Below are 111,829 nucleotides of genomic sequence, written 5' to 3' on the forward strand. Positions count from 1 at the left end.
TAGCCTGGGCAACAGAGTGAGACTCTGTCTCAAAAAAAAAAAAAAAAACTCACAGTTCTGGACTCCAACAACCTGGGTTCTAATTCCAGCACTGTCACTTGTTTGCTGCTCACATAGTAAGCACTCAAATGCATCATTATCCTCCTCCAGGATGGGCTACATAATTTGTGGGGCCCAGTGCAAAATGAAAATGCAAGGCTTCTTGTTAAAAATCAAGAATTTCTTCAAGGTGGCAACATAGCAGAGCATTAAACTAAGCCCACAGAGAACACGCGTGACTGCAAAGGTTGCATGCCTGCAAAGACAGCCATGTCTTCTCCCTGGACTATCAAGATGGTCTCTTCACAGGTCTCCCTCCTCCACTGATTCCTCCGAATGCCACTTTGTATTTTAAAACACACAGGATATTCTCAGAGTTGAATATTCTCCATGTGCTGAGGTTTTTCACTTGGAATAATAAACTGAGATAACAGTGGGAACTTTTCTCAGCCGTGCTTGGCAAATAACAGCTGTGTCCAACCAAGTTCCATGACTAGACAGGCTTCCAGGAGTCTGTGTAGTCCCTGAAATAATATGCAAAGTGTCGTGGGAGCAGCTGTGCATTTCTCTGGGGAGAGGGTCCACAGCTTTCATCAGATTCTCCAAAGAGTCCATTTCCCACGAAAGAATAAGGCTCAGCCCAGATGTAACATTCTCTAACTGATCCCCTGCAGGGCCTCTTTCCAGATAGAATCTCTGCCAGTTCCCTCTGCGGAGCTAACAATGCAATTCAATAATAATATAATAATAATAGCTGCCATGTATTGAGTGCTCACTCTGAGCCAGGCTCTTGACATACATTATCTCACGTAATCCTTATAATAACAGTGGATTCTGCTGGGCCTCCGACCAGTCCTGCAAGGCTCTTGACTATGTCATGTCATGCCGGTAACATCCTCTTCCAAGGCCTGGCTGACTCACTCGTAAGTCTGTCCTATGGGACCAGGGAGGTCCTGTCTGGCCTCAGCAGAACTAACCTCTGCCCCTGGGTCATTCCCACTGGGCTCAAGTCCTAGGCTGAAGAATTCGCGCACACACCATGCTGTCTCACACTTCCACGCTTCCAGCGTGCTGTTCTTTCTGACTGGAATGCATTTCCCATCCAAATTCGTAGCCCGGAGAACCCCCATTCATCTTTCAAATCTCAGCTCAGCTGTCACTCCCTTGGGAGGCCTTCCTGACACTCTGCAACCTGGGGGAGGTGGCTCTCCTTTCGGCTCACACGCAGCCCATGCTACCTCCGTGGATAGCTTTCAGTAGGATTTGCTGTACTTGTATGATTTTGTTTCTATTTCTCCAACGGACTGAGTTCTGTGAGGACAGCGACTGTCTATGAATTATCTCTATATGCTGCAGGCTTAGGTCTTGGCAGGAATCGGCAAATTCATGGTGAATGAATGATGGGACAGCCATCATTCCCTTGTTTTTTTTTTTGTTTTTTTTTTTTGTTTTTTTTTTGAGACAGAGTCTCCCTCTGTTGCCTGGGCTAGAGTGAGTGCCGTGGCGTCAGCCTAGTTCACAGCAACCTCAGACTCCTGGGCTCAAGCGATCCTCCTGCCTCAGCCTCCCAAGTAGCTGGGACTACAGGCACGTGCCATCACACCCGGCTAATTTTTCTATATATTTTTAGTTATCCAGCTAATTTCTTTCTATTTTTTAGTAGCGATGGGGTCTCGCTCTTGCTCAGGCTGGTGTCGAACTCCTGAGCTCAAACCATCCGCCTGCCTCGGCCTCCCAGAGTGCTGGGATTACAGGCGTGAGCCACCGCGCCCGGCTCATCATTCCCTTTTCCTGGCTTCAGGGTCCAGCACATCTTGTGCCCTCCTTACCCCTCGGAAGTCAGGGTTCTAAGGGAGAAAGCAACCCAATCGTAGGAACAGATAGAAACATCTTCGGCAAGCAGTTCAGGGGGTTGGGAGCAGGGGATGACATCAGGAGGGACTTGGAATAGTCACCATGAAGGATGACTAACCCCTGGACCAGGGAAAGGCTGTGGAGAAAATGAAGCAGGATCTAGGAAAAAAGGACAGAGATGATTCAGAGCAAACCCACGCTTCCTGAGTGAGAAGGCAGGATCACGGTCAGCCCTAGACAGAGGCACGGTAGGTGCTGCCGAAGTGATGAGATTTATGGGGTGTTAAGAAGTCCCTCCCCGCCCTCCCCTAAACCAAGGCTAGTCAGCGAATCCATCTCCCACCGTTAGTTCCTCTGTGGGTTAAAACACTGACAGCTTCCGAGAAAGTTCACTCACAAGATAGCTGAATGTTAAACCTAATCATTTCCCTTTCTTTCAAGTTAGAGCACTGAACACGCTCACTAATTACAGCCTCTGGGATGTTTTCTAACACCACCCAATTCTTCACGCCAGCCGGGTGGCCAACAGTCCAGTTCAATTCTGACCCTAACTACCAGGACTTAACTTAGACCCCACAGGTTAAGGGCCCCGTCTCACAAGACTGTCCTTATTTCAGATGCCTGTCACAAGTCTCTGGCCACCCGCCCATACTGCTGACCAAGGGCCTATAAATTGGGGGTCCTGTAACCTCCTCCTCAGGTTCGATAATTTGCTAGAATGGCTCACAGAACTCAGGAAGGCACTTTACTTATGTTTACGGGTTTATTATAAAGGACACAAATGAACAGCCAGATGAAGGGGTACATAGGGCGAGGTCCGGAGGAGTTCTAAGCACAGGAGTTTCTGTCCCTGTGGAGCTGGGGTGCACTTGCATGTGTTCGCCAGCCCAGAAGCTCTCTGGACCTCATCGTTCAGAGTATTCACAGAGCTCAGTCTTCAGCACCCCCATTCCCAGAGGTCAGAGGGTGGGTCTGAAAGGTCAAACCTTCTAGTCGCTTGGTCTTTCTAGTGACCAGCTCTATCCCAGGATCTAGGGGCCCCACCTAAGTCACCTTATTAGGGTAAACTCAGGTGTGATAGGAAGGGACTAATGAATAAAGAAAGACACTCCTATCACTCAGGAAATTCCAAGGGTTTTATAAGTTCTGTGCCAAGAACCAGGCACAAAGACCAAATGTGTTTCGTATCATTCTACAATACCTAACACTTATTAAGAACAATATGCCAGGCACTGTTCTGAGAAATTTCTATTCATTAACTCATTAAACCTCACCACAATCCTTTGAGATAGGTACTATTATAATCATCTTCATTTTAAATTTTTTTTTTTTTTTGAGACGGAGTCTCACTATGTCACCTGGGCTAGCATGCCGCAGCGTCAGCCTAGCTCACAGCAACCTCAAACTCCTGGGCTCAAGTGATCCTCCTGCCTCAGCCTCCCAAGTAGGTGGGATTACAGGCGTGCATCACCATGTCTGACTAATTTTTTTCTATTTTTAGTAGAGACGGGGTCTCACCCTTGCTCAGGCTGGTCTCGAACTCCTGACCTCGAGCGATCCTCCTGCCTTGGCCTCCCGAGTAGCTCACGTGCTTATTCTCTGAGACCTAGCAGCTTCATCCACTTGCCTTTCCTCTCTGGCCCCTGGATGGTGTCTGAGTTTGTGGCTCTTGGGGCTGGGGAGAAGCGAAACATATAAACAGATATTACGGGCGATGGAAGGAATGGCAGTAGCGTCTGTGAGGTACAGAAACAGAGTGGTAGAAAAAGTGATGAACTTTGCCTGGGATCAGGTAGTGATGGAAAATTTCAGAGCAAAGACGATGCCTGAAAGACAGGTTGCCGGACAGGAAAAGACGTGCAGACGCAGAAGTGTCTAACTTCCGCACCCCCTCATCTAGGAACGGTGACCCCTCTTTGCTTTAACCTCTGCCCATGCCTTTTACTTCCTAATGTCTCCTTACTGCCACTGCCCCTCTCCAAACAACGTCCTTCAAAATCTCTGGTCCAGAGCAAATCCTCAAAGGAAAAAAAAAAAAAAAAAAGGAATGGCTGAGAGAAAAGGAAGATGGTAGAAGAGAGTGCTTATGAATGGGCAGGGTCCAGGGCAGGAAACCCTGAACGGCTCTGACGGCAGAGAAGCTTATAGAAAATTTCCTCTCTTTGTCTGGGCTTTGGGGTCCCGAGTCTCTAGCACAGAATCTGCTGACAGCTGAGACAAATCTCCCTTTCCACCAGCCCTTGGAGGCCACATGGGCTTTCAGCTCAAGTCTGCCCTCAGGCCAGCCCAGCTGGGGACATTGAGAGATGGCAAGAGGACCTCTCTCGGCACGGCCTCATACTGTGTTGGGCCTTCCTTATGCTGCACTGGGCTTGTGCAGGGGCCAGCTGGGGATAGGAGGACAGATGGGGTCAGCTCCAGCCCGGCCCCTCTCGCAGGTCCCAAATGCCCTGATGGGATTCTCAACTCCCTGCTGGCTCGCTATGCCTTGTCATTTTCCGTAGGCCCTCACCCGAGCAAACAGTTCATAGACTCTCTAGATTACCGTCTTAGAGTCTGAGGATAACTGTCATCTTAAAATCATGTTACAGTAGAGCGGAAGGGACCGCGGAGGACCTCTAACGGAGTGGTTCCCAACTGTTAGTGTAGAGACCTCCTGCATTGGAATCAAGGCCCCACGCCAGCCCAACTCAAGCAAAATCTCTGGAGGTGGGACCAACTTAAGGGTATTTTTTTTTTTCTTTTTCTTTTCTTGAGACAGGGTCTCGCTCTCTCGCCCCAGGTAGAGTGTAGTGGCGTCATCATAGCTCACAGCAACCTCAAACTCCTGGGCTCACATGATCCTCCTGCCTCAGCCTCCCAAGCAGCTGGGACTACAGGCACGAGCCACCGCAACCCAGCTAATTTTTCTATTTTTTAGTAGAGATGGGGGTCTTGCTATGTTGTCCAGGCTGGTCTTGAACTCCTAACCTCAAGCAATTCTCCCACCCTAGCCTCCTAGAGTGCTAGGGTTACAGGCGTGAGCCACTGCGCCCAGCCCAGGTTATGAGTATTTTTCATATACTCTCCAGGAATTGTGATGAGCAGCTCTAATTCTCTGAATCAATCCAACAGGAATTCCCATCAGATGGTCACCCAGCTTCTACTTGCACACTTCCAGAGATGGGGAACTCCCTACCATTCTGTGGCCAGCTCTCATTGTTGCTCTTTTTCTGTTCAGTATAAATCTGCCGCTTTCTAATTCACTTTGCCATGGCGCTGCGCTTTGAAGCATCCCAGAATAAGAGCATCCTCCCTCTTTTCCAAGGGAGCTTTTTGATATTTAGAGACAGTGATCTTATCTGTCTTCTCTGGTTCCTACAGCTACCCCCACAATGACTTCCCCAGAGGGCAGCCAGAACCAAAAGCATCCTCAGGTGTGGCTGACATCGTGTGCAGAGCACCAAGCGACTGCTGGAGGCTCCCTTTCCATAGGATGAAGCCAAACTGCCAACATGGCTTTCCAGTCCCTTTGCAATTTGGCTCCAACACTTTCCAAGGCTCCCACTCATCTGTCACTCCCCCAACATGCTGTCACCACCACGTGTGTGTTTTCTTTGAACACACCAGATTTGGCAATCTGTGCTGTTGTCCGTGTTTATTCCACTACCCAGGTGATTTTCACCCCCACTCTCAGTTCCTTCCCTCCTCCTCCATTTCTGGTCCTTCATTAAGATCACCTTAAGTGTTTACTTCCTCAGTGAAACTTTGCCTAATTCCTCCCCAGACACTGCCTCCCGGTGTGCAGGTATGCCTTTGACAGCATGGATTAGGTTATATTTGAATTGCTTATTGATATCTGGTCTAAAACAAGTACATGAGAAGACACAAAGCACAGGATAAATGTGCTACAATCTTCCTGGAGTGTCAATTTTACTTGGTGCTCAGTCATTGAAAACAGTTTTTAGCATAAAACAAGCACAGCTATATTATGAAGCAGCATACAAAACCACGTACATTTAAATAGTCAAGTTTACTGGGAAAAGGTAGGGGTACTACTGTTCTAGATTAAGAGACACTAGAGAGAATTGCTAAATACATGAAACTTGATTGAATCCAGATTGAAAAATAGCTATAGAAGACACTTTTGACACTAGTGAAAATTTAATATGATCATTAGATGGTATTATGGAATTGCTCTTAATTTTCTTAGGGGTAGTAATGCTGAGGAAGGAGAATGTTCTTAGGAGATGCTTGCTGGAGTATTTAAGAATATTTAGGAGTAAAGAATTATGATGTATGAGCCAGGCATGGTGGCTCGCGCCTGTAGTCCCAGCTACTTGGGAGACTCAGGTGGTAGGGTCACTTGAGCCCAGGAGTTTGAGTTCAGCTTGGGTAACATAGTCTCTAAAAACAAAACAAAAATTATGAGTATGATGTCTGCATCTTTCTTTTTAAAACTTTTTTTCACCTGAAAACCTGCTAGACAAAATTTTTATTTTATTTTATTTTTTTTTAAGAGATGGGGTCTGGCTCAGTTGCCGAGGATGGAGTACAGTGGCAGTTTCATAGCTCAATGTAGCTTTGAGCTCCTGGGCTCAAGCAATCCTCCTGTCTCAGCCTCTGGAGTAGCTGAGACTATGGGTGTGCACCATCACGCCCAGCTCTGCTAGACAAATTCTGAAAGAGCTAACACTACATCTTACTTCCCATGTTCATTCGAAGTTGTAGGTTGGGGCACAGTGGCTCACATCTATAATCCTAGCACTTTGGGAGGCCAAGGCAGGAGGATCACTTGAGGCCAGGAGTTCAAGATCAGCCTGGACAATAGCGAGACTCCATCTCTACAAAAAATAGAAAAATTAGCCGGGCATCATAGCACACGCCTGTAGTCCCAGCTACTGGGGAGGCTGAGGCAGGAGGATCGCTTGAGCCCAGGAGTTTGAGGTTGCTGTGAGCTATGATGACACAGTTGCACTTTAGCCAGGATGACGGAGCAAGATCCCATCTTAGGAAAAAAAAAAAAAAAGAAAGTTATATGTATGTATGTACATGTGTGAAAGAAAAGACCATTGAGTTATTAAATCTAAGTGGAATATAGATGTAAATTTTATGTAGTAGGCTGGGCACGGTGGCTCACGTCTATAATCCTAGCACTCTGGGAGGCCAAGGCAGGAGGATTGTTTGAGCTCAGGAGTTCGAGACCAGCCTGAGCAAGAGTGAGACCCCCGTCTCTACTAAAAACAGAAAGAAATTATATGGACAGCTAAAATATATATAGAAAAATTAGCCGGGCATGGTGGCGCATGCCTGTAGTCCCAGCTACTCGGGAGGCTGAGGCAGAAGGATTGCTTGAGCCCAGGAGTTTGAGGTTGCTGTGAGCTAAGCTGACACCACGGCACTCTAGCCCGGGCAACAGAGTGAGACTTGTCTCAAAAAAAAAAAAAAAAAAAATTTATGTATTAATACAGGTGTTCTGTATATTAATCTTTCAAATTTTGTGTTTGAAAATTTTGAAAATAAAAAGTTGGGGGGAGGGAGAATTGCAGATTCAAGGTAAGATTATAAGATTAACTTCAGGATTCCCTCCTGCCTCAAGTTCATTCTTCTCTGCCATTAAGGACATTGTATGGGGAAAAGTGTGAGAACTCCTGACTTTTTTTCTCCTTCCACCATCTGCCCTGTCCCACAACCCCTGCCTGTGAGTCCCCAAAGAAGAGGCAATGACTCAGTCATCTCTGTATTCTCAGAGTCCAGCACAGATCTTGTCATAGAAAAGTGTTTAATAAATGCTCCCTGAATGAGCAAAATCACTAACTTGATATGCATGTAGCTTTGGAAAAACTCTTGTTTCCGCTTTGCAAAATGAGGTTGGACTAGATGACCTAGGGACTTATAAGGTCCTTTCTGGTTCTAGTACCTTCAGATGCTGTACCTGGGGCTTTGAAGGCAAGTCAGGGGCACAAAGTCCCTCAGTTCTACCAGGCAGAGATGACCACAGTGGATCCACTCTGCTTTCTGGCCCCACTGCTTTCTTTTTTTTGAGACTGAGTCTCCCTTTGTCATCCCAGCTGGAGTGCAGTGGCATCATCATAGCTCACAGCAACCTCAAACTCCTGGCCTCCAGTGATCTTCCTGCCTCAGCCTCCCGAGTAGTTGGGACTACAGGTGTGCACCACCACACCTGGCTAACTTTTTCTATTTTTAGTAGAGATGGGGTCTTGCTTTTGCTCAGGCTGGTCTTGAACTCCTGGCCTCAAGCGATCCTCCTGTCTCAGCCTCCCAGAATGCTAGAGAATTACAGGCATGAGCCACCGCACCCGGCCTTCTCAATTCTAAATTTAAGCTCAAGCAGGGGCTTTGGGAGAAGTGTTCTGACGCTCACACAGAGCAGGGGTCACAGCAGGAGGTTTCCTTGAGAGCCAAAGGGCTGAAGGGAAAGTTAACTTGGTTTTATGCTACCCTCCTTGCCGTCGTTCTAGCCATGGCCAGCACCAGTGTTCTTAACCTTGATTGCACGTTGGAATCACCTAAGGCAGCATTAAAAACCATTGATGTGGCTGGGCGCAGTGGCTCACGCTTGTAATCCCAGCACTTGGGGAGGCTGAGTAGGGAGGATTGCTTGAGGCCAAGGTTCAAGACCAGCCTGAGCAAAAGTGAGAGCCCCATCTCTACCAAGAGATACAAAAAAATTAGCTGGGTGTGGTGCTATGCACCTGTAGTCCCAGCTACTCAGGAGGCTGAGGCAGGAGGATTGCTTGAGCCCAGATGTTTGAGGTTGCTGTGAGCTGGGCTGACGCCAGGGCACTATAGCCTGGGTAACAGACTGAGACTCTGTCTCCAAAAAAAGAAAAAAAAATTGGTCTAGGGTATGGCTTAAGCATCTGGAATATTTTATTATTTTATATTTTATTTTATTTTATGTTATTTTAGACAGGGTCTTGCTCTGTCACCCTGGGTAGAGTGCAGTGGCGTCATCATAGGTCACTGCAACCTCAAAAACTTCTGAGCTCAAGGGATCCTCCTGCTTCAGCCTCTCAGGGTGCTAGGATTACAGGTTTGAGCCACTGCGCTGCATCTGGAGTTTTAAAGGCTCCCCAGGTGATTCCAAGGTGAACTCAAATCGAAAAGCCACTATGGCCTATGCTGTGGTGCTGGGCAAAGAGATCCAGCTGGGTTTGGATCCTGGCTTTGCCACTTACCAGTTGGATGATCTTGGGCAAGTTACCTCTCTTTGAACCTGTTGCCCCGTATGTGAGAATCAAGTGAGATAATCCATGTATAGCACTAAGCCAAAAAGAACAGTTAGTAGTTAAGGACAATTATTAATGAGTAAACAGAAGGCTCTGTGGCTCTCCTGGGAAAGATGAAAACTTTCTGAACCTGTAGAACAATGGTTCTCAAACTTGTATCAGAATCACCTGCAGAACTTGCTAAAGCACAGATTGCTAAAGATTTCATTTCTCCCAAAGTTTTGGATTCGATAGGTCTGGGAGGGGCTCTAGAACTTGCACTTCTAGTGAGTTCTCAGGTAATGCTGATGCTGTTGGGCCAGGGACCACACCTGGAGAATTACTGCCGTAGAGTAGGGTTTCTCAACAGCATCACTGATGACGTTTTGGAGCAGTTATTTCTTTGAGCATCTCTGGCTTCCACCCACTGCATGCCCATAGCACTCCACCAGATATTTCCAGACATTGTCAGATATGCCTCAGGAGGAAAAATTACCCAAGGTTGAGAACCACTGCTCTAGAGGATCTAAGTTAAAGAAGAATGCAAGAGTCTAGGTGGGTTGCAGTGTCAAGTGAAGAAAAGAAGTTGGAGCTGGAAGAAAAGAGGTTTTGTATAGCCTAGGGCTTGATGCAGAGAGTGGGCGTCCACGCAGGACTCTTTCAGAGAAGGATCATTATGTGTTTGGGGTACAGAGAAAACTGACCAGACAGCAGGCTCATAGCTCAGATGTGGCTTCATCTGGTACTGCAGAACAGTGGCTATCAATTTTAAGTCTGGCCCCTCCCTTCATCCTGGAACATCAGCTGTCAAACCCCAAAGTCTCTTGGAGAAAGCAATCCTGTCCTAACCTAAATGGCCTGACGGTCTTTCTCTAAAACTCAACTGCCCACAGCTCTAAACTGCTCAGAGCTCTTTTACCTCAGTTTCCCATCCTCCCACCTTGAGATATTAATAAGCAGCAGGCTCTATCAGTAAGAAGCAAATTTTCTGTAGTTTTGCTGTAAAGCAGCAACTGACAAGAGCCCTGACCTGTCCTGTCTAGCTGCTAACTAGACCCAGTCCCTGGAAAAGATTATTCCTGTCTTTGAAACCAGCAACTGTGCCTATTATCTGTTTACTTGGAACAGCAAATGTCGGGAGGCCTGGATCTGCCTCCCTACAAGACTCACCCTTACATAACTCCACTAGGCCCATGGTCTCCGGGGATTAGCTTCTCTCACCTCAAAAGGGGTCAACCATCCTTGCAGGTAAGGGAAGATAGCACCATGTTGTGTTTTGATGGGTTGGCTTGTAAATAAATTGTTTAGGGGGTTAGGAGTGGATGGGATTAGGGCCACAGGCTTGGAGAAAAAATAATTACGTCAGGGAGGCCCCCAAAATGGAAAAATGATCTGAAAATCCACCTCCCTGAAAATGCAGCCCACAAAACTCAGCCATGCAGTGAAAACAGAAATTTGGCTCTTTAAGTGCCAACAGTATTAAATGCTAGAGACTGTGGAAGTCCTAACGGGAAATTAACTGAAAACCAGAGATGCCATCACTCATCGGGAGCAATCTATCTCTCCCAAAGTGAGAACACGAGTTGTACCCCTGGGGATGTTTTATACTCAAATCTTTATTTCCAGGCTGGGGCTTCTATTTTCTTCAAGTTCTAAGTGGTGCTGCTATTTCCTGCTAATGGCTTCAGCCTCTTGAAGGCACTTGGGAGGATTGAAGAGGCGAAGGTTAGAGGAAAACCCTTGCAGTCTCCAGGGCCCTGGTTCTTCCCAATCACTGCCAACTTCTCAAGGAACTGGTAGACTTTCAAAAGTGCAGTGTCGAGGTTCAAGCTTTGTTTTATCCCAAGGCAAGAAAGACGAGGGTGTCTGGAGGGACTGGACCAATTTTCAATTATAGGTTGAGTATTCCTTATCTGAAATACTTGGGATCAGAAGTGTTTCAGATTTTAGATTTTTTTCGCATTTTGGAATATTTGCACATACATAAGGAGACCATCTTGGGGATGGAACCCAAGTTTAGACATGCAAATCATTTTATACACATAGCCTGAAGGTAATTTTATACAATATTTTAAATAATTTTGCGCACGAAGCAAGTTTTGACTGCAACACTTTACACGAGGTCCAGTGTGGAAGTTTCCACTTGTGGCATCATGTCGGCACTCAAAAGTTCCAGGCTCTGGAACATTGTAGATTTCGGATTAGCATCCCTAGTCCGAACGTAAAATTTATTTATGTTTCACATACACCTTATACCCATAGCCTGTCCACATTAGGGATGCTACCTGCCTGTGGACCTGGTGCTTAAAAGGGATCAGGAGGTCACCTGTGATAGTGCTGGAGGTGCAAAGAGCAGCTTGCATGCCATCTTTGGCCAAATCTTTCCTGGTAAAGGGCATAACCGTATGCGTAAATTTTGCTCAGGTCAGAAATCTGAGTCACCATTCCCTGCGGAGATCCTACCATGCTTTGTGCATTAATGGCTCTAAGCAGTCCTGCAGCAGAGAAACCAGCTTCACACTGTCTAACCCAGTCTTTCTCAAACTGAGTTGAGCATGGCAACTTTATGCCCCAAAGCACCTAACAAACTATCTGGGAAGCAGTGTTCTGTGGAATACCCTTTAGGAAATCTAAACCTGCAGGACTAAGTATATGAAGTACAAGTTCTCCAGGATTTGGCTCCTACTTAATTCTGCAACTGTACCGTTTGCTGCTCTCCACCTCTAACCATACTCAAGTTCTTTTGGTTCATGAAATGTGCCACACTTTCAAGCTTGTGCCTCCTGTTTCTTGGAATACACATGTTCTTTGTCCACCTGGAAAGCCCTACTCATTCCCCAAGTCCCAATCTAAGCATAATCACATAATCTGTGAAACTTCAACTCTCCTAGGCACGATAAATTGTTTCCTCCTGTGTTTCCAGTACACTTTATTCAAACTTCATTGACTGTATTGAAAGTAATTGGTTTCAGAGCTTTACCATCCTGCTGGTTCCTTCATTAATGAGTTAAATAAATCTTTGGCATGTGCTCATTTAAAAAAGTAATTAATTTGAGATGGTCTTTTCTACTGGTTTGGGCATTTCTCAAGATGACAAGGACAGTACCTTATCTGTGTCCTCGGCAACAATTATCATGCCTGCCACATAATAGAGGTTGGTGTGTTTGTTGAATGATTATGTCCCAAACTCAGGGTAATATCCTCTCTCTACTTAAAGATAAATAGATGATTCAGGTTTGTGAGCTAAAAGTATAAAACCAAACATGCTCAGAACAGGTTGGAGCTGTGAAGATCACTTTGTTCTGAGATAGGAGATTCAGAAAAAACACACGCCACTCTCCAGTGCTAGATGGGATTCATTAGTGTCTGTTTGTGGGCTGGGCAGAGTTACCCAGTAATCTAGGGAGACAGTAACCTGTCTTAGTGGTAGAAGGAAACTATGAGTATTTTTTTTTTTTTTTTTGAGACAGAGTCTTGCTTTGTTGCCCGGGCTAGAGTGAGTGCCATGGCGTCAGCCTAGCTCACAGCAACCTCAAACTCCTGGGCTCAAGAGATCCTCCTGCCTCAGCCTCCCGAGTAGCTGGGACTACAGGCATGCGCCACCATGCCCGGCTAATTTTTTTTTCTATATATATTTTAGTTGGCTAGATAATTTCTTTCTATTTTTAGTAGAGACGGGGTCTCGCTGTTGCTCAGGCTGGTCTCGAACTCCTGACCTCGAGCGATCCACCCGCCTTGGCCTCCCAGAGTGCTAGGATTACAGGTGTGAGCCACCGCGCCCGGCCAACTATGAGTATTTTTTAATGTCCCTGTCAGTTTATGAAAAGACAGACAAGTAAGCAGAATCATAAAAAAAGTCTCAGATAGTGTCATGGCCAAGTTCCACCAAAACATTCCCATATTCCATCTGAGTTTGATGCAGCCCTCCAGCCAGTGTCATTTCTACCAGCTGAGACTGTTCCAAATCTGCTCACCTCGGGAGCCTGCGCATAGGACTGTGGCTCAGAAAAGTGCTCTTGGCAGGAGGCAGAGTAGATACAGACTCTTTTCATTAAGGAGTGTGTGCAAAGTACACGAGAATCGGGTTCTTTCAGACTTTATCACCTCTTGGCTGCTCTGCTTCTAGTAGGAGAAAAGTATTTGTTACTGATAAGTAATTATTCTGTTTGTCATTTTCATGGAAGTAAACCTAAAAACACAGAAAATGGGGGGGGGGGACCCAAGTGAACAGCTTCTTGGAAGTTTAAATGTATCCCATCCCTTGGCCACATTGTGCCCCACTCTGATATACAGCAATCAAGCACTAAAGAAAAGACAGCAATAAATCCAATCCACATGGCTCTTATAAAAAGGCATCTATTTGGCTTTTAATATAAAATGACTCAAAGAAACACAGAAAGAACATATCATACAAGCCAACTGCTGAATAAAAAAAAAAAAAAAAATCCCAACCAACAAATTTGTCATATTCCCTGTCTTCGGCCCAGATTAGAAATCAGGAAACTACAAACCAATCAGTATCTGTCCCTTTGAAGAAAACATATTTAAAAAAAAAAGTCCCTGAAACCTGGCAGGTGGTTTTTAGAGGCCACTGGGAGCTTGCTTTAATCATCCTGGTGAAATGGGATAGAAGTGTTTTTTGAATATGGCCATTGCCTCCTGTTTCTTGTTAGTGATGGTCATCCCAAGGGAGGATGCTGGCCTGGGCAACACGTGACGCCACTTATGCAGTCTGAGGTCTCAAAGTCAAGCAGCCTTGTAGTCTTGCACCCCATATCTTCACTGAATCTCACCCATGTATAGTCTCTTGTCACTAGATGCTGAGAGAACTGAGGTAAAAAGAACAGAGAAGATAACTGGAAATAATGTAGGCTTAAGGAGACTTGGTGCTCAAGGGTTCTTATGTCAAGAGTCAATTTTGGTATAAAAGAGCAATTGGATTTAGCTTGAATTCCCCTCCTAAACGCCATCCACAGGAAATTGTAGCCTGGCTTTTCAATTCAAGCCCTCTCTGTCTGTGCTATGGGAAATACATTATTAGGCTCTAAATCCTTTTTTTTTGTTTGTTTCTTATTTTTACATCCATAAGCAAGAGAAAGGATCTAAGTCCTGATGTCCCTTATCAGTCAAACCCCAAGAAAAAGACCTTTCCAGTCATTCTAGAAGAGAGGAATCCATGCCTGTGCCAGTCATTTTGTAAATGCGCTTCTGCTTAGCCCTGGAGAAAGTTACATTTTCTCCTTAAATTCAACTCTTAAATTATTTGGTTTAGCTAGCCAAAAAGATTTTAGTTGAAATTTATATCTAAATATAAATTGTATTTGGGTAAAAGAAACATATTCTTTTACCCAAATACATCATTGAAGCATAGACTTCATGCAAGTAAACTCAAAAGAACTAGGAATAAATAGACTAACCAAGCTCCCTTAGAGAGGGAGAAGAAAATGAAACTTGCTCTTACTCTCACCACTTAAAACAACAAGTGATACCCACAAAGACTCTTTGAGTGGAAATTCACATAAAACAGATATCCACTTTTGCCTCTGTATTCCCAGGGCCCCTCCCGATACATTCCCGGTTTCTCTTTCCCCATAGTCAGGCCAGACTTACTGATCGGCTCTTCGGGGTGGAAAGCCACTTCATTGATGGAGCCAGCATGGCCAGGCAGCTTATACAATATTCTCCTGCTGGTGGTATCCCACACATACACAAACCTGCAAGGTATCATGAAGAGCAAGGGTAAAGCCTTCTAGAGCTAGGGGCAGGGCAAAGGCATGGCTTTTTATGGGAAATGGAACCAAGAACTATTTATTTACTTATTCTTAAAAGACAGGGTCTCACTATGTTGTCCAGGCTGGACTTGAACTCCTGGGTTCAAGCAATGCTCCTGCCTCAGCCTCTCAAGTAGCTGGGATTAGAAGCAATTATTTATTCACCCCATATTTACTGAACTGTGCTTTAGCTTTTAGAAACTAAGAGTTTGAATAATGACATGGACCCTGCCTGTGAGCAACTACGTAGAGAAATAAGAATAGCTAAAAATGTAAGTATCACTGTTTTTCAAACACAAGCTTCTGAAATGGGAAAGACCACAGAGAAGAAAAGAAATAGTTTTTCATATGGACTCCACACAAAAACCTTCTTTAAGGAGGCTCTAGTAGACTTAGTCTATAGTTAACCTCATAATCATCCGGGAATGTCTAAAAGGTAACCCAACTCATGGCATATTGGAAGCCTAGGTTGTAGATCCAGGTGAATTTCTTAGTATTGTATTCAAACAGAGCCCAAAGAAGGGATAGGAAGCTTCTGCTGTATAAACATTACCCAAATAGGAGGGAGGAGGGTGGAAAAAAAAAACAAAAACAAAACACATTACCCAAATAGTCACTTGAGCCCAATTTTCCACAGAATTAATAGGCAGAAAGAATACTGAAATCTAGAATGGGAAGGGGCAAACAGAAATCAGCTAGTCTAAAATTCTCACTCTATAGACAAGAAAACTAGGGTATAGTGACTTATCCAAGGTGACACAGTTCATCAGTGGCAGAACTAAAAATAGAACTCTTAATATATTCCAGTATTTTCCTTTCTCTTACCACTCTCAAATATCTTGGCCAAAATACAAAACAGTTCCTTTGACCCTGAACCTTGCCTGAGTCATTAAAGGGTAAAATAAAGAGTTATTGTCTTCATATAACCATGCAAAAGTAATCTGTCGGTAAACATAAAGGGCTGGTGGTTTTAAAGTAGGTATTAAAAATTATTTACATATATGTCCTGTTCAATCAGCAACTCACCAGTACTTGATTATAAAAAGGGTACAATTGCCAGTACTGGATTATAAAATTCCTAGTTCTGATCCAACATTATACTTTTGGTCTAAAATGCAAATAAACAGGAGCTTCTTAATTATACTGTTTGGTTTTCATGGGCTAGGCTCCACAGGAACTAAGTGAAAGTTCCAAGCGAGATGAAAGAGAAGCAGGAACCCCATCTGTCTAGACTCCTCGGCTCTGATACTCATGCCCTCCCTACTGTCTGCTTTCCTGCCATGCACAAATAACTGATCTTCATTAATCCAGCTAAGGGCAGTGTGGTGTAGTGAAAAAGTACAACTCTGGAGTCAGAAAGACCTGGGTTCAATTCTCAGAGCAACTATTTATTAGCTAAGTAAACTCAGACAATTATGTAACTTCTCTGAGCTTCTTTCCTTAGTTATAAGGATGGAAAAAATATTGATCTCACAGCTGTGTTGAGAAAAGTAATGAGATAATGTATGCAAAATGCCTGGCACATAAGATGTAATTATAGCTATTGTTGTTATGAGTACATTCATTATCAACACAGAATCTCATGAAGTCAAGAGATTGAATAAATCACTCTTGACTGAGAGACTGGCCAGTTCCCTGGAGTCCTTTACAAGACCATTGAGGGTTTTAAGTTTGAACATGAGGAGGCGATTTGTAAGTTAGAAAGGAAATTTGCCAAATCCAGCTGTAAAGCAGCTTTCTGAGAAGGAAGGATACATTTCCTAGGAACATAAAAGACAGCAGAACCCCAGATCTCCAAGGGTTTTACTTCAAGGCCTCAGTCTTGATGGCTGCCAATTAGATGCTAAATTTAGAAGGGTTCCTTGTCCTCTCCTTACTTTGGCTTGGCAACATTTGGCAGGAACCAGGTTCCTTATGTAATGGAGCTGCTTGTTGACTTGGGGCTAATTGGCAAGGTGGCCTATCAAATCTGGCCAACCCCAGCAGGTAGAGACAGGCTTTCCTCAGGCCAGAGCCATGCTTCTACATATAAAGTTTAAAGCAACAGTGGAGACGGAAGGAGGAAAGAGAGGACATTACAAGTCAGAAAGGGCCAATGTCAGAAGCAAACTGCTCATCAGAAAACACACTTAACTCAAATATAATTTGAAAGCCTAATTAGAAAGGAAAGATAAATTATCTCTGCTGAAAATTATGTAAAAATACTTGCAATGGTTCTTACTGGAATGCAAGATACCTTAGCCTGTTTCTTAGGGTCTTTAGTAACCTGAAAACTGAAAATCTCCTAGATTCCCTATTCAAGGCAGCTTTCTTCTAAACCTGCAGTCCCCAACCCCTGGGCCACGGAATAGCAGTGGGCTCTTAGCACAGCAGGAGGCGAGAGGCTTTCTCTGTATTTACAGTCACACCCCATCACTTGCTGAGCTCCCTCTTCCCCCACCCTCTCACTCTGAGGAAAAACTGCTTTCCATGAAACCAGTCTCTGGTGCCAAAAAGGTTGGGGACTGCTGTTCTAAACCACCTGGGACTCAAATCATCAATGTGACACAGTTTCACCTGGACTCTTTCTTTTTCCTCCAGAAAATACCTGAATACTCATCCACTTTTCCTGATATTAAACTTGTCAGGAAAAAAAAAATAGACTCTAGAATTTAAGTGTATTCAGTATTATTCACAAATAGAAAGGTGCAGGAAGACCACAGTGAAACTCCTGTATGGCAGTGCCAGGTCCCCAAATAGTGGAAAACCTTGGAATATGCTGAAAAGTCTGGGATAGTCCAGGAAAGGCTTCCCATTTATAGGACGGTGCTTGTTTCAGTAGGGTAGGAGGACAATCTCTAATGGGAAGAAGAATGGATGGGGTTAAACTAAAAAGGGTCCAGGCATCTCCCAATGGGAACTAAATCCACAATTCGCCATCAGAGGGTCTCACCATTCTTTACCAGCCCACATTTGCAGCCGATAAGCCGTGACACCTGAATACCCCTAATTAATCTCTGATTCATTCCTAAGTACAGGTCACCACAGACATACCAAATACAACAAATAGTAACTAGTAGAAGAATTCTCTCCTTTCTGCTTCTCATTTAGCACATAAATGCCTGAGACAGTTTAGATTCACATTTCATAAAGCCTCAGTCTATTAATTCAGCACAGGGGTGGAACTACCTGGTCCACATGATGCTATACTCCTCACCTAAGCAATTATCCCACTTCCTCTAACCCAGATCCAGTTCTGAATCATCCTCAACACAGGCAGCCATTACTAACAGCTCAGCTGATATGTAGGGTAAAATCTGACTGCCATCCTTGAGCTAGAATTCATTCATGTAATATTCACTAAGTGCTTGGAACGGCTCAAGCACTGACAAGCACTGCTCTGGGTTCACAGAGATGACTAAGGCTTATTCCCTGATCTCTAGGAGCAAATAATTTAGTGATCCACTATGTTTGTCTCACTGTAATACCTAATAAATGCTAATAAAGATGAGATGTATAAAGTGTGACTACAGCACAAAGTACAATTAAACTCCAGAGGTGAGGGCAAGAGAGAGAGAGAAAGAGAAAGAGAGAGGGAAGGCCAGGGAAAGTTTACAGATAACATAGAGGTGGTTACTAAAGCGATATGGAAGTTTGGATAGTGGAGAAGAGGGAACATGAGAGAGAACTTGGAAGTGAGAATGTACAATGGAGGTTAGAATAGGGGCATTCCATGTGAGAAGCACTGTGATGATGGTGGGGGAGGTGAGCACAAATATGTACTCATTTTTTTTTCTTATTTTTTTATAATTTTTTTCTCTCTCTTTTTTTCCCAGTCATGCACTTTGACTTTACTCAATATGTATTCAAATGAACTGAAGCATGGCAGAAAAATCTGATTAAGGGAGACTAGAGATAGATTATTGAGTTTAAATTTTATTTTGATGGCAAAGGGAATCGAAGAGTCAAAAAAATTGTTGACCCTCCAGGTCTAAAATGTATCCAAAGAGGTTAGAAATGATGTGTTTATCTAACATGGATTTTAAACCATACTGCACGCAGCTTCATCTCTGAGCATAGCTGTAACTGTTTGCACTGGCTCCGTATCTACATTTCATGGATTAAACATGAGAAGATACCTGCATAGCTACATCATTCTTTACCTCACACCCAGTAATCCTTACCTGTCAGCTGAGCCAGCTGCTATTTTGCTTCCATCAGGTGACCAAGAACATCTCAGAAGATTCTACAATGATAAGTATAAATCCACTGAATAGTAACACACCGAATTCCTCACTGCTAGACTACAGAATCACTGACTTTAAGTTTCCTAAGTAGAGTTTTAATTATTTTCCCCAGAAAGATGATCAGTAATTACCTTATATATTCTGTGGACCCAAACAGCATACTTTGTTATTTTATACCATACAGAAACTGTAGAAAATGCTTAATTTACAGTTAATTAGATTGAACCTGGCAACAAAATTTTGTTCTTCCTATAAATGGAGGCTCCCTTTGCTCCATTTATCTTGATCCTCATTAAATTTTTTTTTCTATTTATCTTGAAAAAAAATAAAAACCAAACCCAACAAAAAATAAGATGTGATTTATAAAGTGAAACTGAATCTCAACAAGCTCTCAAAAAAACCCCATTAATCTCTATTAACAAATTCTCTGAAGGGAAAAGCTGCTTTAACAGAGCTGACCTGAAAATTTGAGGATTTGAAAAAAATGCTTCTCTCAGAACTTGGGCTGTGGTGCTTACTAAAGGGAGAGATGTATTCTCAGGGCTCTAACACCTGGTTCCTCAGGAGGCACTGGGGAGGGAGACCATCTGGATAACAGCAAAGGGAACCTAGGTTCCATATGGAACACTGATCTAAGAGGGTGAAGTTCCCAAGTAATGAAAAGGCTGGGAGTATCCTGTTGAGGGTGGACTGAAGTGAGAAGTCCTCAGTATGAGGGGTGGCCCCATTGTTATTGGGCTATATGACTGCTTTCTCCCCTACACCTCTATTACTTTGATTTCTGGAACAGAACAGTTTTGATGAAGAACAGTGTTACTGAAATGCAGTCCATTCTTAGTAGAGCTACTGCTCTCTAACCTTAGCACGATTTTAAATGCTTCTTTAAATTAGACAGACAGTAAAACTCTTTTGCCATGCAGAACTCACCTTTTCAAAGTTGTGCACATTTCCTTGAAATATCTTCACACACCTCTCCTTGGGGGCAAATGGCCGGACATCCCAGACACGAACTGCAAAACAAATCCAAAACCAACCAAATAACTATCAGCCAGAGGCTTCCTGAGCACCCAGCTGAGATTATTGTCAATGATAGATGATATCCTGGGTGGAGGAGGTCCAGTATGACACACTGCTACCTGTTAAGGCTCTTTTCTTTTTATAGCAGAAATGAAATGCATCCAAGTCCCATTAACTGGGGCTAGCTGAAGGGGCAGGAAAGAGAAATGTCAAATACACTGTTGGGGATTTGCAACAGAATGCAGTTGGGTGTGACACTAATTAAAAAAGAACATTTTGCAAAGGATTCTTCCAACAACTCAGAGTCACATTCAGCAAAGATGAGCGACAATCTAAATACCACAGACTCCTGGGACATTGAATCCATAATATAAAACCAAACTTCAAATATATCAAGAGAGCACTGTACCAGGAATTAGAAAAAGTAAACTTCGATTCTAATTCTAGCTCTGCTATATATATGGGTAACATCAGGTAAATAGTGAGATTGTTTTTGTCTTGGTTTTCCGCTCTGTAAAATGAGAAAATTATCTTTTTTTTGTAATTAATTTTTAAAATTCTAAACTATTATGGGTATATAATAGTTGTATATACTTATATACAGTACACCCAATTTTTTTTTTGAAACAGAGTCTCGGTCTGTCCCCCAGGCTAGAGAGCAGTGGCATGATCATAGCCAAAAGGATGATGGTGATGTTGTTGCCACCATCATCTAATACATAGTACTTACTTTTACGTCAGGTGTTATTCTCAGAGCTTTACATCATTAATTCGTTTAATCTTTACGACAACCTCTTGCAATTTTTTCTCGAGACAGAGTCTTGTTCTGTCCCCTCGGCTAGAGTGCCGTGGTGTCAGCCTACCTCACTGCAACCTCAAACTCCTGGGCTCACGTGATCTTCCTCCCTCAGCCTCCCGAGTAGCTGGGACTACAGGTACATGCCATCATGCCCAGCTAATTTTTTTATTAATATCTTTTGTAGAGACAGAGTCTTGCTATTGCCCAGGCTGATCCCAGACTTTTAGCCTCAAGTGATCCTCCTGCCTTGGCCTTCCAAAGCGCTGGGATTACAGGTGTGAGCCATCACACCTGGTCTATATGTGATATTTTAGGCTGGGCGCGGTGGCTCACGCCTGTAACCCTAGCACTCTGGGAGGCCTAGGCGGGAGGATTGTTTGAGCTCAGGAGTTCGAGATCAGCCTGAGCAAGAACGAGATCCCGTCTCTACTAAAACTAGAAAGAAATTATATAAACAGGTAAAAACATATACAGAAAAATTAGCTGGGCATGGTGGCGCATGCCTGTAGTCCTAGCTACTCAGGAAGCTGAGGCAGGAGGCTTGCTTAAGCCCAGGAGTTTGAGGTTGCTGTGAGCTAGGCTGATGCCACGGCGCTCTAGCCGGGGCAACAGAGTGAGACTCTGTCTCAAAAAAATAAATAAATAAAGACTAATTAAAACTATATGTGATGTTTTGATATAGGAAGATAATGTAATAATCAGATGAGGGTAACTGGGTATCTATCACCTCAAGTATTTATCATTTCTTTGTGTTAGGAACATTCTAATTCAATTCTTTTAGTTATTTCAAAATATACCATAATTACCTGTTCTTTTTTTATAGAACTATTTTAAGAATCAAATGAAATGATGTATGTGAAAAGGTTCTAAAAATTGGAGGCAATAAAGAAAAATAAAGAATCTATAATTTTATTATGCAGCCATAGCAAAAAATTCCTCTATCATCTAATTACTTTTTTCTTATTATTGTTTTAATTAATTAATTATTTATTTTTGAGACAGAGTCTTACTCTGTTGCCTGGGCTAGAGTGTTATGGCGTCAGCCTAGCTCACAGCAACCTCAAACTCCTGGGCTCAAGCGATCCTCCTGCCTCAGCCTCCCGAATAGCTGGGACTATAGGCATGCACCACCATGCCTGGCTAATTTTTTTATATTTTTAGTTGCCTGGCTAATTTCTTTCTATTTATAGTACAGACGGGGTCTTGCTCTTACTGAGGCTGGTCTGGAACTCCTGACCTCAAGCGATCCTCCTGCCTCTGCCTCCCAGAGTGCTAGGATTACAGGCATGAGCCATTGCGCCTGGCCTCTTGCTATTATTTTAATAATCATTTAGAGAACCTCATTGTTCCTCACTATAAAGAATGCTAGAATTAGCCAGGTTCAGTGGCATGCTGCTATAATCCCATCTACTTGGGATGCTGAGGTGGTAAGTTTGCTTGAGCCCAGGAGTTTGAGACAAGTCTGGGCAACAAAGTGGGATTAGAGTGAGACTCTAATTAAAAAAAAAAAAAAAAAAAGAGCTAGAATCAATGGTAAATCCACTGAAATCAGGATATGTGTATAAACATCTACTGTAAGCAGTAGCTACAACCACTGTAACCGAAGCTATATCTTATAGCAGAATTTGAGTGATGTAATTTTGAGTGTGAAAAAACACCAACCCTTGGAGTCACATAGGCAAAAAAGGCAAAGCTATGCATGAAAGTTTGCTATGAAGATGAGAATACATTCAAAAGGTAAACATGACCATTCAATAAATATTTATTATCAGATATAATTTTTATTACAAAAAGTCAGTGAATGCATTTTAGTTCCTGACAAGCCTATGAACTGTATACCAGGGCATTTCCAAACTCTCCCAATACTGAGCATATAATCCAGCAAGTCTCCTGCTTTTTTTGCTATAGTAAACCCATTCTCCCACTCTACAACTCAGAACAAGCAAAGAGAAAGGGCAAGAGTTCTTGTTTGTGTAAATCTAGAATGTTGAGATGTTTTAATGAGAAGACACACACCAATGCTTTCAGAGTGGGGAGGGAAGATATATAGGTTAGAAAGAATACAACAGGTCTATTGATCACTCAAGCTTGGCACTCTCTGAAATAGTTAAGAAATGCCTTAAATGGCCGGGCGTGGTGGCTCACGCCTGTAATCCTAGCACTCTGGGAGGCCTAGGCGGGAGGATTGTTTGAGCTCAGGAGTTCAAGACCAGCCTGAGCAACAGCGAGACCCCGTCTCTACTAAAAATAGAAAGAAATTATATGGACAGGTAAAAATATATAGAGAAAAATTAGCCGGGCATGGTGGCGCATGCCTGTAGTCCCAGCTACTCGGGAGGCTGAGGCAGGAGGATTGCTTAAGCCCAGGAGTTTGAGGTTGCTGTGAGCTAGGCTGATGCCATGGCACTCTAGCCTGGGCAACAGAGTGAGACTCTGTCTCAAAAAAAAAAAAAAAAAAAAGGAATGCCTTAAATGGACCTCTAGACTCATTTCTTTCTTGTTAAACTAATCACCTAGAGTTTCTTCTATCCTGCTCGGATTAACGGCATACCAGAGGCAAAATGGGCCTTAAAGGTAAAGTCTCTTTTTTTTTTTTTTTTTGAGACAGAGTCTCACTTTGTTGCCCCGGCTAGAGTGAGTGCCGTGGCGTCAGCCTAGCTCACAGCAACCTCAAACTCCTGGGCTCAAGGGATCCTCCTGTCTCAGCCTCCCGAGTAGTTGGGATTACAGGCATGCACCACCATGCCCGGCTAATTTTTTCTGTATATATTTTTAGCTGTCCATATAATTTCTTTCTATTTTTTAGTAGAGACGGGGGTCTCGCTCTTGCTCAGGCTGGTCTCGAACTCCTGAGCTCAAACGATCTGCCCACCTCGGCCTCCCAGAGTGCTAGGATTACAGGCGTGAGCTACCACGCCCGGCCAAAAGTCTCTTATTAATGTAAAAACCGATGCTCAGAGAGAAGAAATGCTGTGTGCAAAGTTGCTCAGAGACTAGATGGCAGATTTCAGACTAGAGTTCTAGATTCTTGACTATCTCGTCTAAACCTTTCCCATTACATCTTTTAATTGCCTGGTGGAATCTGTGAGCCATCCTCAATTTTTTCCTTGGACCCTCATTTATCCCAGTACACATTTCTAGCACCCAATGCCAACTTTCTTTAGGGTCCACAGTGACTGGGCACTGGGAGAGCTTTCCTCTCCAAAGTTACCTGTATTGTCCATTGCATTGGACAAGAGATAAGAGCCTTCAGAACTTAAACTCAGGCCAGTCACAGAATCTGCATGGCCTCTCATGGTGTAAGTCAGCTTGTTTTGGCGCAGGTCCCAAACCTGCAAAAACAAAAAGGTGTTCCCAGAAATCAAATTGGTAACAGCAGAGAAACAGAATTATTCAAGAGTTAATTGCCCAGAGATAGATACTGGTATCCCTTCTGAAACTGGCTTTCTGAGCCAAGTATTATTTTACCACAAGATACAGAATTTCTGTCAAAGAGGGAAAAAACTCATGTTTTTCTAAAAAGGGAGTCAAAGTTACTATGTTGATCAGATGAATATAAACTGAGTGTCAAATATTAAGATAAAGTTCTAAACAAAAGATAATAGAATTCAGAGAGGTTATTTTCAAATCATAAAATGTATTAGGCATTAAAGAAATAACTAAATAGCATTTAAAATGCTTAAATTGCGATTATTAGCTACTAAAAAATTATTACAACTACATAAAAATGAGTAAACATTTGAAAAAGGCATGTAAAACGTGTATAACGAGACAATATGTAAAAATATATATGCTTAAAATTTTTCATTTAATGTCACAATATGTACACACACATAATATGCATATGTGTACAAGTATATACATAATAACTATAGAAAAGCATATTTATTAAAAGAAAATAAATTGCAGATTCACTATTGCACACGTAGGAAAGGTAAGGTAGGTAAGGTAAAGAGCTCAGCTGAAAATGACCTAAATGTCAAACAGGAAAAATAGATGGTTTATTAAGTTACAGCGGACAAGCACACTGCAACACTATGAGTTCTCACACAAGAGAGATAGCATGACAGAGTGGAGACTTCTCAGGGTCAGAATGAACCTGTCCCTGTCACTTAGGGTTATGTGTCATTGGGCTGCTAACCCTCTCTGAGACTGTTTCCTGGTTGGTAAAGACAGGGGTAACATTATCTACTTTTTATGCTTGTGGTAAGGATTACAAAAAAGAGTGCTTAGCATATGCTTGGCACATGGCAGGCCCTCAATAATTTGTACCTACTATTAAAGCAGTTCCTAAAAATAACTCTGAAGACCAAATGTAAAAGTATTTACATAATAAGCTATTAAGCAAAAAAGGAAAATACAAAAAGCATTTATATTTAGATAGACTGCAACTACATAAAATATATATTCAAGCTGACAGAAATAGTCTGGATGTCATATGGAAAAACAAGAGCAATTTTGTTAAGGTCATTGCTCTTATACAACATTTCCCTCAAATTTTATTTCATATTGTCATGTAGTTTTTCTATCCATTTTCTCAATCAGTAACTCTTTCATGTGTGGAGCCCAATACAAACGTTACACACAGTCATTTTTTGTGTCAAGATGTTTGCTGCCTCAGTAATCAGGAAAGCTTGAAATAGCTGACATTTTGTTCAAACTGTTTGTTACTCCTCCTCTTCAGTGAAGGCACTATTGAAATCTTTAGCTTTGTAACAATTAGGAGAGAGTGAATGCACTTTGTCACCCCTCATAGCACTTGTGTGCTATTTCCAGACTTTCCTCCTTAAGGCCTGTATACTCTGTTTGTGCAGGGCCAAAAAGTATCCAGGATGTGGCACAAAAAGAGTGAGTATGGCATTAATTTAAGCAAAACATTTTGCAAGCAGACTAATTAGCTGTTCAATGACAATTTGGACAACTGATTATTGGCAGCCACTGTTGGAGATTAAAAAACAAAACAAAACAAAAGATAGGCCAGGCACAGTGGCTCATGCTTGTAATCCTAGCATTCTGGGAGACTAAGACAGGAGAATGGTTTGAGACCAGGAGTTCAAGACCAGTCTGGGCAAAATAGCAAGATCCCATCTCTTAAAAAAAAAAAATAATTAGCTGGGCATGTTGGCTTGTGCCCATAGTGCCAGCTACTTGGGAGGCTGAGGCAGGAGGATCACTTGAGTCCAGGAGTTTGAGGTTGTAGTGAGCTATGATGACGCCACTGTATTCTAGCCTGGGGGACAGAGTGAAAAAAAAAAAAAAAAAAAAAAAAGACATAGTCCCTGTTCTCAAGGAATGTTCAGTTTAGTAGAGAAAACAGACAATGAGAGGCCTATACAAGGTGCAGTAGCAAAGAGGGCAGAGGGATTAACTCTCTTGGGAACAGGGATGAGAGTGGGAAAGGGAAGCTTTCACAGAGAATAAAGCACTTTAGCAGGGTCTGGAAGAAGAAAAAGAGTTTTTTTCCACTGTAACAAAGTGGAAGGATATTTCCAGGAGAAGGTATGTGTGTGAAAGCAGAGGCATGAAAAAATTTCTGGACCACAGAGAACTAGGCACCAAGAGGCAGTAGATGATGCCTGAGAGGTAGGCAGAGGTTAGCTCACGAAAGGTTTTGAATGCCTGGCTTGGACTTTATCTCCCTCACTGTGGAGCTACAGAAGGGTTTAAAAGTAGGGGAATGAGGCCGGGCGCAGTGGCTCATTCCTGTAATCCTAGCACTCTGGGAGTCCAAGGTAGGAGAATCGCCTAACTCAGGAGTTTAAGACCAGCCTGAGCAAGAGAGAGACCCTGTCTCTACCAAAAGTAGAAAAAATTAACTGGTCTGGTGGCGCACACCTGTAGTCCCATCTACTCAGGAGGCTGAAGCAAGAGGATTGCTTGAGCCCAGGAGTTTGAGGTTGCTATGAGCTGTGAAGACACCACTGCACTCTACCTGGCGCAACAGAGCAAGACTCTGCCTATAATAAATGAATGAATGAATGAATGTGAGTATAAGCATGCTTCAGATTTTGGATATAGGCTGCCTGATTGTTTTCTGGCAGCAGCAGTTAGCACAATATTTGAAATCAGCTTGCTTTAGGTTTTTGTTTTTATTTTTGTTGCTGTTTAACAACAGCCACTGCGCCCCACCCAAACTCTGGGTTTTGCATTGAGGTTCCATTAGTTTTTAGCTATGGAACGCTGGGATAAGTTGTTGTATCTTCTTTGGCTCAGTTTCTTCATCTATAAATGGCAATAATAGTATTTATTAATATTTCATGAGGTTGGCTGGACACGGTGGTTCACATCTATAATCTTAGCACTCTGGAAGGCCGAGGTGGGAGGATGGCTTGAGGTCAGGAGTTCCAGACCAGGCTGAACAAGAGCAAGACCCCATCTCTACTAAAAATAGAAAATATTAGCCAGGCATGGTGATGTGTGCCTGTAGTCCCAGGTACACAGGAGGCTGAGGCAGGAGGATTGCTTGAGCCCGGAAGTTTGAGGTTGCAGTGAGTCAGGCTGACACCATGGCACTCTAGCCTGGGGGACAGAGGAAGACTCTGCCTCAAGAAAAACAAAAATTGCAAGAGGCTGTCGTAAAGATTCAATGATTTAATGATGTAAAGCTCTGAGAATGACACCTGCCATAAAAGTAAGCACTACGTATTAGATAATGATCACAACATCACCATCATCCTTTTTCAAGAAATTTGGCTGTAAAAGAGAAGACTCACAGGGCAATGTCAAGAGAAGATGTGGAATTGAAGGAAGATTCCCCCTCCTGCCACAGAAAAGAGACCTAAGCGTGATGAAATGTAGATGAGAAGTAGAAAAGCAGAAGAGAAGAGGTTAAAAGAAGGGAAGAAGGATTGAAACACTTCCATTTAAAGGAAGTGTCTAAAGGACTACCTTTAGACACAAGCAAGAACATTCCATCCATAGTAACAGCAGAGGAGGCAAGGAGGGACGGGAATACAGTACAATTTCTAGGTTGGGACAACACAGGAAGTTGAGTGTTTATCTGACAGTTACTATTCTCACGACAAGGCAGAAGATAATGCCAAAGTCTTTGAGATTCTTAAGGAAAGCACTAAGTAAAGGTAGATACGAATTTTGTAGTCCCCAAATAACACTTCACTTTTACTGGCACTTGCTACATCTAGGAACTCTGCTAGGTGCTCTAATGCATTAGGCTCATTTAATCCCCATAACAACCCTATGAGGTAGATGCTATTGTTGTTGTTACCACCCTCACCGTTCACAGGAGAAAACAGAGGTTTCAAGAAGTTAAAGAACTCACTTGAAGTCATAAAACTAGAAAATGTTGGAACCGGGATTAGAACCCAAGTCAATTACTTGAAAGCTTGAGCTACACTGTACTGCCATATGGTTGGTAATATCTTTACCTCTTTCTCTATTATCATTACTGTCTCTAATTCTTAGAGAAACATACACAGTCCCCTATCCAGGGACTTCAGACTTCACATTAACTGCCTGGTTCTTGACAGCACTTGAGCCGCAATGCAACCTTTGATTTAGGACATCAATGAGGATAGGAGAGAAAGAAAGTAAGTTCCAATAAATTCCAAGTTACTATCTTTCTTTTAGTTGGTATTAAATGCAAAGTTTTCACAATCTCTGAAATTTAAAAAGATTTGCTTCTATGAGTGGAGCTAGATGAAAGGGAACTATAACATAAACATCAAACATACCTTGATATCGTTGTCTATTCCACCAGAAATAATCTGATCACTTGTATCATTGAAGGTCACAGCTAACACCTGGTATGTGTTCTGAAATGTCTGAATGGCTGCTTTCTTCCGGATGTCCCAAAGCTGAAGCAGAGGAATAGGAGAATGTATCAGCAACATTACTCTAAGAAGTAACTGTACGGTATACTCCTAAATACAAGGAGTGTGGACACGAACACATGTCTAATTGGGAAGCTGTTCAGAAACTTTCCTGGATATCCTAATAAAACACATGGTGAGAAGTGACCACAATTTTGCCAAGGGATCTGAAGGTTGGTGAAACAAATCACTTTGGTTGTATTTCCAGAATCCTTTGTCAAAGTCTGAATTAACAATAGTTAACCAACATGCCCTAAAGGTGGAAGTCCGATACCTACTTAGTTTATATATTGTTAGGACAAGGGTATTAACATTGTTTTTCAAAATGTAGGTGCTGACTCATTAGAGGGCTGCAACCTGCATTTACAAAAATAGAAAGGGTACGTCAGTGAAAATGGCATAATAAGAAATGCCAAAAGCCTGTTTCTCCACAAAGTAGCGTATTAACTGGCAAAAAAACCCCACCAGAACCAATTGTCAGAACTCTAGAAACTAATCAAAAGTTTACAGCAACCAGCCAATCCCTTAATGAGGGGAAAAAACCCCACCCAAGTCCCAGTAAGAGTGCTTCATAGTGTTTTAACCTAGGCTGGCTCCATTCCCTGCTCAGTTAAGGGTTTGAAAACAGCCAACATTCCCAGCATAGTTTCCTAGTACTAGAGGAAACAGAATGGGGCTTATTCTTTATTCTCAACGAATTATAGTTGTTTATTTTTATCTGTCTGGTGGCTCCCTAAAGGATGAGCTTAAAGGGCTTGCATTTATTTTGCCCAATTTGGAACTTTCCTTCACAACATTTAAAGGCAAATGCATTGGCCTCTGCTGCCTGGGGCAAGGGATAACAGTTGGGGCAAATAATATTAATGGACAAAAAAAAACCTTGAGATGAAAGGCTGGGGAAAGAAACAATTTAAGGAATAAGCTTTGAAAAGCTCTGACACATTCCTGAGAATCTAGAAGGCCACTTGCATACCCAGGGCTGCACACATGCTTAGAAAAGACCTTAGTAAGCTCTCCAGTTGACGTGAAGGCTCTACACAAGCAGAAATAAAGGATAATGCAGAGTTGTAAGCTACATAACTGAGAGTTGAAGGCAGCCTCCAACATAACACAGAGACAATTTGCAAAGACTGAGTGAGGTTTTTTGTTGTTCTTCTAGGTGATTAAAAAAATCTCTTGTCAATCATCAGCTGACCATTAAGCTAATGGAACAAGAATTCAGGTTGTCCTACACAGGATAAAGAATACAGACTTTAGGCCAGGCATGGTGGCTCACGCCTGTAATCCTAGCACTCTGGGTGGCCGAGGCGGGTGGATTGTTTGAGCTCAGGAGTTCGAGACCAGCCTGAGCAAGAGCGAGACCCCTTGTCTACTAAAAAAAATAGAAAGAAATTATCTGGACAACTAAAAATATACAGAAAAAATTAGTTGGGCATGGTGGCGCATGCCTTTAGTCCCAGCTACTAGGGAGACTGAGGCAGGAGGATCACTTGAGCCCGGGAGTTTGAGGTTGCTGTGAACTAGGCTGATGCCATGGCACTCTAGCTTGGGCAACAGAGTGAAACTCTGTCTCAAAAAAAAAAGAATACAGACTTTACAAGATTAGTTCAAAAAGGCACTAAACACACACACACACACACACAACACGTGGCAACCACAGCTCTGAGGACTACCTAATCCCCAGAGTTGCCACATTATTTGTTTATTTATTTTTTGAGACAGAGTCTCACTCTGTCACCCGGGCTAGAGTGCTGTGGCATCAACCTAGCTCACGGCAACCTCAAACTCCTGGGCTCAAGCAATCCTACCACCTCAGCCTCCTGAGTAGCTGGGACTACCATGACCAGCTAATTTTTTCTGTATATTTTTAGTTGTTCAGATAATTTCTTTCTATTTTTTTTAGTAGACACGGGGTCTCACTCTTGCTCAGGCTGGTCTCAAACTCCTGAGCTCGAGCGATCCTCCCGCCTCAGCCTCTAAGAGTGCTAGGATTACAGGTGTGAGCCACCACGCTTGGCCCAGAGTTGCCATATTATAATGTCTAGTTTTCAACAAAAAATTATGAGGCATGCTAAGAAGCAAGAAAGTATGGCCCACATAGAAGGGAAAAAAAAAAGTCTTTTCAACAAATGGTGCTGGGACAACTGGATAAACACAAGCAAAAGGATAAAGGTAAGCCCCTACCTTAGATGATGTCCAAAAAAGAATCTAATCAAGAATATAAGAGCTAAAACTATAACAATTATTAGAAGATAGGGGACTTTATGACCTTGGATCTGGGAACGAATTGATATGATACCAAACCACAACGACAAAAGCAAAAATGATAAATTGGACTTTGAGAAAATTAAAAACTTTAGTACATCAAAAGATAGTATCAACAAAACAAAAATTACTTCCTCCACTGAAGTTGAAAAAAGTAGAAAAAAAAAAAGAGAGAGAATAAAAAGACAACTGATAGAGTAGGAGAAAATAGGCCAGGCGCAGTGGCTCACACCTATAATCCTAGCACTCTGGGAAGCCGAGGCGGGAGGATCACTCGAGGTCAGGAGTTCGAGACGAACCTAAGCAAGAGCGAGACCCCGTCTCTACTAAAAATAGAAAGAAATGATCTGCACAGCTAAAAATATATATAGAAAAAAAATTAGCGGGGCATGGTGGCACATGCCTGTAGTCCCAGCTACTCGGGAGGGTGAGGCAGAAGGATTGCTTGAACTCAGGAGTTTGAGGTTGCTGTGAGCTGCACTGACACCACAGCACTCTAGCCTGGGCAATAGGGAGAAACTCTGTCAAAAAAAAAAAAGAAGAGTAGGAGAAAATATTTACAAATCATGTATGTGATAAAGGTCTACCATTCATACTAAAGCACTCTTACTAATTCAACAACAAAAATACAAACAGCCCAATTAATAAATGGGCAAAGAACTTGAATAAACAGTTCTTAGATATAAAAATGGCCAATAACATGAAAAGACGCTTAACATCATGTCATTAAGGAAATGCAATCAAAAAATTAGATACCACTTCACATTCCTTAAGATAGCTACTAAAAACCTCAAACAAACAGAAACTAATTAGTATTGGTAAGGACATGGAGAAACTGGAACCCTCATGAATTGCTGGTGGGAATATAAAATGGTACAGCTGCTGTGGAAAAGTCTGGCTGTTCCTCAGAAAGTTAAATACAGAATTACTACATGACCCAGCAATCCCACTCCTAAGTGTATATAAAAGAGCAATGAAAACAAGAAATTGTTTATGTATGTTCACAATAGCATTAATCCTAATAGTTAAAGTAGGCTGGAAGCAGTGGCTCACGCCTGTAATCCTAGCACCTTGGAAGGCCGAGGTGGGCGGATTGTTTGAGCTCAGGAGTTTGAGACCAGCCTGAGCAAGAGCAAGACCCCATCTCTACTAAAAATAGAAAGAAATTAATCGAACAACTAAAAATATATAGAAAAAATTAGCCAGGCATGGTGGTGCATGCCTTAGTCCCAGCTACTCGGGAGACTGAGGCAGGAGGATTGCTTGAGCTCAGGAGTTTGAGGTTGCTGTGAGCTAGGCTGACGCTACGGTACTCTAGCCCGGGCAACAGAGTGAGACTCTGTCTCAAATTAAAAAAAAAAAAAAAGTCATAGGCTTAAATTCAGTCCTGTGGGTAACAAGTAGAGTCTGAGTAGGAGAACCTGTGCCAAGATGCCACTTCCTCCCAACTGTCATGGTTTAGGATGAAAAATAGTTTCTACTTTGTTCATGGAAACATGAACTAAAAATTAGTTTGTCACTCAGATAAATGGTCCAAAAAGATTACTTCACTCCTCTTCCCACAGGCCCAACACCACCCGCTTCCACAACCCCTATGGCTATAGAATCAAGTCCAAACCTCTTAGCTTGGAATTCAAGGGCTTAATAATTTGGCTCCAACATATTTTATAAGCCTTACTACAAACTACAATCTTCTTTTTGGAAACAGAGTCTTGCTTTGTTGCCCAGGCTGGAGTGCAGTGGCCTCATCATAGCTCACTGTAACCTCAAACTCCTGACCTCAAGCAATCCTCCTGCCTCAGCCTCCTGAGTAGGTGAAACCATAGGTGCGTACTACCATGCCTGGCTAATTTTTCTATTTTTAGTAGAGACAGGGTCTTGCTGTTGCTCAGGCTGGTCTCAAACTCCTCAGCTCAAGCAATCCTCCTGCTTTGGCCTATCAGAGTGCTGGGATTATAGGCATGAGCCACCACACCCGGCCCAAAATAGTCATCTTTAGGTAATGTGACACATTGCTCATTAAATTACCTTGAGTAATAAAGTTAAAATAACTATTTGAAACCATGTTTAATTAAAGGAAAAGAGAATCAAAAAACTAAAAGAAGATAGAAAGGACAGACATATATTTTCTTGCTACTATAAGTAGTTAAGGAGAGACAGAAAGATAAACATGAGGACAGAGACAAAAAAAGAAAAGACAAAATCAACGAAAGTGAGAGTAAAGGGAAAGGTAGAAATAAACAAGAGTAAGTTCCTAGATGTTTATTATAGCAGGCCCTGAATAATGTTTAACAAAATTCATTAGGGCATTTCCACCTTTCAGTACCTTTTGAAATGCCAATTAGCAAATTAGTTACTGTTAAGATGCTCTTAACAACTAAGTTGGAGCTCTAGGCTTAAAACCAGACCTAAATCACTGATTCCCCCAACCAAGCATCAAGGGGCCCCAACTGATTAGGCATAAAAAACCATTCAGGGCCGGGCGCGGTGGCTCACGCCTGTAATCCTAGCACTCTGGGAGGCCGAGGCGGGTGGATCGCTCAAGGTCAGGAGTTTGAGACCAGCCTGAGCAATGAGCAAGACCTCGTCTCTACTAAAAATAGAAAGAAATTATATGGCCAACTAAAATATATATAGAAAAAAAAAAATTAGCCGGGCATGGTGGCGCATGCCTGTAGTCCCAGCTACTCGGGAGGCTGAGGCAGTAGGATTGCTTAAGCCCAGGCGTTTGAGGTTGCTGTGAGCCAGGCTGACGCCACGGCACTCACTCTAGCCTGGGCAACAAAGCGACACTCTGTCTCAAAAAAAAAAAAAAAAAAAAAACAAAACCATTCAGCAGAAAATCATCTCAAAGCAGATAACCCAATATGTCAGTATCACCAGTTTCATTTAAAAAAAGTAAATTCATTTAAAAAACCAATAATCACAAGTTTAGTATGGTTTCTCAGATGTATTCCTTTGAAGTCCCTCCCTGTTTAATCATTAAAATACAACCCAGAATCCAAAATTAGTGCCAAAGAAAGAATAAAATGGTTGGTACCACAATGCAGCATTTCCTTGTGTGCCCCTGAGATTTATTTCTAGGCCTCATTTCCTTATTTGTAAAATGAGGATGCTGGACAAGGCCAGTGGCTCCCAAAATGTCAAACCTGCTACATCACAAATCATTTAAAGAACATGTTAAAAATTCTGATTCCTATTTCAGACCCACTGAACCAGAATCTTTGGGTTATTAACAGGTTCTTCAGGTGATTCTCTCTATAGACAGGTTGGAAACCATCAGATTGAATGATATTTAAGTTCCCATCCTGCTTTACACTAGAACCATTAACAGTTTTTTTGTTGTTGTTTGTTTGCTTTAAGAGACAGAGTTTTACTTTGTCATGCAGGCTGTACTGTAGTGGTGCGAGCTCACTGTAATCTCAAAATCCTGGGCTCAAGCGATCCTCCCACTTCAGTTTCCTGAGTAGCCAAGACTACAGGCATGTGCCACCATGCCCAGTTCATTGCAAATTTTTTGGGGTAGTGATGGGGTCTCGCTATGTTGCCCAGGCTGGTCTTGAACTCCTAGCCTCAAGGGTTCCTCCTGTCTCAGCCTCCCAAAGTGCTGGGATTAAATACCACGCCCGGCCCTGAGCATTTTATTTATTGTGTGTAATCTTATTTTTTGCTGTCTGCCTGTTTGTTGGTATACTCACAACAGCCTTGTAATACATGCTTATTACCATCACTGTTCTAAAGATTAAGAAACTCAGAAAAGTGAACTGCCCAATGTCACACAATTAATGGCTGAGCCAATGATCAAACCCACAGAGTCCATTTTATTTCAAGTAACAATTTATTCTATGGTTTTAATATTATTCTGTATAGTAATTAAAACACAGATTATTTTAAACAGGGAAAATTTTCAGGAGTCTGTTTTAATAAATGACTACTAAAATTAAGTTGTGCAGAGGAAGGTACAGCACAGGTGGAAAGGCAAAATTAGGTTCACCTTATGTCACCTCAGAAACTATAACACAGGCCGGGCGCGGTGGCTCACGCCTGTAATCCTAGCTCTCTGGGAGGCCGAGGTGGGCGGATCGTTTGAGCTCAGGAGTTCGAGACCAGCCTGAGCAAGAGCGAGACCCCATCTCTACTAAAAAAATAGAAAGAAATTATATGGACAGCTAAAAATATATACAGAAAAAATTAGCCGGGCATGGTGGTGCATGCCTGTAGTCCCAGCTACTCGGGAGGCTGAGACAGGAGGATCGCTTAAGCCCAGGAGTTTGAGGTTGCTGTGAGCTAGGCTGACGCCACGGCACTCACTCTAGCCTGGGCAACAGAGTGAGACTCTGTCTCAAAAAAAAAAAAAAAAAAAAAAAAAAAGAAACTATAACACAGACAGACAATACCCACCTTAACTGTACCATCATCGCTGCCAGTGCAGACAAGCTGGGGGCCCCTCCTGGCTGGATAACAGGAATTCACGAAGGAAGTATGTCCCTTTAGCCTTTTGACCCTCTCGCCTGTTTCACTATCCCACACTGCCACAGTTTTATCTGTGGATGCTGAGAAGAGCATACTAGGAAGAAGAAGAACAAAAAAGAAATAAGCAAACATGAACAATAACAATGTATCTTTCCTACTCGGCCAAAATGTGCCAAATTCTTCAAGATCACTGACCTGTTGTGCTCAGCCAGTTTGGTCCATGATGCTGGAATGCTTTACCCTAACCTACCAAAATTCTACTTGTGCTCTGGGCCCAGTTATAAGGTCTACCCTGTGAAGTCTGAAATTAATTAACTTGATATAACCAAATTTCCATATTATCTATAGATATTCTAAAATTTTATATTCATTAAAATAATGTTTATGATAACAGATGTTAGAAAAACAATTTTTTTTTTAATTGGGCAGCCCTCAGAACCAGAAGAGGTTCAGTGAACATTCTAAACAATATTCAGAGAAAAAAGGAGATGAGATCGTATATGTAATTCTAACAAATATGTAAAAACCTAAATAGTTTTTAGTAGAAAAAAGGTGTTAGAAAAATGTAAAATTAACAGTGATTACCTTTGGAGTGGTACGAATGTGGTCTTTTTTTTGCTCTTTCTGCTTCTTTGGGTTTCTCAAAATAAATTATTCTATTATGTTTATAATACAAATAGCTAACTTCTACATATAAAAATTACATTTTGCTTTATATCTTAAGAAAACAAATTTGTCTAGGCTGTTGAAATGTTAGATGACAGAGATGATATATTTGCCTACACAGACAATAAACACCCACTTGGGGTAACAGTGATAAGGATAATGAAGTGGCTACCCAAATGCAGTAGTTTTTGACAGCAGCATCTCTTCAAAGAGGAAACTCAAGGTTGAAAGGTGAAAGGATGCTAAGAACTAGTAAGAGAAGCAGTTGTCATTCCGTTATGCAGGATACTCACCTGCCGTCCGTGTTATAATGCAGTTCCATCACTGCTCCACTGTGTCCCTTCAATGTGGCATAGTTATCACAGTCACCATAGACATTCCACAACACTGTTAGGGAGACAGGTGTTCTGTGAGCATTACCAGGCAAACGAAAACTCATTACTGGCTGTGGAAAGGGTACTTAGGAATTTACCAGAACAATGGTTCTCAAATTATTCTCCCTTGGAACACTACTGGTTGTACCAAGTGGACTAATTTTCCTGACACAAAAATAAAAATAATGGCAATATTTTTACAATTCATAAGGTAAAAAAAATTGATGGGTATAATTTCTTAAAATCTTAATTTTTTTTCTTGTGTAATTTAAAAAGAGTTGGCACCTACTACTACTTGTCTGCACTAGGTTTGTAAGCAGACTACAAAATGATGGCACTTACAGAAACCTAGGAAGCCACAACTTAAACGTCACATGGCAATGACTTTATACTACATTTATTCATTCCACATGTACTAAGAAACTACTACCTGCCAGGTGCTGGGATAAATGAGTAGACACAGTTCCTATTTGCAGGGAAGATGGTCTAGCAAACAGTGAAGTCTGATAAGCGTTATTAAGGATCACTTATATATATATATAAGGTGTACATATAGACAATAGTTATTTTTCTGCTGAGAAAACTATAGTTCGTTTGATGAAATTAATAACTCATATATATTCTGCAAAGATCTTTAAGCCTTCCAGATGCTTGGCCACTATAAGCTTAAGGATCATAGAGCTAGAACATCCAAATCAAAATGGGTACTGAAGACAGACAGCATCCATCTTGAGGTTCAGAGTTAACAGAGAAGAGCCAAAGAATTCATTTCATCTCATAACCAGCAAATGAAACTAGAAGAAAGAAAAGTCAGAAGCTTCTGTTAGTTCCTCTCTTGCTTTTTCTCATGACTCTCCCAAAACAACTTTTTCTACTTACTTCTCAAAAATGAGTATTCCTGACTTACATAGCCGAGACTCTGGTAGCAGATCCTAACAAGGTACAGGTAGATTATTTAAGTGAGTTACCATTTTAGGATCCCCTTCTTCCCTCCCATATGTTAGGATCCTGGGAGTGGATCAAGAGGAGGATCTCATACTTTTGGGAAAAGAAAGGTTATCTCTCTCATTACTCTCACTAACCTTTTAAGCCTAGAATGCGAAGTGTCTTGCTAAACCAGCTCAAGATTTCCCTGCATGAGGAAGATTATTTTCAAACCAGAGCAACTCATGTTCCAATCAGTAAAATTCCTTCCTTCTGTATTTACTACAGACACCAAGTTCTACACCCAAAATCATTCAGCATTTTCATGTCCCAATTTTAGCATGTTAGCCATGTAGTTTGTTATGTTGGCAACTTAAAACTGGTAACTTCTGTGGCACCCAAGATTTTAAAAAATAATCATTATCTAGGAGAGAACAATTACTCCAGATTAAAAACTATGCCTTACATATCAGTCGGTCAAATCCTGCAGAGGCTAAGGTGGATCCATTGGGGTGAAACTTGCAGCAGTATACTTCTCCTTCATGTCCTGACAGCAGCATGATTGGGGCTTGAAGGGAGGAACACCTTGGAGGCCCCTAAACAAAAGAGAAGTACAGGGTAGCCACTGCATACAGGCAAAGGAGGCTGCAAAATTGGGGGGGTCGGGTGGGGTCTGGAGGAAAAAGATCATGGAAACAATGATTGAATTTCATTTGATTTAGGGAATGGCAGGTGTTCTCCATTCTCTAAATCTTATCTGCCTCCAATTTGACACTGTCCTCAACTTCCAGGATCTACTGTTATACCAACTCTTCTCCTCCCTCTCTCTTGCTCTTGTCTCACAACCAACGTTTGATTGGTCAAACTTGTTGAACTGATTTCTGCGTCAGGATTTTTATCCTTACAGTTGCCCGTGACAGGAATCCTTTCCCCCTAGATTTGGCTTCTTTCAAATATTCCCTCTTCAGAAAGTCTTACCTTGATCACTCAGAAATCAGTAAGCATCCCATCTACCCCCCTGTAGTGCATTAACTCCACTGTATTCCTCCATAGCACTTATTAGTATCTGACATTACCTTCTTCATGTACTTGCTTACATAGTTTGTCTTTTTCCCCAGGGAATTCACATTCTATGAGTGCAGGAACCCTGCCGACATCCTTCAACACTGTCGTCCCAGTTTCTGGCTCATTTACTGAATGACCGAACTGACCTTCCCAACAATCCTGCATGGTACAGACTATTGGGCAAAGTGGTTTTGATTAAGATCTTGGGCACTTAGTCTAGACTTGGGCAATTCATCTAAGCCTGGGCTTATATTCTTACTTGTCAAATAGGAAGAACAAGTATACTAACCACAATACCCAAATCTCTTCAGTAGTTTCCAGCTAATTCATTTATTCAGAAAAATGTTATGTATCGGGTATTGTTCTAGGCACTGGGGAAACAGCACTGAACAAAATAAACAATGGAGCTTGTATTTGAGTGGGAAACAGGGAGGGAGACAGAAAACATGCAAAATGGAGAAAAACAAAGGAGGAATGTGGGTTTCAGAATATGGGGTATTGCGATTTGAAATAGACTGGTCAGGAAAGCTCTCACTGAAAAAGTGATATTTGAGCAAAGGTTTGAAGGAGCTGAGTGTGTAAACCGTGTGGACATTTTGAAGAAGAGTATTCCAGCTGAGGGAGCAGCAAATGCAAAGGCCTGCAGGCAGGACCATGGAAAACAGTGACTGGAGCCAGGTGAGCAATGGAAAGTTGTTATATCATCTAGATAAAGGGAATAAAGGCCAAAAGATTATGAGAATTTTGGTTTTTACTCTGAAGTGGAAAGCCACCGGAAAGTTTCAACAGAGGGTTACGTGATCTCATGTTTAGAAGGATTCCTCTGGCTGCTGGATTGATAACAGACCTCAATACAAAACAGCAGCAAATGGAAGACCAGTTAGGGCCTCACTGCAATAATGCCAGGTGAAATAATAATGGTTTAGACCATGAGGTAGTGATAGAAATTCTGGATATACATTGAGACCGGTGCCAGCAGGATTTGCTGAAAGACTGGTTGAGGAGTCGAGAAGAGTTTGTTTTCCCATCTGCAAGATGGGCTAATACCAATTGCTAACTCTTACAATATTAATGGAGATTTCATATACAAAGCACTTAGTACAAGGCTCAATGCACGTTAGCTATTATTCAGTTATTAATGATACCAGTGCAGATAAATAAAGGGAAAAGCAACTTGCCCAAGTCCCAAAGCGAGCCAATATCATTCATTTCCCTTCTTCCTCCCTTCATTCATTCATCCACTCTACGAACTTTTCTAAAGGTTTATTCTATCCTAGATCCATGGAAGATTTAGGATGCGTGAGCCCGGTCTCGGTTTTGAGCCCAAAGTGCTTAACTCGAATTCTAGTGCTACCTCAGAGGGCAGACGAGAGGCTGAAAACCGGCGCCAAACCGGGAAATAAGTACTGAGCATCCGCAGGATATCGAGCGCTTTTATACTTAACCTGCTTTAACTCCAGGTTAAGTATTCTCGTTTCGCCCGGGCAATGCGGGAATGGGCCAGTGCCGGGTCATCTGTCTGATAAGCGCTCTGAGGGGAAAGGAAGATGAGCTGAGGGGAAAGGAAGATGAGCTGAAGGCCCAAGGCCGTCAGCTTCTCCACTTACCGCTTGCAGCAAAGCTCCCGGCGTCGCCTGCTGTTGCCCCGCTCCCGGGCCCGATCCCGCCGCTCCCAACAGCAACTCATGCCGCTGTCGCTTAACCGGGACCAGTGGCAACTCTGGGCCCTTGCGCTTCTGCTGTTCTATCATGGCGGTAACCGCTCTCTTCAGCGCCGCCACGGACCGCGCCGACACCCTCAGGCGCCACGCAATTGGTTCCGACTTAGTTCTTCCTCCATAACTTCCGGCTTGGAGAGACCAATCGACTTTCAACATTTCCCTCTGTACCGCCCTCTGGACAGTCTCTTGTTATTGGTCCTCTCTTGCTAGCGCCACGAGAACGCGATTCCGGGATTGGTGGACGGAGCTGGCGTCCCTCCTAGGCGCGCTGGGTCTTGTGGGTGGAATCGCGCTGACTGGGTTTGGCTTTTCGCAGGATGCTGCGGCGGGGAGACCTGGAGCTGACGCCGCGTAAGTGTGAGGAAGAGACGGGGTGGTTGGCTGCATGAATGTGGAGGCGACGCCTTGGTTGTGTAGTCCGAGCCTTCCCTTCTCAGCTGAATGTGCTGATGGCAAGGGGCGGGAAATGGGCCCCGTGTCCCCAGATCGGGTGTGTAGTAGCCTGGGTTTCCTTTCTGGGCAGCAGCACAGCTTTGGGGTCTCTGGCGGCAGGACTCGGCCCCTGCGGCTGCCTGGGGCCCTCGTCGGCTCTCTTCTTCGACAAGCGTTTGATGTATCCAGCCCTGTGCCAGGCTTTCCCAGGGAGAAAGGCCCGTCTCCCAGCCCCTACCAGTGCCCGGATTGGCTGAGGAGGCCGCCTTGTTTGTGTCACTGATTCTGCGGTCTTTTATAAGGACCTACTCTATGCCCCTTAGAGAGACTGTGATGAAGGAAATGTCCGATTCCTTCTCCAGAGCGCAGACTTGTTGAGAAATTTGAGACTCATACACATGAGCCAGATCTTTTCCTCAATCGTCCAACTAATATTTATTGCGCAGAAGGTTGGGGATACATTGTGAACCAAACATGGTCCCTGATCTCAGGGGGGTTGAGTCTGGTGGGGAAAACGTGTTAAACTATGATGTCACTAACAAATGGAGGAGCCCCCTAGGAGAGAGACCTGATGCTATCTACGAGTGCTTGAAATAAGCAAGAAGGTTTTTCTGAGAAAAAGATGCCTGAGCTGATATCTGAAGGAAGAATTCTAACGAATTAGGTGAAGAGATGAAGGCAGAGCGTTCCATAGACAACAGCATGTTCAGAGACTCTGTGCAGTTGGGAGGAAAATGATTAAAATGTCACAAAGAGCCAGTGTGGCTGCTACAAAGAGAATGAGGGGGAGTATGGTACAAGATGAAGCTGGATACAATAGAGGTCAGACCTGACAGGAATCTGTAGCTTTTGCTTTAAAACTGATGGGACACCACTGAGGCCCCCCCCCCCCGCCCTTGGGGTGCAGTAGAGGAGGGGTCTTGATCCCTCCTGAACAGACTAGGGTGGGGAGAGCCCTGGTGGATGCAGACAGACAACCTAGGAGGATATGCGGTAATCAGAGATGTCAACAAGGATATTGATGGAATAGCATATAATCGGACAGATTCTAGGGATATACAGGAAGTAAAATGGATAGCACTTGGTGATGGATTGGATTCAAGGAGTGAAGAGAGAGAAATCAAGGATAACTCCTAGGTTTCTGTCTTCTGTATTGGCTTATCTTTGTGGTTTTGGGGTTTTGGGGGGCTGTGTGCGAGGTCATTTGTGGCATACAAGCAGCAGGTTGAAATATAGCTTTGATGCTCAGAAATAGAAATATAAGTGGAAATTTATATTTCCATTTTTGTTGGAAATATAAATTTGGGGACAGTTTGCATATATATAATTAAGCCATAGGTGTGGGTAAGGTCACCTAAGTCAGAACCTTGAGTAGTTCCAACATTTAATGGGAAGGAACAAGTGGATGAACCTACAGAAGAAACAGAAGAGCTAGGGAATAAGACTGGAGGGATGTCTCAGAAACAAAAGAATAGTCTGTGATAGAAACTCCTGGAATTTAAATAACTGGAGGATTGAAAAGTGTCTGTTCGCTTTATTATCATGGAGCTCATGGTAACCTTAGTGTCAATGATTTTGTTGGTATGATTGGTCCAAAAGCCAGATATGAGGCAAGGATTCAGGAAAGAAAATGGAGGCAGTGAACCTAGACAGTATTTTTCATTTATATATTGTAGAGAGGAAGAGAGGATGTGGTAGTTGATGGGGACGAGGGGTTGTCTTAGGATCCACTTTGAGAATGGAGAAGTTGAATATATGAGAAACTGGGTCATCAATGGTATAAAATATCTGAGAACGTAGGAAGATGGGATTCAAAGTACAGATAGGGAGATCAGCCTGACAAAGATGGACAGTTTCTTCATCAAACAGAAGTGAAGAAGGCTATAGATAAAGGTTGTTTGTCTGTTTGATGTTTGTAAGATGAGTTCCTTTCTCATGACTTTTATTTCTCTGTAAAGTGGGATCGTAGAGTGAGAGTTGAGAATATTGCAGATGTGAAAGTCATTGGAGAATGTGGAGAATGAGTTTACTAGAGAAATGTAGTACTGCTGGACAGAGTTAAGGGCCCATTTGAGGATCAAAATTTTTTTCCAGCACATTAGGCACTTTAGTACATACCCGTCTAGGTGTGGCAAGGACTGTGGCTTTGGCTTTGTAGCTTCAAACACACACTGTGCCCTCTAATGTGTCCTCTTTTACTGAAGAAGCTGGAAAGCTAAGAACCATTTTCTACACTCCCTTGTACTTTAGAGGAGAACTGAATTTGGAACTGAGTTAAAAGTGGAGAGAAGGAGGGTATGAGGCATCCAGTTTTGCTGGCAAATATGGCATTGAGTTTTTCTAGTCAATAGTTTCCTGGTTTGGTGACCAGTGGAAGCCATAACTTTCTTGGATTATGGCAAAGGCAGTGTTATTTTGTGGGTTAGGAGTTGTTCCCGGATGTTCTGCGAAAGTCTGTTACTATAGTGCTTCTAATAATTTTGGAAACCACATAATACCTGGCAATAAATCCCTTTCTGCATAACCTAACTACAGTGGGTTCTGTTGTCTGCAACTATCCCCCACCGGGGTAGAGGTATTGCCAGAGAGGTAAGCTATAATGACAGAGTTAAAGGGAATTTTAGGGTACTATTGGAATGATGGTTTATGGAATCTAAGCTGAATTAGAAAAGTGAAGAAAAAGGGGAGGGCTGATAGACTGGAAGAAAATAGAGGCCAATAGATCAGGGTTCTAATGAGATCAAAGAACTGTATTCTCTGTTAGAAGACTTCCGTTTATCCTAAAAGGCCGACTTAGTTGTCATCTCTTAAACTTTATGGCTTGACACTATAGTGTAATTGGTCACCATTATCCCTACCACACCAGGAAGTCTTTGAGGACAGGGACTATACTGAAAGGAGTATTTTAGTGGCAAGTGTGTGTGTCCCTTGGAATGGCCTAAGTCTTTGTCTTTTTGTAGCTATGTGGTTTTGGTCAAGTTACTTCATTCCTGTAAAACAGGATAATCTACTTTGTAGGAGTAGTTTTGAGGATTGAAAGTAGGTTTATAAAGTACCTAGCTTGGGACCTTACATATATTTACATATGAACACCAATAAATGTTGTACTGAATTGATGAATTAGTTAACAATTTAGATAGAGTGGAATTAAATACTTCAGTATTTTAGTAGAAAGTCATAATTTCTATGTGCCTTACCCTGTGCTAGGCACTGGAGATTTGGGGAGGAAGGGTCTGATGATGTGTAAGACAAGGGCATGCTCACAAGAATTTCACAATCTAGAAAGAGCAGGGGGAAAAAATCCATAAATATGATTTGAATCCCATTTCTATCATTCATAGTTTTGCAATTTTGAGCAAGTTACTTAGCTTCTCTTGTGTCTTCATTTTTCTTTTTCTTTTTGAAACAGAGTCTGGCTCTGCTGCCCGGGCTAGAGTGCCATGGCATCAGCCTAGCTCACAGCAACCTCAAACTCCTGGGCTCAAGCAATCCTTTTGCCTCAGCCTCCCTAGTAGTTGGGACTACAGGCCTGTGCCACCATGCCCAGCTAATTTTTTCTGTATATTTTTAGTTGTCTGGCTAATTTCTTTCTATTTTTAGTAGAGATAGGGTCTCGCTCTTGCTTAGGCTGGTCTCGAACTCCTGACCTCAAGTGATTCTCTGGCCTTGGCTTCCCAGAGTGCTCGGATTACAGGCGTGAGCCACCGAGCCTGCCGTCATTTTATTTTTCTTTCTTTCTTTCTTTTTTTTTTAATCCACTGTCAGAGTAGTGTCTTCATTTTTAAAATGGCAGTGATAATTGCCCATCTTATGGGGTGATCAAGAAGACAAATTAGTTAAGACAAGTAAAGCTCTTAGATTAATACATGGCAAATATGAAGCACTCAAATATTAGCAATTAGTATTATGGGACTTTCAAGGGACCTTAGGGATAATTGACTGAAAGAGTAGTGTGGAATAGTAGAATAAATACTGGTCCTGGGGTCTACTACCATTGTTGCTAACTGTGAGCAGCCTTTGTCAAACCACTTGGCTTCTCTTGGCCTCAGTTTCAGTTAATAAAGAGTAATAGGTTTAATGATCTCCATCATTCTTTTCAGCTTTTACATTTGATGAGTCCATCTTTTGTGTTTTCCCCGGCTTTTTATTATTCTTCCTCTTTCCTGCTTCTGGCCATTTTCTCAATAGGTCCATGACTGGAGTTCAGAAGGAAGAAGCATCTATCTAACATGGTCACTCTAGAAATTTGGTGGGATAGAGGAAGGTTAGGCCACCAGTTTGGCATTTGAAAGTCTCTTATCTGTTGACCTATTTAACATAATATATGGGACCCAGTTCCAGTTCCTCCTTGTATATCCTGTAGACCAGAATGCATTCCTTTTTTTTTTTTTTTTAAGCGACAGGGTCTTGCTTTGTCACCTAGGCTAGCACCTCAGACTTCTGGGTTCAAAAGCAATCCTCCCACCACAGCCTCCTGAGTAGCTAGGACTACAGACATGTACCAGGCTAATTTTTTTTTTTTTTTCATAGAGGTGGGGTCTTGCTATGTTGCCCTCGCTGGCCTTGAACTCCTGGCCTCAAGTGATCTGCCTTAGCCTCCCAAAGTGCTGGATTACAGGCGTGAGTCACTGTGCCTGGCCCCCTCCTTCTTTCTTTACCTGTGCTTAGCACATATTAAGACTCCATTTACTATTCAGAAAAACAGAGTAACTGTAACATACCAGGCACTGGGAACACAAAATCAAATAAGAAATTGTCCTTGGTTTCATGTTTGAATGAATGGATCCAGATCTTGCTCATCCTGGCCTCCTCCGTGAATGATGTCCTTCTGATAGGCCCATATTCACAGACTTAAAAGAATAAGTAAATTTACAAGGATTGAGGTGCACCATTTGGAGTTGCCAATCAATCGTTATTAATTCCTCTAATGTTGGGACGTAGTGTTAGATGTGGACTGAATTCTTTTTAAGGTAGTGTGTATAGTGGTTAAGAATGTAGGCTCTGGAGTCATTATTCTGTCTTTGTTCATAATCCCAGTATTTTTAATTAGCTTACTTTCAGTACTAACACAGATGAAAGATAAATAAAAATTCCTTAACTCCCTTAGAGATTTAGTCAGTTATCCAAATAAACTTAATAACAACAAAAATCTTGACCAGATCAGTAAGGTGACACATCGAATGAAGGTCCAAAGACTATAAAGTATCTTGCCAATTTAATATTGTTCTTTAAACTTCTCATTGCTTGGGGATGGGAGGACAGGTTGTGTGGAGTTTTTCCCCCAATTTTTTTTTTTTTTTTTTGAGACAGAGTCTTCCTCTGTTTCCCTGGCCAGAGTGCAATGGCATCATCGTAGCTCACTGCAACCTCAGACTCCTGGACTCAAGGGATCTTCCTGCCTCAGTCTCCCAAGTAGCTGGGACTACAGGCGCACACCACCATGCCTGGCTAATTTTTCTATTTTTTATAGAGAGGGGGTCTCACTCTTGTTTAGGCCGGTCTCAAAGTCGTGAGCTCAAGGAGTCCTCCAGCCTTGGCCTCCCAGAGTGCTGGGATTACAGGCCTGAGCCACCATGCCTGGCCAATGTGCACACTTTTTAAAAACTTTGAAACAATCACAACATTATGGAGGTACAAATAACTTTTTTTTCTCAATTATTTGAGTTAAACTACTGACCTGATACTCCTTGTTTTTCTACAAACAAGGACATTCTCATACATAACCACAATAATTATAAAATTAATATTGCATTACTTTTCTAATCCTCAGGCACCACCTCTCCATTCTTGAGCTCTGAGTCCCCATTTTGGGCTGCTCCAGTGTGTGGATTTCTTTATCATCCTACTCTTCCCCACACTCTTTGCAGATTCTCCCCTTGCCCAGCATAGGCTCTGACTTCACTCTGGCCCACCACTTCCGCTACTGTGCCTCCCACTTCCACCCCACTTTCCTTGCTCTGCCCCTCATTTTGGGAAGAGAGTGACTAGTAATTGCCCTCTTATTGCTTCCCTACATAACACAATTGTTTAAAACATTCAAGTGAAATGAAGCCCTTGAGTTCTGCTTTCAGGACGATTGCAAGGCAACTCCAAATGGTATACCTAAATCCTTGTCAATTTACTTGTTCTTTTAAGTCTATGAATGTGGTGCTAACTGGACAATATCTATCTCAATGTTTTATAAACTTTTTAAAAGTAGCAGAACTCCTTTTTTTCCCCAAATGAAATCTTACACAGAAACTTAATATGTAAACTGGATCAAAACAGAAAACAGTTATAGTAGATATCTCTCCGGTAATTCCCACCCATCTCTCCTCTTGCCACCATGGCCTACCCCAAGGCTGGGAGGGTCAGTGGGAATCAGCACTAACGGAACTCTGCCTAATTACTGAGCAGAGGATCCTACCTGCCCAACTGCTCTGAGTTGGACTTCCCCCAACTGTAGTTTCTTTGGGGTTCTGCTCCCTCCACTTTTGGTATGGAGGCTCTCCTCTGGTTAGCTGGCCTAGAGCCAGCCTCTTTGGTTTTCTTGAACCTTAAGGTGACCTAGACGTTTCAGAGTAGACATTTAAAAAATAAACTTGAGTTAACTGAGGAGCCTCTGATAACCACCATAGAATCCTAGGTTTCTACAGAACATAATTTGAAAAAAGATTTAAATCCCATGTTTTAAAACGGCAACCATCTACTTTCCTGACATTTAAAACCTGTTACAATAGTCTCCCATTGTTTTGAGGGGATATGTTCTAAGACCCAAGTGAATCCCTGAAACTGTGGATGATAGTGAACCCGATTGCTGTCAGTTGAAACATGTTTGTGTTCATATCTTCCACCCACAAATTTAATGCTATTTCCATCTTAACTAAGCACCTAGCATGCAGTGAGGCTGTAACTTCTGCAGTTTGAGACGCAATAGTAAAACTAGCATGAATTTCTTTTTCCTTCATAATTTCACACATAGTAGATTTGTTTTTACAGTAGATCTTAGCAACCCCAGCATACGATTTGTTTTCTTTCCTCCAGTTGAGAACTTTCACTTGTTCACTTAAAGGAAGCACTTTACACCTTCTCTTTGACATATCTGAAGGGCCAGCATGACTACTGCGCTTTGGGGTTATTATTAAGTAAAATAAGGGTTACTTGAAACCAAGCACTGCAATACTATGACAGTCAATCTGATAACCGAGAGGGCTACTAAGTGACTAATGGGTGGGTAGCATATACAGCATGGATATGCTGGATAAGGGAATGATTCATGTCCCTAGGTAGGACAGGGTGGGATGGCACAAGATTTCATTATGCTACTCGGAACAGTGTGTATTTTTTAATTTAAGAATTATTTATTTCTGGAATTTTTCTTTCTTTCTTTTTCTTTTCTTTCTTTCTTTTTTTTTTTTTTTTTTTTTTTTTTTGAGACATGATCTTACTCTGTTGCCCAGGCTGGAGTGCAGTGGCACAATCATAGCTCACTGCAACCTCCAACTCCTGGGCTCACGCAATCCTTCCACCTCAGCCTCTTGAGTAGCTGGGACTACAGGTGTGTACCACCACACTGGGCTAATTTTTGAAGTTTTGGTAGACACGGGGTCTCACTGTGTTGTTCAGGCTGGTCTCAAACTCCTGGCCTTGAGTGATCCTCCCACCTTAACCTCCTGAAGTGCTGAGATTTCAGGCATGAGCCACCATGCTTGGCCTGTAATTTTCTGTTTAATGTTTTCGGACCACAGTGGACTGTGGGTAACTGAAACCCTGGAAAGTGAAACCGTGGATAAGGGGGACTACTGTACTGTTATATTTCAGGTTTTCCCTCAAAACTGCATGCCAGTTTCCTTCTTGAAGAATTGCATAGGGCTTCTCAGGTTACTGTTATACAGAAGGAGTAAACAGGGAGCTTTAAACATAGATTTTATATGCTTTTCACAGCAGAAGTCTGTAAGGAGCAATGTAAGTTCATTTCTGCTTTTATTGCTCTTTCCATGATCTTAGTGTGGAGAGGAACAGACGATAGACTAAGATGTTTGAGCCCAATTCACATGCCCTAGCTGCTGGTGCCTCTGTGGATTCTGTACCTCACTAATGTTCTAGGTATTGGAGGAATAATAAAGGTCTCTTGATAGAACCGTTGACCTCAGAGTAATAACTCCTGTTCTAGCATGGGAGGTGAGGGATGCTGGGCAGAGGAAGGGAAGGGCTGGAGATGAGACTGCATAGCTGGGGAGTGGCAGAAGCAGATTCAGCCAGGCTGTAAAACTTGGAATTACCCTGTGTATGAGCCATTTCTCAAGAACTGACAAATCTGCCTCTATTCTCTCTATGTACTTTCAGTAAGGTAATAAAAAGACACCTCTGGCTGACCTAAGGAGAAAAGGGCAAGTTTATCATCAGGATAGAAGATTTTCTTATGGAACTTGAAGAAAGAAATGTTCCTGGGTCATAGGATGATACTAGAACAAGGGTTTGGAAGTCTGACAGGATTTTCTTTCATTTCTGTTTCAAGCGAGACTGTCTACTTAATGGATGGTCATTGTAAATCAGGAAGACTCGCCAACAGTAGGACACGAAACCATCGTCTGAAAGTGAGAGGGAGCAGTGGGGATTCAGGAGAGAAGAAAGTATTTGCCTATGAAAACCCAAGAAAAGTAGCTTCAGGTCTTATTGGTGCCAAGTGTAATTGGGAGGAAAAAGAGAACTGAGAATATACCATTAGGTTTATCTTTATCTGGCAGTGATTTACCGGCAGAGTAAAGAGATATGGTTAGGAGCCACTAGATAGATTGCTAGCTTCCTCTCTGTTTAAAATCAGGAGCTGAGCAAGGGTATCTGTCAGGTCCCTTACAACTTCAGAGCTCTAAGTTTTGCTTCTTAGGCAGCGTCAGCATCACCTGGTTGAAAATGCACAATCTTGGGTAACACCTCAGATAATTGAATTGCAATCTGCATTTTTAACATAATTCATAAATAGTTAAATGAATTTTGTACATCCAACAATGGATTATTATACAGCCATTAAAAAGTATGTGTATATGATTTAGCTATAATATATTAAGAAAATGATGATTAATGATTTCATGATTCCATTAAAAACACTTCTATGTATTAAAAAGTCTGAAAGAATATAAACTAAATTGAATTATGAATGACTATATTTTCTTCATTATTAATGTATTTGGACTTTAAAAATGTGTGTTTTAATTTTATCGGGGAAAAAAGCAAGCTCTCCTTTTTTTTTTTTTTTTTTTGGAGATAGAGCCTTACTCTGTTGCCCTGAGTAGAGTGCTACTGCCTAGCATAGTGATTAAGAGCATGGACTCGGGTCAGCTAGGATTTGACTACCGTTTGCAGGCTTTTTGACATAGGCTTAGTAATTTGACTTCTGGTCTTTCTTCTATATAATATAATAATAAAAACTACATCTTGAGAATTTTGAGAATTAAATGGGACATTGCATGTTCAGTGCTTAGCACAGTGCCTGGACATAGTAAGTGCTTGATAAATATTAGCCCTTATTACTACTATTCCATTTTTTTGAGATCCATTTACACATACTCCTCCTTCAACTCCCCCAAAATTCTTCCTCAGGCAAAACAATAACAACAGTAGCAATAAAAAAATTAAACAACAAAACCAGTAGTTTGATAGCCTTGGGTAAGTAACAAATTGTAAAGAAGTAAGATCAATTGTTTCCAAAACTCCCCACAATTAAAATAGACAAAAGAAGTTTGGATAAAAGTACACGGTGTTAAATCTAATGCTATTACTCTGTAGAGACTAGCTGTGGACTGTCTGTGCATTCATTTCTTCTTTAATGCAGATATCTCTCTCATCGTTGTCTAATTTCTTTGTGACAGGACGCTTGAATTAGTTTTAGTAGAAGAGAAATGGAGGAGCCATAGAACATTAAGGATGAATTCAGGAAGGCCTGAGACCATGGAAAACTTGCCTGCTCTCTACACTATTTTCCAAGGAGAGGTATATTCTTTTGTGCTTTGAAAACCATTTATGTTAATGATAGATTGAGAGTGAAAAGCAACTGGATTTGATGCCCCTGTCCACTTGAGACTATCTTGAGCATTATAGTTTAAATGGGAATGGCCAGTGGAGCATGTGGCTACCATATACATCTCTGCTAAGCTCCAACATCTAACTGCATACTAGACAACTTGACACACCTGCATCCTTGGATACCTCACAGCATCTCTAGTTTATGTTCTAAACTGAGATGTTCATTTTTTCACTGCTGTGGTTTGTATATGTACTCCAAAAAGCACATGTTGGAAACTTAATTCCCAATGCAATATGGTTGGGAGGTGGGGCCACCCTCATGAATGGATTAGTGCCAATTATAAAAGGGCTTGAGGTTGCAAGTTTTATCTCTTGCTCTCCCCTTGCCCTCTTGCCTTCTGTCATGGGATCATGCAGCAAAAATGTTCTTGCCAGATGCTGGCACTTCGATCTTGGACTTCCCAGTCTCCAGAACCATGAGACTAATAAATTTTCTTTTCTTTATAAATTATCTAGTCTCTGGTGTTATGTTATAGAAACACAAACAGACAAAGGCACCCAACAATTCTATTCTTCTAGTCTTTTCCATCTCAGAAAATAGAACCATTATCTGCTCAGGAATTCAAGCTAGACTCCTGGGTATCATCCTTGATTTCTCTTCTTCATCTGATCTTGATTTTCCCTTAGGAAAATTAGGATTCCACAAATCCTAATTCTATCTCTGGCCTATGTACTTCTTTATCCCCTGGGGACCCCATTAGTTCAAGCTCTCCATCTCTTGCCTGGCCCTTACTGAGATCTCTACTTCTATGATAACCCTTCTCTAATCTGTTCTTCACATTGAAGCCAGAATAACGTTTTAAAAACAGATTGGTTCGGAACCATTTTATGGCACATAAAAAAAAAAAACCCAAACCGCAGATTGGACATGCTGCTTTCTCACAGCTCTTCAGAGGCCTCTCATTATAATTGAATACAAACTCATTTTCATGGCCCTTCCATGACTTGGCCTCTGCTTGATAATGTTGTTTTATTCTGCCCAACTCATAGTCCAGCCACACTGGCCTCCTTATAGCTCTGAACCTTCTAAGCTCTTACTTTCTCTTCTGGACTTTTGTACATGCAGTTTGTGTTAGTCTCATTAGTCTGTTTGTGCTGCTATAACAAAATACCTGAGACTGGGTAATTTATAAAGAACAGAAATTTATTTCTCACAGTTCTGGAAGGCTGAGAAGTCCAAGACCAAGGTGCCACCAGATTAGTGTCTGGTAAGGGTTGCTCTCTGCTTGCTGCGTCTTACAGAGGGAACAAATGCTGTGTCCTCACATGACAGAATGGACAGAAGGAGCAAACTCAAACCCTTTTTGTAAGGCACTAATTCATTCATGAGGGCAGAGCCCTCATGACCTAATCATCTCCTGAAGGCTCCGCCTCTTAATATCATTGCGTTAGGGGATTAAGATGTGGGGCCTTGGAGGATGTGATTAAATTACAGGGGCTCTGCCCTTGTGAGTACGATGCTCTTATAAAAGAGGCTTTAGAGAGCTGCCTGGCTCCTCTGTTCCTTCTGCCATGTGAAGACATAGCAACAAGGCACCATCTGAAAGCAGAGAGTGAACCCTTATCAGACACCAGTCTTCTGGTGCTTTGGTCTTGAACTGCCCAGCCTCCAGAACTGTGGGAAATAAATTTCTATTATTATAAATTATCTAGTCTATGGGGAAAGGGGAAAAGTGCTCTGCCTGTGGTGTCTAATCCGTGTTGTTTTGTTATAGCAGCAGGAATGGACTAAGACACTGTTCCTTCTATCCACTTTCCCACCATCTTCCTTTCACCCTTTAGGTCTCAGCCCTAATGTTGTCTCCTCAGAGATTTTTTTACCCATCGTGAATAAATGGGTTCATCCTGTATTGGATTATGTACTTGCTTAATGTCTGTCTTTTTCATCAGATACAAAGCTCCATGAGGGCAGAACTTTGTCTGTTTTGTTGTGTATCTTTTTTTTTTTTTTTTTGAGACAGAGTCTTGCTCTTTTGCCTAGGCTAGTGTGTGGTGGCATCATTATAGCTCATTGCAACCTCAAACTCCTGGGCTCAAGCGATCCTCCTGCCTCAGCCTCCTGAGTAGCTAGGACTATAGGAGTGTGCCACCACGCCCATCTAATTTTTTTTGTTTTTTGTAGAGAAGGGGTCTTGCTATGTTGCTCAGGCTGGTCTCTAACTCCTGGCCTCAAGCAGTCCTCCCACCGTGGCCTCCCCAAAAGCTAGGATTACAGGTGTAAAGCACTATATCCAGCCTATTGTTGTATATCTCAATCTTAGGTGGGTAGGTAGAAAATAGTAGATGCTTGATACAGTCTTGATGACTGAATGAATGATCAACCTTTGGAGGAAAAGGCATTCTATTTATTTAGAGAGCAAAGACTTTGGAACCAGACAGAATCTGTATTCTGTCCCAGCTCCTTTACTTACTGTGTGTTCTTTGAGACTGTCACTTAATCTCTTTGAGTCTGTTTTCTCATTAAATGGAGATAATAACTACTTCCACAGGATTACAGTGATGGTTAAATAAGCCATCAACTATAAAAACACAATACCTGAGACATAGGAATTCCTCAACATTTTCTCCCTCCTCGTGAAGTGAAAATAAAGCCAAAAATTGTATTCAATGTCTTATGAGTGCCTATAGTATTTGAACAATATCATTCATACTTGGCATTCATACTTTATGTTTGATAAAAGTTTTACCTCCTAATAATGTGAGGTCTTTGAGGGTAGACTTTGTGACTGTCAGTTGGTTATAGATAATTGTGGCTTTTGGCTTCTGTTAAGTTGATCCCAACTTGTAACAGCCAAGATACAAAGAATAATAACATTTTTTTTTTTTTGAGACAGAGTCTCACTCTGTTGCCGGGGCTAGAGTGAGTGCCGTGGCGTTAGCCTAGCTCACAGCAACCTCAAACTCCTGGGCTTAAGCGATCCTACTGCCTCAGCCTCCCGAGTAGCTGGGACTACAGGCATGCGCCACCATGCCCGGCTAATTTTTTGTATATATATATTTTAGTTGTCCATATAATGTCGTTCTATTTTTAGTAGAGACGGGGTCTCGCTCTTGCTCAGGCTGGTCTCGAACTCCTGACCTCGAGCGATCCACCCGCCTCGGCCTCCCAGAGTGCTAGGATTACAGGCGTGAGCCACCGCGCCCGGCCAATAATAACATTTTGACAAATAGCAAACAGCTCTGCTCTTCAGATCCTCTGTCATTTTTCTTTATGGCCCATGCTATGTCCAAAGTTTAGTAAGGTACCAGAAAAAGGAAGTGGTAACACTAGAGGTGAAAATGATTTTTCTGATCACGAAGCACTCATTTGTCAGGTGCCGCACAAAAGAAAGGGGAAGAGTGCTCTGTCCTCCACAGACTGACTCAGATTTCTAGTAAAGTAGCTCCTGACTTACAAGTTTTTCTCATGAGATGGGGCTTGAATTAGTGTAGGTTCTGTATGTTACTATCAAGAAAGGATGGTCTGTGGAAATGTTCAGAAAGAACTTTATAGTTCTAACTTACTATTTCAAGAGCACATTTTACAATAGCATGGTTTAGAAGTGACTTGGAATTAGGGAAAGAGAAATTTTATAAATTGAAAAGAAGAAACTATTTTCAGAATATTCATCCAATGACCATTTAATGAGTGCCTAATATTTACAAAGAAGACAAGTTACATTAAAATTCAAAAAATTTTTTAGCTTAATGTCTGTTAGTACTTCCATACATTCTGTGTTATTGAGTCGCTCTGAAAAAAATCATTAACCCCATTTAATGGATAAGGAAACTCTTCTCAGAAGTTTAGTAATCACCCAATGATTAGTAAATGACAAAGTTATTTCACAGTATCTGATATGGTATCTTGCACATAGTAGGTGCTTAGTAAATATTGGAATAAAATTGACCCCGGACCTCATAAGACTGGTTGTCCTTGAAGAAACTAGTGGTGCAGCCCATATCCTAGCAGTTCTTCTTAGTAGGCTCGGTAGGGATTTGGAACCAAGTGATTACATACTGAGAAGCCAATATGCATCCTTCCCTTATCCTCTGACAGGCATCTGGGTTCCAGAGTCCATTAAACACGGTAGGGGGTACAAGCATAGCAATGGGAGTTAGGACTTGGCTCAGGCTTGCCATTGCCAAAGAAATGCTGAAGGGAGATTGATGCTGGCAAGGTGGAAATAACATTGGACTGCAAGTCAGAAAATGTCTGTGCTATACATGGCTGTGCTACTTTCTAACTTTGTGACTTTGCACAAGTAACTTATGTCTGTGAGCCTCAAATTCCTCATTTACATTATGGGGATAATGAATTTCAAGGCCAGTGCCACTTCTAATATGAAGTGAGAAATTCATTTTACCCGAGCCCTAAATTCAGTTGAGATAATTATTGAATTTTTTCCCCTGAGGTGTTTGACTAATTGTTCTTGGGACACCAGGCAGATTGTGGGATCACCTACAGCAGGTGCCATCCTGTTAATTTCAACTCTGACTGCACCCTAGGAGACACAGTGATGGAAAACACCTGGTGCTGGGATTGGAGAGAATGCCTTTTCCTAACTGAACAGTTGAGTGCATCCATTCTGGAGCACATTAACCTTGCCTATTGGGAGAGGCCAAATTAAGGTCTGTTATATTACCTGTAAAGATTGTAACATGACACTGGAGCTTTGGGGTTGAAAAGTGAGATTGTCTTAATTACAGCGGCCGGGTGATTTGAGCTCCAACTTCTAGATGCTACTTTTAAGTTTGCTAGATAGTTATGCTGTTTAATGTTGTTACACAACATGAGAATTTTCAGCCCTCCTTCTAGAACCCTGATGCAAAAGCCAATCAGAGAGCCTTCAGTTGGTCCAGAAAGATGGAATTTGCTTTGATTTTAATTAAAAATGGAAAAACTTATCTTTTATTTGGGCCTCTTTTACACAGAACAAACTGATTGGTGAACTTAGGTAAGCACTTTGTGTCTCTGGTCTTCATTTTCCTCATTTGAAAAATGACAGGATTGGACCAGCTAATCTTTAAAGTCTTTCCTCTGGTTCCACCTTGCCTTGATTTTAAGTATCTGTGTGATTGTGCTGTTTCTTTGGGACTCTCAGCATAGCATGTTCATCAGTGTGAAACAGGAATATAGAACTTTTGGTTTGTGATGTATTCTTCATGCTGTCTTGGAGAGTTAGTTCAAGTGCTCTGTCCCAATATCCCCATTAAAAAATCAGGAAAATGAAAGTTTTTCTCTATTTCCATCCTAATATTGAAGCAAGTGATGATAATATTTGGTGAAGTAGGAGGCACTGGAGTAGGAGTCAAGGGACTCAGGTTCTGTCTAAGTTAGTTGTGTGCCTTCTTACCAGTCACTAATCTTTTTGTACTTCATTATCTTGGACTGCAAATCATTAAAAACTTGTACCTTGTTGAATGTACAGTATGTGTCAGATGCCAGTGCCAGGTGCTTTATGTACATCATTTGTTGTCAGCAGCAGCACAGTGAGAACAAATGGGAACTTAGGCCTTGAAAGGCAAGTTGTGTTCAAGATCCCACAGGTAGGACATAGCATAGCTGGGATTAGAAGATACATCTTTCACTCTAAAGCCTGTGCTCTTTCAACACTTACTATGCTATTCTCTTTTTTTTTCTTTTTTAAGTTTTCTTAGGGACAGGATCTTGCTGTGTTGCCAAGGCTTTGTTGGAACTCCTAGGCTCAAGTGATTCTCCTGCTTCAGATTCCTGAGTAGCTGGGGCTGCTGTGCCCTGCTATACCTATACACTGTTTTGCCTCATCTGCAACATAGGGACCTACGTTATGTACTTCCTAGGATTGTTGCCAGGAGCAGATAGGATATCAGATATTGCATTGCTTTTGGCCATTAGAGTTTTATAATTAAAGAGAACCCATGAGCAGCTCTAGTGTAGTTAAGACACTCTGGGTTCAAATCCCAGATCTGCTACTTACTAGCTTTGGACCTTGGGTAAGTTACTTAATCTCTTCATGCATTATTTTGTCATGTGTTGAATGGGGATAATAATACCAACTTCATACAGTGACATGAGGATTATGCAAAGCATTTTGAATAGTTTTGCATGTAGTGATTATTCAATATATATTAGTGAATAGCAATGCAGTAGGGATTGTCTTAGTCCTCTTGTTTTAGTTGTGGTAAAGCTGCAACAGTGATTGCCCAAGATGAAGCAACTAATTAAAGGCACTGAAAAGAATAATGTATATATATATGTAAGATTGTATTGAATATTTTACAAATAATAATGAATTTAATGATAAATTCAGTCTATAGTGACAATATTACCCCCAGTCTGCAGATGGCGAGTAGGGTGGGCTGAAGGAGAGAGGTAAAGCCTGAGTTAAGTATTTATTTGGCAAGGGCTCTGGGCCTTTCACCCCTGACATTTAGTAGTTGCCTGTTACATAGACCCAATATCTGTGCTGTGCAGACCCAACACCTGGCTGTGCTGCTAGGCTGTACTAGATCCATCAAGCCTCTAATTTATCTATATTAGACCAATTCTGTAAAAGACTTGGGGACAACTCTTTTTCTATCTGTTCAGGTTCTATCAGATGTCTGTGTATTGGCTTTTTATATAATTATCTTGATAAAACCCAAGACTCAGATTTGGAGTGAAATATAGTATGCTGTATGGTCTGGTTTGATTTGAAGCTTATGATTAAGGGATGTCCTACATGATGAATCTCAAATTATTAATGTTCTCTGTATTGGAATTGGAGGCCTCAGTCCCAGCTAATATAAAGTGTAACTTTTTACCTGGTTTTCTGCTGTTTGTTCCTTTTGTTCATGAATCTCCTTTGGTGATTTCAGTAGTTGTAGGATTTGGACATTCTTTGGTACCATCATACCAAATAACAACATTCCAAATCTCACTAGTGTTGGCCGGGCATGGTGGCTCATGCCTGTAATCCTAGCACTCTGGGAGGCCGAGGTGGGAGGATTGCTTGAGCTCAGGAGTTCAAGACCAGCCTCAGCAAGAGCGAGACTTCGTCTCTACTAAAAATAGAAAGAAATTAGCCAGACAACTGAAAATAGAAAAAAAAAATTCAGCCGTGCGTGGTGGTGCAGGCCTATAGTCCCAGCTATTCAGGAGGCTGAGGCAGGAGGATTGCTTGAGCCCAGGAGTTTGAGGTTGCTGTGAGCTAGACTGACGCCATGGCACTCTAGCCCAGGCAACAGAGCGAGACTCTGTCTCAAAAAAAAAACAAAAAAACTTACCAGTGTTATTAATGTTTGTACACATATCTGTCAGTCTAAATTTCAAAAAGAACAGACAGAATATTTGACAGCACATCATTTTTAGGCAGCTTTGTAGCAGACAGAGGCAGTTGGTACCGAGTAGTAATTCAGGGAGACTAGGGTCAGTGCTATGGAAGAAAGATTCTCATTTGTGTGACGTTGATTTTTTTTTTTTTGTCTTTATAGGTTGCTATGGTGACAGATTATGGAGCATTTATCAAAATCCCAGGCTGTCGGAAGCAAGGTGGGACCCTATAACTTGAAATTTAGCCCTTCCATTTCAACTCTCTGCTGTCACCCTCACCATATCCTAATTATAGGCTGTACAATTTTCAGACAGAAATTTTTTGTTTTTTGTGTCTAGATATGAATATAGACAAGTAATGACAGTTCATTTTTAGCTGGCAGGTCTTATCAGAAGAATGGCATTTTATGACTTAGAGGAGGGCTAGGGTATAGCTAACTGGGTTCATTTCTGGAACCAGCTCTTTCCTAGGCTTCACCTATGACCCTAGGCAAGTCACTTGACCTCTGTGGACACAGGATTTTGGGGAGGACAAGCTACTTCTCTTTGAGGCTGACATTGTAAGTTTTCTATTGTAAGGTACATGGAATGGAAATAGTATTGTAAATAATACATATATATTATATATAGTATTTTAAATTTTCTTTGTAAATAGACATTTGTTGAGCATTTTTGAAGAATCCCTTTTATGTCTATAATATTATTTATTTCTCAAAACAATTGTGTTATGTAGAAAGGTAGGTTCCACACGCTGGTGGCCTGCCCAGAGTGATTTAGCTAGGTATTGGCACAGCTGGGACTAGAACCCAAGCCTTCTGAATCCTAGCCCAGGGAGCTTTCTACTATATCACACTTCTGGTGGATCCTAACTAACCTGCTAACTTCTTACATTAAAATAAGTTAAAGATTTATTAAAGATGTTAACATTTGAAAAAACAAAAAAGGAGGTACAGTGGCTCACACCCATAATCCCAGCTCTTTGGAGGCTGAGGCAGGAGGACTGCTTGAGGCCAAGAGTTTGAGACCAGCCTGAGCAACATAGCGAGACCCCGTCTCTACAAAAAATAGAAAAAAATTATACTTCCCTGGCAGGGGAAATACCATGATCACGAAGGTGGTTTTCCAACGATAAGGCTTATCCATTGCACTCTGGATATACTGACCCTTGCGATTTCCCCAAATGTGGGAAACTTGACTGCATAATTTGTGGTAGTGGAGGACTGCATTTGTGCTCTCCCTTGATAAAAAAGAAGAAAATAGAAAAATTAGCTGGGTGTGGTGGCATGCATCTGTAGTTCCAGCTACTCAGGAGGCTGAGGCAGGAGGATTGCTTGAGCCCAGGAGTTTGAGGTTGCTGTGAGCTATGATGACACTACTGTACTCTAGTCTGGCTGACAGAGTGAGACCCTGTCTCAGAAAAAGAAAAAAAAGTAGTATAAGAATACTAGAAGAAAATATAGAAGAACATTTCACTACATAAAAGTAAGAAACTTAATTGCAAAAATCCTCATAAGCAAAGTTAAGTTGGGAAAAAGAATTTGCAGTACATATGATAAAGAGGAAAAAGGGGCCAAGGATATGAAAAAACAACTCATGGGAGAAACAAATATTTTTTGGTACTATATTAAGATACTCATTCTCAGTACTGATTAAAAAGTTACTCAATTACTTTGTGGTACATTTGTAAAATGGAATACTACTCTGTGAGAAAAAGGAATGAGAATGAAGTATTGATAGAGGCAACAACCTGGATCAATCTCTAGAGAATTATGCTGAGTGGGAAAATAGCTAATCCAATCCCAAAAGATTACACAGTTTATGATTCCACTTATATAACATTCTTAATTTAAATGTTTCTTAATTTTTCAAAAATAGATTTATTGAGATATAATTCACCACCCCACATTTTACCCACTTAAGTGTACAATTCAGGTTTTTGGTATATTCAGAGTTTTGCAGTTATCACCACAATCTAATTTGAGAACATTATTGTCACCCCAGAAAGAAACCCATTAGTGTTCACTCCAGATTCTCTCTGTCCTCCAGCTTTAGGCAACCACCAACCTATAATACTTTGTCTCTGTATGTTTGTCTATTCTGCACATTTTTTGTAAATGGAATCATTTCTAATGGAATATGTGGTCTTTTGTGAGTGGCTTCTTTCATTTAGCATAATGTTTCAAGATTCATCTGTTTTGTAGCATGTACTTCATTCCTTTTTATTGCCATTCCAAATTAATTTATTACAGTTCCATCAGTTGATGGATATTTGGGTTGCTTCCACTTTTTTGCTATTATAAATAATGTTGCTATGAATATTTATGTACAAATTTTCATATGGATATATGCTTTCATTGCTCTTGGATATATACCTAGGAGTGGAATCACAGGGTCATCTGTTATGTATAACATTTTAAAGAACTGCCAAACTGTTTTTCCCAAGTGACAGCACCTTTTTACATTCCCAACAGCAATGTATAAGGGTTCTACTTTCTGTACATCTTTGTCCATACTTGTTATTAACCATCTTTTTGAGTATAACCGTCCTAATGTGTGTGAAGTATCGTCTCATTGTGGTTCTGATTTACGTTTCCATGTCCGTAATGGCTAATGATGTTGAGCCTCTTTCCATGTGTTTATTGACCATTTGTATATCTTTTTTTGAGAAATGTCCAAATTCTTTGCACTTTTAAAAATTAGGTTATTTTTCTTTTTATTGTTGAGTTAGGTAGGTGTTCTTTGTATAGTCTGGATACTAGTCCCATATCAGATATATGATTTGCAAATATTTTTATGTAACTCTTTTTTTTAACTTTTTTTTCTTTGAGACAGAGTCTTGCTCTGTTGCCTGGGCTAGAGTGCCTTGGCATCAACCTAGCTCCCAGCAACCTCAAACTCCTGGGCTCAAGTGATCCTCCTGCCTCAGCCTCCTGAGTAGCTGGGACTATAGGCCGGCACCACCACACCTAGCTAATTTTTTTTTTTCTATTTTTAGTTGCCGCGCTAATTTCTTTCTATTTTTAGTAGAGATGGGGGTCTCACTCTTGTTCAGGTTGGTCTCAAACTCCTGAGCTCAGCGATCCTCCTGCCTTGGCCTCCCAGAGTGCTAGGATTACAGGTGTAAGCCACCTCACCTGGCCTTGTGTAACATTCTTTAAGTGACAAAATTACCTAAGTGGAGAACAGATTACTTGGTAGTTGACAGGGATTAAGGAGAAGAGGGGGTATGGGGAGGAAATAGCAGTGTGAGGGGTCCTTGTGGAGATGAACCTATTCTGTATCTTGACTATGGTAGTGGATACACATGAACGTACATATGTGATAAAATTACATGGAACTAAATACATACAGATATACACACAAACCCAAATCAGTGCAAGTAAAACGGGAAATCGAACAAGATCTGGTGGATTGTATCTGAGATGTTTTTTCCTACACCAACAATTCTCCAGTTCTCTGATTCTCCAACATCAATTGGATGTCCAACAATTCATTGTATTTTATTTTACTTTTTGTTTGTTTGAGACAGGCTCTCACTTTGTTGCCTGGGCTAAAGTAGAGTGGTGTCATCATCGCTCACTGCAACTTCAAACTCCTGGACTCAAGTGATCCTCCTGCCTCAGCCTCCCAAGCAGCTGGGACTACAGGTGCACATCACCACACCCACCTAATTTTTCTATTTTTTGTAGAGACAGGGTCTCACTACATAGCTTATGCTGGTCTCAAACTCCTGGACTTAAGCATTCCTCCTGCCTCAGCCTCCCAAAGTGCTAGGATTATAGGCATGAGCTACCACTCCCAGCCTTGAATGCCCAACAATTCAATTCTGATACTTACTACCTATGTGTTAGATTCCACAGATATAAGGGCTCACCCCACAAGACTGCCCTCACTTCAGATGCCAGTCCCAAGTATCGAGTCCCCAGGTTATGCATATTCTATCTGAATTTGCTACAGTTTAGGGATTTTTACACCCTTCCCCCAGGTTGGATACTTTGCTAGCATGAATTGAGAACTCACAGAACTCAAAAAAATGCTATACTTACTATTACTATAGTTTATTATAAAGGATAAAAAAGAACAGTCAGATGAGAAGGTACACAGGCTGAGGCCTGAAGGATTCTGAGTGCTAGAGCCTCTGTCCCTGTGGAGTTGGGGTGTGCTACCCTTCTGGCACATGGATATAATGTTCACCAACTCTCTAAACTTCATTGTTTAGGGTTTTTGTTTTTGTTGTAGAGATAGGGTCTGTGTTGCCCAGGCTGGTCTTGAACTCCTGGGCTGGAGCAACCTTCGTGCTTCGGTCAAAATGCTGGGATTATAGGTGTGAGCAACCGTGCCTGGACTAAATATGTATTTCTTTTTTTTTTTTTTTTTGAGACAGAGTCTCACTCTGTTGCCCAGGCTAGAGTGAGTGCCGTGGCGTCAGCCTAGCTCACAGCAACCTCAAACTCCTGAGCTCAAGGGATCCTCCTGTCTCAGCCTCCCAAGTAGCTGGGACTACAGGCATGTGCCACCATGCCCAGCTAATTTTTTCTATATGTATTTTTAGCTGTCTATATATAATTTCTTTCTATTTTTAGTAGAGATGGAGTCTCACTCTTGCTCAGGCTGGTCTTGAACTCCTGAGCTCAAACGATCCGCCCACCTCGGCCTCCCAGAGTGCTAGGATTACAGGCGTGAGCCACCGCGCCCGGCCAAATATGTATTTCTTATACTGCAGTATCAATGCCAGCATCCTGGTCATGACAGTATACTACAGTTCTGCTATATGTTACCATTGGAGAAAACTGGGTACAGTGTACATGGGATCTCTGTTATTTCTGAATGCATATGAATCTACGGTTATCTCAAATATTTTTAAAAAGTGACTTAAAACACTCATAAAATCTTTGAAATTAAGAAATATTTAAAAAGATTGTTGTTAATACCAAGTGTTGGAAATGGGCACTTTTATTCACTATTAGGAGCATAAATTCTCAGACTTTGGCAATGCCTATTAACATTTTTAATGTGCTTACTATTTTAATACAGAAATTCTTTGGGGAATTTAATTTACAGTAGAGTGTTAGATAAATTATTTATACATCTGTGCTGTGGACTATGCAGGTGATAATAAAAAGAATGATAACTGTATTTCTGAACACTCTGATGCTTCATTTTACCAGAAAGTGTCAATGGAAGGTTTTCACACAATTCCATCACACTGCTGCCTGACTGATAGCAGTAAGACACCATTGATTATGAGAAGCATTTCAATTTCAGAGATGTTAAAGTGAGGGGAAAAGAAAGTGCATCTTAGAATTGATGAAACAAGATAGATCTCAATTTACTGACATAGGAAGATGTCCCAAGATAATAAAATAAAAAAACATGTTGCAGAAGAGTTTATATACATACCCCTTCCCTACCTTTTTAAAGCAAGTGTATGTATGTCTTTATATATATTTTTTCCTTTATATTTTAAAAATTATTGCCTATGTTTAAAAGAAAGTCGGGAAGTATATTCAACAAATTATTAACAATGGTAACCTCTGGGGAGTTCGGTTTGCTAAGAAAGGGATGTACATGGAAAAAGGACTTTCATTTTTGCAATTTTAAAAAAAAAAAGTTTCTTTTAAAAAGTCCAACAGCTGATCTTTGGATAATAAAGCCATGCTGGCCGGGCACAGTGGCTCACGCCTATAATCCTAGCACTCTGGGAGTCCAAGGCAGGAGGATCGCTTGACGTTAAGAGTTGGAGACCAGCCTGAGCAAGAGTGAGACCCCCGTCTGTACTAAAAATAGAAAAAATTAGCAGGGGGTGGTGGTGTGCACCTCTAGTCCCAGCTACTCAGGAGGCTGAGGCAGGAGGATTGCTTGAGTCTGGTAGTTTGGCGTAGCTGTGAGCTAGGTCTAGCCCAGGCTGCATAGTGAGACAATGTCTCAAAAAAAAAAAACCATGCCTCCAGCCTTGAAGACTACTCTGCTGCAGATTGCATCTTTGCATTAGGAATGGCTTACCAGTAGTTTTCAAGCTGGCAATCAGCAGCCTAGAATTAAGTTTCTCATTTTATATTGTCTCAGATTTAATGAGGTGGAACTCATCCCCACCCCATGGGTTGTACACTTCTTTTTGTCTGAGGACAGATTTTCTTGTTAGTGTTCTTGCCAGTGCCTGAGAGTCTTGTTCTTGCTTGGACATTTATGTGACACTTTGGGGACTATGTGGGGATTAAAGGCCTGTGACCTTCCAGCAGTCAGTCTTCATCTCACTTGTGTCCATACCCTGTCAGGTGATGCCTCTGATTGGGGCTGACAGGTTACAAGTGAATCTGTCAGTCTGACAGCTGTGCTGAGACAAGCCTCAGCGGGAGAGCTCAGGGAGCCAAATAATTAGGTGGAAACTCTGGGAGCTCCAATCCTGAGGTCTTCTGTTCGTTTATTGGATAACTTGAACGGTTGACTTCCTTATAGTGTATCTTAGCTTCTCTGCCTGTAAAGGAGGAAGATCAAGTCTCATCCTGAAAGGACTGAGTTAGGAAATAATTCTGGTAATCAGACCAGAGATCCTAACATCTTTGATTCAGGAAAGTAAACTCTGATTTGAGTTAGTTTCTTAGAGTTCTTTAGCCACTACTGTGCTGAAGACTCCTTCCTAGTACTCAAATCTAAACTAGATTTTTCTTTCTCTTCTCATAGTGTTGTCCAGTAGAACTTTCTACAATGACAGAAATGTTCTATATCTTTTCTGATTTGTTTTTCTGACACCAATTCTCTGGACACCAATTGGATGTCCAACAATTCCGTTCAATTCTGACATTATCTGCCTCGAATTAATATCACGTCTTACGAGTTAAAGGGACTTAGTCCTGCAAGATTTCCCCCACTTCAGAAGGCAGTCACAAGTCCTGGGCCACCTGTATTTCTGACCAACCAGCTGTAAATAAGAGGTTCCCACAAGCCACCCCTTAAGTTTGGGACTTTGCCAGAACAGCTCACGGAACTCAGGAAAACACTTTACAGTGTTTCTTTTGAGTGCATATGAAACTGTAATTATCTCAGATTTTTAAGAAATGACTTAAAACACTCATAAAATCTTTGAGATTAACAAATGTTTTAAAAGATCACTATTAATACTCAGTGTTGGAAATTTAGTTTTAATTTTTTTGGCTGGGCATGATGGCTGACGCCTGTAATCCTAGCACTCTGGGAGGCTGAGGCAGGAGGATTGCTTGAGTTCAGGAGTTTGAGACCAGCCTGAGCAAGAGTGAGACCCCGTCTCTACTAAAAACAGAAAAAGTAGCTGGGTGTTGTGGTGCACACCTGTAGTCCCAGCTACTTGGGAGGCTGAAGCAGGAGGATTGCTTAAGCTCAGGAGTTTGAGATTGCTGTGAGCTAGGCTGATGCCACGGCACTCTTGCCTGAGCAACAGAGTGAGGCTCCGTCTTAAAAAAAAAATTTTTTTTTTTTTATTCATCATTAGGAGCCCCTTATCTGAGGCTTGGCTTTCTGTGGTCTCAGGCTAGGTCAACTGAGATCCAAAAATATTAAATGGGAAATTCCAGAAACAATCATAAGTTTTAAATTGCAGTGTGATAAAATCTCTCGCCATCCTGCTCCTCCCCACCTGGGACATGAATCATCCCTTTGTCCAGTGTATCCATGTTGTATATGCTATCCTCATGTTAGTCACTTAGTAGCCTTCTTGATTATTGGCACCGCTGTCTGGTATGGCAGTGCTTGTGTTCAAGAAAGCCTTATTTTACTTAATGATTCCAAAATACAGCAGTCATGCTGCAATTCAAATATGCCAAAAAGAAGCCTTAAAGTGTTTCCTTTAAGGGAAAAGTTAAAAGTTCTTGATAAGGAGAGAAAAAAAATCCTATGCTGGGCTTGCTAGGATCTATGGTAAGAACGAATCTTCTATGTGTGAGATTTTTAAGAAGGGTAAAGAAATTAGTGCTAGTTTTGCTGTTGCACCTCAAACAGCCACAGTGCATGATAACTTTTATTCCAGTATATTGTAATTATACAGTTTATAATAAAGGATGTAACCCAGGAACAGCCAAGTGGAAGAGATGCATAGGGCAAAGTATGGGTGGAGTGGAGTTGGGCAAGTTGTGGTGGCGAGCTTTCATGCCCTCTCTGGTATGCCACTTTCCCAGAACTAGGATGTGTTTACCAACCTCAAAACTTTACAGATTCATGAGTTTTTCCAGAGGTCCATCTCCAGGCCCCATCCCTCCCCTTCCTGGAGATGGAGATGGAGGGTTGGTGGGTGGGACGAAAACTTCCTACTTTCTGTGCTGGGTGGGTGTGTGCCTTTAGTCCCAGGAAGATTGCTGAACCCAGGAGTTTGAGTCTAGCCTGGACAACCTAGTGTGAGACCTTGTCTCCAAAAAAAAAAAAAATTCCAACCCTCTAATCCTGCAGTGGTGAGCAAGCAAATCTAAATAAAGCAAGTACTTTATTTGTATTTACAGCTGCTCCCCATTGCTTGCATCACTGCCTGAGCTCCACCTACCAATGCCATCATTGGCGGCGTTGGATTCTCATAGGAGCACAAACCCTACTGTAAACTGTGCATGTGAGGGATCTAGGTTGCGTGCTTCTTATGAGAATCTAATGCCTAGTGATCTAAGGTGGAGCTGAGGTGGTGATGCTAGCACTGCAAATACAGATTATCATCTACGGGCCTCATTCTGTCACCTCATTAGCGTAACCTCAGGTGTGATCAAAAGGGTCTTATTATGAATAATAAAATATACTCGTATCACTCAGGAAATCCCAGGAGTTTTAGGAGTTCTTTGCCAGGAACAGGGACAAAGACCAAATATTTATTTTTGTATTGTACCACATCTGTGCTATCTATTATAGTAGCCACTGACTTTTTCATTTTATTTATTTCAACTAATTTAAATTTAAACTTAAAACAGTTATGTGGGCCGGGCGCGGTGGCTCACGCCTGTAATCCTAGCACTCTGGGAGGCCGAGGCGGGTGGATCGCTCAAGGTCAGGAGTTCGAGACCAGCCTGAGCAAGAGCGAGACCTCGTCTCTACTAAAAATAGAAAGAAATTATATGGCCAACTAAAATATATATAGAAAAAATAGCCGGGCATGGTGGCGCATGCCTGTAGTCCCAGCTACTCGGGAGGCTGAGGCGGTAGGATCGCTTAAGCCCAGGAGTTTGAGGTTGCTGTGAGCTAGGCTGACGCCATGGCACTCACTCTAGCCTGGGCAACAAAGTGAGACTCTGTCTCAAAAAAAAAAAAAAAAAAAAAACAGTTATGTGGCTAGTGAGCATCTTAGTAGACAACAAAGTTGTCTGTACAATTGTACAGTTCTTTTTTTTCCCCATGGTCTTTTGCCCTCCAGCACTAAACTGAAATTTTGAAAGCAGAGATTATTCAGTGTTATACTTTTAGAGTTCCTTGCTCTTATGGTAGAAGCTCAAATGTTTGGCAGTAGATTCAGTTTAGCAAATAATTATTGAGTTCAATTCTCTTGTAACCTTTTTTTGATGGCAGCACAGAGATAAGAAAAACGTAGTCCCTGCTGCCCTCAGATTGTTCACAGTCTAGAGATGTAAACAAATTACAATGGTACATAAATAAAAATGAGTGGGGTTGCACTTTATCCACTGACTTGTGGAATAGTTAGGCTGTTTAGATGAGTCGGGGCCTAGTACCGTGCCTAAGGTATAGTGGGTGTTTAGTAATTCTTATTGAATGAATAAATGAATTCTGGTCCCAGCCCCACCATTTATTAGGTTCTTGACTTGGGTAAGTTGCTTAGTCTTTTCGCCTTAATTTCCTAATCTGTGAAATGGGAATGATTTGTATATTTTAGGCTCTGAGTTTTTTGACTTGGTAGAATCAAAAAAGGCAAGGATGTTTCATTCATCCTTGGATCCATTTTTGCCTACAATATAATAGGTGTTTAGTAAATGTTTGAATGAATCTATAATCTCAATAAGATAAAGGATATGAAAGCACTTTAATTTATGTGCTTACATTATTGTCATATACCATTGATTGGAGATGACTGACTCGAAAACTCTGGAGAGGAAATTCAGATTCCCCAAACCAAAGGTAAAGGTGACCTTTTTTTTTCTTTTTTTTTTTTTTGGAGTACAGTGGCATTATCATAGCTCACTGCAACCTCAAACTCCTGGGCTCAAGCCATCCTTCTGCCTCAGCCTCCTGTAGCCACTACACCAGCTAATTTTTCTATTTTTAGTGGAGATGGGGTCTTGCTCTTGCTCAGGCTCGTCTCAAACTCCTGAGCTCAAGCAATCCTGCCTGGGCCTCCCAGAGTGCTAGGATTATAGGCGTGAGCCACCACACCCAGGCCACTTTTTTAAAACATTTAATGGCTTTATTCTGTCATTCAGATGCACCATATAATCATTTTAAGTTGTTTCCAATTTTTCACTGTTAAAGCTTCTGGAAATGTCATATTTATCCAGGAGAGAGATGCCTGAACCAAGAAAAAGAAAAATCATACTTTGGCATCAGGTGGGACAAGTTGTTCATGCCATTATTTCTTTCTGCTACTCCAATAAATAGACCTGTTTTAGGGAAGAAAAATTATGTTCTCTCAAGTGTATTAGGTTCAACATTAATTTCCTTCATAACTTTCATTAGGAATAGAGGAAAGAGGTGAATTGTAATTATTAGAGGACAGTTGAAGCCAAAGAAATATCAAGGTGAAAGGTTTCCCTTTTCTTCGTGGGATCTGAATTTCCTCTTCAAACTTTCCAATTAGGCTAGTTGGCTTCATTATATCATCATAGGGGAAAAAATAAAACCCCAGCTGTATGGATTTTACCCAATTTGGAGATTATATGTTGACCTAAAATTTAAGAAGCTTATATAATGTATGTAAAATGTTTTGGAGGCCTCAGAGTTGTTCAGGTAGGTAGGCATCAGCTTCCCGAATTAGCTGACATAGGTATGAGAGACTCGGTGACCATGGATAGAGAAAGCAATGACTTCCAATAGGAGCCTCTAACGGAAAGGGCAGGCACTTTGAGTTTCAGGCATTGTGCTGTTTTGCTGCGTCCGTGCATGCGTGTTTGTGTTTGTGTCATGTGTGCGAGGGAATGAGAATAGAGGTCAATAAGTCTCCGAAGTGACTTTAGAGAGAGCAGTTATTTTAGAGTGATTCTTGGTTTATTGTCATTCAAAATAATTGTTCATTTATTTTCAATTTTTCCAGAATAGAAGTAATCCTCTCTATTATTAAAACATTTGAAAATAAATGGAAAGGCTAACCTGTAATATTATAATCATTGTTAACATTTTGGGTCATTTCAATTTTTTTTAATGTATTTTAAGCATTTGTAACCATACTGTATAATTTCACATTTTGCTTTTGGAAAATAAATGCTAGATGCATACAATGCTTGACATTTAATAGGCACTCAATAAATATTTACTACAGAATGAATTATTGACATGTTTTGTTTTTTTTTTGTTTTGTTTTTTTTTTTTTGGTGAGACAGAGTCTCACTTTGTTGCCCAGGCTAGAGTGAGTGCCGTGGCGTCAGCTTAGCTCACAGCAACCTCAGACTCCTCGGCTTAAGCGATCCTACTGCCTCAGCCTCCCGAGTAGCTGGGACTACAGGCATGCGCCACTATGCCCGGCTAATTTTTTCTATATAGATTTTTAGTTGTCCATATAATGTCTTTCTATTTTTAGTAGAGACGGGGTCTCGCTCAGGCTGGTCTCGAACTCCTGACCTTGAGCAATCCACCCGCCTCGGCCTCCCAGAGTGCTAGGATTACAGGCGTGAGCCACCGCGCCCGGCCTTGACATGTTTTTACGTAATCTTTTTCATGGACCACCAAATAACTATACCATAATTGACTTAATTATTACCCTTTTGTTGGATATTGGGTTGTTTCTGAATTTTCCTATCTTAAAAATACATTGAATATTTTGATGTAGATTACTTTTCCTGAAGCATGTAGCTCTTCCCATGTATAAGATTATTTTTTTAGAATAGATTCTCGGAAGTGATTATGGGTCAAATTATTTATTAGAGTCTAGGTTGCAAGGGGCAGAAACATAGTTGAAAAACATTTTGGCCAGTCTTGCTGGGGGCTTCTGCTTGGCTGTCACAGGTGCTCAGATTATACCCTCAGGCTTTGTGTCTTGTTTCCCAGTGCTCTTCTTTGCTTCTCCCTGGCAGACTCTTGCCATCTGGTGGTAAAGATAAGCATTGGCAGTTTTTTGTAGTTCATAATCCTGACAAACGTCTTAAGAAAGATGATCGATTTAGCTGGTTTCTTGTGTCTGTCCCTGAACCAGTCAGTTATATTGTGGCCAGGAGGATGGAAGTACCTTGACTGACTAAGTCTGTGTCATGTGCCCACAGTTGGGGGTTAGGTCAGCTCCAGCCAGATTACACGGACTGACCAGATTGCTTTAGAATGTAAGGGAAACGACCTTGGACAGACAGGAAAAGGATGTCTGTGATAAATATTTTATTAAATGTTATTAAATTATTAAATTTTCAATTATTTTTATTAAATATGAAGTATATTATAAATATTTTATCCTTTTTCATAGCCATTGCTAAGAGATTTCCATGTTTGTTCTAGCCTTATTAATATTATTTATTTTACTACACTTTCACCACACTGAGTATTGTTATTTTCTAAATATTTTGTTGGCCAGGCATAGTGGCTTACGCCTATAATCCCAGCACATTGGGAGACCAAGGTGGGACGATCATTGAGGGGCCAGGAGTTCAAGACCAGACTGAGCAACATAGTGAGACCACACCTCTAAAAAAAAAAAAATAGCCAGGCATGGTGGCATGTGCCTATAGTCCCAACTACTTGGGAGGCCAAAGTGGAAGGATTGCTTGAGGCCAGGAGTTTGAAACAAGCCTGGGCAACATAGAAATACCCTGTCTCTACAAAAAAATTAAAAAAAAAATTAGTTGGCCATGGTACTGCATTCCTATAGTCCCAGCTACTTGGGAGGCTGAGGCAGGAGAATCTCTTGAGCCCAGTGGTTGGAGGTTGTGGTGAACTGTGATTGTACCACTGCATTCCAGCCTAGATCATAGAGCGAGACCCTGTCTCTTAAAAAAAATGAAAATTATAAAAATATATATTTTGCTAATTTAATAGATTAAAAATGATACCTTGTTTCTATTTCCTTTTTTCACTTAACATTTGTGATAATTGTTTTCTGTAACTATAATTTAAATGGCTGCTTACTGTTCTATTTGACAGATTTGCCATAATTTGCCAAGCTATTTTCTAGTTATTGATCACTTAGGCTGTTTTATAATTCTTCGTGTTACTTTTTTTTAAAGAGATAAGATCCTGCTCTGTTGCCCAGGATGGAGTGCAGTGGTACAATTACAGCTCACTGCAACTTCAAACTCCAGGGCTCAAGCGATTCTCCTGCCTAAGCCTCCCAAGTAGCTGGGACTATAGGCATGCACCACCGCGCCTGGCTTTTTTTTTTTTTTTTTTTTTTGAGGTGGGGTCTTGCTTTGTTGCCCAGTCGAATCTTGAACTCCTGGCCTCAAGCATCCTTCCACCTCGGCCTCCCAAACTGCTGGGATTATAGGCATGAGCCACCTGCCCGACCTCTTATTTTTTTTTAACCTTTGTAAGTAATAATACTGCAAGTATTTTATACCCATAGGTTTTTGCCTCTATTAAGTTTTTCCTTTGAAAAAATATCATTGATGATATTCTTGCATGAAAGGTATAAACATCTTTATGCCTTTGCTTTCAAAGAATTTTGCCAACTGGTATTTCTATCAGTCTTACATGATTATAGTTATTTTATCACATCTTTACTAACATTGAGCATTATTTTAAGAATGTTCGTTGGTTGATTAGGTATAAAAAGCAATCCCAAATTGGTTTAATTTACTGTTTTAACAAATATTTTTCAGTGGAAACTTTCATTTTTCCCTTGCATTCCCCATTTCTTATCTTCTCCTTATCCAGTCATTTAAAATATAAATACCAGACACGCCCTCTGTTTTATTTTATTTCTCCTTCTTGTGCCCAGGTCTGGTCCATCGAACTCATATGTCATCCTGTCGGGTGGATAAGCCCTCTGAAATAGTAGATGTCGGAGACAAAGTGTGGGTGAAGCTTATTGGCCGAGAGGTAAAGTTCTGTGCTACTTTCATGGGGTTAGAAAAAAGGGTTAGGAAGAGCTGGGATTTTCTTGGTATTTTATGAAAGTGAGTGTGTAAATGTTGTTAATTGTGGCTGATAATCTTATTTTTAAATCTTTTGACTAGAATCTGTCCTGAATTTAAACCTTCTGGCTGTTTTGCAAAGTCAGAAGGAATGGTGTGAACTATAAAAGTGTGGTGCAACAAGTGCCTGTTTGCAAACTTCCCTCCCTGAAGTTTACCTATATGGTGGGCAGGAGGGAAAAAAGAAAGAAAAGAACCAAAATGAGAGAAGGAAACTTGATCTATGGAACAAGTCTTTATCATAGACTTTGGAGAATATCTGCCAGATACACTTCAGTTTGGAACAAAACAAAAAAAAGGACAAAGGACTTAGTCATTTCTCCTAGTATCTATCATCATGCCATGTGTAGGATGTGAGAAAGATCCAAAGGACCCTGTTAGCAATTCTGTTGAGGGTACAAGCGTTGTGGGTGTGAGCATAGCACAGGAGAAATATGAACATGTAGTGAGTCCTGCTCTTCTACCAGAGAATGGCAGGGGAAATAGGTCTGAAAGAACTATTATTCAATAATATTTAAGTGCTTAATATGTGCTAGGTTTGGGGGATACAAGAGTGAACCAGCAAAGTGATCCCAGCTATTATGGAGTCTATATAGAATATAAGTAAAGGACAGTCAGGTGTGGTGTCTCATGCCTGTAATCCCAGCTACTTGGGAGGCTGAGGTGGGATGGTAGCTTGAGTCCAGGAGTTTGAGACCAGCCTGAGCAACATAGCAAGACCCCTATCTCTACAAACAATGAAAAATATTAGCCAGGCGTGGTGGCATGTGCTTTAGATCCAGCTCTTGGGAGGCTGAAGCAGGAGGATTGTTTGAGCCCAGGAGTTTGAGGCTGTAGCAAGCTATGATCATACTACTGCATTCCTGCCTCAGTGACAAGGCAAGACCCCATCTCATAAAAAAGAGAGAGATGGGGTCTCTCTTTATAAGTGGAGGAGACAAATTTTTAAAAAGTAAACAAATATATACATAAAATAATTGCAGATTATAGTAAGTGCTATATTGGGTTCAAATGATATTGGAGGTAGATTTAGATAAAGTTGTCAGGAAAGGGCTGTCTGAAGAGATGGTATATGAGCTGAGACCCAAAAGAAAAGGAACTAGTCATGTGAAGAGTTGGGCTAAGAACATTCCAAACAGAATAAATAACTGATGCAAAGACCCTGAAGTGAAGAAAGGCTTTATGTGCTACCAGAAGCAAAAGAAGACCAACGTGATTAACAAGTGTCTTCATGCTTAATGGAGCTCTAGACCAAGTCCAAAAGGAGATCTAGTCTCCTAAAATGTTCTAAAACCCATTCTGAGTTTATAAATCTCTGAACCAATCACTATGCTGAACTTACCTGGAAGAAACAGGTTTTATTTCTTGCCAGGTTACATCCACAGGCCTTGGATTTCTGAGCAACCGTTTGTCTTTCTCCCAGAGGGAGAGGAATGAGATAAAGACTGTTTCCTAAAATTCTTGTGTGATAGGGTTTGCCTATTTTTCTTCTTTGTACCCTCAGTGTTCCTAGCACAGTACCTGGTCCATTAGAAGAACTCAATGTATATTATGACAATGCAAGTTTTGATTCTTAGTTAGATAATTTTAGACTGTTAGTCTGAATGATGTACTTAGAGTTTTTTGGTAACTTTGCTTTTATCTTTTTCAGATGAAAAATGATAGGATAAAAGTATCCCTCTCCATGAAAGTTGTCAACCAAGGGACTGGGAAAGACCTTGATCCTAACAACGTTATCATTGAGTAGGTACAAGGTTTAGAAAGGCTGAAATCCTTCTATATCCCATAGAAACCATAGAATGCTGTGGTAAATCAGGCTGAACTGGGAACTCTACCATTTATAGACTTTGTGATATTGATGAGTTATATAACCTTTGTGAGCTTTGGCTTTTAGAGGTATAAAGTGTAGATAACACTTTGCTGCATGGAGTTCTAAGATGAAATGTTAATATGCAAACCTCCTAGCATAGGAGTGTGCTCCATCAATAGTTTTGTTTCCCTCCCCTTAATCGATTTCTATTTCTGCCCTTTAACCAGTGAGCCCAATAAGCATTTATGAAGTACTATTATTTACCTCTCTTCTAATGAGACCATGTCAGGGGGTTAGGGTAATCTAGGAGTAACTCTAGTGAGGTTTAGACTCCCACATCTTGGGATACACTGTGTTCTGAAAACACCACCTTACTTTCATTGTTTCTTCTGACCTTTCATTTAGGAATGGAAGATTTTCTATCCATGTATGTTAATGTCTGGTGATATGGGGAATTTTCTGTTTGTCTCAGAGTCTTTCTTGAATTTCTAACCAGGGGTTCTTGGATCCATAAGATCACTTGAAGGAATCTTGGAGGGTTTATTAACTGTTTTTAGTGTTTCAGGAAGCCAGCTAAAATCATACATTTATCCTCAGGTTAACCATGCTGTTATTTTGTTATTTTAGATGATAAAATATCACATTGTTTATCTCCTGCTAATTAGGTGTCATTGATTAATTTAAAAAAAACAAGAAAAAGATGATAAATGTTATTTGAATGGGATCTTGTTGGTGAAAAGTTTGGAAACCCTTTTGTTTATAGTTCTGAGCAAAATTACTTTGGATATGAAGGAATTTTATCTAAAAGGAAGGGAAATGATATTTATTGGATACATATTACTTGCCAGGCATTATGCAAGGCATTTTATGTACATTAGTGCATGTAATTCTCCTAACAACCTGCAAAATGGGCATTATCCCCATTTTATTCTATATTCCTGCATTATAGCTTAGTGCTAAGTAACTTGCTTGTGGTTACATAGCAAATATCAAGGATTTGAATCTACATCTCTCTGACCTTAAAGCTAATGTACTTTTCACCACATAATGCTTCTAGCTGTTGCATGTGACCTAGAGTTTTTCATATTTCTGTAGTTTAGTCCCTAAATATTGACATTTGTAGGGCTTATTATTGACAAAACATTTTCCACGTTATTTAACTCTGGCACTTACTGATTGCATTATAATAAATTGCTTCTGTTCCAAAGAATCCTGTGACATACAGACTCATTAAAAAGCAGGAAACTTTCCCAAAGCCACCCTTACAGTGGTAAAATATAAAATAAATAAGATTAAAGAACTGTCTCTGTTTCTGAGGAAAAGGGTAGGGAAGGGAAAGGGCTCCCTGGTTTTGCTGTGTACCTGTCTCTATGTATAGGCTATTTCTAGTAATAACTAAGTGGCTGAAACAGTAACTTTCATAAACTATGTCTATGGCTCTCAGGAAAGAAACATGGCATAGTGGAATGATTATAGGTTTTAGAGTTACATTGAATGAGAAAGAGTGTATATGTATAAAAAGGAAAGAGTACTAGTTCTGCTCAAACTAGTATATGACCTTGAGTAGATAACGTAGTCTCTCTGAACTTCGGCTTCTTCACTATAAAATGGAGGTAGTGATACCATCTGCAATTCTGGAAGTATCTCAGAAGTTATGGAATGATTTCAGTAAAATCTTATTTGTAAGGAGCCAGCTTAGTGTCTAGTCTATGATAGACTTTTAATATATGCAGTTTCTTGTAATTGTTGTTTTAATTGCCTCTTTGTTTTTCCTCTAATATCTGAGATTATCTCACCTTTTCTTTTGAAAGAATGTATAAGACCTGTAAAAACAGGAGCCACGTCTTATCTCCCATAGTGCCTGATGGGTAGCATTCATTTACTCGTTTATTCAACAAATACAAGGCAACGTGTCATAAATGCTACGAGAATGGTTTAAAGAACGAGTTTAAGGAATTACCTTGAAGAGGAACAGTTGATTTCAGGCCATGATGGTCAGAGAGTAGGTGGCATTTGAGCTAGGTCTTGAAGAACAAAGAAGATTTTGTCAGACAACAGGGGAAGGAACAGTATTCCAGACAGAAGAAATGGTTTGAGGAAAGGCAAGGAGTAGGAAAGCACAGGGCACATTCGGGAGTGCTGTTTTAGGAAATGAGAGGGTATGGTCAAGTATTAGAATGTAAGGCTTGAAAAGTACGTTGGGGTCAGATTGCAGAGAGCCTTGAATATCAGTCAAAGAATATGGATTTTTTAAAAATCTTTTCTTTTTTTTTTTTTTTTTTTTTGAGACAGAGTCTCACTTTGTTGCCCAGGCTGGAGTGCCATGGCATCAGCCTAGCTCACAGCAACCTCAAAGCGATCCTACTGCCTCAGCCTCCCGAGTAGCTGGGACTACAGGCATGCGCCACCATGCCCAGCTAATTTTTTCTATATATATTTTAGTTGGCCAGATAATTTCTTTTTTTTTTTTTTTTTTTTGAGACAGAGTCTCGCTCTGTTGCCCGGGCTAGAGTGAGTGCCGTGGCGTCAGTCTAGCTCACAGCAACCTCAGACTCCTGGGCTTAAGCGATCCTACTGCCTCAGCCTCCCGAGTAACTGGGACTACAGGCATGCGCCACCATGCCCGGCTAATTTTTTGTATATATATATTTTAGTTGGCCAGATAATTTCTTTCTATTTTTAGTAGAGACGGGGTCTCGCTCTTGCTCAGGCTGGTCTCGAACTCCTGACCTCGAGCGATCCACCCGCCTCGGCCTCCCAGAGTGCTAGGATTACAGGCGTGAGCCACCGCGCCCGGCCAGATAATTTCTTTCTATTTTTAGTAGAGACGGGGTCTCACTCGTGCTCAGGCTGGTCTCGAACTCCTGACCTTGAGCGATCCACCAGCCTCGGCCTCCCAGAGTGCTAGGATTACAGGCGTGAGCCACCACACCCGGCCTAAAAATCTTTTTTGAGTGGGAGAGTCTTCTGATCATATTAATCTCCCCAGGTACCCCATTGTCTGGCCTCACCCTGTTATGCTCAATATCCTTATGTGTCTTTAGATACTCACAGTTTGCTAGCCACCTTTCATTTTCCATCAAAATCTAGCTCTTACATTTTATCCCCTCAGGCCCCAAAGTGTTAACAAGGTCATCTAATAAGTTCCTCTGCAAATGGAAAGGAGCTAAAGGCAGTTTCCAATTAGGTGTAGCCAGCATAGTATTGTCTTCAGAAAGAGCACTTATGACTCACCACACTACAGTTATTCATTTATAAGTCTCCCTCTGCTGCTAGACTATGAGTTCCTTGAGGAAAAGGACCATGTCCTGTTCATTTTCGTATACATACTACTAGCACTGGCACAAGCCACTTATTAGTTGAACTGAAAAAAAGAAAGATTAATTTGACAATGTGTACTGGATGGATTGGAGGAGAAAAACTGGAGGCAGGGAGACCAGTGAGATTGTTATTACTCTCTAGATGAAATGTGATAAGGCCTAAACTATTACAGTATGATGGCAATGAGGACAGAAAGGGAGACGTCTGGATGAGTGACACATTTGTTGAATTGAGTGTTAGGTGGGAGGTATGATTTGGTTTGTAGTATGTTAGAATCCACAGAGTATTAGAATTGATTATAATGAAGGTTTGCTTAAGCTGTAGCTCACAGCCACTTGAAACTCAGCTTTACAAACAAGGGCATCTGAAAGCCATGGAGTTTATGATTTGTTCAAGTCAAGTCCCCAAGTTCCTGCCTTGGTTTTTGTTACTCATGCTTCTTTATATGTTTTGAAAGGACCCTCTCCCATAACCCAGTTGACCCTCCCCCCCCCATCCTTTAAGTAAGATTCTTCTAAGGCAAAAGCCAGGAATTTGAGCATGCATTTTCAGAACGTAAATGATATGCTTGTCTACATAGTCCAAGTGGGTAGCTGCTTGTCACATGTGGCTATTTAAATGTAAATTAATCAAAATTAAATAAAATTTAATATCCAATTCCTCAATCACACTAGCCACATTTAAAAAAAAAATTTTTTTTTTTTTAAGAGACAGGGTGTTGGCCAGGTACGGTGGCTCACACTTGTAATCCCAGCACTTTGGGAGGCCAAGGTGGGAGGATTGCTTGAAGCCACTAGTTTGAGACCAGTCTGAGCAACATGACGAGACCTAACCCCTACAAAAATTTTTTAAAAAGAGATGGTCTTGCTCTGTCAACCAGGCTAGAATGCAGTGGCACAATCATAGCTCACTTTAACCTCGAACCCCTTTAGCTCAAGCAAGCCTCCTGCCTCAGCCTCCCGAGTAGCTGGGACTATAGTCATGAGCCATTGCCCCCATCTAATTTTTTAAAAAGTTTTTTGTAGAGTCTTCCTATGTTGCCCAGGCTGATGTCAAACTCCTGACCTCAAACAATCCTCCCACCTTGGCTTCCCAAAGTGCTGGAATTACAGGTGTGAACCACCATGCCTGACCTAGAAGCCGCATTTTAAGTGCTTAATAGCCACATGTTTGGGTAGTGCAGATTTACAGATTTATAGAACATATCCATCATTGTATTCTTTTGGACAACAATGTGTTAGAGAGTGTTTGTTTCTTGAGGTCCTGCTTATGATGCAGAGAGTGAGGCCAAATGTAAACAAACCTAACCAAATGATCAGAGGGTAAAATACTGTGGTGACACAAAAGAGTAAATTATCTCTGCCTGTGGTATCAGGGAGCATTTCATAGAAGATGCAGTATTTGAGCTGAAGTTTGAAGAAGTTTCAAGTTCAGTGAATGGGACAGATAGAAAGTATCTTTGTCCTTCTGTTTCCTCTCATGAGCTTGCATGTCTCATGAAACTGTTGGCTAAAATATGTGAAGTGGTACGTTCATAATGTCAGGTTGAAAAAGTGTACATGTGAAGTGGTTAGCTTTGTTCTGCTTTTATATAGCCACCCCTTGTTTTTTTTTTTGTATAATATGGCTGATTTGACAGAATATTCCTCTGTTTTTGCTGGACTGTAGAGACCTGGTGAATGATTTGAAAATCTTAGGTGAATGCAGCATTAAATCTTAAAGAGATTCAGGTAAAGAAAGAATATTTTTGGGTGAAGAGCAAGAAAATTACAACAAACGTGTATTGATGCTTATTGTATGTCAAGCCTTGGGCTAAGGTGCTGGAGAACAAACACATGTAAGATATTGTAACTTAAGCGCTCACTTTCTAGAGAAGAAACATAATTATATAATTCAGTAAAGTGTGGTACGTGCTTGGATTGAAGTGTGTATAGGATTCAGTTAAAGTTTGAAAAAGAAAGTGATCGAGGGTGATGCTCTTCAATTAAATATTTTCCGAGTACCTACTCTACAGGCACCGTGTGTTATAATAAAGGTGAAAAATAAAAGCTATGACAGCTGGAATGTTATCCTCTGCTGATAGGAGTGTAAATTGGTAAATGTGCTATGGAAAACTGGCAGTGTCTGCTAAAGCTGATGCCCCAAAACCCAGCAGTTCCACCTCTGTGTGGAACTAGACATTTCCAAACAGAAATGCATGCATATATTTGCCAAAAGACATGTACTAGAAAGTTCATAGAAGCATTGTTCATAACAGAAATTATTCAACTACCCACCGATAGTAGTACAGAATACTATATAGCAATGAAAATGAATGATTCCTAATGATATACAACAATATGGATGAATGACACAAACAAAAGAAGCAAAACACAGAAGCTTCCATACTCTATGATTTCATTTATGTAATTTATAAAAATAGGTAAAAGGAATCTATGCTGTTAGAAATAGTGATTACCCCTGGGAGAGGCATGGTGACTAGAAGGGAGCATGAGACAGGCTTCTGAGGTGCTGGTAATGTTCTGGTTTTTTATCTAAGTACTGGTAACATCAGTATGTTTAAATTGTGAAAATCAAGTGAGCTGCATACTTACAATAAAAACTTTTCTATATGTGTATTATACTTTGGTCAGAAGTTTAGAATTTTTTTTTAAAAAAATGCTATGAGAATGTGAACAAAGAGTTTAATTCTGGCTGAGGGACTCATGGAAGGAGACTTGATAGAAGGAGAGGTGGCAGCTGGGCCGAGCCTTGAACTGTTGGGTGAGGTGGGAGTAAAGAGGGAAAGCAGAGCATTTCAGAGACAGGGAACTGTTTGAACAATAGCGCTGAACCATTGAAGAAGGAAAAATAGTCTTGTTTGGCCAGCACATTATATAAGTAAAGATGAGGCTGGAAAAGTAGATTAGAGACAGACTGGGAAAGGCCTTGAATGCCGAGGTATGAATTTGGATTTGATTTTTTTTAGAAAGCTTTTGAAGATCTTTTAACCCATGAGTGACCTGATAAGGGCTATAGGGTGTTTAGCATGGTGAGTAATTATTAATATATTTTCATCCTCTGTGCATTAGTGAGATGAGGCCTAGTTTCATTCGTAATTGTTAATTCCAAGCCTTGTCCTGAATGAAAAAATTGGGCTATTTCACATCATTGTTTTCAGTGCCTGTCTTGTTCTGCCTAACACTTTTCCTTCTTTCTCCCTTTTCACTGCCGAAAACAAAACAAAAAACCAACATGCAGCATTACCTTGTAGTATCTCTGTCCACATCTCTTAAGAGGGCCAACAGTCAGTATCTTTTTCATTATAGACAAGAAGAGAGGAGGAGGCGTTCCTTCCAGGATTACACTGGGCAAAAGATCACCCTCGAGGCTGTCCTGAACACCACCTGCAAGAAGTGTGGCTGTAAAGGTAAGGTGAAGCCTCTGCCATTTCCCTCTGTCTGTCCTTGTGGATGTACCCTTTACTGCATGAAGGAGGCAGCCCAATGTGAGTGTAGCTCACCCTGTTTTTCAGCCAAGTGATTGGCCTCACCTGTTCATGCTATTGTTCCAGCCAGACACACATAAGAGTTGGTGGCTTGATGCTTTTTCTGTTTACTTTTCTGAATGCCACCCTGCCAGATACTATACCACTATCACCACTCTCCCCACCCCATCCCCAGCCGATGCCCTGCCTGGGCAAGGTCCCCATGAACCATGCCAGGACGGGTATCAGTGTTGGATTATGATTAACACTCTTAAGTTTTATCTCCAAGGACAATTATTGTTCTGCGCAAATTGTGACTTGGAAATATATTCCTTAAAGTTCCATGTTAAGCCCTTTCTTCCTGGGCTTTGTTTCTTTAATGTTGGAGTTCTGAGTACAACAGCCTTTTACTAATAAAGAATATAGGCTAGTCACTTCCTTTTAGCTCTATTTCCTCAGGTTTTCTCTAGTCTTACTCAAATATTAAAAAGCTCTTTCAGCCTAACTTCCCTTGTTGGAGCTATGATGACAGGGATTGCCAGCTTCTCATTTTCAGAGTGACCTCAATTTGTCACCCCTTCTCCCTAGGCTTCCATGTATCCTGCTCTGTTGATTTTTCTATCATAACTGCTAGCAGATTTGTGCCCTGCTTGAAGTTGTGGGGTTTAAGCCCATAGTTATCATTAATGTGGAGGGAGGAAGGGAAAAATAAAGTTGAGAGAAAGAATACCTCCTCAGCAGAATTATGGGAGCGTCCCAGGTATTTGGAAAACTCTATGATGTGTTCCCCTTCCAGGCACTAACCAGCTTCTGGACCTAGAGGTACAAAGTAGTTTACAAACACATAGCTTTTTGATAATCTCGTACAATTCCTCTGTGCCCCTGAGACAGGATCTACCACAAACTCAGACAGAACTAGAGGTATAGAGCATAGCATCTGTTAAAGCGCCTCTCAATAGCACTACAGGCTCAGGGACGGTGGGGTCTCTTATTTTGAACCTGTGTTCACTGGGCATTACATAAGGCAGAGAAGAATAATGGGAGGTGGAATTGTCCCAGTCAGCAAAGTTCAGGCCAAAGGCATAGTTGGTTTTGGTGCAGCAGAAAGAGCACAAGGGCAGGGAGACATGAGACCTGGGATAGGTTGTAGTTCTGCTGTGTGACCTTAAGCTATTTCTCAACTCTGGGCCTTCATATCCTCTGCAAATATAGGATATTGGATTTGATGATCTCTGTGGCCCTTGCCAGACCTGACAATCTGTGAATGTTCAGTACCCCTAGGTGACTGTGCCTGTCTCTCTGTGTGTTACCTTGGATATAAGTGCCTACTTCCTGCCAGCTGCCTAAGAGCTGTCTTCCTTTAGGGCTTGGCTCCCTCTGCTAAGCATCCTGCTCTCTGGAACAGCTTTTCGCTGTCAGGAATAAGTTCCAAAATAGATCTTTAAAAATTAATAAGCCCCATTACTAATGGAGCATAAGCCTGCATCTTCATATCCTCTGTCATTTCCAGAGCAGCTCTAAGACTGTGTTTCCCACAGCTCTAAGACCAGCTGCTAGTCTGGCCCTGGTTGAGTGAGCAATGCCATCTTGAGGTGATGGAAAATCTCTTCTGATCAAACAGCTGCTCCGAATGATCTCAATAATATTTCCTGAACCAGACCCTTTCAGGAGCCTCTGGGGAAGATCCACCTGCTGGGAGGAAAGACTGCTTCCTCCTTCCCTACCTTTTCTATTTCTCTTCTGCAGGCCACTTTGCAAAAGATTGCTTCATGCAGCCGGGTGGGACCAAATACTCTCTGATACCTGATGAGGAAGAGGAGAAGGAAGAAGCAAAGTCAGCAGAGTTTGAGAAGCCTGACCCCATGAAGAATTCTTCTAGAAAAAGAAAGAAGGTAAGTGCTGTTTTGCTTTTATTTTATTTATTATATTTCTTCAAGTTTTAAAATGAAAACTTGAAAAGCCAGGTGTGGTGGTTAATGCCTACAGACCCAGTTCCTTTGGAGGTTGAGGTGAGAGGATCACCTGCAGCGAGGAGTTCGAGGCCACAGTGCCCTATCATTGTACCTGTGAATAGCTACTACACACCAGCCTGGGCAACTTGGGGAGACCATATCTCTAAAAAGAAAAAATCAAAAATTTAAAAAAAAAAATTTAATAAAAATGTACCTTTTGTAGAAATTTTAGAAATACTGGAAAACAGGCCAGGCACAGTGGTTCACACCTGTAATCCTAGCATTCTGGGAGGCCAAGGCAGGAGGATTACTTGAGCTCAGGAGTTCAAGACCAGCCTGAGCAAGATGAGAGACCCCATCTCTACTAAAAATAGAAAAATTAGCTGGTGTCGTTGCCCATGCCTGTAATCCCAGCTACTTGGGAGGCTGAGGCAGAAGGATCACTTGAGCCCAGGAGTTTGATGTTACATTGAGTTACAATGACACCACTGCACTCTACCCAGGGTGACAGAGTAAGACTGTGTCTCAAAAAAAAAAAAAAAAAAAAAAAAGAAAGAAAGAAAGAAAAGAAAAAAACTGGAAAACATAAAGAGAAAAACCAAAGTATCCTATGATCTTTCCCCACCCAGAGAGACTCTTTTATTAGTATTTTTGGTATATTCTAATCTTTTTTTCTAGATAATAATAAATATACACAGCTACACATACAAATACAAAATTATGATCATACTAGATATAATTTATATTTTTTTCATTTTACTTATCAAAAGCATTTTCAAGTATTCTTCAAAAACTTGATTTAAGGCCGGGCGCGGTGGCTCACGCCTGTAATCCTAGCACTCTGGGAGGCCGAGGTGGGCGGATCGTTTGAGCTCAGGAGTTCGAGACCAGCCTGAGCAAGAGCGAGACCCCATCTCTACTAAAAATAGAAAGAAATTATATGGACAGCTAAAAATATATATACAAAAAATTAGCCGGGCATGGTGGCGCATGCCTGTAGTCCCAGCTACTCGGGAGGCTGAGACAGGAGGATCGCTTGAGCTGAGGAGTTTGAGGTTGCTGTGAGCTAGGCTGACGCCACGGCACTCACTCTAGCCTGGGCAACAGAGTGAGACTCTGTCTCAAAAAAAAAAAAATAAATAAAAAATAAAATAAAAAAAAAAATAAAAAAAAATAAAAAAAAAAAAACTTGATTTAAGAGCAACATAGTATTTTACCCTATGACTGTATGATGCTTTATTTAATTATTTTCCTATTGTTGCAGATTTTATATTACTTCCAATGTACACTTTATTGTTTTGTTTGGATAAATTCTTAAGATTAATGAGTTAGGGCTACAAGGCTCTTGATACATTTTATCAAATTGCCTTCGAGAAAGTATTTATCTGTCCTCAGCAGTGTGTAAGAGCACCTGTCTCACTGCATTCTGTCTCCTGTCTACTACTTAGAGCAGAGCAATTCATAAAACAGACATTATGGTGCAGAAAGAAACAGTGCATTTGTAGCATGCTACACAGAGAGGAAATAAAAGAACTATAGTTCGATCAGGAAGTAGTTGTTCTCGTATCATGTAGGATTGTTCTAACTGTGGCCAATTATTGAGTTTCATTTTTATTTATTTTATTTTTATTTATTTCTTCTGTTTTAGAAACAAAGTCTTGGTCTGTCACTCATGCTGGAGTGCAGGTGTGACCATAGCTCACTGCAGCCTTTGACCCCTGGGCTCAAGAGATCCTCCTGCCTTGGCCTCACCACTAGCTAGGACCACAGGCTTCTACCACCACACCTGGCTAGTTTTCTTATTTTTTGTAGAGGTGGAGTCTCACTGTATCTCTTGAATGCTTGGCCTCAAGCGATCCTCCCACCTCAGCCTCCCATAGTGCTGGGATATAGGCGTGAGCCACTGCACCTGACCTTTAAATCTTTGGCAAACTTGTGTTGAGTGGTTGTTTTGTGGCAGGCATTGCAACTCTAGGAATACAAAGACTGTGAGGAGGTCCTTGCCCTCACTGGTCATTATCTGAAATTGAGATCTTTATTTTCTAAGTGAGGAAAAGGGCTTGTTGTACCATTATAGGAATTAGCCAAATATATGAGTAATAATTTATTGATATGTATATTCTCTCCCTGGGTGATCCTATATCTTCTCAGACTTTAGCTGCCTTATTGACTTCCACATCGCTAGCTAGTATCCCACAGGTACCTCAAACTTTTGCTTGGAGTCAATTGTACCCAGGTTTGAGGCCCTTGTGTGCTATTTACCAGCTGTTAATTTTGGACTCTGTAACTTCAGTTCCTTCATTTTCAAAGTGGGCTTGTTGTGATCTTTGTTGACACAGTGTTCCTTACCAGAGGGATGCCCAGCTTCCCAAAATAGATATTATTTTTACTGACTGATAATAATTTACAGATATGATTACTGACAAGTAACTTCCTAATTAGAGTTGACCATTATGACTATCATTATCTCTTTTTCAGCCCTCCCCACTAAACACATACACACACCTCCCACCACACAAACAACTACCACCACCAACACCCTGTTTCTATCCTTCTATTTTATATTACCCGTTTTAATGGCAGCAGTACCTTCCCAGTCTCCTAACAAAGAAACCAATATGTCATTTATTTTCCTCTCCTTTGCGTCTCGCATCTAGTCAGTCACCAGGTCCTGCCAGTGGTACCTTTTAGGTACATATCTCAAAATTCTCTTCCTTCCTCCCACTCCTACTGTGCAGTTTATGCCCCCACATCTCTCACATTCAGATTATTGAACTAGCCTAGGAAGTTTTAAAAAATCCGTAGTTGCTCTTAACCTCTTAGGTGCGAAGTTCATAGGGCCTAGGTCTGGGCATCTGATTTATTTTTTTTTTTTTCCAAAGCATCTTCTTCATCTTGCTGCCCACTTTTCTTCATTGTTGATTTCCCACCCTCTGCTTTAACTCTGAATGTTGGAGTGCTCCAAAGTAATCTCATCCTGTTCTATGGTTTTTAAATACCATCTATATACTACTAACCTCCAAGTTAAGTATTTATGTCCTTATTTTTATCCAAATCTGCATTTCTATCCCTGACTTTTTCTCCCTAACTCCAAATTTAGATAATGGGCTGCTTACTTGACATCTGCATCTGGTTGCCTAAGTGGCATCAAGCTTAACACACCCCAAAACTCTTAATTTTCCTGCCCAAAGCTGCTCCTTACACATTCTGCCCTGTTTCAGTGCATGGATCACATTCACCCATTTGATCAAGTCAAAATCTGTAGCCTTTGGGTGTAGTGGTTTTTGTTTGTTTTTGAAGTTATGGTAAAATATACATAGCATAAAATTTGTCACCTTAACCACTGTAAGTGTATAGTTCAGTGGCATCAAATACGTTCATATGGTTGTGCAACCATCACCACCATCCATGTTGACAAACTGAAACTCTGTACTCATTAAACACTAGCTCCCATTCACCCCTCCTCCCTACCCCTGGCAACCACCATTCTACTTCCTGTCTTTATGAATTTGACTTCTCTAGGTAAATCATATAAGTGGAATCTTACAGTATTTGTCTTTTTGTGAGTGGCTTACTTCACTTAGCATAATGTCCTCAAAGCTCATCTGCGTTGTAGCATGTATCAGAGTTTCCTTCCTTGTTAAGGCCAAGTAATATTTCATTGTATGTATATACCACATTTTGCTTATCCCTTCATCTGTCATGGACACTCAGGTTGCTTCCACCTTCTGGCTATTGTGAATGATGTTGTTGTGAACATGGGTGTGCAAATATCTCTTTGAGACCCTGCTTTCATTTCTTTTGGGTATATACCCAGAAGTGGAATTCTTGGATCATACGTCAATTCTGGTTTTAATATTTTGAGCAACTACTATGGTGTTTCCCATACCATTTTACATTCTCATCAGTAATACACAAAGGTTCCAATGTCTCCACATCCTTGCCAACACCTGTTTCCTGGGGGGGGTTTTGTTTGTTTGTTTGTTTTTGTATTTTGGGGGGGGGAGTAGCCATCCTAATGGGTATAAAATGGTATCTCGTGGTTTTGATTAGCATTTTCCTAATGATTAGTAATGTTGAACATCTTTTCATGTGCTTATTGGCCATTTGTATATCTTCTTAGAAGAAATGTCTATTCAAGTTCTTTGCCCATTTTTTAAATAAAGTTGTTTATTTTTGTTGTTGTTGATTGTTGGAGTTCCTTGTATGTTCTGGATATCAATCCCATCAGGTATATGATTTGCATATATTTTCTCCTATACTCTGGACTGCTTTTTACTCTATTGCTAGTGTCCCTTTTTTGCCCTTAAGATTTACATTTTTCAAAATTGTGATAACACATAACATAAAATTTGCCATCTTAATTATTTTTAAGTATACAGTTCGGTAGTGTTGAGTATACTCACATGATAATATTCTTTGCACAAAAAAATTAAATCATCATGAAGTCCAACCTACTTATTTTTTCCTTTATTGCCTGTGCTTTTGGACACATTCAAGAAATCATTGCCAAATCCAATGTCACTAAGCTTCTCCTCTGTGATTTCTTCTAAGAGTTTTATAGTTTTAGGTCTTACATTTAGGTCTTTGATTCATTTTGAGCTAATTTTTATATATGGTGTAAAGTAAGAGTCCAAAATTTTTTTACATGAGGCTAGCCAGTTTTCCCAACACCATTTATTGAAAAGACTGTCCTTTCCCCATTGAATAGTCTTGGCACCCTGTTGAAAATCATTTGACTATATATGTGACGATTTATTCTGGGCTTTCTATTCCATTCCGTTGATCTATATGTCGGTCTTTATGTCTGTACAACACTGTTTTGATTACTATAGCTTTATAGTAAGCATTGAAATCAGGAAGTGTGAGTCCTCCAGCTTTGTTCTTCTTTTTCTAGATTGTTTTGGCTATTTGGAGTCCTTTGAGATTTCATATGAACATTAGGATAGATTTTTTCTATTTTAGAAAAAACATTGGGATTTTGATAGGGATTACATTGAATCTGTAGATTGCTTTGGGTAGTGTGGACTATTAAGTCTTCCAATGCATGAAAATGGAATGCCTTTCCATTTACTTATATTATTTAATTTCTTACAACACTTCAGTATACAAATCTTTCACCTCTTTAGTTAAATTAAGTTTATTCCTAGGTATTTTGTTCTTTTTGATGCTTTTGTAAATGGAATTGTTTTTTTAATTTCCTTTTTGGATTGCTTGTCGTTGGTGTATACAGTCACAACTGATTTTAGCATGTTGGTTTTGTATCCTACAATTTTGCTAAATTCATTTATTATTTTTGTAGAATTTTTAGGATTTTCTACATGGAAGATCATGTCATGTGCAAACTAAAATAATTTTACTTCTTTAGCAGATCTAGATTTTTAAGTGTGATTCTATTTATATGTTCCAAGGATTATTTTTTTCTCTTTAACGTTTCAGCAGGTAAATGATACTTGTCAGATTCCTAAAGTGGTTGGATGGATATCTCACTTCTATGGGTCTTTGGTTGAGTTCTTTTTGGACTTCTGAATACACCTAGTATGATTAGTTATTCCTTTGTTCCTAAAGCTGCTTTAAGGTATGTGTTTCAGTTCACCAAACCAATTATTGAGGATCTGCTAGGTATGAGGCTGTTTATGAAAATACCTTTGTGTATATGAACTTCTAATTCATGAGTCCTCTTTGATTAAAAAAGGACTATAGGGAGTTGAAAAGGGTGAAGCTTCCCTCTTAATGCCCACTGTTTCTACCAAGATAGCATCTAGCATCGTTGCCCTTTCACCTCTTTTTAATCCCTTCATTATCTTTTATTCCTCATATTTATTTAGTAATTTTTTTTTTTTTTTTTTTTTTTTTTTTTTTGAGACAGAGTCTCGCTCTTTTGCCCTGGCTAGAGTGCCGTGGCATCAGCCTAGCTCACAGCAACCTCAAACTCCTGGGCTTAAGCAATCCTCTTGCCTTAGCCTCCTGAGTAGCTGGGACTACAGGCATGCGCCACCATGCCTGGCTAATTTTTTCTGTATATATTTTTAGTTATCCAGATAATTTCTTTCTATTTTTAGTAGAGACAAGGTCTCACTCTTGCTCAGGCTGGTCTTGAACTCCTGACCTCAAGCGATCCTCCTGCTTCAGCCTCCCAGAGTGCTAGGATTACAGGCGTGAGCCACCGCACCCGGCCTTATTTAGTAATTATAGTTTATAAAATACCTTCCTATTTTTGTTTCTTTCTATCCTTATACAATCCTATGAGGTAGCCAGAACAAGTATTATCCCACCATTTTACACATGAAGAAAATGGAGATTCCTGAAGTCACACAAATATGAGAGATAACACTGAAATAAGAACCCAGGTCTTCAGATTACTAACAATATTCTTTCCTATATATCACACTTAAATCATTCATTTGTTTAGCTCTTCAATTAGTCATTTACTGAACAAATATGTATATCTGCCTCATATATGTCTAGCATTGTGTTGGGTACTTGATATATCAGGACTCACAAGGTCATTTTTTGGCTGGTTTTTGTTACCAGCTATGCCTTAGCAGCCATGTGATAGCATCAATTGATGTGTTTCTGTTCACAGCCATAAGTCAAGATTCCAGGCCTCCTGTCTGTTTCCTTTTACCCTCTAAATCTTTGATTCCAATTGGAGGTTGGCTTTCCTTACCAGTAAAAACTTCTACCAGAGATGGACTTTTTGGTTTGTGAATGGCAGATTTGGGTACCTGTTCCAGAACTAGTCAGCTCAGGGAGCCAAATGTAGAACAGAGTAGGTTCATCTGAAGGGAAATGACTTTAGCAGTCCATGCTGCTGAGTTGGACAGTGGATAGCAGGAATGCCTGGTGTGCAGAAGGCATGTGTGAAGCAACTCATGTGTAATCAAGGCTATAGCACCTACACTCAAGCAGCTGATTGCATACAGAGGAAGATAAACAGCCAAGGTATGTTGGTGGTAAAGGACAGAAACTCATTCCATGGAGGTTATTGGATCTCATAGACATCCAAGGACAGGAAATGAAGTATAGCCAGGCCACATAGGACTGGAACCAGAAAGTCAGAAACTAAGGCCTTTGGGTTCTCATCTCTGTTTCTTCATAAGTCTGCTTCATTGTCTCACTTCTTTCTGCAGTCTGATGGGAGACAGTGTTTCAGTGCAAAGCCTCTAATACAGGAGAAGATGCTAGGCATTTTGAGGAGCCGGAAAATGGCCCAGGGTAAAGAAAGGATGTCAGTTGTTCCAAATAATGCCTGTCACATAATAGGCATACATGTACTAACTATCTTTGAATAGATAGACTTCATAATCTTTGCTGTCTGTAGTTCCTTGGGTTCCTTCACTCAGTGAGACCTACCCTCAGCTTGGAAAATAATAGTCATTGACTCCTACTACTGCTGCTGGGTAACAATGAAGGGAGCAGGGGCAGGAGTAAGAGATCTTCCTAACCTTGAGCCCCCCACCTCTTTTCATTAAAACATAAATGTATTGAGTGCATGTGTTTATCCACAAGTCCAAGATGCATTCACTGGTTTAGTTTTGTATACCTATTCGGTATCATGACAGTTTTTATCCCAGTATCTGAATGTTATAAGTCATTTTTAGGGGGCATAATTAGAACAAAAGGAAACTATATGTTGCAAATGGAAATGAAGTAGTTGGTAAAATAGGAATGAACATTTTTTTACTGAATCCCTAGATAATCTTCTGATGAACCTGTGATCTGTGCTTTGCTGGTCTCTTTCTCTTATCATATGCCACCATAGGTCTTTCTGAATCACTGCTATACTGTGAGGAAGCATATGCCTTGATCAAGCTGCCCACTCATAATACTGAAGTTTAGCTATATTTGATTCAGAATGTAATTTTCTCCTTTTGATTTGACTACTATGATAGTTCTCTGCTCTACCATATACAGAAGAACAAGAGATAGGAATGTCATCCTTTTTGGCTGTAGTGCTGGCTCTGTGCTTTTGTCCAGAGAACAACTTCTGGTGCCTCTCTAGAGAAAGGTTGCCAGTCTGGTTCCATCCCAGTAGAGCAGAGAGAGTTGCCCAGGGTAGTCTGCTCAAACGCCTTCAGTGATTCCCTTTCTTCTGTGGCATAAAGTCTGACTTCTTTTAAGCTCCCTACAATCTGTCCAGCATGCCAGCATCACCTCCCACAAGTCCCTCTGCCCCCCACCCAACTGTATTTCAACTTAATTCATTAATAGAGCTTCTATGTTCTAAGCTCTGTTCTAGTCACTGCAGGTACAATAGTGAACAAAATAGGTAAAATCCCTGTCTTCGTGGCACTTGGATTCTAATGGTATAGATATAGACAATAAACTGGTAATCAAATACAAACCAGTAATAATAATATATCAGGCCGGGCGCGGTGGCTCACGCCTGTAATCCTAGCACTCTGGGAGGCCGAGGTGGGCGGATCGTTTGAGCTCAGGAGTTCGAGACCAGCCCGGGCAAGAGCGAGACCCCATCTCTACTAAAAATAGAAAGAAATTATATGGACAGCTAAAAATATATATAGAAAAAATTAGCCGGGCATGGTGGTGCATGCCTGTAGTCCCAGCTACTTGGGAGGCTGAGACAGGAGGATCGCTTGAGCTGAGGAGTTTGAGGTTGCTGTGAGCTAGGCTGACGCCACGGCACTCACTCTAGCCTGGGCAACAGAGTGAGACTCTGTCTCAAAAAAAAAAAATAATATATCAGATAGTAATAAGTGCTATAAAGAAAACTTAATTTGGTCGTGGGAGATGGGGAGTACTGAAACGGGGATGTGGGGCCAGATAACTTACCATTTTATTAATAGATAGGGTGGTAAGAGCAGGCCTCTCATAAAGTATCATTTGAGTGGATATATGGAGGAAATGAGGAAGCAAGCTATTGAGGTAAGTAGAGAGAGGACATTTCAGTAAGTGTCATAGCCAGATGTTGGGAAAGAGCTGGGCTTGATTACGGAACAGTAAGGAGGCCAGTGTGGCTGGGGTGAAGTCGATGAAAAGAGAGTGGTAGGAAAGGAAGTTAGATCAGAGGGAACCAGATTGTGGGGGTCCTTATAGGTGATTGTGAGGTCTTCAGTTTTCACTTAGAATGAGATGGATGTCATTAGAGATTTTGAGCAGAGGAATGACACGATCTGACTTAACCTTTTAAGAGAATTATTCTGGCTACTGTGGGGAAACTTAGATGGTCAGAAAGTAAGAACAGAAGCAGTAAGCCAGTTAACAGGTAATAATCCAGGTGAGAGATGATGGTGGCTTGGACTAGAATGGTAATGGTAGAGATGATAAGGGAGTTCAAGTGTGAATATATTTTGAAGGTAAAGCTGACAGAATTTGTTGAGGGATTGGATGTGAGGAAGGAAAGAAACCAAGTGAAGATGGTGCCAAGATTTTTGGACTAAGGAACTGGAAGATTTGAGTTAAGAGAAGGAATGCAGGAGAAGGCAGTGGGAGCAATCGGTGTACTTCGAGTTGCTGTCTGTGGAGACGGGAAAGAAAACTGGGGGAGACTAGCTTTGGGAGGAGGGGGCAGGGATTAGGAATCAAGATGCCTGTCAGATATCCAAGTGAACTGTAGAGCAGACAGTGAATATATAGTTTGGAGTTCAAGGGAGTGGCCCAGGTAAGATATATAAATTTGGAGTCATCTGCATATAGATGGTATTTATGTTCGTAAGATTATGTGAGATCACCTGGAGAGTAAATATAGGGAAGAGAAGGAATTTAAGGACTGAGCCCCAGAGTGCTCAACATTTAGAGGTTATGGAGTTGAGGATGAACTGGCAAAGAAGATTGAAAAGGAACAACCTGGGAAGTTGGTGGAAAAGTTAGGAGCAGGAAATTAGGTCAGGAATATGTTCTAAGTAAGATGTTCTGTGTCCATATTGACTGATTGATCAAGTAAATGAGATCCAACAATTAAGCACTAGATTTGGCCATGTGGACATCATTGGTAACTTTGACAAGGGCTGTTTCAGTAGAGTGGTGGGGTGACAACCTGATGACAATTGTTTAGGAGGGTTAGGTTTCTTTTTTTGTTTTTCTAGTGGAAACCATTATAGCATATTTGTTCATTGTTGAGGATGATCCAATTAAGAGGGGAAAATTGATGCAGAAGAGAGGGGACAATTCCTGGACCAATGTCTTTGAATAGGAGAGAATGATTGGGATCTAGTGCATAGTAAATAAGCCACACAGGGTAATTTGTCAGGATAACTTTCTGAAAGCTCTTTCATGCATTTGCCGTATCCTGTCTTCTGACTGGAAGGCTCTCACTTCCCTTCTTCCATCAGCACCACCAACACTCCACTTGCCAAAACTGTATTCATGCTTCAGAGCACAACACATGGTATATCCTTCATGAAGCTATCCTCAAATTCTTTGTACATTATTATTTGCCTTCTGTATAATGGCACATTTTAAAATTCTTTTCATATATCACTTACCATCGCCTGCCTAGTGTCTTAATTAGTCTTTCTCCCTGACTACACACTTTGTTCCTTGAAGGCTTATGATTCCTGATTTCTGGCCTCACTCAACTATTATTATAAAAGACAAATTAACTAATGAATATCCTTGGCTCATAGAAGGTATACAGTAAATATTTATTGAATGGATTACTGTGTGGTGATAAGGAGTTATTCTTTCCCTTGTTTGATGAAGTTGGCTTAGGTTTGGAGGGGATGGTGCCATGCTCTGCTGTTGAGTGTGTTTACTTTGCATCCACCCAGCACCTGCATGCTTTGTACTAGTAGGTGCTCTATTTGTCAGAATTATATTAAGCATTTGTGTTCTCTCTCACATGCTTTGTACTAGTAGGTGCTCTATTTGTCAGAATTATATTAAGCATTTGTGTTCTCTTTATCTCCTAAGCAACCCTGTATGTAACTGTGGCTCTCTAAAGTGCTTTGTAGGCAGTAAATTTCAGTATTTGTGAATTAATGGATAAGCCTTTTTCCTCCAATACCACCTTTTCCTTTTCAAGCCCAGGTAAACTGGTGCCTTGTAGGCAAGTTCTAGCTAGGAATCAACCTCTATCCTACTTCCCAAAAGTTTATCCTAGAGCATCAGTTTGAAAACCAAGTCATTTCTTGAGAATCAGTCATTTCTGAAGAATAAATGCTTGTTTGCTTGATTGATTTCTAGCCACACCAGTGCCTTTTGGTCTAGGAAGAACATCTTCTTTGTGATCCAGCCTGAGTCAAACCCAGGTTCTACCACTTGGGGCAAGTCACTTCATCTCAGTTAACCTCTCTGAGGTTATCATTTTCTTTCCTGAAAATATAGGGATAATTATGCCTACTTTGTAGATTTGTTGTGACGGTTAAATGAGTTATGTCTGCAAAGCACCTAACCCAGCATCTAGAAAATTAAATAGTCAAAAAATGTTCACTGTTGTTATTCTCCTTTCTGTTTTTGCTTTTATATTTGTTTTTGTCTCACACTAGTCTGCTGCTGTCTTGTTTCTGTAGAGGAAGTGAGTGGACTGGCTGCTCTAGCGAGGGGCGTGTGCTTTTCCTAGCGAGCAGTCATAGAGATACTGGAGCAATGGCTTCTTTCCGGTGCCCTCCTGGCCTATCTGCCATGGGCTCACACCCCTGGGTCATTTTTTTTTACCCTGTATCTTCTGGTCCCCTTTCCACTTGAATGCATCTGAGGGGGCAGATGCTCATTTCACCTTCTGGCTCTCAACCTTCCCCCACCGCAACTCCCAACTTTCCTCTTGAACTATAACTTCTGAAGTGATCGTTCTACTGTTCTCTATCTCAAGGCTAGACACACAGTGAAAATGATGCCACTTACTGGAGAATTGGCTTATCTTTGTTTTTAGGCTGCAAAAGCGTTTTTGCATCAAGATTGAGATCTAGAAGGCCATCTCCCGGAGCCCTTCTATTTAGCTAGAGTCTGTGTTCCAGTGATTTGTTTTTGTCTTCCCTCCTGAGGCCACATCTTTCAGAGAAAGCAAAGTGAAATAGTGCCAAACTCTGTGTTAGAAAGTACAACAGCCTTGCAACTTTAGCCTTGGTCAACTCACTTTATGTTTTGCGTTGCAATTTCTCATCTGTAAAATGGAAATAAGCCAAGAATCCTGAGCCTACCAGGTTATTACTATAATAAGATAAGGGGCGCAAAAAGCTTGATAAACTAAAGGTCTGCTCAGGTATAAGACGGTATTATTACTTTCCTTGCTTATTTATCCAGACTGGGCCAGGCTTGGAGGGAACTGGTTCCAGACTCTACATTTTCTTATTTGCTTTCCCAGGACCCTGCTGGTTGGAAGCCCATAGGAGGAATAGGAGCCTCACCCTTCTCTGCTCTCTCCCTTTCTTCTCCCATAGTCTCTCCATCTTCTTAAAACCTTACTGAGGCAGTATAGATATTTGAAATTCAAGGAAAAGGTTTATACAATGCTTAAAAACTGCCAGAAACCTGGGAATCTGTCCCCTGCCGTTTATATGGGTTTGTATTGTTACTTTGGCAGCATGGTATGGTGGGTATAGTTTTGGGAAAATTCTTTCTGAGCTTTGTTCTTTATCAGTATAATCTTGTGAAGTTGTTGTGAAGGTGAGAGATGATGAATATTCAAGGGTAGCAGGTAGAGGCTCATTATTTGATGGCAGTTATTTTCCTTAGAAACAGAGTCTAATAGAAACCAGAACTCAGGAGTCCTAAATCTTTTATTTTGTGATCTTTGTTATGAGTCACTGTCTCTAGATAGACTAGGTAATCTCTAGGGACCCCTTTTAGCTTTAATATCCTATGCTTTTAAACATGAAAGCAACAGATGCTTGCTTTTCTTTTTTTTTAAATCAAGCTGGACAGAATTATTTGAAGGAAAAAGTGAAAGCCCTCTGTTCTTCCCCCCATTCAGTTCATTCCCACGGTAACACTTGTTACCAGTTTGATGTGTCCTTTCCAGTGTTCTCTGTCTATATTAAATATATGCAGGTATATGTAAATATCTACATAGTATATGGTGTGCATGTATATGTAAATAAACATGTTACACACACTGGAATCCACGATATATACTGTATTATGTCTTGGTTCTTTTACTTGTTTTGGCTATTTTTTCTTGTTGGTACTTAAAGATTTACTTTTTTGTTTTTAATTAATATCTTATAATTTATTAAGTGGTTCCCTATTGATTATGTGCTATGATTTTTAAAAGCAAATATATACATACAATATTGAGTTTTTTTTCTTTCTTCTTTTTTTTTTTTTTGAGACAGAGTCTCACTTTGTTGCCCAGGCTAGAGTGAGTGCCGTGGCGTCAGCCTAGCTCACAGCAACCTCAAACTCCTGGGCTCAAGCGATCCTCCTGCCTCAGCCTCCGGAGTAGCTGGGACTACAGGCATGCGCCACTATGCCCGGCTAATTTTTCTATATATATATTTTTAGTTGTCCATATAATTTCTTTCTATTTTTAGTAGAGACAGGGTCTCGCTCTTGCTCAGGCTGGTCTCGAACTCCTGACCTTGAGCGATCCGCCCACCTCGGCCTCCCAGAGTGCTAGGATTACAGGCGTGAGCCACCACGCCCGGCCAATATTGAGTTTTTAATTTTTTTTTCAGGAAAAGAAGAAAAAGAAACATAGAGACAGAAAGTCGTCTGACTCTGACAGCTCAGACTCCGAGAGTGATACAGGCAAGAGGGCAAGGCACACATCAAAAGACAGCAAGGCAGCAAAGAAGAAGAAAAAGAAGAAGAAGCACAAGAAGAAGCACAAGGAGTGAGAGTAGCAAGAGTGCAGAGGGTGGTTGAGAGCAGGAACCAGGGGCCTTGTGCCTTGTGCCCTGGCTCCTAGAAAGACTCACCAGTGAGAATATGGCTTCCCACCCCATTAACTGCACTCCCATGGGAGATGGCTTCCCCTCATGCAACAGGCAGGTTTGGGAGTTAGAGGTCACAAGTAGCTGCCTGAATGAGTTGTTGTTTCCTTATCACTCCTGGTCCTTTTGCAAGTGACCCCTGCAGCTTACACATTCATTCATCCAGCTTCCTTCATTCAGCAGGAGGTCCCATTACTCTCTCCAGCGGCCACTGCCAGAGCCGGATTCCTGCACAGGAGTCCAGGCTAGAGCCACTGGGACTGCTGTGCTGGTAAGTCTGGCTGTAGTTGGAGAACAGAGTGATTGGCCCCTTCTATTGGTCTGTCTGGGCCGACTGCTGGGTGATCTCTGCTGCATCCAACATGGGGGCAGAGAGACTGGCAGCCAGAGGGAGAATGTGTTAAGAAGTGGTGCTCACTCTTTCCATCCCCCAACGTGGTTCTGTGCTAGAAGGGACAGCCAGTGCCCACAGCCAGAAAACAATCATTTGCCGTGTGACTTAGCTAGTGTATGACATTCCAGCAGACCACTGAACTGGACAGCTGAAACCAAGATCATTGTTCCACTTTGTATTTACTACTGTGTGAGTCAGTTGATTCTACTTCAGGTCCCTGCTTAAAATCCTGGCACTAAATGGAAGTGTGTTTGGTTTTAAACTTACTGAAAATTCTTATTCCTATAATCCTTCTTTCTGGGTAACTTACAGATTTAAATCCACTGAGTTGCATTAGGTGACAGAAAAACATTTAACATGTTACCTTAGACCTTGGAGAGAGGCCCAGCTGAGGTACAGAGCCAGAGGCCCTGGCACAACACAGCCTTCTTGGGAAATCACCCATAAGCCCTCTCTCCTATAATGGTCATCCTCTTCCCCCAGGGTTGTTTAGAGAAGCAGTAAGAATTTGTAACCATGAGTACTAGGCTGGTGCCTAGGTGGGAGCTCAGCAGTCATCTGGTCATTTTCTCCCTCCACCATGGCACAAGCCTGGGTCCTGTGTCCTAAACCTGCATTCTGGAAAGGGAAAGACCACAGCATTTCACAGGGAAAAGCCAGACCCAAGATTATTCAGTGCAAGATGGGCCTGAGGTGACATTTCTGTAGCCAAGCCTCGGGAGGCCCCACCACTGACTGGACTAGCTCACTTGACCATGGGGAGGGGCAGTGTTTGGCCAGGCGTAGTTACAGCTGTTTCATTACTGAATGTGTAAGGTGGTCAGCTGACTGCCAGTACCCGAGATTGTCCCTTTCAGGCTCTCAATCAGTGCTTCTTCCTGAGTGACCCTCAGGCAGTCATTACTGCCCACTGTCTGACGCACAGGGGAACCCGAGACTCCCAGAGTTATGTCACCAAAGGCAAAAAGGCAACTGGGTGCCCTTGGCTCTGCTTTATTGACCTCAGAGCACCCTTTGAGTACAGTTTTTTAAAAAAAGCCACACACACAATGGGAACAGGAACTGGATCTAGGCTGGTGGCACCTGACCCCAGAAGAATCCCTCAACCAAGATGGATTTATACAAAATGCAGAGGGAAAAATGAGGCAATGTGGTTCCGAGTCGAGGGTCAGCTGATTGGCAGAGGAGCAGTCAGCAAAGGCACGGGCCGGTCATGCCTCTTTCTCGTAAGTGCGGGTGCAAACTGCGCTGCCGTGGGTGAGCGTCTGCAAAGAAAGACAGAGTCAGATGGGGGCGGTGAGGATTTGGTCCTGCCTGTCACATCCCTACCAAAGCTAGGCACCTCGTTCCTAACTCCAAGGGGACCCTTGTCCCATGTGAGTGCAAGAATGCACCTTGCGGGTCACACTGACTCAAGAAGGTATGCGGTGAAGTTGGCTGAAGTGAAAACCGGAGGCCCTACAGAGTTAGGAGGCAGAGACCACAGCTGGCTGCTCTCTCTGCCCCTGGGTCTTGGGGGAATTCAGTCAAAGTTACATTCTCCAAGTGAAGCCCCCAAGCTTATCCCTAAACAGACAGATCTGCCACTCTGGTTGTGTTAACTTCTAGCCAGACAGTAGTCATGTCCTTGTGGCAGCCCAGACATAGAAAACACTGAGAGGAGGTGGGACTGGAATGGGGCAGTGCCTCACCAGTCACCAGCCTATTTCTGCATGTGACAGTGCAGTCCTAGGGAGGAGAGGGAAGCCTCTCCCAGAGGGCCTGGAGCAGATTTGGCTCTGCTTTCTTCCTCTTCCTGGGACAAGGCAAGGTGGAAACACAGGAGGAAGAAATGAAGGACATGGAGCACCTGTTGTATTCCTCTCACTTCAGTGATGCTTTGTGCTGTGCATACACTGCCTCTTTCAAGCTTCCCAGCAGCCCTACAGGTTGGTATTATTAATCTCCACTTTACAGGTGCATTTTGAGAAGTTGACTTGTCCAAAGTCATGCAGTCTATAAGCTGAGGTTTGAACTGAGGCCTGTTTGAGTCCAAAGCCATTACAGAGGAAATTCCCACCTAATACCACCCTGACCCTGCCTCCACTTCTCTTGTCCCAGTGTCCTTGGCTCTTGGGGGAGAATCTTGGCTTTTTAAAACAGGCGTGGCTAAGGGCCTGTAGTAGTCACCAATTAGATGAGGCTCCATAGTTGTTTCTGTCTTACCAGGATAAGTTTCCCATCACTTAGCTCCCGCACAAGTGTCGTCTCTTGCCCGTTCCACTTCTGCAAGTGAACAAGTTTGCCTCCATCCAGTGTCACAATGGACTGTAGAAACAGAGTAGAGGCCTGAGCTGTGATCTGAGTCAGGATTGAGGGGCAGGATGAGGTATGGACAATGGGGTCATAGAGGACACAGCCTCTGATCCAAACTAGTGATGGTGAGGACCAGAGCTAATGCAGTCCACCTTCCACCTAGCCCTACAGGAGTCTAGTTCACTTGCAGCCTACCACCTTGCTGGCGAGAGGCAGGTAGTATGGTGGAGCCAGACAGCCTGGCTCTGAGAAGTGCCACAAGCCTTTAAGACTTATCTGTGTTCTAGGTGATGCCCACAGATGTGCCAGTCTGTGTCCCTGGGAGAGACTAGCTATGGAGAAGGAGTCATCCTGAGAATCTCTCTCCAGCCTTGTGGTTATCACACATAATATCTAAAAGATCCTTGGTGATAGAAAGTTAGACTTCCTGCTCTGTATTCCTACGCTTCCTGGTCCACATCATGTGACCCCTTTAGCTGAGAAGAGGGCAGCAACTACAAGGTTCTGGGACTGGGTGCCCTTGGAGTGATCTTCAGCTCTGGGTCAAATGCCTGCTTAGTCCTCTGGGTGCTGCCAGCCTACCTCAGCTGGTTCTCACTTGGCAGCTCTCCCAGGTCTCTCTTTTCTAGGAATTTGGGGGCTCTAGGCTAGGCTAAGGGATCCTGACTGAGCAGGTTCAGTAGGAGAATCTGAGAAGGCTGTGTTTGTTGTTTGGGGGAGGAGGAGGAGGAGGGGGACCTGTTCCTTTGTGTGCTGTCCTTATCACCACCTTACTCCTCATTCTCATTTCCGTAATTTTTTTTGCACAATCGGCAGATATTTAGGTCCCCAGCGGGCTATTACTGTATTTAATTGGGGCTCTTGCCCCTTGAGAAGGGGGGCACGCCCAAGGAGATAGGAACATGTGTGGTGGGGCAGCCATCTTTGGGCACCATCCCCAACACTGCTGCCAGCCTCCTGTGATATCCTGGGCTGGGCTTCAGCTCCTCTCCCTCCCCAAGGAGGCCAACCCTACCTTCCCTTTGCAGGGACAGCTGTGAGGAAGGGGAAACAGCTGAGGGGCTGAATGATGGCGTCATGATGAAGAAGATACAGCTAAAGGGACACTGTGTACAGGTCAAAGCCCCTGAGTCCTCTCTCTCCTGTGCCTGGCCCAGTGCTGGAAGACCTGAGGCAACCTGCCAAGACAGAGCCACTGCAGGGTGACAGAGCCCTGGCAGAGGGGGCCAAGGCTTGGTGGGAAGACACTACAAACACACCCATGACAATGTGAATGGCCCATCCTGGAACACAGCTCTTCATGCCTGTCAACTGGCAACACTGGAAATAGTTTGTCAGGGTCATTGGCCAAGCCCAGGAGTTGGAGGTTGACGAAGCATCTGAGTGGGTCTCAGCCTCTTGTTCCCAGCTGCCTTCTTTGCTGCTGGAGGCCAGGATGACCTCATTCAGTGGAGGGCCCTGACATCTGGGCAAACTTCCTAAAGCACTTCAGGTCACAGCCATGGCCACATAACTCCCCCATCTATGGAAAGGGAAAGAAACCCAGAGCTTCTGCATACCTTGCACAAGGTCACCTAGCTGGAGCTAGAGTAGACACTGAGGTCAGAAGGACATCCGGGCTCTGTGCTGCCCATCCCAAGGCAGCTAACTGATGCTTCCCAAGAAGCGAAGGAAGAAAACAAGAGGATAGAACTAACATGTATTTAGTACCTGTGGCCACCAGGCACTACACAGGCTTTATTAGCCTTTTTCATCTAAATCCCTCATAATAGCCTGCACGTCAGGGTGCAATATGAGGGAGCCAAGACTATCAGTCTGTTCCCCTCTGGGGTCTCAGCACCCTCCATTCCCAGCACCCCCTTCTCTGACTTACCTTGACCTTCCTGTCATCTGCTGTTGTCTCATCGAACTCCACCCCTAGCTTAAAGCTGATCTCTGTGTTCTTGAAGGTGCTCTGTGTCTTCAGGATGATAGTGTCCCCATTCTTTTCAATGATTGTGGTAGGCTTGGTCATGTTGGCCACCTGCCTGGTAGCAAAACCCACCCCTGAGGGCAGGCGAAAAGTTATGAGTATATGGGCTGGAGCAGAGAGCATTGTACAGGAGCTCAGTGAATAACTTAAGTCTGGGTGTGGGGAAGAGGAAGACTGTAGGTTTCAAAGCCTTTGCATGGCAGTTTTTATTTTTATTGTTTTTGGAGACAGGGTTTCACTTTGTTGCCCGGGCATGAGGGCAGTGGCATGATCACAGCTCACAGCAACCTCAAACTCTTGGGCTCAAGTGATCCTCCTGCCTCAGCCTCCCGAGTAGCTGGGATTACAGGTGCGCACCACGATGCCCGGCTAATTTTTCTATTTTTAGTAGAGATAGGGTCTCACTCTTGCTCAGGTTGGTCTCAAACTCCTGAGCTCAAGCAATCCTTCTGCCTCAGCCTCCCACAGTGCTAGGATTACAGGCATGAGCCACTGCACCTGGCCTGCATGACAGTTTTTAAATTCAGTCTTCCCCTTAGTTCTGTGGGGTGAACAGAGACTGCTGATCCCATCAGACAGGTGAGAAATTTAAGGACCAGCAATGCTATAGCAAGTCAGTGGCAGAGCTGGGATTAGGATAAACTACTAAGTGCTTTTTGTGTGATAAGAACTATGTATGTGCTATCTCATTCAGTCCTTCCTGTCCCTCTGAAGACTGTCTCCACTTTACCGATGCAAAAACTAAGACACAGTTAAAGCCCAGGGTCACGAATCTGAGACTGAAGCCCAGAATTGTTTGACTCCAGAGCTCACTTAACTGCTCAGCCATAGCTCCCTCCAAGACTAGAGCACCCCCTGCCTTCAAGGGCACCTGAGCAGCTGTCAAACTACACTGTGAGGAAAGAAATGTGGACTTTGCATTCCAAAGCCTTAGGAACAAGAGTTTTCCACCTGTGGAAGTTTTTGTCCTGAATCCTAAGAAGCATTAGTGCTCTTGTCCCCTATATATGGCAACTCGACATTTTCAAAGGCTCTTATCTATGATCTAGGAGGTAGGTACAAAGAGAATATTTGTCCCATTGTATAGATTTAGGAGAGGCCTAAAGTAGTAGCAACAATGAGTTGAAATTCAAACCCAGGTCCCCTGACTTCCAGTCCAAGGCCCTGTGGGGACTCTCCTGACCCAAGCATGGCTTCCCTGGGTTCTGGGCTAAGTCCTGAGTTTCCTGCAAGCGAGTGTCATCATGACTGCCCCCACCAGCCTATGCTGAGCTATTTTCCAAGGCAACAGTGAGGCAGGAGGCAGCCCAGTGTGGTGAGGTGGTGCATAAAGTCTCTGAATGTTCCAGTCTTCATAGTGCTTCCAGGAAGCTAAGTAGTTTGCACATGCTGTACATGGGTTGTTTTACTTAATGCTTTTAATAGCCCCTAAGGATAGGTTTTATTATCCCCAATTCACAAATGAGAAGAGTGAAATATCTTGTCCAAAGTCAAACAAAGAGTAAGTTATTGATCTAGATTTCAATCTAGGCTCCAAAACTGTTCACTCTTCCCACTGGGCCATTCTGCCCAGCACATATTCAATCCAAGCACCAAGGCCACCAGTTAGTTGTGCCTGTCTGTGGTTATTAGTACTAGGCTGAGCCTCTTTGTCCTCTGTGAACCCTTGGTCTAGGGCAAGAAGGGCAGGGGTGCCTCTGCAGCTGTGCAGATGCCAGCCCACCCTGTCTGGCCAGTGAGTGACTTGGCCCTACCCCCTGATACCAGTGAGTCAGGCCAATCACACTCCCAAGCACAGGGCAGGGCCTTGTCATTGCATCTCAGAGCTCTGTTTGCTTAGGACCTACCCAGAGGTGTGGAGTGTTTGAGGAAGGAAACCACTGTGGGATGAGTGAGGGACTGAGCCAAGAGAACCTAAAAAGACTGGGCTGACAGAATTTAGGAGACTCAGGAAGAGCTAGGTCTTATGTAGAAATGAAAGCTGAGGAGGATCTTTTCTCTCCAGTGGGCCTCAGACTTTCCGTCAGTACGAGAAAAGCAGGCTAGATGCAATCTCAGCCCCCTGATAAGCTGCCCAAAGACAACAGGTCTTTAGGCAGAGCAGCCCCCTAGCCCAAGTTCAGGAAGAAGGGTACAAGGATGGTAAGGTTGTTGCAGCTTAGTCAGAGACTTGGCTCTTTTGCCCAAATGTCTGCTTTGGAAAGAACTAAACCGGGGCATTCCAACTTCCCCAATGGCTGCTGGGGGTGGGGGAGGGGTGAGGGCTGCTTCTCTAAGAATGGCTGCCTACCTGGAGTCACTGGGTATAGTGCCCAGGGTAGGGCAGGGGCAGTTGAGAGCTTTGGCCTCAGGAGCCACACTTGTGGGCCCTGTTTCAGGCAAGGGTTAGGTGCAGAGGTGAGAGATGCATGGAGTGGACTTGCCCACCCCTTTGCATACCTGCCACAGTCCAGCCCTCCTTTCTTGGGAGGAAGGCATGTACTCTAGCTCAACCATGAACAGCATTCCAGTTTTTCCTGTCCCAGCCTGGGAGACTAGGATAAGCTCACAGCTGGGAATATCAGAGGACGGGTATCCTCTCCATCTAAGCCCAAACCAGAAGGGGAAGGGCTGAGGTCAGTCATTAGCTAAGCAGTTCCTACCACTCTTCCCACTCCCAGGGCCTGCAGGCTAGTGGAAGAGCTTTGAGTTACAGATCTAGGAACTAGGTTTTCAGATCAGCTCTACTGTGGAATTGATAAGACAAGTTTTTATTCTCCTGGTTTCAATTTCCCTGTCAAACTAGGCAAGGTATGGCCATCTCCAAGGTCCTCACCTGTAAGATTCTTGGAATCTTTGTTCTTCCCGATCCCAGCACCACAATAGCTATCCTCACCCTCCTAGAGCAATGACCCTCCCTGCCTTTAATAGGTCTTGACCTTGCTCTGGGACCCTCTGCTGCACCCCAGAAGTCCAATGGCTTTCTCCACCCTACCCCTTGCATAGGTGGCTGAGCCATGGGCTGTAGGAAAGGCCCAGCTGATGATGGGCCTCTTGCCCCACCCTACCACTAGGCTCATTGACAATGATTAGGCATGGTCACATACCTCTGAGAGCAAGGTAAGCCTAGGTGGCAGGAGAGAGGGCATCCTCCAGCAGCAGTCCTCTTCCCTAACCCAACGTGGAGGGGCAGGAGTTGCTGCAAACTGCAGGTCCCCGTCTCACCTCCTCCCCATATCCAATTTACTGATTAACCATTTTTACCCCACTCCTGTGGGGTATTCCTACTTCTTTAGGCCATAGTACACTCCCTATCCACCCCATTTCCTTGCTGGGTTGTCTTCAATTTCTAAACCACCCATGCCCCTGTTATTTCTCTCCCTGGCTAGCCGCCCACCTCTTATGATCAATGCTTTCCTTTTATACAACTCCCCCCCCCCCAACTCCAGATCATATACTCCTCTTCCTTGAAAGCGTCTCCCATGTGGAGAAGCACAGCTGGTTTCTTCCTGTGCCTCCCTACCTTGGTATCCCTCTAGCCAGGTTCAGACCATGAAAGCCCCCGCCCAGCAGGCACACCGGGCTCTGATCAGGAAGGAGCACTGCGGAGGGTAAGCAGCGGCCAGCCCTTTCCCAGCCCAGCATCCCGAGCCCCGCGGCTCGCTCACCGATTGACTTCATGTAGTCATCGAAATTCTTGCTGTCCACTAGTTTCCAGGTGCCCAGGAAGGCGTCCACCATGGTGATGCTGGGCTGGGCTGAGAAAGCAGCAGCGAGAGAGGAGGCGTGCAAGGACTCCGGACTGGCAGCTCCCTGTCGGAGCTGCTGCTTTAAATAGCCCTTGCATCACATGATGAGACGTGTGGCCCACGCCCCCGGCTCCCGAAATAGGAAGCCCCAGGCTGGGACTCACCCACGAGGGACCGGCCGCCCATCCCCCAACCCACCGAGGGGGGAGGGGAACAGCCAGTAGCGCCCGCTCGCCTGCGTCAACGTCAGCTCGGTGCCTGGGCTCCCAGTCCCTGCCCCAGGCTGGCAAGACTTGCTCCCTTCCCTGGCCTCAAGGCGCTCTTCGAAATCTGAGAAGCAGCTGGGCACCCGCCTGCGAGCCAGGGCGCATGCCATGGACATCCGTCCCCCGGTCCTCTGAGCTTGGGGTCAGAGCGGAGATGAGACTGGAGGAGGAAGAGACCTTGCCCTTGGGCTGGTGCCCACGCGGGAGAAAGTTCTGGTTGACTGTTCTGGCACAGGCACCCTTGCCTTCTTTTTACAGGTGAGGAGCCAGAGGCCCCGAGGGGAACCGACAAGATCGCTAGAAATAAGGAGAGGGTGAATTGGAGCCCAGATTGCAAGCCTGGTCTAGCTGGCTTCAGCGCCCGTGCTCCCCCACCACTCCCACTGCCTGGTTGCGGGGACAGTCACCAGGAACGCGGTCCGCGGCTGAGCTGCCGGTGTCGCCGCCTGCTCTGGGCGAAAGCCAGATCTTCCCTTTGCGCCGAGCCGCCTCGCACGTGCTTGCCCCTCCCTGCGGAATGTCTCATGCCAGCGCACCCCCTCCCCGCCACCGGCAGTCCCCGCGCCACCGCCATTGCAAGTGTTCCGGGCTTTTCTGGCCTCTTGGCACAGCTTTTGCTCTGCTTGTTCCCCCTCACCCTCCTTCAGAAATTCTGCCAATTCAGTCAGCTCTTCCAGGCCACCTGCCGCCCTTTCTTTGACCTCTGCACACTGGCAAGCAAGCCTGCACTTTCACAGAACTTGCCAGCTCCTTAAAAGAGCCTACTGGGCGGTAGTTTGACACTTTACCTTTCCCAAAGCACTTTCCATAAAAATAAGACCCACCTTGTGTTGATGTCTATTGCATGCCTAGGGCTTTAAGTACGTTGTCTCTTTGAACTTGTAAAACAGAATCCATTGTTAGATCCGGTTCCCCTTGGCCCCAGGAACAGAGAGGCAGAGTCACTGAGGTTGCAAAAAGGCAAAGGAGTTTATTATCTAGCCCCTGGCCAGGGTCCAAATTCCAGAGCACCAACGCAGTGGCCTCTCCAGGAACTAGGACCCCGCCCTGGGGTAAAGATTAGGCTTTTATACTTTTCTGTATGCTAGTTTTCACACGACACGTTATTCTGCACACAACACGTTAGTCTGCACATGACATACTAGTCTGTACAGGACACACTAGTCTGCACTTTATCCCTCTTCAGTTTATTTGTTTCTTTTGTTCAGAAGTGGCTGATCGCGTTGGCTTCAGGTTTGTTGACTCTAAGTTTTGGGCTTTTTGCACTGGCGCCAGTTGTAGTTAACATCATCCAGGGGAAGAGGAGGGTCTCCGACAGGGGAGGGGGACTGTTGTTGCATACCTTCTAGTTTTTGGTTACAAGCGATACTGGGAACATACACCCTGCACAAGCCGTTCATGCGCTGATCATGTCTTGCTCTTCTTATTTACTTAGTTGGTTGGAGGGCACCTGGATTCTCCAGCCCTTTATCAGAAAGCAACTTGCTCTTCTTATTTACTTAGTTGGTTGGAGGGCACCTGGATTCTCCAGCCCTTTATCAGAAAGCAACTTGCAGTTACCTCTCCGGGGCTCTGTTTTCCTTTACTTTAGTGAAGCCTGCCATGGCTCCACTTACGCTAAGCACCAAGCCAGCAAGCCATATATACAGAAGCAGAACTAGGCTTCTCACATCCAGGAAGCCTAGCCTATCATGGAGTTACTTTTGTTCTTATCTCTGTTTTTCATTCTGATTAACTATATTTATTAAACAACTAAAAGCAAGCATAGTCACAGAAGCGAATAGCATCAGTTAGAATCAAAGAGAGCACACATTTTCCTACTATCAATTCCTGTTCTTCACCATAAAGTAGCTGTATTATTATCCCTTTTTCACAGATGAACAAACGGAAGCTCCAGGAAGCCCATTCATTACTTCAGCAGTTATTAAAGCCCCTACTTTGTGCCAAGCCCTGCTTTGGAGAGAAGGGAACAAGACACTTGAGCAGCTCACCTCTGGGGGGCCAAACACAAAACAAGTGCGGTCACTAAAGTGTGGTGACTGTCCTGACCTGAGGGCTGGGGAAGGCTTCCCAGAGGAAGGGAGGATGTGAATTGCTGACGGGTAGGAGGAGGCCCTGCACTCCAGGGAGTGGGGCTGAGCTGAGCTTCAGCCAGCAGAGGCCTGTCCAGGATGGGCATTCAGGAGTCATCACAGGAGAGCTTGGGCCAGCCAGCTCTGCCACACACGCGCACACACACACAGTGTGGTGGGCCCTCCTTCCTGGGCCTCTGTTTCTCCATATGCAAGTCCCTTCCTCCCTTCCCCCCACTGTTCTGGGAAGGAGGCCAGGGAGGAAGAGCCCCTTCGTCCCCCAAAGTCTTGATTCCCTTGGACGGTCCAGTTGCCAGAAGACTAAGAGGCCCATTTCTGCCAAAGCTATAGGGACAGGCCTCAGGGCTCGTCATTCAGCCTTGGTGACCTCACTGCTGGAACAGGTGCCAGGGGAGGAGGAAGTGGGATGGTCAGGGTCACAGCCTTCAGACATAGGGCCTCTCCTCTCAAGGACTTAGTGGCTGGAGACCCAGGGGCCAGAGCTGTCTCCTTGCATGGTCCTTTACAATGCAATGATGGAGAGCTGGGGCTAGGCTGGCAGCTGCTCACAGATAGATCCGTATTCCCATCTGGATTTCTTTGGGTACTAGCTGTATGGCCTTGAGCAATTCACTTAAGCTACTCTGAGTCCCAATTTCCTCTTTAAAATGGAGGAGTTTGGGGGTCAAATGAGATAATACATTTAAAATTCTGAGCATGGCCGGGCGTGGTGGCTCACGCCTGTAATCCCAGCACTCTGGGAGGCGGAAGCCGGAGGATCACTTGAGGTCAGGAGTTCAAGACCAGCCTGAGCAAGAGTGAGACCCTGTCTCTACTAAAAATAGAAAGAAATGATCTGGACAGCTAAAAGTATATATAGAAAAAAATTAGGCAGGCATGGTGGTGCATGCCTGTAATCCCAGCTACTCGGGAGGCTGAGGCAGGAGGATCGCTTGAGCCCAGGAGTTTGAGGTTGCTGTGAGCTAGGCTGATGCCATGGCACTCTAGCCCGGGCAACAGAGTGAGACTCTGTCTCAAAAAAAAAAAAAAAAATTCTGAGCATGAGCTCGTGCCTATAGTCCCAGCTACTTGGGAGGCTGAGGCTGAGGATTGCTTGAGACCAGGAGTTTGAGACCTGCCTGGCCTACGTAGCAAGATCACTTAAAATTTTTGTTTAAAAATGTGAAGCATGGTTGAATTAGTAAATGTTCACTGCTGCTGCTCCTCATGCTGCTGTTATGACCTCCCTGGATAGTGCAGGCACCTAAAGCCTCGTCTGAGCTCTGCTCTCACCTGCTGGGTCGGTCACCCAAGTCAGATTGCTTTGCTTCTCTGATCCTCAATTTTCTTATTTCTGAGACAGGATTAGAAATCGCTGCAGCTGTGAAGAAGGCAGGTCTTCTTCTACCTCTTCTACCAAGGTCTTCAGGACAGGTTGAGGTGGGGACACTGCCAGGAAATACTTTTGCTCCAGATCTTGGGCCCTGTCCAAGTTGAGCAGCATGGGGCTTTGAGGGACTCTAGACAAACTTCCACCAACTCCCCTCACTGCCCTACCCCCACCTCCGCACCATGCTCAGACATAGGTCACCAAGGGTGACCCATAAGCCGCATACCGTCTCCTTTCCACCTGATTTTCATCCTCCTCCCTTCTAAGTATGTACATTTCTCTCCTCATCCCTCTGAGTACCGCATCCTTCCTGCTCTGTTACGCTCACTGTATTTGGGGGAGGACGAGAGCCCTGTCCCTGTTTCTGCTCCCCTTCTTGCCCTTGGCAGATTCAGATGTGAATATAACATCGGGCAGGCGGGAGGACCAGTGCCTGCCGTGAGCAGCATCTCCCCAGCCCTCACCCTATGGTGATGTCACTGTTCTATGTTTCCATAGCAACCACAGGCTGGGAAGATGGAGAAGAGGAGAGATGAGTAACCAGGAGTGAGCCAATGAGATGAGCCGGCAGCACCGGATGATCCATGGGGCCATGGGGAGGGGGAAGAGGGAGGCCTGTTCAGCATCTTCAGCGGTTTCCTGGACCCTCCCTGCCTCCGCTAGGGAACGTGCTACTAGCACAGCAAAGAGCCTAGAGGTAGAGGCCAAAGAAGCTGAACTAGAGGCTCCACTGACCCAGGAACATGGAGACCCTCTTTCTGTTCCTCAAGGGTCTAAGTCCGTAGATGTGACCACCCTCATCCCGACCCACCCCTAATACCTGCAACTGGGAATTTCTCCCTTTTGCCGGTAATGGCAGTGGGGGGCTCTCTCTGACTCTGCCTGCCATGGAATCAGCAAATTTTAGACAACTCTTCTTTCCGTACCCTCCACACCCCTCCCCGGTTCATGGTATATCAGAAACAGAATCTTTGGAAAGAGGCCTGGTTCTAAATCCCAGGCCTGCACTTACTAGCTAGAGAACTGGAACAGGCCCTTCTCCCTTCTGAGTCTCTTTTTCTCCCAAATAGGGGAAGGCTGTAGGCTTCTCAGGATCGTCGTGTAACAAATGGAAAGCCTGATATCAATGAATAGTAACTTCTCCGTTCCCCCTTCCAGGTCTCCTCCCTAGGGCAGCTGAGTGAGCCAAGGCCCTGTGACCCTGAATCAGTAGGAAAGGACCCAAGTGTAGGGCCAACTCCTCACTGAAGTTGCGGAGTGGCCTTCAGATATTGCAGATAAATTTCCTCTTCTCTCCCTTTCTCTTTAAATAATTCCACAAATCTTAATGGAGCACCTCCTCTGGCCAGGCTCTGCTGGGCTCGGCGGGGACCCAGTGTAAAGAGGAGAGCCGCAGCCCTGCCCTCACTGAGCTCACAGTGTGGAGGGACTGCAGCCCCAGGGGGTGGACTGGAGTGTTCTTTCTGCCACTAGGAAGTCTGCTTCCTTGTTCCCCAAGAGTTCTGTGGGTCTGAGAGAACAACTGATGGCAGAAGGTCAAAGTTTACTCAACACCTCTTTGCTTCTGAGAAGCTACTGCCTGTGGCAGTTTGCTCCTGGGAACAGAACAATGGCCCTCCCTGCCCTGAGGGAGGCGGCAGCTCAGCTCAGCCTTCCCAGAAACCAGCCCATCCCCCTGTTGCTTAAACTCTTTAGCCTGGTCTCATCTGTTTCCTTGGTCTAATTCACTACTAAAATCCCATTCCAAAGAGTGAGATAGTAGGGTTCAGTATATGGAATGAATGAATGAACAAGTGAGTGAGTGGGTGAATCTATCTACCTCTAGTTTTAGGGGCTCTGGGGTGAGACCCACTTGGGTTCCAATCTTGCCCTGTCACTTATATACCAGCTCTGTGACCTCGGGCAACTCATGATCTTCCTGGGTCTCAGTTTCTTCATCTTTGAAAAGCATAAAAGCCTATCACTGTCCCCGCCTAGCCAGTCTCCCAAGGACTTTGAGAAGATAAGGCCGGCCAAGTTGCGGAATGCTGCGCCAACGTTAATTGTTTCTCCTCCAGGCTCCTTCCCCAGCTGCCCCCTGAGTGGGCCCCAGCACAAGACCCCTTCCCTGGAAACAGCCCCCTGCCTCCCAGCCCCCACACTCTGGCCCCTGCCTGCCTCTCCCAGCTTTCCAGGCTGCAGCCACTCAACTTTTTGTACTCGGAAGGGGAGCTGTGTTTCTGTCTTGCTGTTTGCCTACAATGCTCTTCCTCCCTAGCCCCTGCTCTCTTTTCATTAACTGCTACTCATTTTCAGCTTTCAGCCTAACTGTCCTGCCTCCGGGTAGCCCCATCTTCCCTTTCATAGCATGCACCCTGTTTTCATGTGCCCATTTGTTTCCGAGTCTGTCCTTGACATTACACCCGGTCCATGTTGCTGCTGGGACAGTCTCTCCAGAGCAAAGAAAGACACTTCTTCTCTTCAGTGTTCTCTGTTTTGAAATTCTGATCTGCCCCTGTTCTCCACTACCTTTATTTAATTTAATTAATTAATTTATTTATTTTTTGAGACAGAGTCTCACTCTGTTGCCCAGGCTAGAGTGCCATGGCGTCAGCCTAGCTCACAGCAACCTCAAACTCCTGGGCTCAAGTGATCCTCCTGCCTCAGGCTCCTAAGTAGCTGGGACTACAGGCATGCGCCACCATGCCCGGCTAATTTTGTTGTTGTTGTTGTTGTTGTTGTTGTTGTTTGGCTAATTTCTTTCTATTTATTTAGTAGAGACAGGGTCTCGCTCTTGCTCAGGCTGGTCTTGAACTCCTGACCTCAAGCGATCCTCCCACCTTGGCCTCCCAGAGTGCTAGGATTACAGGCATGAGCCAGTGCGCCCCTGGCCTCTCCACTACCTTTAACTTTCCTCCTGCCAAAGTATCTTGTGTCCTCTTTCTCACTCCCTCCCGAGGGCCAGGAGAGTGGGCCACTTCCTATGTGTTGGGGGGCCCCAAGTTCTCCCGGGTGAGAACTGACCTTCAGAATGCGTGGGTGTAGCCTGGATCCCAACGGATTTCTTCAGGGACACGGCTGTTCCCAGGGAGTAATTAAACCAGCCTTAGACTTGGGGCTGACTCT

At 42.6% G+C, this 111,829-nt stretch overlaps 3 protein-coding genes, 1 non-coding gene and 1 pseudogene across 9 annotated transcripts; 2 read left to right on the forward strand and 3 right to left on the reverse strand.

Moving 5' to 3' along the window:
• Positions 1-6,513: 6,513 nt before the first annotated feature.
• On the reverse strand, positions 6,514-6,570 carry LOC138391139 (U7 small nuclear RNA; annotated as a pseudogene).
• Positions 6,571-13,813: 7,243 nt separating this feature from the next.
• SNRNP40 (small nuclear ribonucleoprotein U5 subunit 40) lies at positions 13,814-40,273 on the reverse strand. The gene is made up of 10 exons (XM_069477572.1): positions 40,121-40,273; positions 37,915-38,044; positions 36,444-36,537; positions 35,413-35,578; positions 28,609-28,731; positions 24,129-24,249; positions 20,029-20,111; positions 19,039-19,100; positions 14,715-14,818; positions 13,814-13,933 (listed from the first exon to the last, which is right to left on the reverse strand). The coding sequence occupies exons 1-10, from the start codon at positions 40,262-40,264 to the stop codon at positions 13,884-13,886; spliced, it is 1,077 nt and encodes a 358-aa protein (XP_069333673.1). The 5' UTR covers positions 40,265-40,273; the 3' UTR covers positions 13,814-13,883.
• A 293-nt stretch (positions 40,274-40,566) lies between these two features.
• Positions 40,567-97,263, forward strand: ZCCHC17 (zinc finger CCHC-type containing 17). 5 transcript variants are annotated; one of them, XM_069477573.1, is made up of 8 exons: positions 40,567-40,724; positions 50,515-50,635; positions 58,160-58,217; positions 72,028-72,128; positions 73,875-73,966; positions 80,663-80,763; positions 82,567-82,712; positions 96,350-97,263. In XM_069477573.1, exons 1-8 carry the CDS (start codon positions 40,624-40,626, stop codon positions 96,509-96,511), a joined length of 882 nt encoding a protein of 293 aa, XP_069333674.1. In that variant the 5' UTR covers positions 40,567-40,623; the 3' UTR covers positions 96,512-97,263. The 5 variants fall into 5 exon arrangements, with proteins under 5 accessions (XP_069333674.1, XP_069333676.1, XP_069333677.1 ...); XM_069477575.1 differs by lacking the exon at positions 50,515-50,635; XM_069477574.1 differs by lacking the exons at positions 40,567-40,724; positions 50,515-50,635 and adding an exon at positions 56,896-56,943.
• Positions 59,076-59,239, forward strand: LOC138390936 (U1 spliceosomal RNA). The gene has a single exon (XR_011234604.1). It is a non-coding gene; the product is annotated as a U1 spliceosomal RNA (small nuclear RNA).
• Positions 97,264-97,577: 314 nt separating the features above from the next.
• On the reverse strand, positions 97,578-105,188 carry FABP3 (fatty acid binding protein 3). 2 transcript variants are annotated; one of them, XM_069477580.1, is made up of 4 exons: positions 104,916-105,188; positions 101,170-101,342; positions 99,207-99,308; positions 97,578-98,266 (listed from the first exon to the last, which is right to left on the reverse strand). In XM_069477580.1, exons 1-4 carry the CDS (start codon positions 104,986-104,988, stop codon positions 98,213-98,215), a joined length of 402 nt encoding a protein of 133 aa, XP_069333681.1. In that variant the 5' UTR covers positions 104,989-105,188; the 3' UTR covers positions 97,578-98,212. The 2 variants fall into 2 exon arrangements, with proteins under 2 accessions (XP_069333681.1, XP_069333679.1); XM_069477578.1 differs by having other exon boundaries at positions 101,170-101,375.
• Between the last annotated feature and the right edge of the window lie 6,641 nt (positions 105,189-111,829).

Source organism: Eulemur rufifrons, chromosome 8 (genome assembly GCF_041146395.1).
Source record: "Eulemur rufifrons isolate Redbay chromosome 8, OSU_ERuf_1, whole genome shotgun sequence".
Lineage (NCBI taxonomy): Eukaryota > Metazoa > Chordata > Mammalia > Primates > Lemuridae > Eulemur > Eulemur rufifrons.

Excerpts from the sequence above, each read along its gene's own strand:
- SNRNP40 (XM_069477572.1), bottom strand. The coding sequence starts at position 40,264 with ATGATAGAACAGCAGAAGCGCAAGGGCCCAGAGTTGCCACTGGTCCCG. Across the intron at positions 35,579-36,443 it reads CATTATAACACGGACGGCAG|TATGCTCTTCTCAGCATCCA; the intron begins GTGAGTATCCTG and ends TCTTCTTCCTAG. Across the intron at positions 24,250-28,608 it reads GAATAGACAACGATATCAAG|GTTTGGGACCTGCGCCAAAA; the intron begins GTATGTTTGATG and ends TTGTTTTTGCAG.
- ZCCHC17 (XM_069477573.1), top strand. The coding sequence starts at position 40,624 with ATGTGGAGGCGACGCCTTGGTTGTGTAGTCCGAGCCTTCCCTTCTCAG. Across the intron at positions 58,218-72,027 it reads CCCAGGCTGTCGGAAGCAAG|GTCTGGTCCATCGAACTCAT; the intron begins GTGGGACCCTAT and ends TCTTGTGCCCAG. Across the intron at positions 82,713-96,349 it reads CTTCTAGAAAAAGAAAGAAG|GAAAAGAAGAAAAAGAAACA; the intron begins GTAAGTGCTGTT and ends TTTTTTTTTCAG.
- FABP3 (XM_069477578.1), bottom strand. The coding sequence starts at position 104,988 with ATGGTGGACGCCTTCCTGGGCACCTGGAAACTAGTGGACAGCAAGAAT. Across the intron at positions 101,376-104,915 it reads TGACTACATGAAGTCAATCG|CCCATATACTCATAACTTTT; the intron begins GTGAGCGAGCCG and ends TCTCTGCTCCAG. Across the intron at positions 98,267-99,206 it reads GTGATGGGAAACTTATCCTG|ACGCTCACCCACGGCAGCGC; the intron begins GTAAGACAGAAA and ends CTTTCTTTGCAG.